We start from the raw sequence: 121896 nt of genomic DNA, 5'->3' as shown, positions 1-121896 counted from the left end.
ACAGTCAGCATAGCTACGAATATATTATAGCTGCAAAAGTGGTCAAGTTCGTTACACCATGTTTATTTAGTACGGTGTGACGAACTATTTGGCCACTTTGGCTGCTACAATATATTTGACGACGACTGTACTAGCCGTTCGCTTTAAGTTGGCCCTTACCTCGCCCGCAACACGCCGTAACCCAGGTCCGCTTTTAGTACTATGACGTCATTATATTATGTAACGGCCAACTCTAAGTAAACGGGAAATAAAAACAGGTAATGTGGCATTCAAATAGTAATACAGTTTTAAATGAAACAATTTGCTGTACGTAAATACTTTAATGATTGTAATATTCACACAGTCATACCTTTATTTACAATTACAAATTGTACTTAACAACAAAATTGTGCTTCCAACGTTATCCGTACAGAACAAAACACAATCTAACTACGCTCTTTGGTATAAATTAAAAACAAAATTAAAATAAACAACTTTCAATATTCAGATCAAATCAAATGACTGAATTAGTTAATACTTATTCGTTTCCGTCTTTTCGCAGAATATTTTTAAATAAATTATATAGAGCTCTCACTTTGTACTCTTCTATGAACCTACCTTACGTTATTCCTGAATACGTTTACTTATCTAACGTTTAACGCGGATCTTTGGAAACTATGCCTAATTTATAAAAATCTTACGTTTTTAGAAACATCCGATTGAACCGAAAAGAACAGCTTTTGTACAAATTACAATTTTGTATACACAAATTTTAAACACGAATAAGATCATTTCTCTTGGAAAGTTAGTGTTCCCGCGTAGGAATATATTTTTTATCAACATAGGCCACTGAACTAATTGCCGTGCAAAGTCGAAGTTGACGTTTGATATCCACCGATTCCATTTTGAGCCGTCTTTGACTTTGCAAGGCCTTTTAGTTGAGTCGTCTATGGCATCAAGTACAACGTACTAGCAGGATGATTACTCTAGTAATTCAGCTAAGTATTTTACACAACTATTTACACGGAGTTTCTTTAAACATTTTGCATCCAACTTCTTTGATTGACTTAGAATATTTCGATACCCATTTAGACTAGAATAGTATTCTGACTCGCTGCAGACTAGAATCAAATTAAATAAATAGGTCGTAACAAATAAATAAGAAATAAAACAAACAACAATGTTAATAACAATCTAGCTTAAAATAAATAGTACCTATGTAAAAGGAATGTTTCTTATTCGTTAGGCGCAAGCCGCGCGACTTTTACTAAATAAAATAAAAGCAGGCAGTAAAAAGGTTATTGCACAAATCTCTATCCACTGGATTTGTATAAATAATTTAAGTCTCATAAATAAATAAATTAGTGTAACGTAATTAATAAATATTCTAATATAATCTGAATGCCATTGGCATCTTAATTATCTATTAGAACTTTTATACAATACAGGAGAGGGCCATGCGAGCTTGCTTATATCACACATTGCGATGGCAAGTTGGACATTCACAATACTGGAAGGCCAAATTTCTGTCTGAGCGGTAAATATCCGCCATCTTGTTTCGGGCGCCATTTTGTTCGGCACCAGGTACGATCAGCAACACACTTAACTGTGTATAGGTAGACCTTATGTTGTTGCAATAAGGTTTAAATTGGAAGTTAAGTGTGTCGAAGACGGTATACAAACCAGGCCGCGTAGCCAAGATGCCAATCGCTTACGCTCCGTAGCGATCGAAACGGAACTGTCACTGTCGCGCTTATATGGAAGAGTGATAGAGAGACATAATGCTTTTCGTTATCGAAGCGATAGCGATTGTAACCTTGGCTAGGCCGGCTGATGGCCTACCGCAAAACACGAAAAGCCAAATTTGGTTATCTACCTCTCTATTGCTCGTATATATGCAAGAGTGACAGAGCCAGATAACGAAATTTTGTGTTTCGCGCTAGGCCCTTAGAAGTGTGATTTTACAGGCTATAAAAAAGACAGGAGCCTTTGCTGGCGACACCCAGCCGTATCTTAGTTTCAACAGCAGACTGACTGAAAACTACATAGACAACTCTGCACTCTGTAGAATAAAACGACTTTTCATTTGTCTGTATAGTATGTGCTACAAGTGCTACAACTACAACCAATATTAACACCAAATTGTATTTTTAATAAATCTAGTGTTTAATGTGAAGTTCCATGGGTAAAGGTGCCTTATGGCGGTTGGCGCTTACGCCGCATAGCACAGCATAAGTATTGGAACGTCGTAAATAACTGCGTAAGCGCCAACCGTCATAAGATACATTTACCCGTGGAACGACAATTGTTTAATATTAGTCGTAGATGTAAAACGACATTTAGAGGTGGTATTCATTGATTTAAATAGGTACCGTGTACGCTAGAGGATCTACCACCTTGTGGCCTACTTCGGAAACTTAAACTTGACTCTTACTCTTCACGCCACTAAACAGCCTCCTGTGCTGCCCCCTACAGTCCATGCACGCTCCCTATTTTAGTAGGTACAGAAATTATCAATACTTTCTAAATCCTGTATCTATCTTGTGACGGCACTAATTGCTGATGACATTTCAACCTGTCATTTAAGTCTCTGCCTAAAGGGTCCACTCACCTTCCAACAAATTGCATGCGATTTTTACTTGTATTGCGGCATTTCAATGATCGATTGAAATTGTTTGTTTCGATTGTTTGTTGTTGAGGGTGTGGTGTTTCGGCGGTTCCGGAGCAACCTGCCGAACCTTACGCCGAGTCAGACGACGCAAAGGAGCCACGCTGTTACGTCATCGCCCAAATCTAATGTTTAGTTAATTTCATTTTTAAGTGTATGGTTTTTCTTTCTCTTTTCTTTTATTTTGTAGTTTCACAGTGCCTTGGTTTTATACTGTAATGCTGTATTACTTATTTGATCAATAAATAAATAATTGTTGCACTTAGCGTTGATTGCATCTAACTGCCTGTCACAGATAAAATGTTCACTAAATTTTATAAGGTATATGGGTCCTCTGCTGAGTGTCCTTGCGTTATCAGTCCGTGCTATTGGTGCAACTCCTACCAAAATTTGCACGCGATTTGTTGCAAAGTCTGAGAATCTCTTAAGGGCTCATCACACTGACAGCCGCTCACGCCCGCCGCAGTGTAACGAAGCCTCTCCTAAGCTCATGGCTGCCCTGCTGAGCTAAAGAGCAGTATTAGTAGAATATAATTTGAAAGTTCCATTTCCAAGTTTATTTCTTATCGAGATACCGCCATTTACCTTAGCAGGCTCCGTAGACAACATGCCAATCGCTAACGCTTCGTAGCGAACGAAACGCAACTGTCACTGTCACACTAGGAGAGTGATAGAGAGACACAAAGCGATTCGATGGCGAAGCGCAAGCGATTGTCACCTTGACTAGCCCGCCTGGGCAGTCTCTGTCATCATTCTAAGTCCTAGTTCCCATGGGCCGTTCCATCCTGTAGGCGCGGCTTGAACCACAGCAGCGGCGGCGGCGGCTGGGGCGCCGGCGGCCGCTACGCGCGCTCCTCCATCAGCTCGGAGTCGGAGTCGGCCTGCGCCACCAGGGTTAGCAGCTAGGAATCCGCCACTACTGCGTCGCGCTCCGCTTTCACTTGTTGCTGAAATGTAGTCGCTAACGTTAATTTGGTTTGAATTCACAAAAATAACGTTTGAATTTATATATTCACTAGCTGTGCCCGCGGCTCCGCCCGCGTGGAATTCGGTCTGTCAGTAAGCGACTAATTTCTAATCCTAATTAGCGCTCTCCTCTGGAGGCGGAACTTGAAGTAAGCTAGAGGACTAAGTCCAGATAAAATATTTTACAGTTAGGTACCACTAAATAAAACTACACTCCAAAATCAATAGGTTTTTTCGCCCTTATTAAAATTTTACACGTGATTTTAACGACAGAGTAATAGGTGTATATCGGACGATACAGTAAGGTATACGCGCGCGAGCGAAAGCGAAGCGGCCTGCCTGGCTAGAGCGCCACTCACCGTGGTCTTCTTCAGACTCCTGAGGAAGACCGCGTACGGTTTGTCACCTCAATGCGTTGCGAGACTTTCGCGAATGATTCGATTTTTTTCGGGAAGGCATGGAAATGCGTATAAAATGCGAGTCCCAAATCGTTTGACTCCGCAAACGACCAGTGCCGGATTAAGATATTTTGATGCCCTAAGCATTTCTAGACCATGGTGGGCCCCCTCTCCCTAGGGTCATCAAGATTACATTGATTTTTTTTGGTAAATTGAGTGACGTTCATTGCCGCATTACAGCTGAGAATGGAAATTAGTCACATCATTTTATCACGAAAATTGACAGTATCGCAGCAGTAACGTTGCAACAGAGTATTACCTAATTTACCTAATGCTGCTGCAGTCGCCATATCTTAGAATGTTATTGAAAAGGCGAGCGAAGCGAGCGCGAAAATTTTTCGATATAAAAACGCAATTTGATAGACAGTTGTACATTTTTACTTTTAGTATGGAAATCAGTTACATCATTTTATCACGAAAATTGACAGTGCTGCAGCAGTAACGTAGCAACAGAATAATGCTACTGCAGTCGCCACCCGAATGTCACCTTTATCATATCTTAGAAAGTGATTGAAAACGCGAGCGAAGCGAGCGCGAAAATTTATCGATATAAAAAACGCAATTTGATAGACAGTTGTACATTTTTACTTTTAGTATGGAAATAAGTTACATCATTTTATCACGAAAATTGACAGTGCTGCAGCAGTAACGTTGCAACAGAGTAATGCTGCTGCAGTCGCCATCTGAATGTCACCTTTTATCATATCTTAGAAAGTGATTGAAAACGCGAGCGAAGCGAGCGCGAAAATTTTTCTATAAAAAAACGCAATTCGATAGACAGTTGTACATTTTTACTTTTAGTATGGAAATCAGTTACATCATTTTATCACGAAAATTGACAGTGCTGCAGCAGTAACGTTGCAACAGAGTAATGCTGCTGCAGTCGCCACCAAAATGTCACCTTTATCATATCTTAGAAAGTTATTAAAACGCGAGCGAAGCGAGCGCGAAAATGTTGCGATATAAAAAACACAATTTGATAGACAGTTGTACATTTTTATTTTTAGTCCCAACCAGGCGCGAATCCAGGATTTCATACAGAGAAGGGATGGGACAGTTTTTTATCAGCCTAGCTTCGCATAGGGCTCGATATTTAAGGATCTCAGCGAGGTTGTTTGATGCAAGAGAGGTGAAAAGATGCAAGAAAGCAGAGCTTGGAATTGACCAAGTGAATTGAATTGGCGAAGTGTGAGCAAGGCAAAAGGCCCAGCTGCGAAAGACGAAAGCTTGGATTTGGATCCACGCCCAAGTGTAATTAAGGCAGAAGATTAACTTTGCCGTAAGGCAGAAGGCCTCGCATACGACCTAACGCTGAATTGCAAAATAGTGGCTTGAAATCGAATCTATGCATGTAATCACGTCTCTTCTACTGCTCGCTCTTTGGCTTCACTCGAAAGCGCTACTTGATAGGATGCTTTTAGTTTTCGGCTTTCACGGGGTCCCTTATAACACTTTGACAGTTAAGTCTCAGGATCGCGGCTAAGGAGCAACTCTGCTTGGCCGACAAATCTGGCGTGCAAGAGAGCAAAATTCGCTATAAAATCGGTAACCTTTGTCGAAAAAATCGGCTGGCCGCAAGCCCGAAATCAAGATTTTTTTCCATGACTTTAAGGGCCTCCGCGTAAGGTCAAATCGAAAGCCTACGTTGGAGATGTTCTTACGTACCCTCACTCTCTTACTTGATCCCTACGACCCTTCGTTATTAGATGGGTAGGTACTTGTATACGTATAAAAGTTTCATGTAGGTACCTACTCCACGACGACTGCAATGCTGATGCAGCCTGCGCGTTTTTTTTGCCTACGGTTTTGGTGCCCCCTAGACGTGGTGCCCTAAGCAAGTGCTTATTTTGTTTGCTTAAAAGGGTTAATCCGGCACTGCAAATGACAGAAGTCAATGTTTTTTTTTCAAAGTACCTACCTTCGTGGCCATTATTAAGTGCTGTAGGTATACGTATGTATATGAATTTGATATGGATGCGATATAATTACGATTAGGTATAATTCATGACGGAGGAAATTAATAATTTTAGATAATTATGCAATTATACGCGTGTGTTTATTTTACCACTAAGTAACTATGTAAACTCATTTTTAGTTTTCTTGATTACTTAATGTTTGCTCAGTTCCCCAAAAGATGGCACTGTGCAATGAGGGGCAATTCATTTTCTGTCGTTTAATTTTGTTGTATTATTAAATCAACATAATTATTCAATTAAATTTGTTGAAATCCGTACCCTCTCTTCTAAACTTAAGAGTTAATTTGGCAAAATCCTTCCTCGGTGGCTTATTCATGTCAACACGTATTAAATTCAGCGCCATCTGTTAGTTTACCAGGGTACTCTATAGTGGTAGCACATATTTGAAAAAAGTTTGCCGCTCCTTCCTAAGTAGCGCCATAAGATTCAGGGGCAAACTTAAGTCAATCGAGTGTTGTGGCTACCCCCCCTTTTAGGGGTTGAATTTTTATAGCCTATATCCTGGCCGGGGATGTTCTCGACAGATTAGTAAAGTTTGCATCAAAATCCGTTCAGCCGTTTTCACGTGATGCGCGTTCAAATAAACAGACAAACAGATAAACAGACAAAAATTCTAAAAACTGTTGGAACGTGTTCTGTTATCGATTCTAAGTATCCCCAGCCAACTTTTTTTCGAATATCTTCCATGTACAGACTTTCGACTCTCTTCAGCTTTATTATATGTATAGATTGTCACTGGCACAGCTTATTGCGACGAGATAAAGTCTAGCGATGTGCGATGTGTATTGCGTCTCACATTTTGCTTTAATGAGAGAGTGAGACGCACTGACATTGGACAAAGAAATTGGACAGGTGGAATACCACCCTCACTTGCATAAGTTATGATCATAAGCTCCACACGAATCAGGATAACGTTAATGTAAAAAAACCGGGCAAGTGCGAGTCGGACTCGCGCACAAAGGGTTCCGTACCATAATGCAAAAAAAAAACCGTCACCCATCCAAGTACTGACCCCGCCCGACGTTGCTTAACTTTGATCAAAAATCACGTTTGTTGTATGGGAGCTCCACTTAAATCTTTATTTTATTCTGTTTTTAGTATTTGTTGTTATAGCGGCAACAGAAATACTCTCTGTGGTCGCTCCCTCATGACTGAGGATCGTGGTCATCGGTGGATGTGGATGCTCCACACCTGGTCTTTATGATCTGCCTCCAACGGTGCCTGTTCATCGCGTCTCTGACAACCGAGCAAAAGTTGGTTGAGGATGGAGCCCCTTTTAATTGATCGCTCCATCTTGTTGGAGATCGTCCTCGGCTTCGTTTGCCCTCCGTGTTTCCAACAATGATCAGCTTTTCAAGGCTTTCATCTCCCCTCCTCATTATGTGGCCGAAGTAGGACAGTATGCGCTGCTGGCAGACTGTGGATAGGCGAGTCCGGACACGAAGCTGTGAAAGGATCAATACATTGGTGCGCATGGCGGTCCAAGGTATCCTCAACATACGCCTCCAGCACCACATCTCGAATGCATCGATCCTTTGCCTTTCTCGGGCTCGTATCGTCCACGTTTCCACGCCATACAGAAATATGGGGAATACTAGAGCGCGTACTAGCCGGGTCTTGGTGGTGATGGTTATACCTCTCTTCTTCCAGATGACATTCAGTCTGGTCATCGCGTCCTTAGCTATACCAATACGCCTCTTTATCTCAGGTACGCAGTCGCCATCATCGTAGATCAGTGCGCCCAAATAGACATAGTGGTCCACGATATCAACCCCTGGGATGATGTTATTTATTCTGGGCAGTTTTTTGGCACGGTCTACTACCATTAGCTTCGTCTTGCTCCTGTTTACTGCGAGACCCATTCCATCGCTCTCCGTCTCGAGTCTCTGAAACAGCTCCTGCATATCTTCCACAGACGTCGCTAAACAGAAATACATCATCTGTGAAAATTTCAACTGTCTAGCTATCACGGTTCGTGAGATACAGCCTGGTGACAGACGGACGGACGGACGGACAGACAGACGGACAGCGGAGTCTTAGTAATACGGTTCCGTTTTACCCTTTAGGTACGGAACCCTAAAAACGAATGAAGCGGATCCGCACAGAGCTAGCCGCCGAAACTGCCGCGCGAAACAGCTCAACTTGTGCCACGCCGCCGCCCATCCTTAGCGCTTCTACTGATAATCAAGTCTACGACGTACCATGGCCTTAGTGAGCACGGTGGCGTCCTTAAGACTCAGCACCAGCGCGTCGCCGCCCTGCAGCATCACTTGCGCCACGCCGCCGCCCATTCCTAGCGCTTCTAGGCCATCGCCGTTTTGTTCAGCCTAGACTGATGATTAATTCTACGACGTACCATGGCCTTGGTGAGCACGGTGGCGTCCTTGAGACTCAGCACCTGCAGCGCATGCGCGTCGCCGCCCTGCAGCATCACTTGCGCCACGCCGCCGCCCATCCCGAGCGCTTCTAGGCCATCGCCGTTTTGTTCAACCTAGACTGATGATTAATTCTACGACGTACCATGGCCTTGGTGAGCACGGTGGCGTCCTTGAGACTCAGCACCTGCAGCGCATGCGCGTCGCCGCCCTGCAGCATCACTTGCGCCACGCCGCCGCCCATCCCGAGCGCTTCTAGGCCATCGCCGTTTTGTTCAACCTAGACTGATGATTAATTCTACGACGTACCATGGCCTTGGTGAGCACGGTGGCGTCCTTAAGACTCAGCACCAGCGCGTCGCCGCCCTGCAGCATCACTTGCGCCACGCCGCCGCCCATCCCGAGCGCTTCTAGGCCTTCGCCGTTTTGTTCAACCTAGACTAATGATTAAGTCTACTACATACCATGGCCTTGGTCAGCACGGTGGCGTCCTTGAGACTCAGCACCTGCGCGTCGCCGCCCTGCAGCATCACTTGCGCCACGCCGCCGCCCATCCCGAGGGCTTCTAGGCCTTCGCCGTTTTGTTCAACCTAGACTAATGATTAAGTCTACTACATACCATAGCCTTGGTCAGCACGGTGGCGTCCTTGAGACTCAGCACCTGCAGCACCTGCGCGTCGCCGCCCTGCAGCATCACTTGCGCCACGCCGCCGCCCATCCCGAGGGCTTCTAGGCCTTCGCCGTTTTGTTCAACCTAGACTAATGATTAAGTCTACTACATACCATAGCCTTGGTCAGCACGGTGGCGTCCTTGAGACTCAGCACCTGCAGCATCTGCGCGTCGCCGCCCTGCAGCATCACTTGCGCCACGCCGCCGCCCATCCCGAGCGCTTCTAGGCCTTCGCCGTTTTGTTCAACCTAGACTAATGATTAAGTCTACTACATACCATAGCCTTGGTCAGCACGGTGGCGTCCTTGAGACTCAGCACCTGCAGCACCTGCGCGTCGCCGCCCTGCAGCATCACTTGCGCCACGCCGCCGCCCATCCCGAGGGCTTCTAAGCCTTCGCCGTTTTGCTCAACCTAGACGGATGATTAAAGTTTAATTTTACACAAAGGCTTTGACTCGCAACTCGCATGTTTTAGGACTTAAGTGATCAGGCCCGGATTTATAAACTTAAGGGGCAGATTACCAGTTCGCCGGATGATATCAGCCTGTCAGTTAAACCACAGAAGAAATAATAGTACTACCGTACAGAAAGGACACTTCCTACAAACCCGAAGTTTGACAGCGGTTCAGGGTCGAATCATGCTATCCCTTTCTAATATATGGCACTATCCCTTTCGGCAATTTAGGGTTGTCAAAATTCAAGTGACTACCTTATCTGTGGTCGTGCACGCAAAAGGAAGTCAATTGGTGCCAACCCTAATAATTGCTCGGAGCAATGCTGAGCCGAACGGAGCCGAGTTCGACCGAAGTCGGGAGTGTCTCCCCACTGGTTAAACGCAAAAGGTGACGGTTCCGAACAACTGACAGGCTGATATCGTCCCGCGAACAGTGTAATATGTGGGCCCCCAGGCACTGAGAATTTAGGTGGGGCCCCTTCTCGATTTCAAAATTATTCCTAGGTCCCTAGGCCCGGGCCTTAAATTTGGATTTGTTAGAAAAACATTCTAGATTTTTACCATCTGAAAAAGTGCTGTGATAAACTGACACTAACAGCGACATATCTCAGGACTGTACTAGTATTATATGATCTGTGGTACCAGGCAATTTTTTATGTTAAAATTTGCGTTACTACGTTAAGTCAGCAGCACCACTTCGACAATCCTAAAATTTAACTTTCATGACACACTAAACTAGTTCATACATTATTATAAAAATAGCAATAAAACACGAAATAAAGAAACGTATACACACCTCATGCAGGCCAGAAAGTGCGGAAGCGACGAGCTACATACAAAACTAAAACTTGCGGAAACTTTCCAAAAACCTCTAAAGGGGCCCACAGATTACCAGTTCGCCGGACGATATCAGCCTGTCAGTTAAACGCAAAATTTGACAGCTCCGAACAACTGACAGGCTGATATCGTCCGGCGAATTGGTAATCTGTGGGCCCCTTTAGACTCTAAGTCTTAGACTTATTTTAGATTCTAGGATACCCAGAAAATCATTTTAGAAATGGAAAATTATGTCCCTCATACAAAACTTTGTCTTTTTTTTGTCAATTTGGAAAATTTCCGTCGACAGACCAGTATACAGAACACAATGAAACACACGAATACAACGAGAGCGTTTATTGCGAATCAACTATCACTGGGTGCCTAGCCAATATGCCAATCGTTTGCGCTACGACAACGAAACGCTATCTATCTCTCTATCGCACTAGTATGTAAGAATGATAGAGAGACAAAGCTTTTCGTTGCCATAGCGCAAACGATTGGCATATTGGCTAGGCCTCCTGAGCGGCGCCGTGAATACAATATCATAGTCTAATAATAGGTAAATGTATCAATTATGCAATAGATTGCCTGATATTGTATTCCAAGCCCCGCTACTAATAAAGATACAAACATAATATAAAAACTCTACAATACTTGACAAACAACATAAATTCAAATGAATACTGTAACAAGCCGGTGCCAAAACGCATTTACACTTAAGAATCTCCCCACACCTATTATGCGGCCAAAAGACGTCGTCGCGTCGTAAGGCGTCGGCCGAGTCTTTTTAGGGTTCCGTACCCAAAGGGTAAAACGGGACCCTATTACTAAGACTTCGCTGTCCGTCCGTCCGTCCGTCCGTCCGTCTGTCACCAGGCTGTATCTCACGAACCGTGATAGCTAGACAGTTGAAATTTTCACAGATGATGTATTTCTGTTGCCGCTATAACAACAAATACTAATAAAAACAGAATAAAATAAAGATTTAAATGGGGCTCCCATACAACAAACGTGATTTTTGACCAAAGTTAAGCAACGTCGGGAGTGGTCAGTACTTGGATGGGTGACCGTTTTTTTTTGCTTTTTTTTTTGTTTTTTTTTTTTTTTGCATTATGGTACGGAACCCTTCGTGCGCGAGTCCGACTCGCACTTGCCCGGTTTTTTTCTCTTATAGCGTTGACATTAAGGCTTCTTTTGCCGATTCCGCGTCGATAGTTGCGAGGAGACCCTAATGGTACAATCACACTGTCAGTCGTTCGCCGGACGAAAACGTTTGCCTGGCAACCCCATTCTTTAATTCGGCGACAAAATTAACTGAACCCAGTGTGTGTGCACCTTAAATCATACAGCGTTACTGTATTACGGGAGCCACACGGTATACACTACACACGATCGTGTGGATGTGTGCTGCCGCCTTAACCTTTTAACCACCGTAGTGTTAATCAGTTTCACACGTGATAAGTTTTTGACGTACGCCAGATAAAAGGTAAAGCTAAACTTTACCAAAGAGAATTTGAAATAGAGGCGGATTGTTAAAGTAAATTATGTAGCCACAGTAGATTTACTGCCATCTTTCGACAGAAGATTAAAACTTTTAGAACGCCATTTGACTTTGATCCTTATTCTTTCACTGATATGTTTTAAATTTGTTAAATATCAAAAAGTATCGCCAAGTAAGCTATGTAGTGCGCCATCGCTCGAAAAGATGGCACCATACCTCTGGCCTAGTCTCGAGTAGATGGCGATACTTTTTGATATTTAACCAATTTAATACATATCATTGAAAGAATAAGGATCAAAGTCAAATGGCGTTCTAAAAGTTTTAATCATTTGTGTCGAAAGATGGCAGTAAATGTACTGACTACATAATTTACTTTGACAATACGCCTTCTAAATTCTGTTTAACTTTACCATAGACAATTGAGTCACTAAACTTGCCGAGTAAAAGGTTTTTTAACAGTGCCATAGATTATGCGGTGATTTGCTTCTAAATATTTCTAAATAAAGGAAATCACCACATGCTTTACAGTAGCCATTTCGAAATATTCTTCTACCGTATACGTCTTCAATTACTCAATTATCAATATCGTTCGTTACATAATAGCTCTATATATAGTAAATAAATACACTCAAGAAGAGTGAAAACTGGTCAATTTACACAAAAAAAGAGATCTGTTTTCGAAGCTCTCGAGTGTAGAACAGAACTATGGTAAACACGGCATGCCAACATAATAACGCCTAAAACAAAATTCGACGCCCACACATCTAGTTAGTCTAGTTCGTTGGGTCCCGACGAATTCTTTGGTAAAAAAAATCAGAGCTCAAAAGAGCGGAGAGTCAAAAGTGCGTTGTAACTAAAATGGTATAAAAAAGAAAAGTTCACCAATACAAAACTGATCAAACCGCCGGGGCGGGGCGTGTTACATACGTTTTGATTCAGTTTGACCAGTGTAGTCTCATCTCCGCTCCCTTCTATGCTCCACGTCTGCCAACATAAGAATCAACACTTGAAACACAATGTGACAGTGACAATTTATTATTATTTATTATGCACTAAGGTAACTGGTAATTATCTGTGGTAAAAACACAAGGGAATGCCCTTGAAATAACTTCGACATGCGCACTTTTCTGTAACAAATCGGACACAGTAAAGTTTTGAGATCGATCAAGACATTAAGGATAATTTCGTATTTTTTTAAACTTCATTATGACTTTTGTCCTACAGTACAGTCAGCATTTAATGTAGCGTCTCAGACTATGCCCCAAAAGATTTCTGATATCATAACAAAAAAGAGATATGTCTCTATACATATGTATAACAATCAAACTGATGCTATTCAGAAACTTTTGAATGGGAAATGTCGAAATAAACCTATCTCTAGGTATTTACCCATCGAACGTCACATATTTTAATTTCATACAAAGTTGAAATCTATTTTTTTATAAGCAAATTAAAAAAGAAAGTAAGTATTTTCCCACCAATAATTCTACGGAAATATAGTTTTTAAAAGTATATGTGATAGTCCACCTCTTTGTTTCGTATTTGTCTATTGCCAAACTTTTCTAGTGACGTATGTATTTGAGGGTGGCAACTACTTTTGGTGCGTCATTTACACTACTTTTAGTGCCGACTGTTCATATGTGACGTCCCACGGAAAAAGGTACCTTATGGCCCAATATTATTGCGGCACTATGCGCCGTAAGCGCCAGCCGCCATAAGGTACCTTTTGCCGTGGAACGTCACATATATGTAAATGATTAGTTGCACAAACGTGCGGATGTTATAATTTAGACTTTACTACAATATACACGTCTCAATAACACGTGGACAATATGCATAAAAAACAGGACACTCTGTTTATGGTCAACAATCAACAAAGCGCAAACACACGTTAAAACCAACCCTGTAACTTATTATAAAAATAATATCACAAATCGACAGGTCTTATGGTAATACTTCATAATCATCTCAGCCTTATCTCACTTGGATGCCACAGGAGCTAAAGGCCTGCTATTCTAATAAACTTTATTGGACCCAGAGTCCCACATCGTTGGCTAAAGTCGCAAACCTCTTATCTCCTCCAAAGGAGTTAAGAGGTTTACAACACCCAACAATATCCAAAATTGCAAACCTCATTTTTGTTCTTTTTTATTTATTAAACTTTACACATAAGTAAACACTTTACTTAAACTCATGGTCTAATAAAACATGGTCTTCCATTCCCAGAGTGACACGGGCCTACGTCACAATAACATTGCCACTTTATTTCAACATAACATGTTACATGGGTACATTATACCTATGGTTAATAAGTTAAAATATTTCTTTATCATTTTATAATTTTCATTTATATGTATTTTAGCTTAAATTTTACAATAACACGTCATTTTTAATTACTCGTTAGCAATATCTTCCGATTCACGAAAGAAATTTCAGACTTTCGGGTAATTCTGTTTATACTACTGGCAACACAGGATAGCGCTGTGCACATTTGACAATTCGGATCTAGATAACTTCATGCCCTGACCGTCATCCTTGTCGAACGCGTGTTAATTGTTATTTCGTTCTCGCTCAGTGTCAGCAGTCGCAGTGTTTTCCAAACTTTTCACGTCGTAAGCTTGGTAATTAATGTGTAACTGTGAATTAGTTTTTCAAACGTTTGTCTTGTATAGATAAATAAAGTTTAATTTAATACATTAGATTTGTTTTATTTTACTATGTTTCTACATGAATAACTTAAAATTAATGCTGTTAAAATAATTTTCACCGTTGGTTAAAATTCTCCCACATTTCAAAGTTTGAGAACCTGTAAACAGCATGATGACGTAGGCGCGTGTCAGTTAGGTCATACGCGAATCTCGGAATGGAGTACCAGGCGGAGTATATTATTATACCATGCTTAAACTCTTTAGATAAGAGGAGAAAAGAGGTTTGCGACTTTAGCCGACGATATGTGAGTTACTTGTGTCCAAAGAAATAGCGAGCGCAAATGACTTAAATAAGTATAACGTAGTTCGTGACTTTTGGTTTCGGAAACTTAATATATTATACGTGGAATTCGAGTACTATTGAGATCAAAAGGCTGAACCTTTCTTATTATGGTCAAAGAGTTATACAGTGTGGAAAGATAAGTCGGGCCCTGGAGGGAAACTACCTTAACTCCTTAAGCTGGCTCATTTTACTTCAAGGAGACATTCCTTTATTTTTAAAAAGAAACAAAACTGCATTTAAAGATTTTACTTTTTTTCTTCAATTTGGCTTGTCTAAAAAAATCTTGAGTACTAAATATTAGATTTTATGGATATTTTATACGACAGACGAGTGTAAGACCTAATGTTTCTTGGAGAAATGTTATCATTAACATTAACTGTATCGACTAGTAGAATAAAATTGCGAGTGTTTATTTTTTTGGAATTTTTAGTCGGTTCTAGTCCCGGGCGAGGCAAGCGAGTTTTAGAAAATATTTGAATGCAGTTTTGTTTCTTTTTAAAAATAAAGGAATGTCTCCTTTAAGTAAAATGAGCCAGCTTAAGGATTTAAGGTAGTTTCCCTCCAGGGCCCGACTTATCTTTCCACACTGTATACATACACGGTGTAACATGAGTAAACCGAATAATTTTAACAGCGTATTCCTGATCATATTTAGAGACAAAAATGTCCTATAAACTTTTTTTTTTAAAACGCACTAGGCGAGAGATAATATTAATTTAAAAATAAACAAGTTTTTGTTGTTACATAATGTAAAAGACTTTTTTGATGGTAATGTTGCTGCTATGGGACGTAGTCTAAATATCCTTATTGATAGATGTCAAAAAGTGACAAGTACCACTTTGCAAAAAGAAGGTATTGCGAAAAAAAAATGTAAAAAATCAAATTTAAGTAACAAATTCACCAATAACATTTATTTTTTATGTACAAATACATTCAAAAAATTGAAAAAAAAAAAAAACAAAACAAAAAACATTTTTTTTGGCGAAATTGACCTAAACTCATATTACATGTTTTCCTTCTTTTGACCTCAGAAATGCGTGGTTAAAATTATTCGGTTTCCTCATGTTACACCGTGTATATAACCTTTAAAACGACGTCAATGCCTTTGAAACAATTACCTATACAGAAATCAAATCAAACAATTCATTTTACAAATAGGGTAGTTCGTCAATTACTACCACCTAACATTAATGAATTCTATTAAATTCTTCATAAACAGAATTCATTTTAGTATAAGGTGGCTAGTAAGTAGTTATTAAAGTGTGGTCTGTTTATAGGTAAATTCATAGTATAAAGGGGCCAGTTATTAGCCGGTGGCCAGTAAATGACGAATTACCCTATTACATTAATTTAGAATCCAACTTGAAAAGTTAAAGGATTGGAAATAACAAATGACAAATCAACACACAATAAAATTTCAATTAAACTATAAACAACACAAATACAACTCGGTAAATAATAACGAAGCACTACGTGCACTTAACTTAATATTATCTAAAGTAAAATACTATTGACATGCATTTCCTTAATATTTTACGTAAATTCGCAATTATGTGGTAGTTTTTTCTGTTTGTATTCAGTTCAAACTCAAAATCGTTCATTTCATGTACAGTCGACGTCAAAAATATGTTCACACTTTTTCACCTTACTCCTTTGTAATAATAAGGCAAAAAGTGTAAACATAATATCTTTGACGTCGACTGTACGTGGACCATTTTATTCAGAGTCGTATACTATACTTTTTTTAATTTGGATTTTTTTCATGTTGTTTCTACTCAGAATCACGAGCGTTTTCGCTTCTAATAGGGAAAAAAAGTGTCCAAAGATTTTTATTTCCATTCAGATACCAATTTTCATTAACTTTGTACGACGGTATAGGTAATTCATTTTCCTCGCGTTATCCCGGCATTTTGCCACGGCTCATGGGAGTCTGGGGTCCGCTTGACAACTACATAATTGTATTTACGAAAGCGACTGCGATCTGACTTTTTAACCCAGAGGGTAAACTAGGCCTTATTGGGATTAGTCCGGTTTCCTCACGATGTTTTTCTTCACCGAAAAGCGACTGGTAAATATCAAATGATATTTCGTACATAAATTCCGAAAAACTCATTATACGCGTATAATAAAATATATAAAGCTGTATGGAAATTATGGGACATTTTACTCATATTAAGGTCGTAGGAGAAAGTGATCCTGAGTATAATTAACCTAAAAATTCCCAAATTTGAACTATAAGTGTAGTACAACTTAAAATAAAATTACCCAGGACGTATAAAATACATGACAAGATAAGGTGGTATGTTAGATCACTTGATAATTTCGTTTGATTCCTTTCGGAAAACTATTCTACTTCATAAAGAATCTATTCTTTAACAAGTCACTCTATTCTATATATAAAAAAATACTTGTAATATGTTTATACTACATTTTAATGCCCAGATGTCCTAATACGAAAGTTGCCACTTTATGACAGTGACCAAATTGGGCGTAATATAATAAAAATAAATAATTAAATCCATGTTAACTTTTATATTTACTCTTTGACTTGACTAGCGTTCAACACTAAAGTAATACTTTCCAGAAATATTAGCCACAAGGAACTGTTTAGTGTAAATATGTATCTGTCACTATTTCTAAAATATCACTATATAAAAGTATGTAGTTTGTTCGCAAGAATGTAGTAAAAATCTTCATTGTCCGCCGGCCTAGCCACGCACGGAACCAACCAAATCATTCTTGATTAGAAAATCAAGTTCACAGTGACCGGTTGAAGGCATAATTTCTAATTAGGAACGATTTGATTGGTTACCAGCAGCGCTAGGCCTGCGGACAGAGACGATATTACTGCATTTTTAACGCGAACATACTATAAACTATATTGCGACTTGGTCTGCAAACTGCAAAGCCTATATATGAATGCAAAAACCTTACCAATGACAAAAATAAAATATACATAATCATAATAAAGAATGTCACATATATAAGGTTTATTACAATTCAATGCAAATTTAGAGAATGAACAGATTAAACTCTAAATTTGCATTCACATACTAACAATAAATGGTCAGGGGCATGTTTCAAAAAAACTTGTAACTTGTATTATAAATGAAAGTCTCCTTTTAACCTCTTCATAATGAAACGAGGCTTCCAATTGTAATAAATGTTGCAAGTTTTCATGACCTGTCCCGTGTCTAACTAAATGCTATAACTCAATAAAATGAGGACCAATATAAGTAGTATCACAAATATTATGTGACATACATCTAAACCTACACGAGTTGGTTGCCATCAGTTTTCTGATATTTGAATACAGTTCTAAGACCCCCAAGTTGTTAATTACGTCGGGATTATTTTTCCAGGCTTATAAAATTCTCGGTTAACCCTCGCTTTCCAACGACGTGATATCGATATGATATAATAGCAACTATAATCAAAATTTAAATGGCTTAAATATCTGATAATTTTCATATCCTGGGAGTTGAGGTGATTAAACACGCGCAAATTGAAACGACTTTTGAAAAATGTAAAAAAAAACGTCATAAATTGCCAAAATTTGACAGGTAGCCATTTGAGTCCAAGTGACTATGGGTGGTATTCTACCTGGACAATTTCTTTTTCCAACGTGTATTTGCGTCTCACATTTTGGTTAGTGAGAGAGTGAGACGTAATGCACATTGGACCAAGAAATTGGACAAGTGTAATACCAACCTAAGGATATTTTGAAATGCGTATACAAATTTGATATTTCTAGTTGTTATAAAGGTTCCGTCACACAGGCGCGTTTTCCGGACGGGGCGTGAGCGTTTTATATGTAAAAGCGGCGCGCTCCGTTCACGGGCCGCCCACAAAACGCGCCTGTGTGACGGAGCCTTAATATTCTACTTACAACTGTTCTCGTGGATTTGACTAAGATAACTGTCAAAATGATCCAGATTTAGATGGCAATCAACTGTGTAAGTTGTAGTTAAACTAGCTAGTAAGTATAATGGCACGGTTCTATATTATATCATTGAACTGGTTTCTTTGGTATCGTTAGTCGATTTCTTTTTTCACGCGTATTACTTGAACCGCAGCTACCTGTAAATTATGCCTATTTAGTAATGATAGTTGTGTCGTTTTCAACCAAAAGGGTACTTATTGTCGGTTGTCAATAAGACGCTATTTCCATAAAGCTTCAATTTGAAATCAACCTTATCGACGCCCGATAATGTGGTACCTATTACTTGAAAACGTCACATTTGTTCACCAATTTGTTTTTGTGGGGTGGGGGGGGGGCTGTATTTTATTTACCGACAAAACAATCAGTGCAGTATTTATTTAGTATAGTAAAAGCAAAACAAACAAAATAAAAAATAAGGTCAATGTGGAAAAGACCGTCTATCAGGTAAGATCGTCTACAAGCTTTTTCATCGCATCTAACGCTTGCGTTTACATTACACTTACAAAACGTCGGTAGAGCAGAAGAAGCGAAGTTCTTTCTTGCTGTGTCTGAGCGAAACACGTTCTTGCCCTAAGACAGTCTTCCCAACCAATAATTTGATATGCCGGTCTTCGCCACATTGACCTTAGCAGCATAAGGAATTCTCAGGTCAAAGGAAGAGTCATGCTAAAATTATACGGCCCCATTGACGTATAAAATCTCAGGACTGGCCTTACGGGCAATAAGAATGGGGCCAGTACAGCGGTGTGACACCGCTACAACGCGATTGGTTGATGAGTTCGCATCACGCACGCGATTGGTTAGATGAGTTCGCATCACGCGCGCGATTGGTCGCAACTAGCTGCGTTAGGCTGCGCGATTGGCTCGAATTGGTGAGTCACACCGCTGAACTAGTACCATTTTTAGTGACCGTAAGGCCACTCCATAGATATGTACGGCCCCTAGTGGCGAGTGATAAATTGAAATAAAATCTCTTGTCATGGGCTTTCGACTAGTGCTGTTTTGATCTATATATCAGCGGCCGATCGTAAGATCAGGCATATCGTAATGTATGTTCCTGTGTAGTGTAATATTTTGACGGTAGCCACATTAAACCAATAAATAGGTAGGATAGGTTCGTTACATTGCTTCAGATGCCCGAAGGGCAAACTGTCCAGAAATAGGGGTCCCGTCGACTCAGGGAACGAGACAATGATTTTCACGTTTCACGATATCCCTAGGAATTTCACGATCTGGCTAATCATACGTTCGGCCGCCGACATATACATACATGGCGGGCACAAATGGGCAGTAACGGGAACAGTACCTGCATTAGCGGCGCCACGCACACGCCATCCTGTTGCTGCATGGACGCCACCATGGACTGGTACACGGACGCTGACACAGGAACCGTGATCACGCCCGACACCGACACCGGGTACCCTGCAACACAATATTACATTGTATACACTAGATACCACTAATAGTTATTTGTTTTACAAGGGGGCAAAGTTGTTTAACCGCTCGTGCTAATGTTAGAGCGCGAGGATCGCGAGTGGTTCGAAAAGTGGAATTTTGAGGGTTAAACAAATTTTGCCACCGGGTGAAACATAAAAATTTTCACCACACCAACGCGAGGAAAATACCAACTGTAAAAAAACTACTAACAAAATGAAACCAAATCAAATCCAAATATCATACCGTGTCCATCCTCGCCGGTGAGGATGATCTGCCCGTCGTGGTTGAGCGTGGCCTCGGCCACGGCGTTGAGATCTACAGTGACCGACTCGCCGTCCAGTGTTTGGACAACTCCACTTCCGCCTTCGCCGCTGTGAATCTGTAAATCCGATACAAAGCCATTAACTTAAGCGGTACTCTTAAAATGTGCACGTACATACAAATATCGCTACGTTTCGCGGGTAATCTGCCCACCGTGCACTTTCAGTTATTAAGGCGGGATTTCACCAGTGTGCGGCACTGTGCTTGTGCCACACACTGGTACAATCCCGCCTTTTGTCTCAATTTTTTATATATTATGTATTTTCATTTTTCACCTTTATATGTTCACAAATCTTAAATTTTAACATGTAACGAAATTCATCTAACGCAATGATAGCCATGATAAGATAATGTTTTTCTGGTGTAATGAAAATGGCGAATAAATTAGTCGCTATATTTACCACTTGCGCCGTGGTGCCGTCCGGCAACGTGATGATGGGGTGCGAGGGGTCGAGCTGCACGAGCGACACGGACCCGTCCGGGTTGGTTATGGTCTGTAGCACCGCTGTGACATCTGTTGCGGACGTGACTCACCACTTGCGCCGTGGTGCCGTCCGGCAACGTGATGATGGGGTGCGAGGGGTCGAGCTGCACGAGCGATACGGACCCGTCCGGGTTGGTTACGGTCTGTAGCACCGCTGTGACATCTGTTGTGGACGTGACTCACCACTTGCGCCGTGGTGCCGTCCGGCAACGTGATGATGGGATGCGAGGGGTCGAGCTGCACGAGCGACACGGACCCATCCGGGTTGGTTACGGTCTGTAGCACCGCTGTGACATCTGTTGTGGACGTGACTCACCACTTGCGCCGTGGTGCCGTCCGGCAACGTGATGATGGGATGCGAGGGGTCGAGCTGCACGAGCGACACGGACCCGTCCGGGTTGGTTACGGTCTGTAGCACCGCTGTGACATCTGTTGTGGACGTGACTCACCACTTGCGCCGTGGTGCCGTCCGGCAACGTGATGATGGGATGCGAGGGGTCGAGCTGCACGAGCGACACGGACCCGTCCGGGTTGGTTACGGTCTGTAGCACCGCTGTGACATCTGTTGTGGACGTGACTCACCACTTGCGCCGTGGTGCCGTCCGGCAACGTGATGATGGGGTGCGAGGGGTCGAGCTGCACGAGCGACACGGACCCGTCCGGGTTGGTTATGGTCTGTAATACCGCTGGCGCGTACTGTGACATCTGTGTGTAAGGTAAATTTAAACTTTATCCCAGGACATTTCCGATTGCCAAATATTCATGTCGTGACCTGATCATTTCATGATTGACATGCTTGGCCACATCATGAAAAAGTCGAACCTAACTAAATAATATCATGAAGTTATCAATTCTAAAATAGCATTTTATGAAGTGTTTATAGGAATTGATGAAGCTGAAGACATGATTGATTTTGAAGACTAATCCTGCAATAAAAATATTGTATCATATCATAACAGTACGCATGATTCGATCATTTCGTGCGTTTTTGTCGAGCCAGTTAATAATCCAGATTCTCCTCGGAGTATTATCTGTCTCGCGAGGGCTCGTGAGAGTCGTGAGACCACTCAGTCGATCTCGTTATAGCAATGTTGACCGCAAATTTGAAGTCCTCGTCTCATATCAACAAATTTTGTGTTAGAAAGTACAAATTATGACAAAAATAAATTAGATTAGATCATCAGATGGTCTAAGCAGCGAGTATTATAATCGCTAGTCGTACATCGACGTCGGCGAGCGTCATCTGATCGATGCACACTTGTTGGCTGGCCAGCACGGCTGGAGCGGAGCGGCCGGGCGAGCCGCGAGACGAGTTGGATGACGCGGACGGCATGCACGCTGATATCTAGTTACCGGGTCCAGGGCGGCAGTCCGAATGAAGCGTTAATAGGAGGTAATGATTAGATTCATGTATAGGAAACACAAGACAAGCGCACACACACATAAAAATATTACATTAGTAATAGGTTGTCAGTTGTACATCGAGGGTAAACATGCTTCGTCATAGCTCCACATGTCAGTTTAAATAGTAAGTCCCCATTATTGCGTTGCGTTGCGTCGTACCAACAAATGAATGTGGCATATCATAAAAAATATACGTAAAACGTCGCAATGATGACGCAACGCAACTCTCAATTATGGAACACTAAAAAAAGAGAACTGCAGCAAGAAGACATTAGTGCGATTAGCATTTCAAATTCTTCTGTGAAGTGATTCTTAACCGATGTTGTCCCTGGAAGCGTTTGAAGTGGTCCATCTTTTGTTGACATTATTCGTCATAGGTGGTATTTAACCTACTACCATACTATCCAAGCATTTGGTGATGGAAACAAATTTCGTCCTTTATCACTGAAAGGTTAAGAACCACTGCTCAAGCGAGTTCATTGCAGGTTCTATATAAATGTAGTCTTCCCACAACGTGACGTAAATTGGAAACAAATGCTTACAAATAGTGTCCGAACGAAGTTTCAGTTACGGTTTCGGGATAAAAATCATGATTCGGGTGAAGATTCGGGTTTGGCCAAAATACTGCCGAACCTTTCGGCCGTGCCGGAACTGTATTTTCAGTAGTATCCGGCCGAAGTACCTGTTTCGGCATAAAACTTTTTGGCTGAAGGTTCATTTCAGCTGAAACTAGATCAAAAGGTTTCTGCAAAAAAATCCAATTTCGTTCGGACACTACTTAAAAGCTGTACTAAACAAAAGTGTGACTTACAGGCTGTGTGGGTTTCTGATCATCGTCCTCGGTGAAGGCGGGCAGCAAGTCCTCGCGGCCGTGGTACTTGTAGCAGTTGATCACGATCTGACGCAGCGCGTGCGTCCACGACATCTGGCAAAACCATCAGCATATTTACTACCATGGGTACAGGAAATGACTACCTAACCTTGACACTTCACAAAAAGGTCTACTTTGTTGTAAAAGGGCATTCCACGAAATGATCTTCCTTGAAGTGAATGGCAGCTACGTTAATAATCTGCTGAAATCTGTATTATGTATTAAATTTAAAGTAAAGGACCATGGGCAACTTTGTATGGAGCCTGGACCCAACGCCAACAGACATGAGAGTAAGGTCATTCGATAGGTATTTCTATGTACTTCATTTTGTTCTATGGGCACCAAGCGGAATTCCATTGCAGAACTGAGATATTGGTAGTTTAGCTAAAATGTCGTCACCCTTATTACCTAGGCAATAGACTGAGTAAGTAAATTAATTGCTGCAGGGTAGATGTTGCTGCACCGCCGGGCGAGCACACCGAATGATTTGCCGCGCTCGCCCGGCGGTGGAGTCTATTGCCTAGGTAATAAGGGTGACGACATTTTGACTAAAATACCAATTACTCAGTTCTGCAATGGAATTCCGCTTGGTGCCCATAGAACGAAATAAAGCACAGAGAAATACCTATCTAATGACCTAACTCTCAACTCTGTTGGTTTTGGGGCAATTTTGACGCATAGTCCTTTAAAGTAAATTTATCAAACGTTACCATCCCAAATATCGGCGTCTTAGCTTTATCAGAAGCGTTAAAAATAGCATAACGTAACCAACACGTTTCTGGAATGCCTCTAAAAATGGCCTTACTTTTCCAACAAAACGAGGTAAAAAATGTACACCTGACGGTTACAGAGTTACATTGCGATCGCGAGCGATCATTATCTCTGTCCGTATATTACGTACGTAATAAATTAATAATACTAATAAATAAAGGCGCCGAGTCTGTCTCGTGTGTGTGTGTGTGTGTGTCACGCACCTTCTGTTTCTCGTCCTCGGAGCGCGCGTCCATGCGCACGTTGGCCCACGGAAGGTCCTTGGGCCACCACGGCGGCCGCGTCGACTCCCGGCCCCAGCCGGGCTTGCCGCGCACTGCGTGTTTATAATACGGTTACAAGAGTACACATTTATGTTTAAAACGAACTACTACATAAACAAGAAACCGTCTATTGAATGACACCGAAAATAATATATTGGTGGCATTCCGATTTTGGAAGATTGTCATGTGAAATAAGAGTGAAAGCTAAGCAATACATTCATAAATAAATAAATATTATAGGACATTTTTTACACAAATTGACTAAGCCCCACGGTAAGCTCAAGAAGGCTTGTGTTGTGGGTACTCAGACAACGATATAATTATATAATATATAAATACTTAAATACATAGAAAACAACCATGACTCAGGAACAAATATCTGTATCATCATACAAATATGTAAATGTCCTTACCAGGATTCGAACCCGGGACCATCGGCTTCATAGGCAGGGTCACTACCCACTAGGCCAGACGGGGTCGATTGATGATGATGTTGCTTAGGATATCGACACACAACGTGCCGTATGCACAAAATGTTTATATAATATCTTTGAATGCTTGAGCATGGGCGGGATAAAGGCCCGTATCAGCGTCTCGGTTTTCAGTATTCCGTTGATGAAGAGAAATGGCTCGAATAGTAAATTAGTCGACACCTAAGTCGACGCTCGAGGCGTGGCATGCGGCGTGGCGCCCTTGTTAACCTTCTGAACGCCATCTGTAAACTCAGTTAACTCAAGAACGCCATCCACACGCCAATATCTTTGGCATAAGCTCGCCAATATAAACCGTACTGGAAACATTACAGGTTATACTTAGTCAACGTACGCCATAGCACTTTTAGGCGTTCTTGGCACCACGGGACGATTTCTTAGGACGCCTTTAGGCTTCGAGCAACACGGAAGGGAGGCGGCATTCGCACTATTTCCCCTCTGCCGAGGTACAAGATTAGCGCGTCAATCTAATCTAGCGCGGGTAATAAAACTAGTTGCACTTGGATTTTTCACTAGACCGAGTCCAGACGCGCGCGTGAACACTGCAGCACAAAAATGCCTGTTTGCTCGGTTTTTTGTTATAAAAAGAGGTCGGGGACATCAAATTTACAAAAAGAAAGTGTTACATTTTACATGTAATATTTTTTTTTACATATCATACGTTTAATTACATTCAAACACAATTATTATATTTTAGTCTCATGTAATTGTTGGATTTATCGATTTTGCTCGCTCAGTACAAATTGCGGATCGGTCGAGCGACAAATCCGACTTCTCATCTCTCAGAATACAATAACATACTTCAACGAAAATGTGTTAGTGTGCGTGTTGTGACACTTGTCACTCGTCCGCACACAAAAAGAGATCGAGGTTTGCAAGATTTGTCTTTGACGTGTGTCATTTTCTATGTATTTGTGTCGTCATTACAGATTGGATTTTGTATGTAAGTGTGTGAGAAGTGCGACTGTGTGCACCTTTCCCCCCGCGAAAAATGGCAGAAAGATTTGTACGGTGAGATATCGCTTGGGCCCCTCCCTTCCGATGTGTCGGAAGCCGGTGTTGCTCGAAGCCTTTAGGCCTAAAGGCTTCGAGCAACACCGGCTTCCGATACACAAATACATAGAAAATGACACACGTCAAAGACAAATCTTGCAAACCTCGATCTCTTTTTGTGTACGGACGAGTGACAAGTGTCACAACACGCACACTAACACATTTTTGTTGAAGTATGTTATTGTATTCTGAGAGATGAGAAGTCGGATTTGTCGCTCGACCGATCCGCAATTTGTACTGAGCGAGCAAAATCGATAAATCCAACAATTACATGAGACTAAAATATAATCATTGTGTTTGAATGTAATTAAACGTATGATATGTAAAAAAAAATATTACATGTGAAATGTAACACTTTCTTTTTGTAAATTTGATGTCCCCGACCTCTTTTTATAACAAAAAACCGAGCAAACAGGCATTTTTGTGCAGCAGTGTTCACGCGCGCGTCTGGACTCGGTCTAGTGAAAAATCCAAGTGCAACTAGTTTTATAACCCGCGCTAGATTAGATTGACGCGCTAATCTTGTACCTCGGCAGAGGGGAAATAGTGCGAATGCCGCCTCCCTTCCGTGTTGCTCGAAGCCGTTAGGGGTTCTTGGTGTTCAAAGCGTTAAACAATGCCTGGCTGCACGCTCCACCGGACGCTCGCCGCTGAAACCGTACACTATAGCTACTCACCCATAGAATACTTGAGCATGAGCGGTATGAAGGCGCGCAGCTGCGCCTGGGTCATCTTCTCCACGGGGGTGGGGATGCCGTCGATGATTAGTGGCGGCAGCTCGAACAGCGACGGGTCGTCCTGCGGCGGCGGCGGCGCCTGCCCCGCGCCCACACCGAACTGCGGCTCGTTATTATGTTTATCGTATTCGTTGATTGACATTGTATTCAAATCGAGAGCGGTGGACTTGCGTGATAGCGCTATTGAGCTTTTAAGGGATAACTTCATAATATGTGGCTTCCCATCAGAGAAAAGTCTTAATTCTCCATGTGCAATAAGGACGTTTATATCAGAATTTCTGTTGGAATTTCAGATGGAAAAGACCTCATTGCACTTGAAGCATAAGCCATTCTCTGATGGAAAGCCACACATATTCAGCACATACGTGTCAAGGGACTTTCAATGTTAGCACTCGAATTTAAGGTTCATATTAGATTGCACTAAAATGAGTTTTTCGGAACTTATGTACGAAATATTATTTGACATTTACTAGTCGCTTTTCGGTGAAGGAAAACATCGTGAGGGAACCGGACTAATCCCAATAAGGCCTAGTTTACCCTCTGGGTTGGAAGGTCAGATGGCAGTCGCTTTCGTAAAAACTAGTGCCTACGCCTATTCTCGGGATTAGTTGTCAAGCGGATTCCAGGCTCCCATGGGCCGTGGCAAAATGCCGGGATAACGCGAGGAAACCGTTTTAATTTGCTCAAAAGAAGCTATCACGCCGTGTCAAATGCGCACGTGTTGAAAAAATGCCGCAAACATTAAACATGCACATATTTTAAATGGCATCAAAAGTGGCTGGTACCAGTTCAAGGCTACCCAAGCCTCCAGACATATAAACAGGTCTCTATCAATAACGGGTTAAAATTTAAAAGTGATATTCAGCTACTTTTGAGGCCACATTCTCATAAGCAAAATAATTGTTATTTAGCAAAAATAGTCTCGATCTGTTCTTGAAATTTTATAATATTTCGTAAGATTTTAAGTTTGACTTCATTGCGTTACAAAATGACCCAACATAAATATATAAAAATTTCAGCAACAGGAGGAGTGTATAAGGTCTGGCCATGGAGATAGTGGCGGTGGAAAAATGACAAAAAGTGTCAAGTCATGTCTATACACGGTGGCCGCTTTCTAAATGGCGAGACTTATACCCTAAATCAGCTCATTTAAAAAAAACATTAACAGACAAAGATTGACATCAAACATAAATAATAGTAGGGGAGCCCACGATGCTAAATCGGTATTTACTCGAGTGTCATACAGACCTATTGGAATCGAAATATTAGATGATAAGAAGAAAAAAAAGTTATATAAAGCTTTTTTTTTCAGCGAAGCGGAAAGCGTCTACAATTTTTTTTTAATTTCGGGAGGTTGGTGGAGGGTTAAAAAATCGTTAAGCAGTTTGTGGGTTTGGTCCTTTTTGTCCACTTTAATGCTATATTTTTTCTATAACTTAATGTAACACTTATTTGTAGGCATTTTCTTAATCTGACGAACACAAGTTTGACGCCTAATTTTTACATTGTAACCGTCAGATTAAGGAAATGCGTGCAAATAATTATCAGATTTAGTAATAGCACAATTATAGCGTTAATTTGGACTAATATGACCAAATCCTTGTGGAATCTGCTTAACAATTTGTTGAACCCCCCGCCAACCAAGGGCTCAACAAAGATGGCTAAAAGGGGTAAAGGTAGACTACACGGGGTAGCAAAATATCATTAATATTTTAATCTGACGCGCTCGAGTAAACACAAAAATCCTCTCTTGGGCTCCCCTACGATAACATGATCAAAAATATATAAATACGTATATTTTGTTATAGTTAGTGTAAAACTGTGAAAACCAGCATTACAAGCACACACTGCACTCTCTTAATAATGTATCAAAACTTTAGCCACATAACGTCAGGTGACAAGCAAAACTCACTAATTACCACTACAAGTTCATAGCCATAGTGAACCATATTAGTACTTCAATAAGGTCGATTTTTGTTTAATATGTTTTTAGTAATTAATTACTTTCTAGTTTTACATGTATGTAAAATGTATAATTATTGGTGCAATAAAGAATATTTACTTACTTACTTACTTACTTTTGCTTGTCACCTGACAATAATGTCACTGTCGTTTTGTTAACTGAGAAGATTGTGAATTTTTATCAGTGAATAATTCCAAGAGTTTCATGGCTAGTGTAATGGCATGGTAGTGTAATTTTATAAGCACGTCGGGGTCACTCTTTATTCGTCACGCTTGAAGTGTATCGATAGCTAGTAAATAGAAATAGTTGATGTCTAGCTAGGGTTTCTGGTTTCTCGACTTTTTTTATTTCTCGAGGCACGGGAATTCTCGACCAGGATTTCTCGAGTTTCTCGAGTATCTCGAGAAATTTTGAAAGTATCAAAAAACACCTTGTTATTTTAATTTTTTTGCTTTATTACAAATCAGACTCATAGGAGTCGTAGGTAAGATCAATAATCAAACAAATGGCAAATTTTTAGCTCCCAAAAATTGCACTTAATAATCAAAATCCAACTACAAAAAAAACTATAGGTGCAGTAATGCGCGCCGGCGATGTGATATGCTATTTATAGTGTATTTCTTTAGGTATTTAACAAAATGAAAATAAATCACAATATGGTATTTTATAAGGTAAGAATATTCAAGTTTTTCAAGTATTCAAGTTTAAGAATATATCGGGATGATTTGATTTTTAATAGTAATTTAGTTTTGTAATATTTTGTTATTACATGGCCATATAATTCGTTTTTTTAACGTTAGAAAGAAGATAAGCGATCTTGGCGTGTATTTTTAATGAAAAACACTTAAAAAAATAGGTCACAAATATGTAGGAATTATAAATCATATACGATCATTTATATAATTTTGCTTTCATAAGTAAGTAATAGTTTCTAAATTTTTAAAGCGTTTTTTAATAAAAAGACACGTCAAGATTGTTGACCTTTTTTCTAATGCTAAAAAAACTAATTATAGTAATAAACCTAAAACGAAATAAATTATTTAGACATGTAAGGGTAGTATTTCAAAAGTAAAACGGATCAAAGCAGTTCTTTATTTGGTTGGTTAACTAATAAATGTTTTAAGTAGGTACCTGGAAATGTAAAAAAATCATTGTTTACATTTATTTAACTGCTTAAAGAAATACACTATAGACACATCACATCTTTATACGCGTGTTTCTTGTTACTTATCACAAGAGATTTATTTCTCGAGTTCTCGAGGCATTGAGATATTTTTTTTCCCGTCTCGACGAAGGACAAATTTCTCGAGATTTCTCGCCTCGAGAATTCTCGAGCAGAAACCCTATGTCTAGCGTACAAACTTTATGACTGGTTACTAAACCTGGCCTAGTGGTTTATAGTAAGTCTGCACTACAGTGGCTTAGGGTGGTATTCCGCCAGTCCAATTTCTTGGTCCAATGTGCATTGCGTCTCACTCTCTCATTAAGCAAAATGTTACACATTGTTTGCAAAATGTTAGACGTAAATACACATTGTTTGCAAAATTTTAGACGCAAATACACATTATTTGCGTCTAACACATTGTTTGCAAAATGTTAGACGCAAATACACATTATTTGCGTCTAACACATGGTTTTCAAAATTTTTGACGCAAATACACATTATTTGCGTCTAACATTTTGCTTAATGAGAGGGTGAGACGCAATGCATATATATACGACTCTTAGCAACCGTCAAATTGTGGAAGCGTCACCATAATCGTCAGATTCCTAGTCTATCAGTGTGCTGCCAAATCAATGTTACCTCAGCTTAGACGAACTTTACAAGCATGTAAGGTTAATGTGGAGAAGACCATCATAGGGCAAGAACTCTCGTATTTGAATACGTACTTCGCTCAGACCAAAGAGAATTAAGTAGACTCTTATCTTTGCTCAGACACAGAAAGGAAGACCTTCACTCCTTCTGCTCTACCGACTTTCAGTAAGTTGAGTATGTGTTCAAGAGTTATAAGCAACGAAAGAGCTTGTAAACGGTCTTACCTGAAAGTCGGTCTTTACCACATTGACTTTAATCGTTTCACGCTGTTTCTTCTGGTCTATCTAGCAATTCTAGCAGTTTAATGGCTCCTTAAGCATGTAAGCGTCACTCTCACTGGTAACGCGTGTCAAAATGTTACCTGTTGCGCGAGCGCGTTTTCCAGCTCCTCCATGATCATGCACCGAAGGTTGCGGACCACGTCCTCGAGCGGCTTGGCGCCGAACACGCGGTACGAGGTGTTCGGCTTGCCAGGTGTCGCCACCAGGACGACGGCTTGCTGGCCCACGCGGGTCGCGAACTCTTCTATTGTTTGCTGTTGTAAATACAAGCACATAATAAAGAATAGTACTAGGTATTGAAGTTCCACTCTCTATAGAGCGACCGCTTAAATGAGCGGGGAAGGTGCGCCCGTCGCCCCCGTACCGCGCAGGCGAGAACTCATTTAAGCGGTCGGACTATAACAGCGCATATTACGACAGATATGACCGTTAGGTGGCGTAAGCGCGAGCAGGAGTCTGTTCCGTAGCGGTGCGCGGCAATTACTATGGCTAGACACCAAAATTGGTGTGGGCCACATGTACTTGTAGCGACGCGACGAAATCGCGGAGTGAGCCACGCCTGATACAAGTCAAAAATACAATGTAGGTCTTCTTCTCTTTTTTATGTTTTGCTGTAGTAAATACAAGTCAAATATAATGTAGGTATTGGGTCTAAAGTGGCTTGGCGCCGAACACGCGGTACGAGGTGTTGGGCTTGCCAGGGGTCGCCACCAGGACGACGGCTTGCTGGCCCACGCGGGTTGCAAATTCTTCTATTGTTTGCTGTTGTAAATACGAGCACAGAATAAATAATAGTATTAGGCACAGAAGGCCCACTTTCTAACAGCGTCTATTACGACAGATATGACCGCTAGGTGGCGCAAGCGCGAGCAGGCGTCCGTTCCGTAGCGGTGCGCGGCAACTACTTTGAGTAGACACCAAAATTGGTGTGTGGGCCGCATGTACTTGTAGCGACGCGACGAAATCGCGGAGTGAGCCACGCCTGATACAAGTAAAAAATACAATGTAGGTTTTCTTCCCTTCCTTATGGTTTGCTGTTATAAATACCTACAAGTAAAATATAATGTAGGTATTGGTTCTAAAGTGGCTTGGCGCGTGCTCGGCGCGGTAGGTGTTGGGCTTGCCCGGAGTCCCTACAAGGACCACTGCTTGCTGGCCCACGCGGGTTGCGAATTCTTCTAGTTTTTGCTGTATCGTTTCGAATCAGCGATATGCATGTCTATAGCGATGCCCTGGTCGCACCATGGATACCCTTACATAAAATGCTGTTTTATGGGGCTCCCTAAGGCTTGTAAACTAAATACATAAATGTTGGAATGGTTCACCAGAACCAGCTTTGTTCGGTCAATCGGATAGAATGACTGGAACTGGAATAGCGGACGAATAACAGTAGTAGTTCGAATTTCACATATAATATTGCATGTTTCCTTTAACTAAAATTTTTCATTTATCTTGTTGTTTCTCACCCTGAGTTTCCTGAGCAGGCGATTCTGGTGTCGCTTCCTCACTGAGGGGTTGGTCTCAAACGAGTGCGGTCTCTTCCTCTTCTTTGAGGACGCAATGGCGGCCGCTGCTGCCATTCCGACGGGACCTGATGTAAACAAATACATATTTAGTTGGGGCGAATTTTACAAACCTCTAATTTAAGGTGTGTCCTGATCTAGCCAAGACGTGCACCGTTCATGAACCGCAAGCCACTGACCGGACGGCGCATATACTAGGTACGTAATGCACGCGAGTAGTTAGCGATCTTTTCGTTTCGCAAATGACGGCGAACAAATGCAGGAGTGCAGCCATTAGACACCTGAGCCTATCTACTACGCCACAAGCTGTAGAACTGAGAGTAGTCGTCGAGCCGACCTAACTTTACACTTTACTACATGTGCTGCTACAGGCGACACTGGCCGGCGGCGGCGAGCTGCTTGGTGACCTCGTCGCTGAGCGCCGTCTTCATGATGTCGGCGCCGTCGTCGTACGCCGACCCGGCGGGGGCGACTACATGTGCTACAGGAGGGACACTGACCGGCGGCGGCGAGCTGCTTGGTGACCTCGTCGCTGAGCGCCGTCTTCATGATGTCGGCGCCGTCGTCGTACGCCGACCCGGCGGGGGACGACTACATGTGCTACAGGAGGGACACTGACCGGCGGCGGCGAGCTGCTTGGTGACCTCGTCGCTGAGCGCCGACTTTATGATGTCGGCGCCGTCATCGTACGCCGACCCGGCGGGGGACGACGCGCACTCGTCCTCATCATCCGACGCGCCGCTCAGACCGCAACCGTCTACTTGCGACATGTCCTGCTCACAGAAATAACGTCTGTAATGTCCCTGTAATTCCTGTTCAAATCCAAAAATTCTACAGGTATATATTAGTAAGACAGATCTCGTGGCCTTTTCTTTAAACCCTGTTATACACATCAGAAAAATAATCTAATAATATTGACCAGTATGGCACCAATAAAATGTTTCCTCAAAAATTAGAAAACTATTTCACTTGATAATTGAAAATCTAGCTGCCCAGCAGGCATCAAAACTTGACGAAACAAAATTATTTGAGCACATTAAACATGGTTGTATAAGGTGGTTAAGTTTTTCATTATACTGAAGACGTAAACATCCTACAAACAGCAACGCTCTTAACTGTCCATTGGTGGACCTTATGCCTTTTGGAATAAGTTCCACCAATGCACAGTGTAACAGTGTGGGCGATGGTACTCTACACATGTATTAAAATAATTCAAGTGTTAGGTGAGAAATATCAGAAATCTATGGGGTTAATGTTCCAGTATTTTTACTATCATTTACATTCTTTTGGTTTCATAATAAATAGTTACTATTTTTTTCAAACGATTTTCAACAAAAAGGGACCTCAAGATTTCCCTTTTTCTAATCGTAAAAAAACGAAATATAATAAACCTCTGCTACTTTTGTCCCCTGGCAGACTGGACAGAATAACAACTGAGAAATAGTTGATCCACTTGATCCACTCCAATAACTGACCTCATCAGGCATGTCAATAGATTCCGTGCTGACTGCAGAGTTCATGATGTAGTCTTCGTCCCTGCTCTTGACCAGTACCATTGGAGCCCTCTACAGGTTTGAGAGGATGGGGGTTGGATCACGCCGGGCCTATGTACTGTATCAATAAATATTACATTATAGTGTATACATTTTTTACAGAGGATAAAAATAGCATTATGTATTTTGACAATTATAATAATATTCATGTTTTGTATGAACTTGATTTTTTGAGAATTATCCTAGTAGATCTTCTGTATAGGAATTAAAGTTGTTGTGTTTTCGTATATTTGTGTTACACACCCAGTATAAGTAACAGCCCTCATAAAGGAGCCACTGGTAACAGACGCTTTGATAAATCAACATTGTTTTCATGAATAAACCGGCCAAGTGCGAGTGGGACTCGCGTTCCAAGAGTTCCGAACATTACTCAATTTTTATCAATGTATTTTTTATGTGGAACACAAATGAAATGTCATTAAAAACACATAGGGGTCGGATCAAAAACTAAGTAATTAAATCCGAGTCACGCTTGACTGCACATTTCTAATAGGTTTTCCTGTCATCTATAGGTAAAGAAGTATTTTGTATACATTTTCAAAATTTTAGACCCAGTAGTTTCGGAGATAAAGGGAGGGTAATGGTCGGACAGACAGACAGACGCACAAGTGATCCTATAAGGGTTCCGTTTTTTTCCTTTTGAGGTACGGAACCCTAAAAATGTATTAGGTTGTGTTTGTTTTTTTACCATGCCATTTCCTCATAATACAGGATACAAAGTAAAAAATTTGGATGAAAATGTAAAGTTAGGTATGTTATGTGTTTAATTTTGTCCTTCTTAGCTATTTGTCAGGAGTATGTAATGTAGATATACATTGTCTGAATTATTCTTATAAGAATTTTACTTACATAAAAATAAAAAGTTTATTTATTTCTCAGTATCAAATAGATTTCATTAGGTATTCTTAATACCTATAGACTGCTAAGTAATTCCCTTCATAATGTGTGTTTCGTGCATAAGAAGTAATTTCTAATGTAAATCTCAAGTCATTTGCAAATTGCAACATTCATTTGCATCTCAAACGAGTCCTCAAAGTCAAATGGTAATTTACTAGAGTTCACTAAACTATCCTTAACTATCTATTGTATGCTCGCCTAGCTAGAGCACGGAAAATCAATACTTAAGCTCGTCATTTCTAGATGAATAGATGAATGAAAATTCACCTATATCGAGCCGGCTATTACAGAATTAGCACCAACAATGACCACATCAAGCTATATCTATCTGATTCGAGCTGCAAGAATCATGCAGCTGCTATTTACTGACACTCATCAGTGAAAACTGCATTTGGGCTTTTCAGCAAATGACGCATTCCATTTTCAGCGAATGTTTTGTTTAGGTGCGATGCATGGTGGTCGAGACGGGTCAAAATTGAAGACGAATGACACAAACTCTTTTGCGGCGGCGTAAAGGATAAGCCCAAATGAATGGCCATCATGAAGGGAACTCGCGCCGTTGGAGCAGGCTCAGATAGAATATTAAGACTACGGCTGCGTACGCACCTGCGTGATTTGAAACACATTTCGCAATCCTATTAGAAGCCTCGCAAATTCACAATGATGTAACAGCTTCAAAACAACACTTTTTAGGATTTTTTCACTCAACTGGAGCCTGAATTCACGAAATATGTGCACTGCACAAGAGACCCCGAAAACTCCGAATCCTCCATTAATATCGATCGGTAAAAGCGAGTGAACCGCATCGACTTCATAACTTCGGGTCGCCATTTTGTACGAGTCTGCGCGGTGAGAATTTCCTTTCGCATTCGCTTGGAAAGGGAAATCGCCCCTCGGCCCGAGGGGGGATAAGACTTTCAGCGAGAAATGACTACGGTGATAAGCATGATTACAAACAAATTACTCACCAAAATGCTCCGGCAAAATTATCTTATAATTTAATACGCCCAGCGCAGCGGGCGATTAGGATAAATTCCAAGTTTATTTTGGAAAACATCGATCACGTCATACAAAGTAGCGCCCACTAGCGAGCTTTTTTGTAAGCTATCTGACGTTCAGTAGTAAACAGTGTTTTCAGTTATTTGCAATCAGCTGATTCCCATTACTGATTTATCTTTCACCCGTTAGGAAAAAAGCGAAAGTTTTGTGAATACAGTGGTTCATGTTCGTGGATTATTGATTATGTAAGTTATATACCTGTTATATCTACAGTAAAATGCGTTCAATACATTGTTAAATAATGTTTCAACTGATTTAATAACAATAATCAAATAAGCTATTTGTTTTTTGTTTTTTCGAGGTTTGTGTTATACTTATAGAGGCTGAATAAGTAAAATAACATTTATTCAATCACTTGTTTAGAACTGAAGCCTCTTGAATATGTGTATTCATAATTTATGACAAAATGTACACATAACCTAAGCTACACCATCATTTTTATTTGCCTAATTAATATTCTTAATAAAATGCTGCAAGACGATGAACTCTACTGCTATTTTGTATATTAGTAGGTAATTATTGCTGATTGAAATTAGAGTAATCAATAATTCATCGCTGGTATAAGGAAGTGGTAGACTACTTTTATTTAACTATATTTTTTTAATCTACTATCATAACCTCACTATCATTGAGAAAATATACTTTACATGCTTTAGCGGTTAGGGGCGCGGGAACAGTGCCTGCATGATGGGCACCTTGCCGAGGGGCCTAGGCTTAGAAGGTAGGATTTAGGGATTTTTATTTTTTTCTTTTATAAGTAGCTGATAATTTGTTTACATGCAGTGTTTTTAAATAAAGCTCTATTTCCTGCTTTAGTAGTAATAGTGTTTTGTACTAGGTCTTAGTGAGCTTCGCCCTGACCAACCCCCTTGTCCCTATTCTTCTAAATCGCCATATTAAGGCACTGTGGGTTCAGGTTCTTCTCTCACTCTCACTGAGCGTAAGCATGAGCGAGACGGCTGTACGTGCCCGGGATCTAAGATGATGTTTTTGAATTGTTATTTTTTGGTAGGTAGGTAAAAGAAAGTAATTAATGAGTTTGATCAAAATAAAATTGCGGTTTTTGGGGAGCAATTTTCATAATCACATTCAGTTACAAATTTTGAAGATGCGTTCTAGACCTATGTTTGTGGTTTTTTTTATCACGCAAAATTCAAGAAATCAGGTTTCGAATCTATTTATTTGTATATTATATTATTATATCATTGTCTGAGTACCCACAACACAAGCCTTCTTGAGCTTACTGTGGGACTTAGTCAATTTGTGTTAGAATGTCCTGGGTATTTTTTTTTTATTATAGCCTCTTTATTTCCATAGCTCTTTTTTAGTTTCTGTTAAGATATGTTTTTATGCTGTTGTTTCTGTTGTTTTTCCTCCTTTCGTGAGGTATGGATCCCGTTTGGGTAAAGGCCTCCTCCCATTTCTTCCATAAATGTCTGTGTTTGGCATTGTACATCCAGTCTTTTCCTGCAACCTCTACTATGTCATCAGTCCACCGTTTGACTGGTTTGCCAACTTTCCTCTTGGCTGGTAATGGTCCTTTCCATCTTGTTGTTAGTGTTGTCCATCTGTCATCTGTATATCTTGAAATATGTCCTGCCCATTGCCATTTGAGCTTAAGGGCTTGTGTGAGCGCATCTTTGACGTTTGTTTTTATTCTTATAGTGTCGTTTTTAATTTTGTGCATTTTGTTTATTCCCAGTATGCTTCTTTCCATGGCTCGTTGTGTGGTGTTTATTTTTTGTTTGATCTTGTTGGTGTAAGTCCACGTTTGACATCCGTATAATAAACTAGGCAGAAGGCATGTGTCCATTACTATTCTTTTTATCTTCATACTAAATTTTCCTTTCAGAATTTCTTTGAATGACCAAAACTTTCGCCATGTAATATTTTTCCTTCTATCTACCTCTTCCTCGTTATTAGTCCGTGAAAAGGAATGGTCCTGGGTATAATACCTATTTATTTATTACTAAAAGATTTGAATTTCTGATTTCATGATGTGCCAAATATGCTACGTCACAAAAGGGGGGGGGGGGGATTGAAATAATCTTGAAATCCGTGTGATATTATTTATGAAAACCCTTAAGTGGGAAAAAAATAAACCGCAAATTAATTCAATAAACTCTATAATTTCATATTGCATAAATTTCATCACTTATTACACCTAGCTGACATAGCGCTTACACCTAAATGACTAATTAAACATACATTAACATGTATTCGTTAGAATTTATAATAAAATTAAGAGAATCACATCATTAGTAGTTCGTCACTGTCTGTTGCTTCATCGCGGTCTCTTGAACTCACTGGACTCTTCAGAAGAACCTGTAACAAATAATTATTATCAATAAAACAATTAAAATAAGTATTTGACAGTCACACAAACCCGCAGCCAAAAAGCTGTTCCAATATATTGATTTTTAACAAACACGGGACTTAATCGCGTAAAACTTACGTTTATTTATATTTATTTATTTATCGCCTGAGTCTGCCTGTGACCACGAACGTAACGTCACGTTCGAAACGTCAGGCCATAAATAAACGTAAGCTTTACGCGATTAAGTCCCGTGTTAGTTATAAAAGCTGTTCCAATCCAATCGACGTTAAGCTTTAATTTTCAGACGATATGCTTAAATTAGCTTAGGGCTAGCATGGGGACTATTTGCCCGAAACCTCTTGTAAAGAGGATGCCTACGACTATGCCTTCGGCAGTCGGGTAAAAAAACGTCTAAAAGTAAAATAAGTAACGTCTAACATCGCTAGCAATAGTTTTCAAGTCGCCACCCTCTTATTAACAAGAATACGAAGCCCCCAGGCAGTGACCTAGTACCGTGAATTTCGAATACGAGTACATTAATAGAGACGGGGCTGACGGGGCTGATAGAACCAAAATCCCCAAGATAATTTTTTTTTGTTGGGTAAAAAGTTACCCCCATAATTAAAATAACAAACAACACGTTAGCAATAATTATTAGGTCGCCCTCCACTCGCTTTATTACGAAGCCCCCAGGATCGTGGATTTCTAACATTTAGACTTAGAGACGAAACTGATGGAACGCATATATCCCCAAAATACAGGTTTCGGTTATGGGGTAAAAAGTAATTTCGTAAAGTAGGTATGTAGGTACTATAGTTAATTATAATTAAATATAATTTTCAGAGATTCGCCATACGAGGTATTCGTAGGATTGGTAGAATTACAATATTATCCAAATTTATCAACTATAAAATAAATTCGCTCGCAATAGTTTTTAGGTCGCCACCCTCTTTACGAAGCCCCCAGGGCAGTGACCTATTATCGTGGATCTAGAGGGCCACTCCCGCGCACCCTCTGGTTAGCGAGGGGTGAATGACACGCGCCCGTAACAAGTGCAGCCCTTGACTTCGCCACGCTATTGATTTTTTGAGATAAGACACGCGCGCGCGGATTTGTGTCCGAATAAAAAAAAACCGGGCAAGTGCGAGTCGGACTCGCGCACGAAGGGTTCCGTACCATAATGCAAAAAAAAAAACAAAAAAAAAAAAAAAAAAAAAAACGGTCACCCATCCAAATACTGACCACTCCCGACGTTGCTTAACTTTGGTCAAAAATCACGTTTGTTGTATGGGAGCCCCATTTAAATCTTTATTTTATTCTGTTTTTAGTATTTGTTGTTATAGCGGCAACAGAAATACATCATCTGTGAAAATTTCAACTGTCTAGCTATCACGGTTCGTGAGATACAGCCTGGTGACAGACGGACGGACGGACGGACGGACGGACGGACGGACGGACGGACGGACGGACGGACGGACGGACGGACGGACGGACGGACGGACGGACAGCGAAGTCTTAGTACCCTTTGGGTACGGAACCCTAAAAAGTTAATCTACTTTTGATCGCGTTCCGGTATGTTCGTATTGTACGAGATTCTAGTTGTTTAGCAAATTCTTTTGTCTATGTTCCCTCCTAACTACAAAACACCCAACCGACATTATTTTGATGAATGGAATTAGTTTCGTTTTTTTTTTGCACAAGTGGCAATTTTTCGCGAAATCATGAGAACTATAAGAATACATTTTATTATCAATAAAACACAACAGAATATGTCAGGGGTCTCCGCACTAGGCTACGCCTGTATCGCCTATAAATAACTATAAATTAGATTTAGATTAGATTTCTTAATGTCAAGATGAAAATTACACTATAAATTTGCTACATTCGTCAAAATTATGTCTATCTTCTCATCTTGATCATATTGATTATAATTTTGTATTACATCTGCAATTTGATACTATGGAATTCGATAACAAATATTTTTTGTAATTTAATACTGAGTCAGAAACACGTCAGAAACAAAAAGTTTCTCAATGAATAACTTTAGGTACTAGTAACCCCATAAAACCCTCCCTAAGGGATAAGGGTGGGCCGAGGGATTTACCAAGCGTGACTAAGTGTTTTATAGGGTCACGCGATGCGCACACGACGGTCCCATTTGTTTTATACAACTAGAACCTTTGTTAGAATTTGAACTCTATTGCTGAGGAATTAATGTTCTATGGAGTTATTCGTATGTCCCCCCACGCAACGCGCAACGCGTCCGCAGTCGCGTGCGCAGAAGTAACATGGATACACCCCTTTTAATTTGCTTATGCGTCTCCCCTTAAGTAAATTTCCGTAGGGTTGATATAGACAGGCGAGGCGCCGTTTAGACTCATTTTTTTTGCAATAGTATCAACCATAAGGAATTCTTCACGATCCATACATTTCGATAGAAACGTTTTGTAAAAAATTAACACTGAACAGACAACAGAGTCCTAGATTTTACATTACTGCATGATCTGCTACGATGGCAGTCCTTCATTAGCCTGGTTCGCAGTAACACGCTATAAAAAGGGAGGGCTCTTGGGGAACATATACCTAAATAACGTTGATGGATACATAAACAATTAGTAGATGATAACTAGCCGCTCGCACTTGCCGCTGCGGCTATGACGTCCCACCTCGAAGTCAAACGGCGCGATTCGGGAAATGAATTAGAGATTCACTAGATATGAAATAGTAAAGATATGTGATGTTCCACGGCAAAAGGTACCTTATGGCGGCTGGCGCTTACGTCGCATAGCGCCGCAATTATATTATATCTCTAATTCATTTCCCGAATCGCGCCGAAAGTGAGTTGTTCGTTTCGTTGTATAGTACAGTCTGTACATTATAAGATTTATAAGGTGTTTACCCGAGCTGCGATGGCAGGCGCGGCCTCTCCAGCCCGGCTCGCACACACAGGCTCCACCGCGGCAGGAACCGTGCCGGCAGCCGCGCGCACATTCGCCGCCGCGCCGTCCAACCTCGCAGTGGTTGCCGCCAAAGCCGGCGGGGCAGCGGCATTTATTGACGCCCTTTCAGCGCCCGCCGTCCAGGCAGGGAATGTTCGTTGTATAGCTAGTACAGTCTGTACATTATAAGATATTTACCCGCGAGCTGCGATGGCAGGCGCGGCCTCTCCAGCCCGGCTCGCACACACAGGCTCCACCGCGGCAGGAGCCGTGCCGGCAGCCGCCCGCACATTCGCCGCCGCGCCGTCCAACCTCGCAGTGGTTGCCGCCAAAGCCGGCGGGGCAGCGGCATTTATTGACGCCCTTACAGCGCCCGCCGTTCAGGCAGGGAATGTTCGTTGTATAGCTAGTACAGTCTGTACATTATAAGATATTTACCCGAGCTGCGATGGCAGGCGCGGCCTCTCCAGCCCGGCTCGCACACACAGGCTCCACCGCGGCAGGAGCCGTGCCGGCAGCCGCGCGCACATTCGCCGCCGCGCCGTCCAACCTCGCAGTGGTTGCCGCCAAAGCCGGCGGGGCAGCGGCATTTATTGACGCCCTTACAGCGCCCGCCGTTCAGGCAGGGAATGTTCGTTGTATAGCTAGTACAGTCTGTACATTATAAGATATTTACCCGAGCTGCGATGGCAGGCGCGGCCTCTCCAGCCCGGCTCGCACACACAGGCTCCACCGCGGCAGGAGCCATGCCGGCAGCCGCGCGCACACTCGCCGCCGCGCCGTCCAACCTCGCAGTGGTTGCCGCCGAACCCGGCGGGGCAGCGGCATTTATTGACGCCCTTACAGCGCCCGCCGTTCAGGCAGGGGATCACGCATTTTGCTAGAAAAAAAAACTGGTTAGGAACTTTTTTGAAAAGCAGGCTTCATGATAAATGATAATCATGTTGGAAAATATTGCCATAAGTGCGTCTCGCTTGTACAATGAAGGGTTACTGTATATAGTAAGGTATTTGAATACTACCATTAATTTTTCTAGGCACCACATCCTTTTATTAAATCAGGCAGTTTTTCGATATTTAATCAAAGTTTCTATAAACCGATTACGTTCACAGTGTAAAAAGAGTAGTAGATAAAAATGTAGGTATCTAGTAAAGTGCATTACGGCTGTAGAACACGTACAAAAATGCCCAAAGTTTAGCTATAATCATGAGCGCCGCCAGGATTACTTTCAGGGGGGTGCATATGTGAAATAGAAGCACTCTATGCCGTCATTTAAGTACATACGTAGCATCGAACGTAGGTACATTTAGCACGTTACGACGTGTGAAAACGTGGAATCGCTCAACGATGGGACACGAGAGCGACCACACGGGTAAAAAATATATATTTTGTATTTATTCCTATGTGTTTTCTTTCCTGCCAGGGGGCCGCAAGTGCACGCCCTTGCACCCCGCTGCCGGCGCCCATGGTTATAATGCTAAAGTTGGACTCAATAAGTGAAATGAAATTATTAGAAGTATCTACCTACTATTAATATTAATTATTGAAAATAATAACCACTTACAAAATTCGCATCTTAGCCCGTAATATCCTTTAGGACATTCGCACGTATCCTTCTGTATACACTTTCCCCCGTTTAGGCATTTTTGCCCACATATTCCTGCAAAAAAAAATATTTGTTAAGAGCGCTATTACATTTCGGCGTTGAGCGAGTTTAGGTATTTTACGCGCTGCGGCAGGCCGTGCGAGCTCAGTATGCCGATCCCTTCTACCACACTCGCACTACAATGATGGATTAAACATTCTTGATCCTTCGCGAAGCATATTGAAATCAACCATAACAACACTAACTGTACTTAACTTTTAAAGTTCTAAAACTGTTATTTGGTAAGTACGAAAATACTAAATGCAGTGCAAATGTACATAGGGGCTGTTCATAAATTACGTCATCTATTTTTGACGATTTTTGACCCCCCCCCACCCCTCAAATCATCCAAAAATCAAGCTTCGGATGAATCTGTTTCCTCCTAAGTCATGTTACCATCATCCGATGTCCAGACCCCCCCCCCCCCCCACTCTGCCCATTTGAAACGACGTAATTTATGAATAGCCCCATACTCGTACTTATGAAGGTATATTACTCGAAAGAAATTATAGGTACCTACTTGCTTATTTACATGTTTCGTCATTGCATTTGGTACCTATAGGTTGTAAAGTTTGTATCAACGAGGGTTTAAAAACGAACTGGTACTGAGGATCTGATGATGATTAAGGTGGTCACGGATACCAATCAACCATGTAGTAACATGATTAGGCTCGTTTGATTCGTCTCAACAAGATCTTTGACACTGAAGATACACAGGGTCTGATGATGGAGCTGGAAGGTGGCCACGGGTACCAGTCTATCATGTAACTAAACAACTTCGTGTTTGGGCTCGTTTGATTCGTCTCAACAAGATCTTTCACACAAGACAGTACTCAGGGTCTGATGATGGAGCTGGAAGGTACCATTACCAATCAACCATGCAACTAAACCACATCGTGTTTAGGATCGTTTGATTCGTCTCAACTAGATCTTTGACACTAGATGATACTCAGAGTCTGATGATGGAGCTGGAAGGTGGTCACCGGTACCAATCAACCATGCAACTAAACCACTTCGTGTTTAGGCTCGTTTTATTCGTTTCAACAAGATCTTTGACACAAGATAGTACTCAGGGTCTGATGTTGGAGCCGGAAGGTGGTCACCGGTACCAATCAACCATGCAACTAAACCACTTCGTGTTTAGGCACGTTTTATTCATCTCAACAAGATCTTTGACACAAGGTAGTACTCAGGGTCTGATGATGGAGCGCGAAGGTGGCGACGGGTACCTGTCTATCATCATCAGACCCTGAGTAGTATCTTGTGTCAAACATCTTATTGCGACGAATCAAACGAGCCCAAACACGAAGTGGTTCAGTTACAAGGTAGACTGGTACCCGTGGCCACAGTCCAGCTCCATCATCAGACCCTGAGTACTAACTTGTGTCAAAGATCTTGTTGCGACGAATCGAACGAAGCCAAACACGAAGTGGTTTAGTTGCATGGTTGATTGGTACCGGTGACCACCTTCCGGATCCATCATCAGACCCCCAGTACTACCTTGTGTCAAAGATCTTGTTGCGACAAATCAAACGAGCCCAAACACGAAGTGGTTCAGTTACATGGTAGACTGGTACCCGTCGCCACAGTCCAGCTCCAACATCAGACCCTGAGTACTAACTTGTGTCAAAGATCTTGTTGCGACGAATCGAACGAAGCCAAACACGAAGTGGTTTAGTTGCATGGTTGATTGGTACCGGTCACCACCTTCCGGATCCATCATCAGACCCTCAGTACTACCTTGTGTCAAAGATCTTGTTGCGACAAATCAAACGAGCCCAAACACGAAGTGGTTCAGTTACATGGTAGACTGGTACCCGTGGCCACCTTCCAGCTCCATCATCAGATCCTGAGTACTATCTTGTGTCCAAGGTCTTGTTGAGACGAATCAAACGAGCCTAAACACGAAGTGGTTTAGTTGCATGGTTGATTGGTACCGGTGACCACCTTCCGGCTCCAACATCAGACCCTGAGTACTATCTTGTGTCAAAGATCTTATAGAAACGAATAAAACGAGCCTAAGCACGAAGTGGTTTAGTGGCATGGTTGATTGGTACCGGTGACCACCTGCCGGCTCCATCATCAGACCCTGAGTACTATCTTGTGTCAAAGATCTTGTTGAGACGACTCAAACGAGCCTAAACACGAAGTGGTTTAGTTGCATGGTTGATTGGTACCGGTGACCACCTTCCGGCTCCATCATCAGACCCTGAGTATTATCTTGTGCCAAAGATCTTGTTGAGACGAATCAAACGAGCCCAAACACGAAGTGGTTTAGTTGCATGGTTGATTGGTACCGGTGACCACCTTCCGGCTCCATCATCAGACCCTGAGTACTATCTTAAGTCAAAGATCTTATTGAGACGAATAAAACGAGCCTAAACACGAAGTGGTTTAGTTGCATTGTTGATTGGTACTGGTGACCACCTTCCGGCTCCATCATCAGACCCTGAGTACTATCTTAAGTCAAAGATCTTGTTGAGCCGAATCAAACGAGCCCAAACACGAAGTGGTTTAGTTGCATGGTTGATTGGTACCGGTGACCACCTTCCGGCTCCATCATCAGACCCTGAGTATTATCTTGTGTCAAAGATCTTGTTGAGATGAATAAAACGAGCCTAAACACGAAGTGGTTTAGTTGCATGGTTGATTGGTACCGGTGACCACCTTCCGGCTCCATCATCAGACCCTGAGTACTATCTTGAGTCAAATAAATTAAATACATATAGAATGTCAGGTCGTTTCAAATATTTTTAATCCTGTCCGGTAGTTTATTAAACTGTACCATTATAAATTATAATACTATAAAAACAGTGCTAGGATCAAAGTCTCTCGTTGCGGTTTACACGCACACAGTATAGCGTTTTACACGGCGCCGGCCGCACACAATGATAAAAAACCTCGTCGTCGCCGTTGAAAATGTGCGGAGCCGACCGACACACGTCCTGCCTCTACAAGCTCTGCCGCGGCACTGAGCTGGCGCAGCGCGCGTCATCGGTAATATAGAGTAGTTTTCAAAAAATTGCCAAAAAAATATAGTAGAATTTCATAAACACTAATGTATACCAACAGTATAAGCAAACGTTGCAGATTGCTTGAGTATGAAAATGACTTCGATATTAAGTAGATTTTCGTAGGAATTGACACTTGTTTCGGAGAGAAAATCGAGTTCGTTTTACTTTGATTTTCTCTTTCTCAAAGGTATGTAGGAAAAATATAGTTTGATATGCCTAAAGTACAGGGTATTAGTAATACAAAATAGCCAGGTTTAGCAGAGTAAAATTCTCAACATTTCCAAATAAGAGCTCGCCATTCAGTGCTTCACGGGGTTTTTCGGAAACGACCATCAGAAAAAAAATCATTACTAATTGAATAAGTCCTTTTTCTAATATTTACAACGATATTTATAAAGATAAGAAGACGCTTTTACTGGAACAAGTACTCATTGTTTCTAATAATGAGCGCAAAGTCCTGAATTTCGTCGACTAGTATCATCAATTTTGCATTATTTCGACTTTTCTTGTAAGAGCGCTCTTAATATGGAGGATGGAGGTCTACCTTTCAAGATAATCTTTATAGAAACATACCTACATAACCTACACAATATCAATATTAACCCTTTTCCGGACCGCACCAATCTACAAGGATTTCCCAAAAAATCCAAATGTGTATAAATTAATCCAGCTTTGATGATTCATTTGAACCTAATCTAATTTGAACTTTAAAAAAATCGGGCAAGTGCGAGTCGGACTCGCGCACGAAGGGTTCCGTACCATATAAAAAAAAAAAAAAACAATAAAAAAAAGCAAAAAAAAAACGGTCACCCATCCAAGTACTGACCACTCCCGACGTTGCTTAACTTTGGTCAAAAATCACGTTTGTTGTATGGGAGCCCCATTTAAATCTTTATTTTATTCTGTTTTTAGTATTTGTTGTTATAGCGGCAACAGAAATACATCATCTGTGAAAATTTCAACTGTCTAGTCTATCACGGTTCGTGAGATACAGCCTGGTGACAGACGGACGGACGGACGGACGGACGGACAGCGAAGTCTTAGTAATAGGGTCCCGTTTTACCCTTTGGGTACGGAACCCTAAAAATCGGAATTCGGAATGCTATGAAATTTTATTGGCGCGTACCTATATGTCACCCTATGCTATGTGCTCAATAATCTAATAGTATCTACGAGTATTCATAATAATAATGAATAATGGTTTGTTTTCCCTTAATTTCAGAGATAAGCCACAATGAGCCGTCCAGCTATCTTGCAGCACGTCAGGCGAGCGCACTCAGCTACTTGGAAGAAGAACCCAAATGTAATGTTTCGTCAACGGAATGTAGAAACATCTACCTAACCATCCCTACATGTTGCATTTGAGTTAATTATAAATAGAGTACTTAGCACCCGATAATAGAATTAGAAGTAGGTTCTAAACACGTATCTCGATTCGATTATACAGTTTAAAGTACCTACATTTAATACAATAATATTACGGCCTTCTATTTCTCCAAGCATTATAAATAATAAGCACATACATTATTTTTAGCGGTCCATTTCGGTTATCACATGGTACGCACGATTTGACCATTATAGATAAATAAATATTATACGGCATTTTTACACAAATTGACTAAGACCCATGGTAAGCTCAAGAAGGCTTGTGTTGTGGGTACTCACAACGATATATATAATATATAAATACTTAAATACATACAATACAACCATGACTCAGAAACAAATATCTGTATCATCATACAAATAAATGCCCTTACCAGGTTTCGAATGCAGGGTCACTACCCACTAGGCCAGACCGGTCGTCATTCCCAAGTAGCACAGATAGCTCTATAACTACTCACTTTTAGTTCTATCTAACGCTCTGTGCGTATTAAGACACTTATAAGAGCACACTCGTGGTCCTACAGCTGTATAATAGATCTCAGTGATATTTATATAGCTTAGGGCTGATTAAAAGCTGCATTACGGCTCTGAAAACTACCATTAATACGCAAAGAGTGATATAAAGGTATATTTGCTACGACCCTATACAGCTTTAAGGGTTATCAAATGCTTTAACCGTTATAAGGTCTGTTTAGTGGATAAAATTACGCCATGTGCTGTATAAGGAGGTAATTGTGGACTTTTATTACGTTGACTTATTAAGGGAGCACAAGTGAACTATTATGAAGCTAATAGACGTATAATGGAACACATGTGGCACATAATACAGCTTGTCGCTTAACATGTTTACCACTAAGCAGCTTTTATTACACTGACTTTTAAGGGAGCACGAGTGAACTAATATGAAGCCAATAGACGTATAATGGAACACATGTGGCGCATAATACAGCTTATCGCTGAACGTGTTTACCGCTAAGCAGCTTTTATTACGCTGACTTTTTAAGGAAGCACGAATGAACTATTATGAAGCCAATAGACGTATAATGGAACACACGTGGCGCATAATACAGCTTATCGCTGAACATGTTTACCGCTAAGCAGCTTTTATTACGCTGACTTTTAAGGGAGCACGAGTGAACTAATATGAAGCCAATAGACGTATAAATGGAACACATGGGACGCATAATACAGCTTATAGCTGAACATGTTTACCGCTAAAGCAGCTTTTATTTCGCTGACTTATTATAAGGGAGAACGAGTGAACTATTATGAAACCAATAGACGTATAATCGAACACATGTGGCGCATAATACGGCTTAGCGCTGAACATGTTTACCGCTAAGCAGCCTATTATACTACCATTGGGACTGTCTGCATAGCGGCTGTTAAAACGTTCATAAGATGCCTTATAACTGTTTAGAGGTTCACTAGTGTATCGAAATAACGACTTGGACTTTATAGTGGGATATATAACAGTCGTATGCTGCATATAAGAATTTTAACGGTTCACGTTGCTTTTTAACATTGACCGCCATTTTATTGTATATAACCTACAAAATTGAAATTGCTTTTCCAACTTTTAAGGGTAACAATATGGTTTTGTGCCTGAGTTCTTAACCTAAATCATTAGTTTAGTACTTCCTATAACGTATTATTAACTTTTTATCTCATAATTCTGTCCGAACCACTGAAATAGTTTTTACACACAGCTTATTTATATCATTAATTTAAATAAATACTGATTATTTTCGTGGCGCACTGAAATTTTCTTAGATAATGTATATATATAATGTCAATAAACTTGCATTCCCAAACATCTTTCTCGCATTAATATATAAAAGATCATGTACAAACATTTAACTAAACACTTTAACAAAATGACTTATGGTGTCGTTGCGCTTAACGTTTTTGCTTCAATATAAATATGTTCACCTCTGCGTTCGTCGTCACTATACTAAATATAATAGCTGATTTTTAAGGCAGAGGTGTAAAAGTATGTTATTAATTATCTTTTATTCAGCCCAACGTCAATCTTTCCCGGTATTAGGGCGCACATGTGACATATTAGCTGAATAAAGGGTAACTGGTGGTCTCTTACCCAGCCAATATACACCTCTTATAACTCCTGTTACCCCTTATAATTCCGTTAAATTGCTGCTACAATGCTCTTAAGTAGCTATGTGAACTTAAGGCTGCCTAATTTGTGCCCATTTAAGAGTTATAAAAGCTGAAAAGACGCTTATACAGCTCTTATGCAGTTTTTATATTCCAGCTTCAAGCGTATTCGTACTTCATTATGCGGCTGCTATACAGCTAATCTGTGCTACTTGGGTTATTATACGATAAACACCGGTCCGGGTCGGGGAAATATATTCTCTCGCCCTTTCCCGTTCTCAAATTCAACTTTGATCTTACAGCTTGACAAAATAATCCGCGTAGACCACGCGGGCGAGCTAGGCGCGGACCGCATCTACGCGGGGCAGATGGCTGTACTCGGCAACACGGCCGAAGGACCCACCATCAAGCACATGTGGGAGCAGGAGGTCAAGGTATGACATATGTCAGCTCGACAAGATCCGTGTTGACCACGCTGGGGAACTAGGCGCGGACCGTATCTACGCGGGGCAGATGGCTGTCCTCGGCAACACGGCTGAAGGACCCACCATCAAGCACATGTGGGAGCAGGAGGTCAAGGTATGACATATGTCAGCTCGACAAGATCCGTGTTGACCACGCTGGGGAACTAGGCGCGGACCGTATCTACGCGGGGCAGATGGCTGTCCTTGGCAACACGGCCGAAGGACCCACCATCAAGCACATGTGGGAGCAGGAGGTCAAGGTATGACATATGTCAGCTCGACAAGATTCGTGTTGATCACGCTGGGGAACTAGGCGCGGACCGTATCTACGCGGGGCAGATAGCTGTCCTCAGCAACACGGCTGAAGGACCCACCATCAAGCACATGTGGGAGCAGGAGGTCAAGGTATGACATATGTCAGCTCGACAAGATTCGTGTTGACCACGCTGGGGAACTAGGCGCGGACTACATCTATGCGGGGCAGATGGCTCTCCTCGGCAACACGGCCGAAGGACCCACCATCAAACACATGTGGGAGCAGGAGGTCAAGGTATGACATATGTCAGCTCGACAAGATCCGTGTTGACCACGCTGGGGAACTAAGCGCGGACTACATCTATGCGGGGCAAATGGCTCTCCTCGGCAACACGGCCGAAGGACCCACCATCAAACACATGTGGGAGCAGGAGGTCAAGGTATGACATATGTCAGCTCGACAAGATTCGTGTTGATCACGCTGGGGAACTAGGCGCGGACCGTATCTACGCGGGGCAGATGGCTGTCCTTGGCAACACGGCCGAAGGACCCACCATCAAGCACATGTGGGAGCAGGAGGTCAAGGTATGACATATGTCAGCTCGACAAGATTCGTGTTGATCACGCTGGGGAACTAGGCGCGGACCGTATCTACGCGGGGCAGATGGCTGTCCTCGGCAACACGGCCGAAGGACCCACCATCAAGCACATGTGGGAGCAGGAGGTCAAGGTATGACATATGTCAGCTCGACAAGATTCGTGTTGACCACGCTGGGGAGCTCGGCGCAGACCGCATCTACGCAGGGCAGATGGCTGTCCTCGGCACCATGGCTGAATGACCCACAATCGAGCACATGTGAGAACAGGAGGTCATGGTAGGAATGACAAAATAGGGTATTTTCCTACTAGTCAAATCAGTTACTTTTTTAGAACTGTCAAAACGATTTGCTAATATGGAATTTATATGAAACATTACATCGTGACGTCACGGTCAACTCACCTACTTTTTATATTTCTATCCGATTTATTAAATAGGACTCGTGTTTAAAAATAACTTCTATCTGTGTTTTTCTAATAATTATCTGGTGCTTTATTTCATGCATGGTGTAAAATAATTTTTCATCTCTCCTGTTCGGAAAGTTCACCTTTCATAGGCTGATAACCGGGTGGAAAATTGCATTTCCCACCCTAGGGTGGAAAGTATTTTTTTTTTATATTTACTTCGAGCAACGGCTAACAGCCATATATGCCATATTATTCAGTTAAAAGCTCTCATATCCGCATGACTAAAATTGGCGCCGTTTACATTGTGATCGAAAAAAAATCTAAAACCATAGACAATCCGATCTTAAATTAAAAAAAAGTGAAACTGAATGTATGAATGTAATGTAATGATAATATTTTAATAAACATTCATTGTCATTTATATTAATTTATTAACAAATATATATGTTTATTTTATATATTTAAATATTAAATACAAGTAGTATAATTTTCACACACAATACTAAATATTTTGGCAGTAGCAACATTTTTATTTTTATGAAAATAATAAAATAGAAAAAAAAACTAATTAGGAAAAGGCGGGAATAGGTATTGCTACTAAATAAACTGTTGAGACATTACTTGCTCTGGTTCAAAATGGATTTTTCAAGTGATTCGAGTGACTTATAGTTATGTGGTTTACCTATGTATCTGTTAATAATTTGTTCTAAAGAAATATACTTACCAATTAAATAATGAACCTACATTTCTCGTGTTTGACTTTCCTCATAGCCGAAATGAAAAGTAGAGTGTTTAACTCGGGTAAAAGTAACCATCTCACCCTCGAACTATTGGCGCTCTCTCTTCGTTCGAGCGCCAAAATATCTCGGGTCAAATGGTTCACTTTCCACCCTTGGTTAACAATCTACTATATTTCAAATACAGTATAATACCCTATTATGTCAGCTCGACTAATGGCGATAAAATTTAAATCATCTTCGATTGGAACAGTTGCATTTGTTTTGTTTCATTCAATTTTAAAACAAAGTACAATCGACTGTATTTCCTACACTGTAGGTCCAAATTTCACTGGCAAATTTTGAGCTGAATGTTTACGCTTTCCGTACACAGAACAGAAAAATGTATGTCAAAGTATGTCCGCAAGTTTTACGCGCACAAGTATGGGATTTTTTTGGACAAGACACTGCATGCGTCAGGCTTTTGGCCTACTATACTATTTGGTTGGCCTACTACATATAGAGACAAGTGTTTGCGGACAATCGGTAGTATTTTGTTTTTTAATGTTTAATATGATTTTCATTACTTTTCAGCACCGCGAGCGCTTCGAACAGTTAATAAACGAATACAGAGTGCGGCCAACAGTGCTCACGCCGATATGGAACGTTGCTGGCTTCGTCCTTGGCGCAGGTAAGTTGAACTTACACTTTAATATATGTCTCAGCTTTCATTAAATGCATTTTTGTTTTCTATCCGCTCATTTCAAGTTTAACACATTAGCGCCATCTTTCAAAAACGCCCGGGAACTAAAACTGTGAAAAAGCTTCGCCCAGCCAACACTCCGCGCGCATAGGCGCTCTTCCCGAAGTAGAGAAAATGTTACTTCTACGTTTTGTCAAAATAACAGAGACATCTTCTCAAATCTGAACTTTAAAATCAGTGCGTGAAACCTTGCGATATCAGTTATCTTTTCTTTCTTTGAATTGATTGCCGAAATATATTTTATGAATACGGCGGTAAGTAATATACGATAATACCCATTCACTTCGACCAGATGAACTAAGATCCTTTTTATGAATCTATATATTCAACGAAATAATATAACTGTGTCTATACAAGTGTGTGCAAAGACACTTCAAAATACAAACGGTATAAATCATTTACCGACTGTATTTTGACTTATTCGCGAATAGGACAATGCACCTTGTCTCGGTACAAATAGAGTTGATTTTTAAGGCATTTTCCAATATAATTTCATCTTATATGTTTACTCTTTTATTGACCGGAGCGTAGCGAAGGTCTACGTTTCGACTGGAGCATTTTGCTTTCGTATGTCCGGATGTTCTCCTCTACAGGTCGTAATTCTTAACCGAATCTCGTGAAATTTTGTGACTGGATTCTATGTCTAAATAATTTTTTTTTGTCCGTCCGGTTTTTTGATTTTTTTTTTAAATGGCGGAGTTGTGATAGCTCGCGCCTAAACAAATAGTGGTATCGGTACCATACGAGTGTTTTCTTTTTGAGATATGTTTATAGATTAAATGGCCAAAAATTCAGAAAATTTATTTCGCTGGTTTCGAAGGTATGGAGATATTTAATTTTAACTAATTTTAATTTGAGAAGGAGTAGCTAAATTTCGTCAACCCATCTAAGAACTATTTGGCTCAGTTTGTAAACGTTCGCTTTTTCTGTTTGCACAGAGGGTCTCGGTTCGATCCTCAGTAATTGTATGCTGGGATATTATTATAACTTTTTGTATTTTTTTACACATACATTTCGTATTGTTTTTTTTTTTTAATTTACTATATTTAAAGCTCTTATAGTACCATGTTATTTAAAGCTCTGCTCGCGAGGTCTACAGCTCACAGAGCCACTAGTTTATTTGATTTTCCCAACTGTTTTTCTCTTATATCAACACAAAATAATCTCTATTCCAGGCACCGCCCTAATGGGCAAAGAAGCTGCCATGGCCTGCACCGTGGCCGTCGAGACCGTCATAGTGGAACACTACAACGACCAGCTCCGGACTCTCATGGACGACCCCAACGTGGACCCCGAGATCCTGGCCACCATCACCAAGTTCCGTGATGAGGAGCAGGAGCACCACGATACAGGGATAGATCATGGGGCGGAGCAGGCGCCGTTCTATAAGGCGCTCACTGAGGTCATAAAAGCCGGGTGTAAGGGGGCTATCGCTATTTCTAAGAGGATTTAAGTTCCTGTAATGTCGGGCTCTAAGGGTATTTGACTACTAGTCAAATCAGTTTCTTATTTCTAACTGTCAAAACGACTTTGTTACTATGGAATTTATATGAAACACTAGCATGTGACGTCACATTCAAATTACTTACTCTTTATAGTTTTATACGGGTTTTAAAATAGAAATTGTGTCTAAAAATAACTGCTGTCTATGTTTCTCTATTAACCTTCTGGCACATAATAAATAATAGTACTACGTAGGTACAGAAGACTTACTCTCTAACAAAACGCGTCTGTTACGATCAGGACAGATGTGGCCGCTAGGTGGCGACAGCGCCACGCGCGGCTTATGGCTAGCCACCAAAATTGGTGTGGAACGGATGTACTTTTAGCTACCTGTAGCAAAGCGACGAAATCGCGGAGTGAGCCACGCCTGCTTCTGGTGCTTTATTTCATGCATGGTGTAAAATAATTCATTTTGAATACAGTCAAATACTCTATTATGTAACATAACAATCTTTAAAAAATATTTTGTAAGACATTTGCGAAGTCTTTGTTCCGAATTTACGACCTTGCAATAAATTAATGTTGATTATATTTTAGTTACCTACATTACCTACGTTGAATATATCGTCAGTCGTCGGCTAAAGTCGCAAACCTCGTAACTCCATTTCAAGGACATTAGTAATTGCTACCTTAGCCAACAATACCTAAAGTTGCAACCGTCTTATTAACTACTCTGGAAAAGTTACGAGGTTTGCGACTTTAACGCCGCAGATGACAAACATAACTCACTAAAATTGCAAAAAATAAACAAAAATCAGCCTTGTTTTGGTGCCGTTACGGTTCACTTAGGGTCGGAACTTGTAGAAATTAATGAGTTTTGGTTTGACAACCAAAACTGACGATATACTAAAAGCTTTTCATATTGAGTTACACAGTTCCGATAGAACTCTGGTATTTTCACATTAGAAACTTCGACAGTATCATATTAGATAGGATTAGTGATTTTATAAGATAAGGGCCACCGCCACCTGCACCAATCACTAACCCGGGGTTAACCGGTTTAACCTGGAGTTACCATGGTTACCAGTGCAATTTGACACGGGTTAACGGTTTAATCGGTTAACCCTGGGTTTAGTGAAATGGTGCAAGTGGCCCTAAGACGAGTAGTTTTATAGTCATCATATTTTGATATAATGTTGCAGCATTTAATATTTGTTTTATTGTCGTGTAGTAAAAAATCTTATTCATTAGGTACACAATATACAGTTGTACCGTACGTCAATCCGTGTTTGTTTACGTTTTTGCACAACAGGAAGAGAGGGCCGTACGCCGTACGACAGTACTTATGCATAGGGTTGTAAAAAAAACGGTTTTTTTTCTGACTTGAAAAAAAACATGAAAAAAACCGTGAAAAAAAACCGTTTTTTTTTTTCAAAAGTATGAAAACTCAAAATTTGCAAGGCAGTTAATACTTTTATACGGTTGTTTTACTTGTTTTAGACTTTATGTTAACCATAAAACCAATTTAATTTAACAACTTTGATTAATAACAACATAAATGAAATCTGTAGTGGTAGTTATCGCAATTTACTGTTGGCAACACCAACGCCTCTCGTCGCCGCATCGGGGAATTCAGGGATTCCCCAAAAATTACTTAGTTTTAAGTTACTTATATAAATAAATCACGAAAAACCGTTATTGTGGCATATTTTTGGTCATCTGAAAAAAAACCATGGTGCCAGGTTTTTTTTTTCATGTTTTTTTTTTCATAAATTTGAAAAAAAAACATTCGGTTTTTTTTCTATTTGCAACCCTACTTATGCAGCACTCGGGAGTAAACTGAACTATTAGACATACGGTATATATTACCTCCTTCACAGTGTAATCCCTGGTACCCAGCAGGGCAAGAGCACACGCCTGGTGCAGTACAGTTGCCTCCGTTCATACATTGTGGGTAGCAAAGCGCCGTGCGACAGTGCTGCCCCATATAACCCTCGGGGCATTGGCAGATCTTCTCGTGGTTGCACCAGCCCTCATTGGCGCATTTTTTGTCGCACTCGGGATCCGGCCCTGTGATTGGATAAATGTTTTTAGTGTAAATGTTGATAGTGATGGCGAATGTGGATGTGGAAGAACGGAGAATCGGCAATGGTAGCGCTAACAAGGTGATACCCATACGATAAGAAGAAGATAAACCATAGTCCGGAAAGCCACATTAAATAGATTTAGTATAAAATATAAAAACTATATAGCTGCGAAATATGCAATAACGAATATAACTGAAAAACGTGAAAAAACCGTACAAGCTCTCTGACGTCGCAACGTAAATGGTAAACTATTCCATCGTTGTCACTGAAAAGTACCACAGTAATTGGCTAGCATTTTTGTACAAATGTCACCAATGTTGCCTTGATATAACCTTGAAGGTCAATGAAGGTGCTCAACATTGGTGCAATGCCAACAATAGGGTAATTTACCTCAACCAAATTATTCATATACACCCCCATGACGTTTCAGAAACTTGCTAGAGTAGAGCCTGGTAGGGTTAGCACTTAGCAGTTCAATTGTGAGCGCAAAAAGCTAGAGTAAAAACTGGGACTTAGACGCACTGTTGGTAACAAATGCCATAGTTAACAGCATATGATACATTCTCCAAACAATTGAAAATTGATTACAATAGGTATTATTGAAATGCCAACCCTAAAATTAAAAAATAAAGCAAGCAGTACCAACCTAAAAACGCAAATTCTGTGAGCAGAGGCACCGCGGTCGACCAATCCGCGCCCTCGGCGATAGTCCGGAAAATAAGGCAAGGGTTAAGGCGGTCTTCCCATTGGATGCGAATTCGCATGCTGCTCAGGTGTGCGAGCGGGACATCGCTGTCTCGCTCACACACCGGAGCACCGTGCGGATGCGCATCAGTGGGGTAACCGCATAAGTATTGCAACTAAGTATATCACTCGATTAGTAAATGGAGCAATGCAGCAATAGACATTTATGTAGGTACTCGTAGGTTTGGATTTCTTGTTTTGGCTAATTTCTCTCGCCGCTTCGTTGAAAGCGAGTATTATTATTATTATTATATTATTATGTTCTTGTTGGATATCACGGGCCTATAATCCCGGCTTTTTGATAGGCTTGCGTGGGGACACAGATCCAACACGTAGAGGCCCCTTGGAGAGCTTTTATGTCATGTAGAACGCCTGATATTATTATTATTATTATATTTAAGTGCTTGTTGCTAAAGCCTACTTGAAACATTTATAAATAATATTTTGAATCTTGGATCAAAATACCTATATTTTGGCGTCAAAATCCGCTATAATAATGTTTAAATACTTTAAATATTGTCGATATGCGACCCTATGTCAGTCCAACTTCCGAGACAAATCTAACGACACCCCACACATTTCAATCCATCGAACGGTGTAGGATTCAGGGCGGGGCGTGCCAAAGAATTATAAATACATACATTCATACATAATGCACGAAAACAAATGTTTGCTGGTGGACAAAAGCAATGGTAAATAACGACAATACATTAAACATTTTTAACATTAATCGTTATCCTACTGTCATCGGAAATCCCCGTGTCGACACGAGGCGGCGAGACCAAACTAGCGCCAATAACAAAACATCATAAAAGACGCAATATAAAATTGTTATGTCTGTAATCGGCGAGAACAGTAAGTGCCCGTAAACCGCACAATACGGCCATAAACGTCCAGTACCGCATTGTTCGAAACACAAACACGGCGGCTCGTACCCACCGTAAATGTATTATTAGTTAGGTCACAGGGACTGGAGCCTTCTGGAGAACAATAGGAATCCAAAACGGTCAGTAAAGGGACGCAGATATAGCTGCTAGAATGGGATAGTCTGGGTCAATATCGGAACGTTTTGATCCCTCTAATTTATTTGGTCCATTTTTGACGAAATGTTCCGTAATATTATTAGTAGTCTCGAGAAGTCAATGACTTACTAAACAACCAGAAATATCATCAAAATGTAAAGACACTTCGTCAAAAATGTGTCCAAAGAAATTAGGCGTTCGTATAATGTTATAACGCCTGTGATAAATGAAAAAAACCGGGCAAGTGCGAGTCGGACTCGCGCACGAAGGGTTCCGTACCATAATGCAAAAAAAAAAAAAACAAAAAAAAAAGCAAAAAAAAAAACGGTCACCCATCCAAATACTGACCACTCCCGACGTTGCTTAACTTTGGTCAAAAATCACGTTTGTTGTATGGGAGCCCCATTTAAATATTTATTTTATTCTGTTTTTAGTATTTGTTGTTATAGCGGCAACAGAAATACATCATCTGTGAAAATTTCAACTGTCTAGCTATCACGGTTCGTGAGATACAGCCTGGTGACAGACGGACGGACGGACGGACGGACGGACGGACGGACGGACAGCGAAGTCTTAGTAATAGGGTCCCGTTTTACCCTTTGGGTACGGAACCCTAATGACCCTTCTATTCGAGCAGAACGCTAAGACGCCTGGAATTTTGATAAAATTTTGGTGGTCCTTCGATCCAGATTTGGTTCTCAGGTTCGAAGGCCCGAAAAAACATTAAAAGTCTTCCCTCAATTATAATTGGTCTCTCTTTGATACAGTATTTGACGGAGACTGTAAAGTTTGAATTTTGAATGCACATTGCATTGCACACGGCAAACTCATAAAGGTGCCTGCAATCTAAATGCCGCGACTAGGATCAAAGATGTATGTTAAGGTAAACATACTTACCTAACCACTATTCTTATAAATCTTTAAAATATAATAATGTAAACAAACAAAACCTTGCGACTTGGACATTGAACTAATGCGATAAAACTATGTACATAATAAAACACCATATTACCATACATATATATAGTTTCAGCCAATCTTGTGACCTTAGTTATCTTTTATCATTGGCTAAATGACTAGCGTAGAGTCTCGTGATTTTGTTTTTGTTTCATTGAATAGAAAGTCCAGATTAAAATATATACAAAAAATGCAGCTTTGCTATTGGACACTCATATAATTACGAGCTTATCTTTAAGTTAGCAAATGGATAAATTACAAAATGTTGGTTAAAGAAGGCGATTGACAGTTGTATGGTATTAACCATACAACTGTCATTCGGAATTTATTCCTTTAAAATTGATAGTTATGTAATAGTTAGGGAGGCGAGGTAGCTAAATGGCGTAATTCAACGGCGCCGTCGAGACCTATCAAAATCGAAAGATAAAATAATTTCGAAAAGAAAAGCTCGTATGGCAAAAACCATTTTAGCGGTGGGTTTGGCGTGTACGGTTTTTCAAAAATGTTAAAAAAAAACAGTTACTTGGGCATTCTCGAGCGCGTCAGATATTCATACTACGTATGCCCCGAGTGCCTCTGATAACAACGGTATACTAATCTGCCGGTTTGCGTGGTGGGGGTAGGCATATAAAGTAGTCAAAAATGCAAAAAAATTAAAATTACTCAAGCGCGTCAGATTTTCGGAAGGGGTGTTAAGTAGGCCCCAAGGAAGCTTCCTTTAAAAAAACTGACGATTTCGGCGTGACGATAAGTTACGATGACTTTTTGAAAATGCAAAAAAAAAAAGTTTTTTTGAAATACTCGAGCGCGTCAGATTTTCATAGGGGAGGTTTATCTCGGTATCCTGAAAGCATATTTTTTTAATCTGACAAAAATGTTGGTGGGTTCTCTTAATCTGACCGAAAAAGGTTTTTTGGTTTCTTTTTTTTCCTTTCTTTCTCCTTGATAAAACGGGGAATTTAAGAATGACAATAAAATTACCTTTTTTTGTTTATTTAAACTTTTTTTTTGTAAAATGTATCGTTCGCGACTTATATGCCGCAACGCGTTCTTAGGAAGACGAAATGGCTCCTCCACACTTCCGGTCATGCGGAAACCGGCAGATTTTGTATATTTAGTAAGTTTTAGATTATATTCTTCAAAATAAAAAATAAAAAAATCGCGCTCGAGAATGCCGGATTAACGTTTTTTTTTTTACAAGTTCGCGACCCTATAACTCGGCGGCGTCAAGGACTTATCGTCAGATTAGTTAAATTTAGTCTTTAAACACTAAAATCAATCCCCAATATCTTAATCTGAGGCGCTCGAGTATTTCAGACTATCCATTTTTTTTACTAATCTGAACGTCTATCCTAGGCGCGCGTCACTACATATAGAGCTAAATACTTTACAAGGTTGTTCTATTAGGTCTAAGGTATCTCTCATATCTTAAACTGCCACGCTCGAGTATTGCCGAAAATTCCCCTATTCGCCTCCCTAACTATAATTAGTATAAGACCGCTCTATATCTCTTGTAGTAGGTCCTACCTATTAAGCAGGTATTCACTTGTTAGTCAATAAGAAATAGGCAAGAAAGAGTATTATTAATTTAGGTAGTTAGTACTTATAGGCAGCTAAACCGAAAATCAGTAGGCCAATCTGTACTTTACTTCTTTTAGTCATTTGATTACTGGATTTAAATTCAATTTATATTATCCTAGTTAACAATAATTTACGGTTTGGGTACGAGCCGGTTTCACATATAAGCAAAATTAATAAGCTATCATGATTGAAAAGTAGTACTGTTAATTAAAAGAATTCAATAGTAAAGTAAGCGATACGTCTGCGATTTTGTTCCTGTTGGGATGTTGTTTAAATGTCTAATATTCTCTTGTCATATTCTAGATCTGTTGCTGATTAGATTCTTTAGGAATCAGGTGATGCTTTATCATAGGTTGTAAATGGCGAAGTATTTGACATATTGGGTTTTCCATGTGATATATTGGATTTTACATGTAATATATTGGGTTTTCCATGCCAATACACCTAACGATAACAGCTAGGTAGATCACGTTAACGTTCTGTTAGATAAGTGGTGACCAAGAAGATAACAAATCCAGGCAATGACGATTTTTTTGTAAATAAATAAATGCTTGTCATTTTGGGAAATTTTAAGAATTGCAGCAAATATAATCACTTCACCATTGGCCATGATGGGCAATTGCAGGTAATCCCGATCGTGTGTAGAGCTTAGTGGCCTACAGTGGCCCATGATCGGCGACGATGGAGAGTAATCGCCATTCTCTCGTTTTCGGGCAAACATCAAAGGAAGTAGCGGCCATGATTGTGCACGTGCCCCGATGGAATCGTCGTCCATTCTGTAATGGACCATCATTGCCGATGGTGTAGAGCAGCGGTCGGCAACCTTTTAGCAGCCAAGGGCCACATAGTAGTTAACGAAGTTGACGCGGGCCGCACTTTGTTAATATTTATGACATAGTCGTTTGTCAATATTACATACAAAATAGCCAGGGAGGCTCGCGGGCCGCAAGTGAGAGGTTCGCGGGCCGCATGCGGCTCGCGGGCCGCCGGTTGCCGACCGCTGGTGTAGAGGAGCCATTAACAAGAGTCCGTAGTCCGAGATAGACCGTAAGTGGGACAGTTTAAAAAAGCAACCAACGATCCCAACAAGCTCAAAACCGCAGGCGAGTAAGTGTTAAAAATGCGTTGGCGATACAATACCTGTCCTTTCTAAATACACACCTCTCTGTGCGCATTCCTTTTTTAGGCTAAGTCTGAGAGGCGTGCCGTTTAGCGGTATGCCCCGGCCGTGCTTGAGCACTAGGCCTATTTCAAATGTGGCCACGCCACTGTTGTTGGCCATGCATGGCAAAAATATACTAAATTCTGTGGACAAGCGGACATTGAAAAATTAGTGGACTTAAAATAATTTCTGATTTTAAAGAATTCTGGGAGGGTGACCATGTATAGGGATCGTGGGCGTTGTAGCATCTGCCATCTTGTGGCGTAAATTAGAAACTTAAGCTTGACATTTACATTTCGCGCCATTATACAGGCTTGCTGCCCCATACAGTTCATGCTCGCTCCCAATTGAACTGTGCGGATGCGGCATCTTTTACTGTGACAACTTACAGCGACTGCGTATATATATACAAAGGGTTGTTTGTGTATCATATCAGTCGATCGTCCATCAATCACTGATCAATTGCCGTTTATCAATGCTCACCCTGTGTGGTGACAGCATAATAGACTGAAGGACTTTAAATATAGCGACTCGTGAGGCATTGATTTGTGCAGTAATTTCTAGTGACTGTATGTACCACGTTTTACGGTGCTCTCACAGTTGTGCCGTTCTCCAGAACGTTCTCTGTTTTATATTGGAAACGTTCTCGATAGAGAATAATTCTCATAGTACGGAGAACTTTGTCGAGACCGCCACAACTCTAGGTGCTCTTCGTTTTCTAATCCTTTTTGGAACAGCTAGCTACTTTCCGCTGCTCTGTCCGCAAAAAGTCCAATCTCTAGCTAACAGTGTTAATAATGTCCCGCTTTTTTGACTCGCTGGTTAAAAAGCGCCAGCACCTAACGATAGACTCACCTTTCGGCCGTTTAGAAGGCACCCGTCCCTGCGTCTTAATACTCAACACCGGCGGCTTCAGGACCTTAGGGTCCGAGCTGGTGAGTATGTCGAAGTGGTAGTGGTACTTCTTGCGCGACTTCCACGTGAAGTTGACGTAGCCCACTTCCGACGGGATGGTGGGTAGTTTGTGCGAGAATTGAGGGTCTAGGATGTATTGTGGGATGCGCCCATTGAGGATGGCGAATACTTGCATAGATATACCTGGAATAGAGGTTTTGGTTATAGGAAGGACGAGCACGAGGATTTTCGTACATTGACCCCCCTGTTCCTATCTCTATCACACGCGGGTATAGTTGAATTTTTTTAAGCTGACCGTTTTGGACTATGAGAGCTCATAGTTCTACACGGCCAGCTTAAAAAAAATCAGCTATATGTATATTCCTATCCCGCCCATGTTGCCGGCGGTCAATAACACTGCGAGAGGGACCGCAATATATTTATGCGCGTGCGATAGAGATAGAAACAGCAGGCGGGTCAATGTGCGAAATTCCTCGTGCTAAGTGTCCTTTCTTTAGACATCATGACCAAAATAGTTAGCTATACCAGGGGTGCGAAACTCCTGAGATCGGCCAAACTCGGCTCCGCTCGGCTCAGCATTGCTCCGAGCAATTATTAGGGTTGGCACCACTTGACTTCCTTTTGCGTGCACGACCACAGATAAGATAATCACTTGAATTTTGACAACCCTAAATAGCCGAAAGGGATAGTGCCATATATTAGAAAGGGATAGCAAGATTCGACCCTGAACCGCTGTCAAACTTCGGTTTTGTAGGAAGTTTCCTTTCTGTACGATAGTACTATTATTTATTCTGTGGCTATACTAAATGTTGTAACCTCAAAACATGCGAACTTGTTGCTCGTCGAACTCGTGGATATAGCGCCCAGCGACAGCGACATGACCAGTGTGGCGCGACAGTAAACCACAGTGAAGTACAGTAACTTACCACTAAACATGCGAACTTGTCGCTCATCGATCCACAGCGAGATGTCGGAGTCAGGATCCTTTGAGTTCCCGTCGCGGCGCGCCCAGCGTTAACGCTGACATGACCAACGCGACGTGACAGTAAACTACAGTGAAGCACAGTAACTTACCACTAAACATGCGAACTTGTCGCTCGTCTATCCACAGCGAGATGTCAGAGTCAGGGTCCTTGGGTTCCCGCCGCGACGCGACAGTAAACTACAGTGAAGTACAGTAATTAACTTACCACTAAACATGCGAACTTGTCGCTCGTCTATCCACAGCGAGATGTCAGAGTCAGGGTCCTTGGGTTCCCGCCGCGACGCGACAGTAAACTACAGTGAAGTACAGTAATTAACTTACCACTAAACATGCGAACTTGTCGCTCGTCTATCCACAGCGAGATGTCGGAGTCAGGATCCTTGGGTTCCCGCCGCGACGCGACAGTAAACTACAGTGAAGTACAGTAATTAACTTACCACTAAACATGCGAACTTGTCGCTCGTCTATCCACAGCGAGATGTCAGAGTCAGGGTCCTTGGGTTCCCGCCGCGACGCGACAGTAAACTACAGTGAAGTACAGTAATTAACTTACCACTAAACATGCGAACTTGTCGCTCGTCTATCCACAGCGAGATGTCGGAGTCAGGATCCTTGGGTTCCCGCCGCGACGCGACAGTAAACTACAGTGAAGTACAGTAACTTACCACTAAACATGCGAACTTGTCGCTCGTCTATCCACAGCGAGATGTCGGAGTCAGGATCCTTGGGTTCCCGCCGCGACGCGCCCAGCGACAACGACATCGCCAGTGCGACGCCCGCGCAGAGCCGGGCGCGTAACGACGCTGAGCCCCACATGCTGTAACATGGAAATATACAGGTATTAGTGAAATCTAAAATTCAAAAAAATTACTTGGTGCATCTTTACATAAAAGGTGGGAAAATGACATTTTCATTTGCGTCACTATACTTGGTCACGTAATATTTACCTGTCACTAATTCAAACAAACTGAAAACTACTACGACATTATCACTATAATACGACACGGACATAAGTACAATGGGTGCACTTAATTCCTTCCTAAGCCTAGCCTGTCAAAATTAGATTACGCCCACAAATAACAATTCCGATAGTAAACAATACGAGGCGTAACGGCCGTATAATTTGTCTGTCAACTGTACAAAACTCGGACGGACAAAAAACGGAGGAAAAAAGGTTAAAAAGGTAAAATTATCACGTTTAATATAATTGATTGGGGCCGTTTGGGACGTGCTGCTTACAGGGCAGCGTGAGAACCGTCGGGGAGCGGGCCGGGCGAGCGTGGTTCGCTACGGCAGGGTTGTGGTTCTGTACATAATTGTATAAGGTTAAAACGGTAACATTAAGTATCATCTTTAATATGGATCGCTATGGAATCGCTTAATGCAGCAGTAGGTACTTGTTCGCTGATGAATTCCAATAAATTTGCTGACCATTTATAACCAATAGTTGAATTAACAACCTACCGTCTATAATGTAGGTACCTAAATGTGGTCTGCGGTCGCAATCCCAAAGCCAAACCACAAAGGTTCTCCAATACAAAAAGCGGTACCCAAAAAACGGACAACTTCATTAAATATCCCTGTCAGAACGTAATGTCTACTAGTTTTTTTCTCGCTCCCGCTGTCAAATTATACTTACAAAAGGTGTTAACAAAAAAGAAGACTTACCAATACTAACCCCCGACTACAGTGAGAAAAACGAAGCAAGCGTTTATAAGCTCTGTAGGTAGTTGTGACGTTCTTCCCTTGAGACGAAGACTGTGGTTACCTTAACATTGGGCCAAGTGAAAACGGCCCTTGCCTCCGTTGACTTAAAATATACGGTCACCATAAACTTTACGATTCCAATAGACCCAATAGTTGTAAACGACGGGACGGCAACCGTCTATAATCTATAATTATTTTCTTGGACATGGTGAATTCATCTATCATTGGAAACAAGTTTTAACTATGTTTATTTAGTTTCCCGTAAGTTTTGTTTTGATTGGGATGATATTTTATCCCATCATTCGACGCGATAGGTATAATATAGTACAAGATATTAAATATTGATACGAACAAAGTGTCAAAAATGTGTGTACACGACCGTATCGCCTATAGGATCAAATTAGTGTGTATTAGTAGGTACAGGTACATATTTTTGTCACTTTCTCCTTGACTGTACCACCACACTGTACCTACAATACTTATATGACTTGAGTTCACATGTTAAGATTATTGCGCAATGTTTTGGTTTAATGATAAACCGTGTATGACACTGGCACAGTCCCGTTAATTTGGGGTTATCGGGACATCCGTATGAAATTAATATAATAATGATTGCTTATTTTATTACAACAACACTACAAGTGTTTATCTATTATTAATGTAGCGCATTTTACTCGTGTTTTGGTAGGAGGCACAAATATACAATTCTTGTTTAATTATATATGTTTCGGGAATCTCGGAAACGGCCCTAACGATTTCGATGAAATTTGCTATATGGGGGTTTTCGGGGGCGATAAATCGATCTAGCTAGGTCTTATCTCTGGGAAAACGGGAAATTTTGAGTTTTTATATGGTCTACCACAGATATTAGATACCTAATATATAAATATGTATAGGTATAATTAATTATGTATGTAGGTAGGTAAATAAATATGTAGGTATATTTTTATTTTTGTACGTAAAAGTTAAAGGTGAAATTTAATATTCTGATACTTTAAAATAGAGTAGGTACCTACTTAAAAGAAGCGAGATACCGTATAATGTTGTTTATATCGCTGTGTACCTATAGATCTTGTGTATTCTTATTCTAGATCTTGTGTATTATAAACTGAAATAGATCTTATATACGAAATAAAAAGTGAATCCTTCAATGCCCAGGGCTAGAATCGAACCAATGTCCTCTGCAATCACGGCAGGTGCCTAAAACAGCTCGGCTGTAACTCTCCAAATTCGGTGCTTAGGTTTTGTTACTGTGGAACTAGTGTGTGGTCCTAGTTAGTGTACCTAAGGAGGATGGGAATGGGAGTACGTCTAACGAACAAGAGGACGGAAAGCAGCGGACAAAAGCTAGTATTCCAAAAAGTAATAGAAATGGAAAAGCTCCATAAAAAATGGCAAACATTTTAAAGACCACTTCTGTATCCGCGTAGCAACAGATGCAATTGGCTTAATTGCAAGTGAAATAATGGACCGTGGCGTTCATAAACATCTTAAACACCGGCTGCATGCAAACCCGACGGTTATTTATACACCACTTTACCAATTCGCAGCCGCCAATTTGATGGCGAGACAAATTGAACGCGGGCTCGGTTTTAATTTGCGGGCTTAAATGGGATGGGTGTGGGTACTTACAGTCGCCATCAGATATATCGGAGCGGCCACGGTGCTCACAAATATCTGAACACGTGGGGTGGCCCTAATGTTGGTTTTCTCTTTATGTACCTACCTATATCATGTTATATAGAGCCTGATTTGTGGATGTACAAAAATGGTAGGCATCTGTTATCTCAAATTTTCTTGTCTTTTTCGAGAAAAGACAAAACTAATACCGTGTTTTCTTACACTAGCACTAACGCGAACGCATACATATGTAAATAAAAGCCTGATGCGCTAGTACCTACTCTTAGACCAAGAACGAAATACATAACTGACACCATACCATTATTTTATTCACTTTATCTTTCATCCTGCGATAGAACATCCATAATAGCAACAGCATACGTCCCAACGCATTTAAATTCTGTGACGTCTAAAATTGATTTTGAAATGTGAATGTATCTATTGACTACCTCGGAGGCTCTACCGCGAAACACGTTCGAAGTGTTGCCTCTCTGTCGCACTTGTGAATTCGCACGTAAGTGTGACAGGGAGGCAACACGTCGAACGTGGTTCACGGTAGGCCCTCTGGGCCTTATAAGGAACTTTTATGGGAACATTCAGAACACGATAGCGATTGGTTCCTTTTAGGACAGTTATTTTACTTTTAGTGGCAAATAATGGTTTTACTATTTAGGTGACCAACTCCCCTCTTAGGATGAAGTCTTCCCTACCAGTTTATGGTCAGACCGAGTCATGGTTGCGTGCGAGCTTGCACGTCACGGAACGGTCGGATTCCCGCAACGGGCAAAAATAAACGAGCGCCCGCATCCTGCGATAACGGGCGAATGACCCATTGCGGTTTCGCGAACTAATACCTAAGGGAGCCAGGGATGCAATACCCAACGATAAAATTAATACCACAGGAAATAGAGTCAGACCAAGAAAAGTCTGCAACGATTTTGATACTTACATTACGCAGTCATCATCATCATCATCATATCAGCCATCCACAATGACCGGTCTTGCGCCACCCGCATCCAGCGGACTCCCGCGACCTTTGCCAGGTCGTCAGTCCACCTTGTGGTGCATACGCAGTGCAAGTGTCATTATAAATAACACTTGCACTCCGTGTGCTATTGAAATCGTTGCAGTCTTTTCTTGGTCTAACTTTATTCCTCATTTATATGAACGTGGTTGACAGCAGTATTCTTTTTACAATATTTGAAACAGGATTGACCATTCTAGGATAAATTTTTCAACTAGCTAGATTTGTTAGAAAGTCAAAAAACAATGTCTATAGTTACCCCAACCTTCCCCAGTTACTCCACCTGTTCTCAGCTACCCCACTTGACGGTATTTTGCCAAATCCAATTATAATTTAATTTAAAGGATAAAAGGAATATTTTTCCGAATTCAATTATGAGTTGGACTTTCATGCAAATTAGTGGTTTTGCTCATACCTGGCCAGTGATGGCCACTGTACCTACGCCTTTTCACTTGGTATTCTTGATAATACCTATGAATTTAGATACATTTTGGACCTAAAGAGACCTAAGGTGGTCGCCAGAGATGCGATACCCAAATCGAAAGGCATATTTTGGCAAATTCAATTATGATTTGGACTTCATGCAAATTTGTGGTTTTGCTCATACCTGGCCTGCCAGGAGTAGATATAGATTTTGCTCTTCTTGCAAATTTAACCAAAATGCTCTTTCACTGGATATTCTTGATAAATTATATTATATGGCAGCCCTGATGCCAACGTCTATATTAGTCTATAGATAGCCGATAGATAGCCGTGATAAACGACTACAAGCACAAAACCTAGGTTTACAGTTACCTACAAATAAATATTTAAGTATAGAAATAACAATAAGTGCGTTATACTCTTAGCCGTGAAGCTCGTAAATCTTTTCGAATTTGATGAACGACTGAGCGAGTCCACTTTACCTATAAATTCAGCTAGGTATATATAATGAAATGCTCTTGGAAAGCACGTCCAACCATTTCTTAGAGCAGATCCGCTTGAGCAACTTGGGTCCACTTTTACACTAGCTGACACTGACATCTACGAGTATATTATGTTTTTTGTAACGCTCTCGCCCGTAAGATCCACGACACTAAATTTAGCCTTTTATCGAAGACTAACCACCATTGGAAGCAGTTATTTGGAAACTGATCGGTCGTATAAAACCAATTAAAGGTGCAGGACGCCTGAGGCAGTTAATTCCAGTGCTGGTAGGCACCGTAAAGCGATGAAACAAAAGGTGGTGCACCTCTGGCGCACTTGTTAAGCTAACCAACCGAGTCGGGAACAGGTACGTGGGGAAAAGGAAAAAAAACCGCTGACGACCGCTGCGCCGGACTAAAGACCGGTATGCGCGCGCGACTGATCGCGCCCTATCGCTACTAATTTGTCGCACAAAAGCCTTACTACACCTTATAGTTAGTAACGTATACAGATCGTGTATAGATAAATTTGCATAATTATTGACTAGTTGAATGCAATAGTGGAATACTAAATTATAACCCCATCTTGTAACGTTTATCTCAGAACAAAATTACGGGATAAGTTCGCCTTTGTACACATTTACTGTATTCTCTGTGTTATGTACTTACTGGTTTTGTGCAATAAAGTTACAACGCTACGTGGAGAATAACTAGATTTCAGTCGCGCTAATTAAGTCTTAATCAGCTAACGAAACGATATTTGATCGCGCAATTATTGCTTTAATTTGTACCATACTGGGGTTACTTAACGTTTCGCCGCGATTCAAAGTAACCCCAGCCAGTTGACCGGTACTCGCACTATGATTATGAGATTTATGAGATGAGCTTCAGTTAGGACACTAGATTATCTAGTCGGAATGATCCCTATGCCAGTTCATTTTTATATGGTGTAGCTGTGACGTAAAATGTTTGTAATAGACTATTTCTGGAAGATTAACACGTTAATTCATTTAAAAATTTACATTTCAAGTATTAAAAATACGTAAAAAAAATACATATCTTTCATTATTTTTAATTTTTTTTTAATTAAGTTAACAAAAGAGACTTGAAGGAACTTTCTTAGGGATCATCATTCGTAAATAAAATTAATATCTGCAAAACCAACTTTGTTAAAATTACCAAATTTTAATGATCTAAACATATTTTGAAGGCAAAAATACGAAAATTTACCGATCAAGTTTCGCTCACTAAATTACAATAATTTATACAAAATAAACCTGCTCATTATCCTTTTACTGATGTTATGCTCCGCGCCGATCGCCCGCGAATAGCCGGCCTAAGCTAAGCCCATGCAGCGAGTACTTAACATATGATCCCATACTTAGCCCCTATTAATAACGCCTGCTGTTTGCTGCCAGATACCACTGTTTACCTTCGCGCCTTAATCGCCCGTCGCCCGACCCGACCCATAACACCTTTTTAGAAAAAAGTTCTAACAGAATAACAACTCATTTAAAGACGCTATATTGGAAATCTATATTAGGAACTATCATGTCATTGATAATGATAAGCCACTAGGTTACCGTCTATTGCTAAACTTATGATAAGTAACTTCAATTGATGCGCAAATAATCGATAGACCGTTATTTATAATCAGATTTACCTCGTGTAAGATTCTCACAGCATGGGGACAATCGATCCGTGTGACTCCTTTATTGATCCGCTTTCGTTTGATCAGGACATAAGTACGTGTAAACCGATCGAAGATGCTCGTATCGATCAAACAATTAACTTAAAGTGGGATCAACGATCTCGATCAATTTTTGCGAGCGCACAAAACAAAAGCAGCTCCACCGTTCTTTGTCCACACGATTAAATATTGAAGTCCACACCTCACATAATCACGATTCCACGGCACTTGCGAACATTGGACGAGCCGGACGCGTGCACAGCCCCCGCCGGTCAGACACAGACTGCAGTATTTTGGGTCTTAACCCGGCGATCATTCCACTTTATTATACGTTATTAAACTCCAGATACGAAGGAATTTAGACTCTCTGCACTGAAATTATAAGTAATAACCAAATGGTGTGGCAGACTCCTTGTACGTTTCCTTGAGTTCACGATGTCGCGAGATGCAGAACCCAGCTGTGGACCGGTCATCGTTGGCTAATTATTATTTTATTGTTCGGGTTGGTTAGTTTGGGCGATCCCGTCGCGTAAGCCGGGAGCGACTAGTTTTTGCATGGCTTTGTGTTTCGACTCAATAGGCTATGATGAAGGTATAATCTACCTGCTACTGACCAGTGGGAACGGTGAATAAAGCTACCAAAATTTCTTATACTATAACTACCTATATTTCCTAATCGAAATTGGTCAACCTGTTGTCTGTGCTATTGTTAGGTATCATTAGGTCTATATTTTTGGTGCGATGCTTACCCACGTAAAACTACCCTAAGTATGTTTAACCCAGGCATAGTAGATTTATCGACCACATACGGCCCAATAGAATTTTAATCTTAGCAATCGGATTTAAGGTCCAAATTAGATCAGATTTTCGGGAAATGTGACTCTGACTTCTCTTCAAATGAATCATCAAAGCTGGATTAATTGGAATATATTTGGATGTTTTGGGAAAACCTTGTAAATTGGTGCGGCTTTTAACTGAACTGGAATTAATAACATATATAATACTTACCTATTTATGGCTTGGTCCATATGGTAGGTACTAATTAATTTAAAAAAATCGAGAAGTCTCAAAATGAATACCGTTGTTTAACGCAATCGAACCATTAACCAAAAGTCGAAAATATCCTCATCTGTCTGTCTTGTCTTTAGTTGAAAGGGGTCATCCATTAATTACGTCACACGAATTTCTTGGTTTTTTGACCCCTCCCCCCTCCTTGTCACACTTGGTCACATTTGGCAAACCCCTCCCCCCTGGTGTGACGTCACATTTCTTCAAAGAAATCAGCAAATATTTATTTAATATTTTATCGAAATATTTTTGATAAAAGAAATATTAGTAATTGTATAACCCAAAACTGATTAAGAAATGAAATTATACGAATAAAAACGATTATCGTTTCAAAAACTTTTTATTTAACTGTATGGCGAATAAAATAATTCAAATAAATTTTCGATTACTGATGAAGTTAAAGTGACGTCACAAAGTTTGTGACTCCCTCCTCCCCCTAGTCACAACATGTCACATTTTCTTGACCCCCTCCCTCCCCCTAAACGTGTGATGTAATTAATGGATGACCCCAAAGGAGCTAGGAACTAAAAAGTATGTAACGGGAAAGAGAAAAGAAAAACACTTTATAATTTCTTAAAATTTATTTTCTATGCAACATAAAAAAATATTCATCGTTTCTAAATAAATTATCGTTACATAATGCACAACTAAACTGTAAATTATTATCGTGAATGCACGAGGTCAGTTTGTCATCAATTGAAATACAAAAAATTCGAATTGTCATGATTTTAGTTCAATTATAGTTATAATAAACGCAACCTAACATCTAAGTCATTAAATCAAACCTTTTATTAAACATGCTCAGCATTACAAACATATGACGTAAAATTTAGTCCTCTGTGTATACTTACATAAATATTTGAATTGGCGAGTCTTGTGTTGTGATATTTGAGCTGCTTTGCTACTTCGACTGTTTGATAAGTACGAATTTACAAGTGCGTCAACTCCAAGACGATGAGATATGAAATTAGGATGTTATTATGTACGCGTAAGAGGGCTAAATGTTACGTCTTTCGTACGTCATGTATAACACTGTCAGAGACTTGAGAATATGGGTGACCTCACCAGTATGGTCAGATTACAACATCACAATAATTCGTATTTTATATAGTCTCTTATAACAATATAAGAGAGTAAATAAAATACTAAACTAGTTGCCAAGCAAGTTAAAAGATATCAATTACAAAATGTATTTTAACATCATTTCTAGACAGTGAGGTACACGTGCGTACATAACATCGACGGTCACACAACAATTACAATCTACCAGTATTATCCATTCAACGGATTACATATTTATTTACTGCTAGAAAAAAACTTCGGCATATTACATTCGATAACATTTCACCTCGGAAGCGATTTATAAGTTCAACTGATTTGTTTCGTTACAAATTTAAATCTAGCGTTATACACATGGTCAAATAAACTATCTACATAATAAGAAATTTTCTACATTGAATTCAACTTGACCGTAATTAGCTCAATGATACAAAATCCAATCTACATTCTAGGATTAGGTACGTAATTGAGTTTTTGATTATAAATATGTCGTGAACAGCAAAATGCTGCTGGTAAATAAATGCAAACTTGTGCTCATGTACTTGCATTGATCACATACACTAGGGCAAGTGTATATATGAGGAAGATTATATATTGAACACACGGGAACAGGGGAAGGAACTAACATACACGGCGCTACAGCTCATGGTATGACTATAATGGGTTAAGTGTCCAGCCTGTGTTAATCACGCTAGTAGCGACGATCCAGTGAGTTCGTTCCCCCGTATTAAACAATTTTGGATACAAGGCAGTGACAAGATCACCGTAAATTTGGTGGGTTCCTTTAACAATCAACGTCTTCAAATTGTCATTTTGATTAACAAATATTTATTAAGGCAAAGAATTACAATCATCAACAGCGCGGTATAAAAAAGCGACAAAACAGACGCGAATCGAACAAGGCTCTCTTACTATTAATTAATATTAATATATATTAAAATCTTACTAGACAATAGACATGATAAAGACTCCTTAACAAACAACTTAAAGGGGTTATGATAACAGTGCCTTCAAATATAAATATAATGCAATGTTCAAGGTACCAATAGTTACAGTAAGCTCTAAATCAGAACGACCGAGATTGCATTCATGTTACATCGTGCTATACAGGGGTGGTAAATAAATAAATAAAATACTTCAAATAATAATACGATGTTTTCCATTGCACACGACACAGTCTTAAGTTTTAGAAACGTGACAGATCTTATCTGACGGCCGCCGCAAGAAAACATAAATAAAGAGATATCTGAAAATCAACATGGTTTTACCGCGTGGAATGTATTACATAGGACCCGACACCTTTCAGGCGAAGAAGAAACTATAACACAGATTATATAAATTAATAATAAATATGCAATTACGACGTCGGCCAAATTGTCGTGCTCGGCGACATCTCATCCGACATTGTATCGCGCTGCGTGCTCGATAATATTTGAGTGTAATGCAAATAATAAATATGAGAGTAGAGATGCGACAAGCGAACGCAATGTCTGCCTAACATTAGTTAACACGAGACCTAGCCTTACATCTAACACGATACAATAGAGCGCCGGCCGCGCGGAGCGAAGCCTAGTGCCCAACATGACACAATTGACAGCCAGCCTAACGACTGCACCAGAAAAACTTGACGTTCAAGACCGTGTAATTCAAAATACCTCTCGACTCCTACGAGACCGGACACAGAAACATTAACTTGGGATAACTTGTGGTGCGAACATATATCTTATGAGAAATACAGAGGAATACCAAATAAGCCTTAATACATACAGAGATTCTCTTTGTGTCTAAACGTTTGGTCTTCCGACGCTCATCTCTAGTGATATAATATGTACATCTAGTTACACGAACAGGTATAAGATCAACTTTGAATTATTAAAAAGAGGAATTCAGCTCACCAGTCAACACGCAACATCAAGATCGGGTTTGAAAAGGAATTCATAAATCTTACGATCGAGAATAAATTATCGCAGTTCCGTCCAAATGTAAAAATCTGGGTTGATCAAAGTCTAAAGTAGTAAATACACACGTAACAGGTTAAAATAAGATAGACGTTAAGATTTTTGAGAAGGTTGTGCTGCATATTCAAATAGCAACCTTATAACCGAGTAAATAAACGTGTGTTTGCATCGTCGGTGTTGACTAGTGCGCCTGGTGTACTACGCCCGGACTACGCTACCCACGACGCCTCGACCGAAGCACCAACAGTACCAACACCCGCCGGTGGCCAAGCTGATCGCGTACAAAAATATCTCACTTTATACACCTACACACATATTAAAATATATCATTTACCGTATCTACGACTCACTGACCACCGCTTAACCTGCCAGTTATCAAAACCGAATCTTTACAGATTTTATTTAGTTTACTAATTTTTATAAGCATGTTTATGTCGGTATGTTGTAAATTAGAACATACTCGTACAAGTTAATCGGTTGTCAGTGTCTCGTATTGCTTTCTCAGCGATTTTACGTACTCGTACGTTACATACATTTGCCTCTCCAAATTGCAATGTAAAAGCCTTTACAGCCGTGTCTAACCTTCACGTATTTGATTGAAATTACTCTCATTGCGTATACATACTACATATCTTATTATAACTATAAAGCTGCCTTTTTGTTTCTAAAACTAACCAAAACCGTCCTTTTTCTAAAGATACACAAATATCACCCAACTCGTACGCTCCTTAATTGTATTTCCTTGATCAGGTATGATCATACAATAGCAAAAGGAAGTGTACGTGCTGTACGACAACAACCGGGATTTTGACACAACCAGAACCCAGAACCCGAAATATTTTACACAACGGGCATCTGAGAGTGAACGCAATAAGAGCTATTACACAAGGTATTCCAAATAAACAGGTAAACACGTCTGTTTTCAGCAAGCGTAGCCGTACAAATATGAAGGAAGTATATAGATAGCTCTGTTAGAAAATAGGTTTTTGTTGAGACGCTACTGAACTGTCATAGTATAATCCCAAAATATGCATCTTTGTGGTCCGAAACGTCACACTTCGTCTTACGAATCAACTGTCGGCCGAGTAGGATAAATACTATATGATTTGATAAGATCAATGGATTATTAATCTCTGGATTATTCCTACCCTTATTTTAGGGTCTCCCCACGCCTATCGATTCCGCGTCAATAGGTCTGGAGAGACCCGTAATCCACTAGGATTTTTCTACCGATAGTTAATGCGTAAATGGTTAAGCTTCCATCTTAGTTTTTATTTTACACACCTGAAGAATTTTAACAGTAGAAATAGAAGAGATATGAATATGATATAAAAAATAATGCAACGAGAAAATATAGGACTTGCGGTCTGCATCTCTATTTTGTACATTGATTGACAATACTGTAGCCTGAAGATATTTCCGCAGACCGTAAGCCCGCCAGCAGTGACCACCGGTGCCCAGAGCTATTTATTTTATCGATTACCCTATTTTCTGTGACAAAAATAGCTTCTCTCTATATCACCCCGCGACCTAACTAATTCACTGTAATTGATATCGAGCCAAAACATCGCCTACAAGCCGATTATTAAAAAATGTGTCAGATTATGAGGACTATTATAAAAAAGTTTTATTACTTAAAATCAGTCTCATAAATAAACTAATCTGTTGAATCACAGACGCACAATGAACACCGATAAATCGATGGAACGTGACACTTTAAGGTAGTAATTTTAGTTGACAAGTGTGTACACGTTGCCTTAGCTTGAAAAGTTCATTAAAGTTTACAAAATTAATTGGCAACATCTAAAGCTAAGCATTACTCATATCTGATGTGAGGCAACCCTAATTTACAATAAAGATTTGTACACAAACGATGTCAATATTAAAGTGTCCACGTTGAAATACTATAGCATGTCGATGGCGGAACGAAACTGCTTTATAAAACCTAATTCCCACTAATAGCCATCATTACTGACACCGACGGGCCCAAATAAGTAGGCATCAGTTTCAGCTTACACTAACTTGGCCCTAGAGCTAATAAATTTTAACTAAAATGCCCCAGGCTTAGAGTGAACATTTAAAGTGAGTTTTTAAACTAAATTGACAATAATATTGGTAATTATGAGGTTTAGGCGGAACATTAACAGTTTTTGACAAAGTTTCAACAGGGTTTATAATAAATTAATAATAGTTAAGCTTCGCAACTTGTATCAATGATTGTAGATTCACTATAAGCCTGAGGTTAAACCATACATCACGCAGCTTGTGCTTACATCCAAATAGTGGCAGTATAGCTTTAGAAAACACACTTAAAGTAGTCAATTGGCTACATCACGAGAGCGTTCGAGTTTCGTATCGAGATTATATCGAGTGTGAGTTTAGTCAATATGATGTAATGATGTTAGTCAACGCTACGATTGATTTTTAGTAACGAATCACTAACACCCATTAGATATTTACGTCTAAAGATATTTGACTCGTCACAGCTAGAGACGGCGCACACGGCCTTCCTTTAAAACAGTTCAGGATATAAAAGGCACTAGGAGCTCGCACATGCCACCTTTACTTTCTCGCACCGTCTCCCGCTGTACATTTCGTTACAAATAAAAAAGGTAAATAGACATTTCTAAACGTGTCTTTTTTATTTGGAACGTTTACACTTGTGTATCTCTACGTCTACCACCAGTTATGACATTGACATAACGCTCACGTCTACGTAATTTACTTTCTGTACATCTCGCTTGCACTAATATGCGAGTACGAGCGAGATGCACAGAAAGTAAGTTACGTAGACGTGAGCGTACATGTCAATGTCAAAACTGATGGTAGACGTACTCGTCAGAATGGTACCCCATAGCCCTCCGTTTACATGAGACCAGCGAATCTATTATTTCACGAAAACCTTTCGGTCGATTCTAGTACAATAGATCTGCTATATCGAATAAGACTAGCAAGTATCGATAAGAAAGATACGTTACACGCTCACTAGAAAAACGACAACCGCATCACATGTGCCGTATCCTCCTTATATCGGTTTCATATCAGGAGGTGGGACGTCAGACATAATTCTATGATAGTTTTTGTCTTTAATAAGGTGGTGAATGTATGTATGTGTGACGCCCATACCGTGCATACCGGCACGGCATGTAGGGATATGCGCGTGGCCTAGACGTATGTGGGCGGGATGGCGCCCCGGGCGGCGCCGGCGGCGGGCTCGGGCGGCGGCGCGGGCGGCAGCACGCGCGCGCCCGGCACGTACTGCCCGATGAACGACCCGTCCTCCGTGAAGCGACCTGCACATGCAACCACATTATACCTCCTATCCGAAAAACAAACTGACAACCGGCCGACTCTAAATTCTCGCTCACGCTTGCATAATCGTCCCAGGCGTGAAAGAGATAGTAATATGATCTCGGTCGTCGGTTTTGGTTTGGTGTTAATAGGTAACGCCTTGGCTCCGAAACGCTAAAGAGAGCGTCCACACTCGGCTCTGACGCCGACCGCCGTGGATTGATTAAAACCAAATATATGGCGGTCGACGTCAACGCGGGTGCGCTTTGTGGCTCTCGGGTGAGAACGGACGATTGCTGTAGTTTCTGCCCGGTGTCAGGCGTGGCTCACTCCGCGATTTCGTCGCTTTACTACAGGTAGCTAAAAGTACATCAGTTCCACATCAATTTTGGTGGCCATAAGCCGCGGCCTAGCGGCCATATCTGTCCTGATCGTAACAGACGCGTTTTGTTAGAGAGTGAGTCTTCTGTACCTAATACTATTATTTATTCTGTGCCGGTGTGACACTTTCTTTCCTCAAATTTTTATTTCCAGATAGACCAACATTCGTATATATATCATCATAGAAACATTAATCTGGTATCACATTCATGGAATCATGCGACAATGCAAGAACGATTGATCAAACAAAATTACTCATTATAATTATGCAATGTTAAATAAATGAAAAAAAAAAAGAAAATATTTTTTTTTAAATCAAAAGCAAAAAGTCAAATTTAGCTTTCACACACATCAAATGCGAAAAATATTAAAGTAAAAAAAAAAAAACATACCTCGTAAATAACAAAAGAACTCTGGTGCTCGTGCGGGCAACAAAGAAGGAAATACATAAGGACGGAAAAGGACCTATCTACTCTAACACATAAATGCAATCAAAAATATAAAACAAAGCAAACATGTATAGGAAAATATAATTAACATAATATTTTCACTCCGTCTCACTCAAATAAACGTAATATCAATTTTTACAACCTAGCTTAAAAATATCGTGTACTTGACACTATAAACTAGACTAGCCTATAAGTAAAGGAGATTCTGTGCAAAAAGCTTACAACTTAATACTTGCGGAATCGTGAAGCAGCCTTTATTAAAACTATTTCTAAAATAGTACAATAAAGACCCTGAACGCCCGGAGTATACCTAATCATTTAGTAAAAATTTCAAAAAGATACCTAAATAATATCGAACAGATAATATCACTGGAGATTCGGAGATTTTGGCGGGCTTTTCACTCAAGCGGACCAATCAGAGCGAAGATCGACGAGCGACGCCGATTGGTTGATCGGTACCGGACCGTTATAAATTCGAGATGTGATGATGGCACTACGTTTAAAACTAGCTGGAACGTAGCAAGGTGTGATGGTATCGCCCGAACCGTTTGGATAACGAATACGTAGTTCGGTTCGGGGGGGATTGTGGAACAAGGTGTAGGTAAGGGGGGGGTGTTAGACGAGCGTAGCGAAGGCCTGGCTGGCGGAGTCGTGGCTGGACGGGTGCGGGCGGCGCTTGCGGCCGTACTGCCCGATAAAGGAGCCGTCCTCGTTCATGCCCGCTGCAAGCGGAGGCGGTCACCACACGTCACAACAAGGCAAGCGGCGGAACATGTTCAGTAATAATAATAACCACGACTGCTTTGGCTCAGCGAGTCAACACATGTATCTAGTTATGTGAATATTATTACTGAATATGTCTAGCCAAATAAAATAACAACATGCTAATGGGAGACTATTGGAACTTTATTGATTAGTGTATTTTTGACTTTCCAGATCAAAATGAACCTTATGGAAACTTCTTACAATACATTTTGTTACGAGACTTATGAGAAGCCACATTTTGTTTCTAATTTCCAATAGCCTTAAAAATGTTTAATAAAAGTTTAAATTAAATTCATAACAAACATGAGCATGCCAAAATAATCAGACAAGCTCAAAATAAAATCATTCTACAAATAGACAGACCAGTTTTAGGGTTGTCCAGACGATCAAGAGTGCATTGACAAGCAAATAGACTCGACAATCATGAATGATCGTTAAAAACTCGTAAAACATCGTTAGGTATACATACATGATGACTAAAGAATAAGTGCACTCCCGTTGCCAGGGAGGTTTTGGGGTTTAAAACCTCCCTGGCAACGGGAATGCACTTATTTATTAGCCACCCTGTATATGCCAATCAAGCCCGCTTGATCGTCTGCACGCACTTTATTTAGCTTTGATACGTCGTACTTTCATCATGAAAACGAACGTTTAGCATTACACTGAAGTGGCAATTGATGGACCTTATCTCGTTGCAATAAGGTTGAAGTGTGATCATGAAGTTAATTACAAAAATAGAGAAGAGTGTACTCACCAGTTTCTCCTTCGCCATACTCGGCCATGGAGTCGGTGTCGCTCTCCGGGCCGGGCTTGTTGCCGCTGCTCATGGAGTGCCGCGATTTGTTGTCCAGTCTGTAAACACGCATCGCGTCAATAACAAGTTGAAGACTGCCAACCATTCAAGTATCAGTAAGTAGTAGTATCAGTGGTAGTGGTACTGACGGGTGCGTGTACTCGTGGAAGCCGGTGTCGGGATGGTCGCGGCGGCCGGCGGCCAGCTCGCGGTCGTGCACGTCGTACTTGCCGCCGCGGTTGCGCCGCGCCACGCACACCAGCACGAGCACCAGCAGCAGGAACGCCAGCGCCAGCATCACGCCGATGAACCAGCCCGCCTGCGCAGACTTGTTGTCCAGCATTATGATCGGACCGTCTGCGGACAAACAATCTAATGTTTCACTTGGTTACCAATGTCATCACACTGCGTCTTGCGTGCTGGATGTTACTTTCCATAAAGGGGCCCACTGATTAACAGTCCGCCGGACTGTATCGGCCTGTCAGTTGTTCGGAACTGTCAAAATTTTGTTCTAACTGACAGGCCGATACCGTCCGGCGGACTGTTAATCAGTGGGCCCCTTAAAAGAAAAGGGTTCTTATGCCTCATGTGCAATAAGGACCATTCTATTAAAATTTCTGTTGGAATTTCAAATAAAATTGTCACTATTGCACTTGAAGCATAAGGACCCTTCTGCAGTGGAAAGCCACATATTGTCGCGACAACGCAAGACATGCTAAGAGGTCAAAGGATAAAGGCCAATTCTTAAAGTAGTCCTAGGACAATCTGTTTATACCACTGACAGCGTACAAACTTTTCTAAGTGCGATTCGATCATAGTAAACTCACCATTAGTGGTGTCGACTTGTTTGATATCCTGTTGGGAGCCCCTTGAGGACGACGTGGCGATCGTAGTACACTCACCATTAGTGGTGTCGACCTGTTTGATCTCGCTGTCGGTGAAGTAGTCGCCGTCGTAGGCGGTGACCTTCACGTCGTATATCCTGTTGGGAGCCCCTTGAGGACGACATGGCGATCGTAGTACACTCACCATTAGTGGTGTCGACCTGTTTGATCTCGCTGTCGGTGAAGTAGTCGCCGTCGTAGGCGGTGACCTTCACGTCGTATATCCTGTTGGGAGCCCCTTGAGGACGACATGGCGATCGTAGTACACTCACCATTAGTGGTGTCGACCTGTTTGATCTCGCTGCCGGTGAAGTAGTCGCCGTCGTAGGCGGTGACTTTCACGTCGTATATCCTGTTGGGAGCCCCTTGAGGACGACGTGTCGCTCGTAGTACACTCACCATTAGTGGCGTCGACCTGTTTGATCTCGCTGTCGGTGAAGTAGTCGCCGTCGTAGGCGGTGACCTTCACGTCGTATATCCTGTTGGGAGCCCCTTGAGGACGACGTGTCGATCGTAGTACACTCACCATTAGTGGTGTCGACTTGTTTGATCTCGCTGTCGGTGAAGTAGTCGCCGTCGTAGGCGGTGACCTTCACGTCGTATATCCTGTTGGGAGCCCCTTGAGGACGACGTGGCGATCGTAGTACACTCACCATTAGTGGTGTCGACCTGTTTGATCTCGCTGTCGGTGAAGTAGTCGCCGTCGTAGGCGGTGACCTTCACGTCGTATATCCTGTTGGGAGCCCCTTGAGGACGACATGGCGATCGTAGTACACTCACCATTAGTGGTGTCGACCTGTTTGATCTCGCTGCCGGTGAAGTAGTCGCCGTCGTAGGCGGTGACTTTCACGTCGTATATCCTGTTGGGAGCCCCTTGAGGACGACGTGTCGCTCGTAGTACACTCACCATTAGTGGTGTCGACCTGTTTGATCTCGCTGTCGGTGAAGTAGTCGCCGTCGTAGGCGGTGACCTTCACGTCGTATATCCTGTTGGGAGCCCCTTGAGGACGACGTGTCGATCGTAGTACACTCACCATTAGTGGTGTCGACTTGTTTGATCTCGCTGTCGGTGAAGTAGTCGCCGTCGTAGGCGGTGACCTTCACGTCGTATATCCTGTTCGGCTCGAGCCCCTTGAGGACGACGTGTCGATCATAGTAGGTACACTCACCATTAGTGGTGTCGACTTGTTTGATCTCGCTGTCGGTGAAGTAGTCGCCGTCGTAGGCGGTGACCTTCACGTCGTATATCCTGTTGGGCTCCAGCCCCTTGAGGACGACGTGTCAATCGTAGTACACTCACCATTAGTGGTGTCGACCTGTTTGATCTCGCTGTCGGTGAAGTAGTCGCCGTCGTAGGCGGTGACTTTCACGTCGTATATCCTGTTGGGAGCCCCTTGAGGACGACGTGTCGATCGTAGTACACTCACCATTAGTGGTGTCGACCTGTTTGATCTCGCTGTCGGTGGAGTAGTCGCCGTCGTAGGCGGTGACCTTCACGTCGTATATCCTGTTGGGCTCGAGCCCCTTGAGGACGACGTGTCGATCGTAGTACACTCACCATTAGTGGTGTCGACTTGTTTGATCTCGCTGTCCGTGAAGTAGTCGCCGTCGTAGGCGGTGACCTTCACGTCGTATATCCTGTTCGGCTCGAGCCCCTTGAGGACGACGTGTCGATCGTAGTACACTCACCATTAGTGGTGTCGACTTGTTTGATCTCGCTGTCCGTGAAGTAGTCGCCGTCGTAGGCGGTGACCTTCACGTCGTATATCCTGTTGGGCTCGAGCCCCTTGAGGACGAGGTGTCAATCGTAGTACACTCACCATTAGTGGTGTCGACTTGTTTGATCTCGCTGTCGGTGAAGTAGTCGCCGTCGTAGGCGGTGACTTTCACGTCGTATATCCTGTTCGGCTCCAGGCCCTTGAGGATGACGTAGTCGTCGTCCATCTCCATCGGCCACTGCTCCCACTGCGGGTGATCTTTCAATCTGTAGGAGGCCTGAAAGGGAAAGTTTATTCTTGTAGTAAAATGATGACATAAGAAAATGAAGAAGTACCTACTTAATAATTATTCGTAAACACGAACGAAAAAGAGAAAATTGAAAAAAAATAACATAAAAAGGAGAAGGTCCCGCCAAATAGCCTCTCCTCAAGATGATACTGGCGATTTCTAGCGTTAATTCATGTTTAGCGAAAATACATTACGTAGTAGACGGCCAATAAATACGAAGGGACCGGCTAGTGATAGGTAACAGTATATTGTCTAAATGCGATCGTATGAGTTCGAATTAGGGTCAGTCGCATTAAACCGTCGCTCAACGTAAACACATTCGTTAAATTAAATCGTTTTCATAGTTCAACACTGAGAGGCGGTGATCAGTTTTATAATCGTGGTCGCACCTGGCTCTCAGTGTAATCTCTAGTCCGGGACGGGTAAGATACTCCTGACCGTTTTCGGCCACAGCGCCGTGCTCTGAAGTAGGCACTTTTAATCAGTATCATTAGGATGTTCCATTCTCTGGTGCATCCTTAGGTGGCTCGCTAACCGCATCATTTTGCTAAATATTCTAGTGCATTTCGTGCACGTGAATCATCACGTGCACGCATCAGCGTGTCCCTCGAACGAGGGCTGCCAGCGCACGAGCACGGCGGGGGAGTCGTCGTGGTACCTGGAAGTGCGTGCCGGGGTGTCCGTCGAGCGAGGGCAGCCAGCGCACCAGCACGTGCACGGCGGGGGAGCTGCTGGGCTGGTTGAGCGCGTCGGGCGGCGGCGGCACGGCGTGCGCGGTGAAGGCGGGCGCGTCGGGCACGGCGTGCAGGTCGGCGCGCGTGGCGGCCTCCACGAAGTAGCCCTTGCCCTCGCCGGCCTTGGTGACGGCGCGCAGCTCCACGCGGTACTTGGTGTCGGGCTGCAGCCCCGCCAGCTTGGCGCGGTCGAACTTGCTGTCGATCACGTTCTTGCGCTCCACCCACGGCTCCACCTGGGACAATAGTACATTATTGTCGAGGCTCGGAAGTAGCTACTTGCTGGCTGAGGATTCGTTTTAAACGGACGTCCTTGGAAGTCCGTTTAATTGAATCCGAATCCAGCAAGTAGCCTTCCAGCCGAGTCGTATATAATGCTTTTCTCAAAAATGGTGCAATAAATATAAATATATGAGAAATATTTTACAGAAGCAACGTTCTTATGTATATATTTTCACAGAAAAAAGTAGAAACAATTGAAAAAATTTGCTTTACCGCCGTTTTTTTTTATAAAAAAATAGAAGTGTATCTTTCTCCCGAAAATACGCCAACCTATTTGAGACAGCTAAATAGTCGCGGTACCAACATTATAATAATAATTAATAAGTACTAATCATCTGTTTGACTGTTTAATGGGCCTGTGCCTTCATTTGATATGGCCATTACAACTTTTAAAAAGTTTGGAACTCGACCAATAATGGAATTTGTATACAACATTGCAGTCCCAAAATCGAGACTGCAATGTTTTTAACTTTTTAATTTTTGACTGACCATAAACTAGGCACTTCGTGACCTACTTTTTAAACGGCAAAGTCGACTTTGGCGTCCATTTTTGAGAAATAGTACATTGTAGGAGAGGACCGAAAACCGCTAAAAGATGAACGAGTGAGTTTGAGGACCGACACGTTAGTGGAGGCCCTCAAATAATACGAGTCCATCTTAAGTTTTCCGACCGAGGCATTACATAGTGTTTTTCACGACTACTGCGAGGAAATAAGAAACCATTTGCATAACTATAAGTACTAGCCCGCGATTTCTCTGGTAACAAATTACTAGCCACTGCCTGTGCTGTCTCTTGAATTTCGGTAGGCGTCAGCGTAAGAATATAATTTTCTTCACTAGAAGAACTCATTTTTATAGCGAGCGTAGATACGTGTTTCTTGTACTTTTTAATCAAACACAATTTACACTATCCAATTCAGTACGTATTTTCCGTCCCGCCTTTTTAACTTTTTTTATCACTTTTAAGAGGCGTTTTTCTGTTGTTTGCTTCAAACCGACTCTAAACTTAAAAGCGTTTTTGCTAAAAAACCACAAACAGGTACAAAAGTAAAAAACGCCTTAAGCGTGAACTGAATGAACTGACTGAATGAATGAATGGTTTTGACATTTCTTTTTTTTTTCTTGGGCATTACATAGTGCTTTTCACGACTACTGCGAGGAAATAAGAAAACATTTGCATAACTATAAGTACTAGCCCGCGATTTCTCAGGTAGCAAATTACTAGCCACTGCCTGTGCTGTCTCTTGAATTTCGGTAGGCGTCAGAGTAAGAATATCATTTTCTTCACTAGAAGAACTCATTTTTATAGCGAGCCCTTACGCTTTTCTTGTATTTTTAGTCAAACACAATTTACACTATCCTATTCAGTAAGTATTTTCCGATCCCACCTTTTTTACTTTTTTTATCACTTTTAAGAGGCGTTTTTCTGTTGTTTGCTTGAAACCGACTCTAAACCTAGAAGCGTTTTTGCTATAAAACCACAAACAGCTACAAAAGTAAAAAACGCCTTAAGCGTGAACTGAATGGTTTTGACATTTTTTTTTAAACAAGAAATTGGTATCTATAAATAACCTAAGTTTATTTTTGAAGGAAAAAGTTGCGCAGAAAAGACCTTTTATTGATTTTTATGTTTTAAATGATACTCATTGCTGTAGCGTACCATCACCAAATGATGATAACAATGAAACATTTTAGTAGTGGTGGTTCAGGTGCTACAGCTATTGCCTACTTTCCAGCTTGGTTTTAGACCATCTATTGCCACATTTCCGAACAGTGGCGTGAAAAATTTGCTTTTTTAGTTAGTGTAGCCACCGTTGGCGCTAGTAGTATATACAGCTGTAATGCTCAGCCAAGATATGGTCGGACCGGATCTATACAGCGATTTAGAGCACGATGCTTGTTTTTGTATTAATTAATCTTAATTGTAAATAGTCGTTATGTTGTATCTTCTTGCTGTGTAACTTTTTTCTTATTTAACTAACTGTTTACTGTATGTTATTTCTGTCTTTTTTCTTCTTGTCTGTTACCTTCCGTGATTCTTCTCACTTGATGGTCTCATCGGAAGATCAGCGCTGGAAGCCACCAGCAACATGCTGAGATGGGGCCATTTCGTGGCACTTTAATCTTATTTTGTGTTTTCTTTTATACTATGTACTGTTCCGATTGTTTGTGCTTACGAATAAATCTATTCTATTCTATTCTATTCTAAAAAACTTTTTTAAAGCCTAATTTTCTTACTTTATCCTGAAGCCGCGTTTTCATGTTCCGAGCGAACGTTTTGTTTTGAGCAAATGATTGCCATTCTACCGATGATCGCTCAAAAAAGCATGTCAACCCATTTCTTGGCAATATATCTTACGAGATACATAGTTATACACTTTTTGTATTTTTTTACCATCAACATTTTTTTTCTCTATCAGGCCCAAGCGAGCCTTAGACGATATTTTTAATTTGCCAAAAAAAGAATGAAAACCTTCTACCTCGCAACTCGCAACGCAATTTTGATATTTCAAAATAATGAATGACCTTTTTATGGGCCTCTGGGCGACTAGAGATTATAAGTTGCATGATAAGTCTTAGAAAAATGTACCCAAATTGTTAACTTTTGTAATGTCACACAAGAAAAACGCCGATTATACCGAACGTTTTAAATCCACCTGTGTACCAACAGTCTTAGCGTAATACACCTTGTACCCTGTAAGCACACCATTCTCCTCCATGGGCTTGTCCCACGTCAGCAGCATGGCGGAGGATCCGATGGGGTACGCGTTGAATGATTTGACTGGTCTAGGTTTGCCCTCGGGGGTGACAAAACTTTTGTAATATCGCACAGAAAAAACGCCGGTGTTACCGAACATTTTAGACCCACCTGCGTGCCAACAGTCTTGGCGTAGTACACCTTGTACCCTGTAAGCACACCATTCTCCTCCATGGGCTTGTCCCACGTCAGCAGCATGGCGGAGGAGCCGATGGGGTACGCGTTGAATGATCTGACTGGTCCAGGCTTGCAATCGGGCGTGACGAAGCTTTTGTAATGTCGCACAGAAAAAACGCCGGTGTTATCAAACGTTTTAGACCCACCTGTGTGCCGACGGTCTTGGCGTAATACACCTTGTAGCCAGTAAGCACGCCATTCTCCTCCATGGGCTTATCCCACGTCAGCAGCATGGCGGAGGATCCAATAGGGTAGGCGTTGAATGATCTGACTGGTCCGGGCTTGCCCTCGGGCGTGACGAAGCTGAGCGTGTCGCTGGGCGGGCCGTTGTCGAAGCCGTTGTACACCATGATGCGGACGTTGTTCTTCTTGTGCGGCTTGAGGATGTTGATCATGACCTTGGTGGCGTCGGACTTGGCCTTGACCTTTAAATGATAAAAAACAGTTAAGAAATAATTTTTGATCCGTCCATTTTGCTCCATAAACAAAAATATGTACTGTGATATGTTTTTTGGTTACATATCAGAATACCGAAAATTCATTTACCTAATGTCGAATCACCTATGCTCGATTCACCTATTTTTTAATTACCTAACGATCATTTTACCTAAACATTGAATGACCTAAGTTTATAATACCTAAACTCAATTAACCTAATGGATGAAACACCTAATTAACGTTTTACCTAATGCGCATTTTACCTAACGCACGTTTTACCTAAAGCTATTATACCTAATGCATGAAACACCGAAAGCTGATATACCTAATGAACGATATACTTAAAGTTGTTTTACCTAATGGATAAAATACCTAAAACTGTTATACCTATTAACTAACGAAATACCTAAAATCGATATTCCTAAAGGACGGAATACCTAAAATCGATATATCTAATGCATGTTATACCGAAAGTCGATATACCTAATGGACGATATGCCTAAAGTTGATTTACCTATTGAACGAAATACCTAGAGCTAATATACCTAACGCACGTAACACATAAAGTCGATATACCTACTGCACGAAATACCTAAGGCTGGTATATGTTTTAACGAACGAAATACCTATAGCTAATACCTTCAAACAGGTAGGGTACCTACATTATCGTAGGTACCATAAATTTAGGTACCTACATTCCAAAATTTGGGCCATAATAAACTCGAATATCTTCAATCAGGTGTGACTATTATTGAATGCCGGAGTTTTAAGGAAAATGTTTTCATAAAGTGATGAAAAAATTCAGACAACATCAGCAAAAAGAAAATTGGTATTAATAGTTTATTGCTTTATCAAGGGTTTGAACTTGTGGCCATAAATGTTGTAGTTAGGGTAATTCAAGGGTAGAAGGCCATAGTTTTTTTAGAACGCGATAAAAAAATAAGTTTACATGTAATTAAAATAAATATTTTTAATACAGTTATATACAGCTCAAAAAGTGCTACTTTACGTAGCTGTTTAGCGTGCAGAAAGTTGGTTTTCGCGAACTAGAGCTTTTCAATTTTTTTTAAATTTATACTTGTCCAATTCATGACTACTTATTGATGAGTGTTAATATTAGTTTCCTTCAAACGTCGTAATCAACATAAAAACCTACTGTTAATGTAAGAAAATATACATATTTCATATTTTATTACTTACCTCTTCATCATTATAACACGTTTATTTTTTTAATATTGAATATTGAAAAACCGTTCTTAATAAGTTGTCTGAATGGAACGGAATAGCTGTCGAAACGCCTGTCAAAGAAGAGGCGTTTTTTCTTACTGCCTGTTTTAAGTTTCACATTCTAATTTATTTTTGACTGCGCATAAACATTATATGATTTAAACTATATTTTGCTATTTCTTTTAGAGTTTTTAATTTTAATCTGAATTTAATCAATAAATGTATGAATTTTATCATTTAATAATTTTATTATAGGTATCTATTAATTAGATATAATATTATTTTTATTTTTATTATTAATGCTATATTTACTTACATTATCTGCAGTAAATGATTTTTTATAACGACTTTAGGTATTTCGTTCATTACATACAGTCAACAGTAAAAATATCGGTGTAGCCATTGACATAGATATCTAGGGACTGACTGGCTTTACGGGCAATAATAATGAGGCATGACAGGGGCCAGTATAGCGGTGTGAAACCGCTACAACGCGATTGGTTGATGAGTTCGCATCATGTGCGCGATTGGTTGATGAGTTCGCATCATGCGCGCGATTGGTTGATGAGTTCACATTACGCGCGCTATTGGTCGCAACTAGTTGCGTTAGACTGCATGATTGGCTAGAATTCGTGAGTAACACCGCTGAACTAGTACCATTTTTAGTGCCCGTAAAGCCCGTCCTTAGATATTCTACGTCAATGGGTGTAGCCAACTTATTCAAAAATATGTCCCATAGTTCTTGATTCGCTGACATAAGAGCTATGGGACATGTTTTTGAGATGATTTGTGCACCCATATTTTTACAGTTAACAGTACCTAATAGGTATATCAACTTTATGTGTTACGTGCTTTAGGTATATTAACTTTAGGTATTTCGTTCAATAGGTAAATCAACTTTAGGGATATCGTACATTAGGTATATCGACTTTCGGTATTACGTGGATTAGGTATATCGACTTTAGGTATTCCGTCCTTTAGGGATATCGACTTTAGGTATTTCGTTCGTTAGGTATAACAGTTTTAGGTATTTTATCCATTAGGTAAATCAGCTTTAGGTATATCGTTCATTAGGTATATCAGCTTTAGGTGGATCGTCCATTAGGTATGTCAGCTTTAGGTGTTTCATGTATTAGGTAAATCGGTTTTAGGTATTTCAAGCATTAGGTGTATCAAGTTTAGGTAGATCGACCATAGGTATTCTGAGCTTAGGTAAAAAAATTATAGGTGAAACGTGCCTTAGGTAATTCGTCCATTAGGTGTTATGAGCTTAGGTTAATAAACCGTTAGGTGTTTAAAAAAATAGGTGAATCGAGCATAGGTGATTCGACATTAGGTAAATCAACTTTCGGTATTCTGATATGTAACCAGTTTTTTGACCGATGTACCTGATACCTTATCAGTCGAATCTCTATGTTTGTTTGGCATGATTAGGTATTATGATGATTTATATATGTGACGTTATTTATGAAAAGGGACCTTATTGTCGATGGCGCTTACGCGATTATTAACGGTGGTCCGAAATAAATACAATGCCACGCGACGCTGTGCGGCGTAAGCGCCATCGACAATAAGGTCCCTTTTCATAGATAATGCCCCATATAAAAAAGGTTAAATGTAAATTTTTCTTAACGTTGTATTGTAAAAATTACATTATGTTTTATTTATTTATGTAGAAAGGGGCTATTCATAAATTACGTCATTTTAAATTAGGGGAGCCTCCCGAACAAGCCGGTTTCCGAAAAGGCTATAGTACCATAGACCACATCCATACGCTGCGGCAAGTTATACAGAAGACCGAAGAGTATAACTTGCCATTATGCTTAGCGTTTGTGGACTATGAGAAAGCCTTCGATTCGGTGGCAACATGGGCGGTGCTTGAGTCTCTTCAGCGATGCCATATTGACTATCGGTACATCGAAGTGTTGAAGTGTTTGTATAGTAACGCCACCATGTCGGTCCGAGTACAGGAGCAGAGCACGAGGGCGATTCCATTGCGAAGAGGCGTAAGGCAGGGAGACGTTATCTCTCCGAAACTGTTTACTGCCGTAATGGAAGACGCCTTCAAGCTCCTGGAATGGGAAGGACTTGGCATCAACATCAACGGCGAATACATCACTCACCTTCGGTTTGCCGACGATATCGTAGTCATGGCAAAGTCGATGGAGGAACTCAGCATGATGCTCGATGACCTCAACCGAGTTTCACAACGGGTGGGCTTGAAAATGAACATGGACAAGACGAAACTTATGTCAAATGCCAATGTTGTGCCCATCCCAGTCTCTGTTGGGAACTCGGTACTCGAAGTTGTTGACTCGTACATCTACCTAGGACAAGTAGTCCAATTAGGTAGGTCCAACTTCGAGAAAGAGGTCAACCGCCGAATCCAACTCGGTTGGGCAGCGTTCGGGAAACTACGTAATGTCTTTTCGTCCGACATACCTCAGTGCCTCAAGACGAAAGTCTTTAATCAATGTGTGTTACCAGTGATGACTTACGGCTCCGAAACGTGGTCTTTCACTATCGGCCTCATCTCAAAACTCAGAGTCGCTCAACGAGCTATGGAGAGGGCTATGCTCGGAGTTTCTCTACGTGATCGAATCAGAAATGAGGAGATCCGTAGACGAACTAAAGTCACCGACATAGCCCACCGGATTAGCAAGCTGAAGTGGCAATGGGCAGGCCACATTGCACGCAGAGAAGATGGCCGATGGGGTCGAAAAGTGCTCGAGTGGAGACCACGGACTAGCAAGCGCAGCGTAGGACGTCCACCCACAAGATGGACAGACGATCTTGTTAAGGTCGCCGGAAGACGCTGGATGCGGGTCGCTTCCAACCGGCACGTGTGGAGGTCCAAGGGGGAGGCCTATGTTCAGCAGTGGACGTCTTATGGCTGAGATGATGATGATGATGATGAAATTAGGGGGGGGGGGGTCTGGACATCGGATGATGGTAGCATGACGTAGGAGGAAACGGGTCATTCGAAGCATGATTTTTGGATGATTTTAGGGGGGGGGTCAAAATCGTCAAAAATCGATGACGTAATTTATGGACAGTCCCAAAGCAGACAAGCAAACTAATCGCCTAATGGGAAGCAATAATCGTCGCCCGTGGACATCCGCAAAACCATATAGGGGTTGTAAATGCGGCGCTAGCCTTAAAGACAGGAGTACGCGGACGAGAGTTATCTTTTTATGCAAATAAATGATCGAATGTGAATATTTGATACCTCGCGAACTTGGTCCTCCTCGCCATCGGTCCACGTCTGTATGCGGTACCCGTTGAAGTGTCCTCGCACGGAGTCCGGCGGCACGGGGTTCCAGCTGAGCAGCGCCTCGTTGCCGGAGATGACCTCGACGAGCGTGAAGTTGGTGGGCGCCAGCAGCGGCCGGTCCTCGCCCGACCAGCCGATCACCTCCACCGGGGCCACGTTCGACGCTCCCTTCGAGTTCCACGCCACAACCTATGGAAGATACTATACTTAATACAGGAATTACACATCTTGTGTCTTCTTCTTTTAATTTTTAACAAGCAGAAACGTCTGCGAACGATGCTATTAAGCTTAGAATAAATTTAAAAGTGGAAAAATTACTGTCTTGGGTGAGACTTGAACTCACGGCCTCTGGATCGATACTCCAGCGCTCTGCCATCTGAGCCACCAAGACCTCATCCATAGCTAGCAAATCTTTCCACCATATTATAGGTCAAGGGGACCTTAGCGACATCTACCGCAAGAGTGTTACACTTCTTAAACGGCTACCGGAGTTCCAAGTCATATTGGAAATTCACCAGTTATGATGTGCTAATTTTTTAATTTTTAACAAAGGCCGTGAGTTCAAGTCTCACCCAAGACAGTAATTTTTCCACTTTTAAATTTGTCTTGTGTCTTCTTTTTTTTTATGACTTACATCATATTTATGATGACTTCGCCAATGACAAGTGTGCTCGATTAGCATAGCATGATGTTGTTCGGTACTTTTAGCAAATTGATAGCTGGACTTACAATTAGCCATGAAGATTGCCAGGTAGCCATAAGGAATGGTTAAATGCATTTCAAGATGAATTTCATTGGCTGGAAGTGTGCCAATGACTAGTTTATTGCATAATATACTATCGATATTCTCACTTTAAACAAAATTTTTGATTAAAAAAAATTAAAAAATATTGTCGAGACGACTTCGCATTTTTAAGTTCAACCGTAAATCCAAATATTGTGTCGTCAAATATATTTGCATTCAGACATCTCTTACAGTGTTTCGGGAGATGTAGATAACAAAAATATACAATTCTAATCGTATTCCCATCGGCAAGGAAAATATTTTTAAGATACGTCCAGTATTAGGGTTCCGCACCCAAAGGGTAAAAACGGGACCCTATTATTAAGATAAGACTTCACTGTCCGTCTGTCTGTCTGTCACCAGGCTGTATCTCATGAATCGTGATAGCTAGACAGTTGAAATTTTCACAAATTATCTATTTCTGTTGCCGCTATAACAAGAAATACTAGAAACAAAATAAAATTAATATTTAAGTGGGGCTCCCATACAACAAACGTATTTTTTTTGCCGATTTTTGCGTAATTTTGTGCGCGAGTCCGGCTCGCACACGGCCGGTTTTATTACCTTGATCTTGTAGGGCACGAAGGTGGGCGTGTTGGGCACCAGCAGCTCGCTCTGGCGCCAGTCCTGCACGGTCTGGTCGGTCCAGCCCTCGCCCGTGTCGTTGCGCTTGTACGACACCTGGTAGTAGAACCCGGGCCCGTTGTGCTCGATTTGGGGCATTTTCTGTGGGAAACAGTGGTCTATTAGATGATGGACGCACGCTAAGATGTAAATAAAACCCCAACCAGGGGTGCGAAACTCTTCCTTTCGGGCATTCTCTGCTCCGTTCGGCTTCGAGCAATTATTAGGGTTGACACACCTTGATGTCCCTTTGCGTGTACGACCACAGATAAATAGCCGAAAGGGATAGTACCATACATAAGAAAGGGACAGCATGATTCGTCCCTGAACCGCTGTCAAACTTCGGATTTGTAGGAAGTTTCCTTTCTGTACCGTAGTACTATTACTTATTCTGTGCTCCAACTCCCAAGGTTTAAAATTTACCAGCCCAAACGTAAGTGACCGAAAGTCGAATTTTGTTTTTCTTTTACCGATTTGTATCGTGCCCGTGGGTCACGGGGGTTATAATAATGCGTTCAGAATTCTTTATCGAAACAGTCGGTGCCTGAGCAGAAGCGAAACGAGCGACAAGTGTCGTGACTTTGATTCGAAATTCGTCAAAACAGTGTCTAAATATCTCCTCAACAAACAAATAAAAACTCCACTCACCGACCAAAATATGACCATATTGTTAGGCGCTCGACCACGACCCTCCACCTTGTCGGGGTTCTTGTACGGCACGTCGGGCTGCGTCGTGCACACCTCCGAGTGCCCGGACGGCGCCGACGGCCCGATCTTGTTGTGCGCCACCACTCGGAACGTGTAGTTAGCCCAGGGGGTCAACTCCACTGTCCAGGAGGTCTCTATAGCGGGCACGTTGTCGTTGGCGGAGTCCCAGGTGTCGGGCGTGAACGTGGTGTTGTACTGGATGGAGTAGCGCAGGATGGGCGCGCGGTTGTCGCCTTTAGGCTCCCAGTGCAGGTTGGCAACTTTCTCGCGGCACTCGACGCCGACCAGCACGGGGGGGTTGGGTCGATCTATCAAATTAAAATTTCGGAGTTAGTTTTGTATTATTTTTTTAGTTCTCCTGATACATTAGCTTATGGCGGTTTCAGACTAGCGTACATTTCTGCGCGTATACGGTTATTTCGGCGGTATGAGCTTACACGCGCGTTACATTTCCCTACACTTGGTTTTAACGTGCTTATAAGAGCATTACTTTTCCCTTCATTTGGTCTATACTAAGCTTAGACGCGCGTACGCTCGTTTGAAACGCTAGTTTGAAACCGCCCTTACTCGTTCCCACAAATAATAAAATACAAACGTTTAAATCTTTTCATATCTCATGCTCTGAAAGTGGGTCGTTGTTGTTCTAAAAGGTGCGCAGAAAGTGATACGTTTATGCTCTAGCGCAGAAAAGTAGTGTACTCCTCTGCGTCCCCGTCCCACGAACAACTGGGTGGAAACAAAATGGAAAAATAGTGTCTTTATTTCCTCGCTTGGAACAATTGGTAACTGTTTAATTTTACTAATCCCACGTTGATCCTTTTTTTTATAAAAAATGATGTAAGTAAATTGTTAAAAACAATTTTTTCTTGTTTCTTTCGTTGAATTCTATTTACTCGATTTCGTAAGGCGGGAACCAACAGGAATACACCAAAAATATTTTTTTAAACCTTACACTTGCGTAAATTAGCAAAGGCAAAATCTTATACAGCCACAGTTAAACCTTTGTACGATATTAAATTGGTTTTTAAAGTTATTTAGCACTATATTCATGAAAATAAAATAAAATACAAGATAAAAATTTTGTTATATTATTAATGAAATTGTTATTTAATATTTAAAATACTTTTATTATGTTATTACGTGGTGCGGTGCACCAAGGTCGCGGTGCGGTCCGGTAGCCTGTTGCGGCTTTTAGAACGAAAAAGTATAAAATTAAAAAGTAAGAGGCAATCCCGCTGATTTTCATACTATAATGTACAAACCATTTTAAAATTACTGCAGTTTGTTAAAAAATGTGTATTTTCGTAAATATTGCAATCTAAATGATTTTCGCTAGGGGTTATTAATCTTTACACTTGTAAAGTCTCCGATTGCAAGTAAGTCCTAATGAAAAAAATCATGGCCGTAGGTCTATTAGGTACTTCAATTGCTGATTTTCCGAAATTGCCTTGTCTTGTTTGGTTTCCTCGCATTCGATATGAAAAGTAGAGTGTTTAACTCGGGTGAAAGGCACCATTTCCGTCTCGGACTATTGGCGCTCTCACTGCGTTCGAGCGCCAAACTACCTCGACAGAAATGGGTGCCTTTCAACCCTTGGTTAACAATCTACTATTGAACGCCACGCCTGTCGCATCATCGTAAACCTTGTTGAAATGCACGAAGGTTGATATTAGACTGTAGCTGAGCGATCAGTTGACGCTTTTGGCGGTCAAAAGGTTAAACTCACGTTGTTGAAACTACAAAAACATGAGTAAAAAAATGTTTTTTTTTTTTTAGAATCTGTATTGGTATGAGCTCAAGTCGTTGATAATAATATAAATGAGATAGTCGTGGGTAATCTTGTGACTTACCTTGTACTATAAGTGTGGCCTCAGCGCGGGCCTCGTCAATGGGAGTCTTGACGACGCACTGGTACGGGCCCGAGTCCAGCTCGATGGTGTCGGAGATGAGCAGCGAATAGTCGTTAGTCATCTTGAAGCGCGGTTGACCTTCGAAGTCGATAGTTTGACCCTTGGAAAACAAAAGATAAATGAATATACAACATACCGTAATTTGTGTCGAATACCGTAATCAAATACTAGTTGACAATGTGTCAAAATCAAAACATTATTTATTCAAGTACGCCTTTCGAACGCTTCTTGTGAACCATTTAGTACATCTACGTGTACATTATATCTTGCGAGAAAGAATAATTGGTGGTTAGTTACTTTTTCGCCGCTTATCGGAGGATCAATTGTGACTTTCCATCATATACTTATGCTTCAAATGCAATAAGGTCCTCTTTATCTGAAATTCCAAAAGAAATTCCGATAGAAAGGTTTTTATTGCACATGAAGCATAAGGACCCTTCTCTGATGGAAAGCCACAATTAATAAAGTTTGTTAGTATGTACCTTGAACTCCCAGGTGACATCGGTGTGTAGGTCGGGGTCGGTGTCGGGCGTGCAGCGGAACGTGGCTTGCGACCCGGCCGCCACCTCGTAGTCTTCAGGTTCATTCTTGATGGTGGACCGCTCTAAATTAAAAAAGAATCATATGTCAAAAGACCGCGCGCATGATGTAGCTGATGACCATATCAACTAGCCCATAGACACACTCTTTAGGGTTCCGTACCCGAAGCGTAAAAACGGGACCCTAATTACTAAGACCGCTGTCCGTTCGTCTGTTTGTCACCAGGCTGTATCTCATGAACCGTGATGGCTAGAAAGTTGAAATTTTCACAGATGATGTAGTTCTGATGCCGCTATAACAACAAATACTAAAAAGTACGGAACCCTCGATGGGCGAGTCCGACTCGCACTTGTCCGGTTATTTTTAGTGATTCGCATGGGGCACTAAAGTAGCGACGCTAAGCACGAGGAATTTAGGACATTGACGCGCCTGTTCCTATTTCTATCGCACGCGCATGAATATGTTGCTGTTTCGCTTGCACTGTCATTGACCGCCGACATCATCGGCGGGACAGCAATATAATTACGTGTCGATAGGAACAGGCGAGTTAATGTAAGTCGTGGTTCGCGTCCTTACTTTAGTCGCTCGGTTCAAACTCAATCGTTCGGCGAGTCTGCCAAACAATTATTCCAAAGAACGAATCGCCAGCGGCTAGGGCACACAACTGGACAGTTAAGTCTCTTTACATTGATATTACACGTTTAGGGCCGGTAGCACTACGCACAACTGACTAACGTTAAAATATCCCTTAGTTAAGATTTGTAAGTACCTCTCCTCAAAGAAGCTGCGCTGCGTACCAGGGTTATGTGTCATCAATACTTTCTTACGGCCTAATACTGTGGGGCAACTTTGTAAGAGAACCAATAGCATTCAAATGCTTATCAGTAAATTTAGGCTTAACAAATAAGTATGAGGTCTCACGTTTGACTTCGAGTGTGCCGTATGCAGACTTCTCGCCGAAGCTATTCTGCGCGTAACAGCGGTACACGCCGGCGTCGCTGTACCCTACTCTGCGAATCACCAGGTCGCCCATCGTGGTGATGTTGAAGCTACAAACAGAATTAAATACGTATATATTATTATATTTTAAGAGACGTCAAAATCGTCACGTCCTATAGGATAGTTGGAATGTGATGGAGGGGACGGCTTCGATTGTTCGTCAATTGAATCAAACTTTCACCAACCTGTCCCGTAGCACTTGTGCCCAATTGACGTAGGCACTAGTTTTTACGAAAGCGACTGCCATCTGACCTACCAACCCAGAGGGGAAACTAGGCCTTATTAGGATTAGTCCGGTTCCTCACGATGTTTTCCTTCACCGAAAAGCAACTGGTAAATATCAAATGATATTTCGTACATAAGTTTCGAAAAACTCATTGGTACGAGCCGGGGTTTGAACCCGCGACCTCAGATTGAAAGTCGCTCGCTCTAACCGCTAGGCCACCAGCCCATCAATCCCATCATCTCTCAATATTATAGTATGGCACTCACTTGCCGCCGGTGAGCTCGACGTCGTTGCGCATCCACTTGACGATGGGCCGCGGCGCGCCGAACACTCGGCAGCGCATCACCACCTCGGACCCGTCCACTTTAGTCACGTTCTCGGGACCTTCTTTGATCTCCGGCGGGATTGCTGTGGAAAGTCATAATGTCAGTACAAGGCTAAAACTCGAGCGACCGGCGATTACACCAGCTACACTATAGGCCGGTTCGGCTGATCATAAATGATAAACAGAATGGAGAAATATCACAGAATGCCGGACATTCCACAGAATGCCTGATCATGATTATTAGGTAATGACGCTTGATGCAACCGGTTCTGTATCTCCTATATCATTGCAATAAGGCTTTACAGATTCCAATTTTCAGTTCCCTGTGTACATAGCTTTTAACTACATGCTTAGCAACATTTTGGAGCAAAAACGTTCTTCACTTCCTTCGCACGCAATGCATAAGGTTCTTCTTCTACCTAGCGTTATCCCGGCCTTTGCCAGGGTCCGCTTTCCAATAATAATAAGGTTATCGTAGTTTTAGACAGGACAGCAGATTGTTTTGTGTGAGTAAATTGGATACATTATCCTGGAAAGGTTGCGTAATATCTCACCACCCCAGTTCCATTACACAATCTTTGAAAACCCTGCATATATTGTATATTGTAAAACGACGCAGCTATTATCATTAGATGAAGAATAACGTGTGAAATATGAATATTGATGTGTGGCATATGGGCGGCGAGTCCAGGTGGCGCGCGGTCGTGCTAACGACGAACGCACGAGCCATATGGGATACGTTGATGCAAGAATTTTAAGTGTTTCCGAGAGTACAATGCTACGTTTATATTTATTTGTGCCAGAGAAAAATAGCGCGATAATATGAAATGTTGTTCTGGCCTTAATAATGTTTACCAAGTATTTCATAAATAGGTACTATTTGACACATGATAACTCTAAAATACAAAACTATGGCCCAGGTGTGCATATTAGCTGAGTTAATAGATAGGTAGGTATAAACGTAGCGCACTCATAAACAGAAACCAACACGAGGTCGCATAAGTGACCCAATATACAATACCATCTTAGTAGGTACGTTCCGAAATCAGTCCCAATCCCATGTTTTCCATTTATTTTGATGTATTTTTTCCCGTTTCATTTATCCATTAGTGGACGGACGCAACATGAGGCGCCAAGGATTACATAATGTATGAAAGCTACAAAGAAAAGAGAGGATATTGTTATCCCTCACCGGGCAAAGACATGCGATCGATCCAGGCTCACTCAGCTGACTCACGGGAGCTCCGGGGAGGTGTATTTACACCTTCTGACTCAGCACTTGTTGCGTTATTACATTACCTACACAATTTACGCAGAACCCATCGAATCACGGGATGATGCAGTATGACGAGGAACCTAATTTAATAACGTACGAATCTAGGATGATTAGCGATGCGACTTGCGAGTAGTATATATGATATTTTATGACGTATTTCATTGTATTGTATGTAATTTCTAACACTGAGCAGTTTTTCCATTAAAAAGAATTTTTCTCTGCATCATGGCAGCGCACAAAAAGTCGCTTCAAAAAACAGTTAGGTATAACAAATCTATAGGTAGCTTAATTTATACGAATTCTAGGAAAAGTAAAACATTTAAAAGTAGAAAGAAATCGAGGTAAAAAGTTTATCAAAGATTAAAAGCCAATAGCATGACCTGAACTTGTAATGTTATATTTGTTTGGTCGAATAGCCATTCATCAGTCTGTTTTATTTTTATTTATCTGACCTGTAAAGAGGTCAGCGTATGCAGCGCGCTAAGACAAACACCGTAGGCGCAAGTATCCATATCCTCGCATTCAGGAGAGTGAGGTGTGGGCGTGTGAAGCGAGGAAGTGGCCAATAGACAACAGGCGGTGGACATAGACGCTTCCGAGCTAGGGGACAGAGCTGTTAGCTTTTTTTAGATTTCTAGTCCTTAATTGCTTACTACCTGGCAAAGCGATGTGTCAGTAACGAAAGGTGAGAAATACTAAACTTTTGTGGGTGGCGCCTAGATTGCTGCCGTTGCGTTATTGTTGTGGTGTTGCGTTGCGTTGCTGGCCGTTGAGTTGCCTCAGTAGCGTCTGGTAGTTTCGTAAAGATAGCCGTATTAAGAAGATTGATTAGCACACAGCCACCATATTTAAAGAATCGGCTTTTATTTGATAACTATTAATAACGGCGGAATCTGAACAAACGTCGTTACCCAGTTTCGGCGCTCATACGCGTTTGATTGCGGGAAGCAGTTATGGAACTATATTCAGCTTTACTGCCTGACAGCGGGTCAATGAGGGCCGGCCTCGCAAACAATCCGTCTAGATTACGAGAGCTCAATGAAAAAATACCTGATGAAAACTAAGCCTGTATCGATCACAATACAGCTTATAAAAATATTTGAGGGTTTTAAGAGTAGTGACAGATTTAAAAGCGAGGTTTTGTCAAACGGCACAAAACGGAAACTTCTTTAGTATGTCTACCTATCGAGTCCGAGTCCCACGGAAATTTTGTAATTAAAGAAGCCGATGTTTTGTTAAAGCTACAGTTGATTTAGTAACCGCAATTAGTGGCCCCATTTCCCCCCTTTTTAAGCATTCATGAAGAGAACCGAATTTCCGTTACTGTACTGACCTATATATATGAATATAGCCGGTTGGTTCTCACTTTAGCTTAACCTTATGCGTGCATTTCATGTTTTTGTTTTTTGAATAAATTAAGTTACATAATAGCTACTTCTCCATGCTTGCATGCAATGCAGTCTGAAGTAACCACACACGCGAAAGCCTAACACATAAGATATACCAACAGGTAGATTAGCACTCCGCGGTCGCTGAACTCGTGACCGAACGTAGTTCACACTCGCAGTTTAGCTAACAAGGGAAGAATTACTCGAAATGAAAATTTATATTTCCGGTACCTGAAATAGTCTTATGTAAGTCTATCGCGACTTACAAAGATTTCATCTAGAATTATAAGGATGTGTTGCTCAATAACACGCTTTATATTAATCATTACGAAAATGGGGTTCTTCCAGAAAATAATCCACTTTCAACATTAGTTATACTGATAAATAAATTAGTAGGCAATGACTGATGACCTGAAGGCAATTAACATGATATTTCCTCTACAAGAAATTTATTTTCGTAATTGTCGGTTGTTCTAAAATAGACTAAAATACGAATAATTTTATTAAATAACTGTACAGCGAAGAGGCACATAAAGAAAAGCCATACATATTCATTTAACTTTAATAAATACAAGGAAATAGGAAAAATTAAATAACGTAAATATTTATCCTTAAAAGGCCGCTATCACATATATGTAATTAGTAATTATATAATAGAGCGGTAAACCACATTTTTCCCTACGATCAGGACCTAACGGTGAGTCACAAAACCCCGCGCGGATCAAGGGATTAAAGTCCCAAATTGCTTGCTCATGTCGACGCTTTTATGGTATAGAAAAAAGGGCTATTATCGCTTGACTTTTACTAGGAGCCGTAAGCTCGGGTCAATCCACCCTTGCACAATCTCCCCACGGGCGCACCCGCGCATTCTTTTCACCCCAGAATCGCACTAGCGTGGAACTATAAAGGGCATATGTAATAAAGCTTTCTACCACACGTCTGTCTGTTTGGATTGGTAGAGAGTACAGGTAGCGGCACAATCGCATCAACACGCGATGGTAGCTGACAGCTGCAACTTTTTTTTGTTCCTTAGAGGTGTCGAGAAGGTGATTGATGGGGTGCGATTTAATGATACGATCCGAATCGCATTGATGTGATACGTTTTACGGACGGAGTCTAGTCTAGAGCGATGACGATCGGCTGTAACTAATTTAGGGTGCCCAATTTACAAATACCTAAGTAAAATGAAACTGAAGTTCCAATTGTGGTGAACTTACTACAATAATTACACTTCCGTACTGTATCGGCCCTTGAACTTACGTTGTTCTTAAACAAAAATACGGCTGCGCTACAGTGAAATATCTATGTAGAGATGTATTCTAAAAAAAACCGCATAAACGAAGAGAGTACTCAAACATAATATGCAGGCTCTTAGCTTCCTTAGCATTTAACGACGCACAAACAGCCTCCCCCGTTTAGCGAGTGCATGAATACATAAAGTGCAGTAAACGAGCGCGAATTGCAGGCGGTTCCACGGGGATTGTGCGCAAACATTCCACCCCCGGCGTTTCCGATACCGTTTAAATTCCTAGCCGTCTGCACTCTCTATGCAAGATAGTGATATAATAGATTTGACTGATTAGACTACAATCTTTAATAAATGTTATTTTTGAAACTTTATATGGATAAATGTATTTGTTGTTGCGCAATAGGTAATTGTAGATGAACAGTCATTAAGGCGAAAAAGCCCAAATTCATTATAATAGCCTCTTTCCAAGCCTGTCACGGTTGTTTATCTTGCAATATTTCCTTGTCTCCGCGTTAATGTTTACATTTCAAGAAACACGCACAAAGCTGATATTTATAGCGGTTTTTAAATTATTTGTTGGTAAAGAGACAAATTTATCAATAACCGAAAGCTGAGCTATTTCTTCACGGTACAAACAAGTTCCCCGTTACTTCCATTCTTATCTCTGTAATTTGTCATTATAAATTTAGAGTGACAGCCGTATTCTAGCCTGTTCATTTGTTTTCTCATAAAACTCTGGAATTGTGAATGACAACATGAATGATCCAATTTGTGCGCCGGGACGTTTTCGGTACGAGACAGCAGCGGGATAGACTTCCGGGATCCCATTAGACTGAATTGGACTGTTGTTGGTCTAAATGGAAATATGTATATTGTTTTCTACAAATAATAAAATTCAAGTGTACAATTTTGGATTAAATATTGATATAATATTTTATATTGGTTACTTATTATGCATTTCGTTAAAAGTTTGGAAAGTCTCCCAAAACGTAGCATTAACAAGGATTTTAGGAATCAAGCCAAGCGAAGAGATACGATCTTTGTCTATTTTAGGATGCAGCTTGCAATATGCATGTCAAAGAGACATACTGACGTCACCATGAATATTCGCGATACAGAATCGATTGCCGAAGCGCATAACTTAAATTGGAATACTGTAAGGTAACCTTACACCCAACTACAAAAGTACGTCCATAAAACCAACAGATATAATGTGGAGATTTTTCTCATCGGCTTTGCATAACGGCATAAAAGCACTTGAACGCATTATACGGATACACTATGAAAATAAAGTCTACTGCTTTCCAAGAAAAAAGGAAAGACTTGTCGATGCATGTCGAAAGATGTAGGTACTCCTATAGTGCTTTCAGAGCTGTTAGCTCTTTGGTCTATCTATCGGGAACATAAAAATATGCTTGGTACTCACATTCTACATTAATGTAGACATCCTTATATACGTAGCCAATGAAGTTGGTAGCGTTGCAGCCATAATTGGCCGTGTCCTTCTTTGTAAGCCCCGTGATGGTGATGAAGCGACCGTGTGGCGATCGTTTCTAGGACCCCGCTCGATGTGCTCGCCGTTGTACATCCACTTGATCTTGTATAAATAAATGAAAATACGCCTGGGACTCACATTGGACATTGATGTAGACATCCTTATACACGTAGCCGATGGAGTTGGTAGCGTTGCAGCCGTAGTTGCCGGTGTCCTTCTTGGTAAGACCCGTGATGGTGATGGAGTCAGCCGCGACCGTGCGGCGCGGGTTCGGAGGCGCGCGCTCGATGGGCTCGCCGTTGTACACCCACTTGATCTGCGGGTCGGGTGACCCGTCGGCCTTGCATCTGATCACGGCGGTCTCGTTCTCGGCTAGGTTCAGGGATTCCGGGGCCACGGTGAAGTATGGGGCGGCTGTGGAATGAAAAAAGGGTTAGAAAAGTCTTGTATTTTGTGATAATCTCAGTGTTTTCCCAGTTACATCCAAAAGAAGGATTTTAATTTGTGGAAAGCAGCTACTATCATACTTCTTACAGAGGAGAAATTAGATCTTTGGAAGAAGCCTTTGTTATGAAAGTAAAGACTGTTAGAGGTTCTGAAACAATTTGTTCTAACGAACGAAATCGTCAGCAAGATTACGTAACGTAAGTCAACAGCTTTAACTAATAAAAGTTCAAAATATGTACGTCTAATTTAAACTTTCTCGTGTCTATCATGCCGGGAAGTAAAGTACGATAACCTTGTGTTTCGGGGCAAAGTGATGTCAAACACGGAAAGGGCACGTTTCAGACGGCTATTTAAATATTTATACACAAAGGGGAAGACCAATATGGTTCATTTTAATAAATTGACTGCGGGTGAAATAAACTAATTAAATTACAAAAATCTTACAGTTAATTATTGAAGAATGTCGATGTCTTTGAAATGATATAATTTTCGAGTAATATACAGTAATACTAGGCTACTACAAACCAGTAATCGCCCCAACAAAATGGCAACCGAAATATATGTATCTGTCCATTCATATTGGAAATTCGATACTCATATAAACGCCTCGTTATTTCGCACTGCCTTCGATAGTGTCTCGCTAGATTTCCATATTGCTATTTTAGAAAATAACGATAAAGGCCACCGTGAAACGAAATGGTTATTGGGGCTCGGCGCCGGCGGACGGGCGCTTACGGAAAAACGGATAAGGGGATACCTGGGCTCTTATTCTGATTTTTTTACTGTGCGAACCAGAGTAAGCACGTTTTTTGACTACGCGTAATTACCACGGAATCCGAGGTCTTAGTTTCACTGGTTTTTCTAAAAGTACGACTCGCTTGCGCTTTAGCAGTATGAGCTGACGGTCTGCATGGTATATAGTGGGGTATGTAAGGTGTATATCGTATTTGTCTGAGCCACGTTCTTGATTACTACGTCCGGGGTGAGACAATCGTATCGCGGTATTGATTTGTTTGAAATGACGTTTTCACATCACCTATTCGGAAAAGGGCTTTTTCTTCCCTGCTAGGAGGGATCAAAGTGGTACTTTTCTTCCCCGCAAGGAGGGTTCAAAGTAACGCTTTTCTGTTCTAGCACACTATTTTTACATATTTTTGCACATTATTTTTTTAGCTTAAATAATCTGTTTAAGCATCAGATTGTGTCAACACTAAGATTTTTTTATTTTCCTCATAGTTGATGTGAAAAGCAGTATGTGTCACACGGTATCAAAATTATTTCGTCTTGGGCGTTAACACTTGAATCCCTCATTACGCTCAGGATTCTACTTTAGATACCCTCACTATGTTCGGGATTCTATTGTAGAATCCATAGCTTCATTCAGGATTCAATGTACGCCCTTGACGGAAATATATCATTTTGATCCCTTGTAACACAAACTACTATTGTTTACCAAGCGCATTAACATAGAAATTGATTGATTATATCAATTGACTAGTCTAGTTCCTAGAATGTCAATATTCAAGGGCTATAGCTTTCATATTAATCGTAATACCGACTTCCATATTTATTATAATGTCTCAGATTTGGTACATTTTTAAGTCAGATAGAGATTACGATTAGATAAGATAAATAATAGGGATGTACCGACTAGTCGGGAAAGCCGACTATCCGGCCTCATTTGTAGTTGGCGACTAGTCGGCAAAAATGGCCGATTAGTGGGCATGATAGACAATCAGGGCAAAAAGAAATAAAACAGCAAATATTTATCATAAACTTTTCACCTATTTTACCCAAATTCCTATTTAGGGTGCTTACGAAAACTTTTGTTCGAATTATTGACCGTATGGTCGCGCTTTCTTATGTCCGGTTGTCGTATGAATGGCCTTAGGATTTTTTTATTTATTTTATTTTATTTTTTAGTGTTACTATAATATGATGAATAGCGCGATGCAGGGGAAAAACGATTGTTTTTTAAGTGATCTGAACCGAACTTAAACGAAACTAATGAACTGGCCGACTAGCCGACTAGTCGGCCGACTACTCGGCCATCCGAGCGCCGATTAGTCGGCTAGTCGGCCAAATCAATCGTCGGTACATCACTAATAAATAACTATTATTTACTTTAACTGCAATCATGTGCAATTTCAAAGGCGCGTCCATTGCCAGTCAAGCAAGGAATGAATTAATGTCACAGAGTTCTATTGGATGCTCCGAATAGTATTTTTGAAGTTTTGTACGAATAGCTTGAAATAAAACCCGTAAATAAAATACTAGCCAACAAGACGCTATATGATAGTTAATAAGCTCGAATGGATTTACGTCTGGAATATAGGGCAAGTATGCGTTGGGCCGAGTTGGCTTAGCAATGTTGGCAGAGCAGTTACTGGCGCGTGACGCGGCAATCTACTGCACGAAGCGCGGGATCAAAAGGAAATAAGAGCTTTCCATTCATCCCGGCCTTTACAATTAAATAAGTGAGAAAATGGCTATACCCTCAAAGCTGTTATTTGGCAGGGCCCTAAGACCAAGATTTAAAGGCCGATATTTTTGTTGGTTAAGTATCGAGATTTCAGGAGTTACTTTCTAGATTCAATACGATATCGTGACCTGTCGAGAAAGAATATGTACTGATTTGATGTGAAGAAAAGTGTAATCTAATAAACGGATTCCAAAATCCGTTGTTTGCGAATGAAGTGCAAAGACTGTATGTAGTAAAGGAGATTTTGGACATTTCACGGTCACAAATAATCAAGATAATTTATAACATTAGGATCGATACAGCAATTATCACCATCAGTTCTTTATTCATACCTATCGTGTCTCACTCTCTCCATCTACACTGGCCTACCTGATCTCCTAGCTACTTCCTATATACACATACAGCAAGTTTGTTTACTATCCGTCCCTTCTCAAAACGGGCAGTTTGCGTGCGTGACACACACGCACAACGTATTGCTCGCGTGACAGGGCTAATCCGTTTGATTGAAAGCTATGTCTTCTATGATTGTGAGATAATTTGGAGTTACAGCAGTATGTGGATGAGAACGCATTTGAATTCGCTGTGACATTAAAATATAATAAAACATATCATTAAATAGGTAGTCCATAAAAGTTTGCCAGATTTGGCATGTTTGTTCCAGTTTTATCTCCTATAAAATTTTAGTGCGGTTATTTTAAATTTAAAATCAGCAAGTCTTTACTTTAGCTTTTTATTGGATCAGCAACTTTGTAAAACAGGGTGTTACCTTTGTCCCATAATTGTGAAGTAGATGACCATGCATCGACATACCGCTATAATGAACACAATATTCTGATGTTCTGACTTTGTCAAATATAGGATGCGGACAATTACATATAACGGAAATGATTCGGAAGTCACGTCTAACCTGGTGACACAGATAGTCGCAGGGTTAGGGGGACTGCCGGAACGATGACATACATATATAGATGAAATATAGCCAATGTATAGATCAATACCACATTTTGAATTTGAATGCTAAAAATCGTGGTCTAAGTAGTGCTGTTTTAAAATATGTACAATTTTAAAATTCATAGGTACCTACTGAAACACAAATAATGATATGTAATAACACTAATAACCATTATATTATTATCTGACACAATCTTACAGTTAATTTATTTCTAACCCGTGTTAATCAAAATACAACCCTAATTAAAAAGAAATAAGAACTCCATCGTATTTGTACAGTAATGGCTTACAGTCACAGCACCCAAGTTTCTAACATTAATGTAATAATGTAATTGATAATTTGATATCATGCAAGGGAAGCCATTAGAGTGAATTTAAGACTGGCGCTGGCACGCTTCGACATTCGATACGGGCACTTATTTAGCAAGGGGACGAGGGAAACTGGTATACAAAATCCTGGGCGTTGCGTCTTGTCTAATCCTAATCTAATTTAATCTAGCTAAACGTGCGAGGCAATTTTGTTTAAGCAGCTTGCCTTCTAGCTATTTCTTATGCTGGCCGTACTAGCTTGCATAGAATTTATTTGCCGCAAACTAGTACGTTTTCGATCTCCTTAATTTTCATACAATAATCAATCGCATTGACTTGACATAATTGTTTTTTCTCTTTAGCATTTTAGCACCACTTGCACCATCCCACTAACCCGGAGTTAACCGGTTAAACTGTTAACCCAGTGTCAAATTGTACTGGCAACCATGGTAACTCCAGGTTTAACCGGTTAACACCGGGTTAGTGAATGGTGCAAGTGGCCCTTAGTGTTGGTTAGTAACACACAACGTGTACCTATAAATTGTATAAATACTGCTCTTTGACTTCATACGCTGACTTTTGATTTAACGAGTAGGATAAGTAGTCGAAACAAGTCATGGCGATCGTATGTAAATATAAGATTACGCGATCGTGTTTATTTATACAAGCTTTCGTCAGAACCTATTTTTGCGTATATATCTTAAAATACAGATAACCTCATGACAGTTTTGTTAAATTGAGATGAAGTTTTAAACAAGCTTAACCTCATGACAATGCTTTTAAATTGAGATAAACATATTGCAGCACGGAACCCTAAAAGAGACGTGACGTTAAAAGTGGTCCTGTATTAGGAAGGGTCACCCATTGCCAATTTGGGTGTCAGTTACCTATGCGGCGCGCGTAAAACGTCTTCCTTATTGAGATTGCAAACACGCCGGCTTTGAGCCCTGTGGCTTGAATTACTTCGCTCAGAAGGACACCCCGCAGTCTGTTTCGTCGCAATAGTTGATTGTAAATCAAGTTAATAAGAATTTATCGCAAGAATGGAAACGTATTATGTAGACATTTCGGTTTTCGGTAGCCTTCCATTTTTCACCAGTTTACATTTACCGGCTTACATTCTTTTTCAATTCATTTGAGTTGAGTTTTATATTGTAACCATGGGTTTTACATGACAAAATTTAGCTCACTGAAGCTTATATTAGGTCATTACCTATGAAATTGGCGTTTTGTCCGGAGAATTTCAACGAAACACGAATTTCCATACAATTAATTTTGCGGATATTTTTTTGATGGCTAATTCAAACCAAACAAAATTTTTCCAGTAATTTTTGACACCTTTAAGGTATGTTTTCAATATCTCCATTTCTTCAAAATTGGTACCATTAGAAAAATATAAGTAATTTTAATACTCGAACCGACAGCACATGAAAAGACCTATTTTCAAGGCTTAATTCTGAACACTTAACAATAAAAAATAACAATTAATTGCTGTCAAGCAGTTTGGCGAAATCATATTGTAGTTTTATTGTAATTGTGTATGTACTTTTGTAAAAAAAAAAAAACTAGGATCAGACTTATATCTATGAACAAAAACGCCAATTTCATAGGTAAGGACCTAATATTAAAAGGTTTAATTGAAAGTTCCAACTCAATACAAGAAGTCCACTTCCAGTTAAGTATAAGAGTAAACCTGTAAAGTGGTGCTTATCAGTTAGCAAGATTACGAAGACCCTTATCTCGGTTGTAAGTTCGAAACTCGACCTTATAGGAAGTCACACTTATACCTAAAAGTACAGCCCAGTTACGCATAATAAAATTAAAAGAAGTTGTTGCCTGTTGCAAAGCGGACGGCGAAGTTATGAAAAACTGAATAACAGCCGCTGTTATTTTTTTGTTTTTTAGTTGACTCGGGCTAGACGCCAAGTTGTAAAATTCGGACACAAATTGTTTTAGAGGACGGTACGTGCCCGAGGAGCGGCACTTCAGTTGAAGTGTCGATTGTTACCGTTGCTCGTTGTGTGAAAGAAATTTACCTTTCTAGGCAAAAAGCGCTAAAAACATTTTCGCGGGGAGCGTTATTTTGACGAGAAAAGAGGTCTTACCTTCAGTTCAAAAAGACACTATCTGTCATCAAATGTGATTTAGGAAATTCAAACCAGTATTTTGTTTTCATAATAAAATGTTCAGTATTTAAACGAAGAAGATTGTAAAATTATGTACCGAAATAAATACATAGGTACTATGTATACTAATTATACGATACGATTGACACACGCCTTTTAATGTCCTAAAGTGGTGTTGTACAAATTAGTCGGGTCCGTCAGGCCATGACCCAATTCAAGTTCGGGGAGTGGACTGAAATGAGGTATCTATTCCAACCGTTCATGTTTTAAAGCCCGATTTGACCAAAATGGAATAAAAACCTAGTCTGCGGTCAAACAAATATGGACTAAGGAAAGAAGTTTTGGTGACCCAAGTTGATAAATTGCCAAACTTTACGATGCAATTTCTAGAAAATTTGTATTTTTATTAACATTTTAAAAGGTATCGTTTGGTGAAGTGATGTTGATGACAGAGAAGAAGCATGACCAACACGACTCAAGTATTTCACGTTTGGCATTTTGTTTATATTTGTTAACTTTTAATTAATGAATATAACCGACAGCTGTATTTAGGCTTTTTGTATTTGTGATGAAATACACTATGGCTATAACTGTTTTTACTTAATAGTATTATTATAGCTGTTCGCTTACATTGTTTAAGTTTTTTCGATCATGTTACAATTATTTACAACATTAACATTTATTTATACCCTAAAAAGAAGAAGTACGAGATGCGAGCTTCTTGCAGATAAAGAGTAATGACGAATAACAATATATAATTTTATCTAATAAAGTAATAGTAAGTACTCGTATTTATCAGTGAACACGAACAGTAATGTAACGTGGAGTGTTGAAATTGATAAATGACCCTATGAGTCAGGTTCGATGTGTAATAGCTATTTATTAGGGTCAATCTATAAATATTGATGATATTTTTATCTCATTTCCCTGATGTCATACAGCAAGCTTTGTGTAATTATTAATGTATGTGACATTTTTATCTAGAGCCCAGTATTTTATTTTACTTTGTATGCGACCGTTCGACTGCTTTGTCTATTCTCGAAACTTACGACTTTTCGGCATATTAAATAAACTATCTTCATTGTACACAAACTTACAGTTCACCATAATGCACCAAGGATCACAGGTCTATTCGTAAGACCAGGCATGGAGTTTGTGCCTTTGCCTTTTCGCTACTTTCTCACAGATTGCGTATATGGGTAACCGCTCTTAGAGTGGTTGCTAACTATGCGTATCTTTTGCTTAGAGACACGGAACCTCGCGGGGTGTGATGACTTCTAACAGTCAAACGCTTATTTCACAAAGCATAGTCCCAATAGGATTTTTCATTCTCACAATAGGTTACCTACTTACTTACTCGTAGCTTGAAATGTAATTAGGAAGATAAAACTCTCATATAAGGAACAGGGTGTTCTGCAAATCCATCTTCCAGCACAAGTTGACTAAGAGTTGAAGGGTAAGCTACTAAGAACTTACCTTTAATGTTGAGGTTGACGGAGTGCGACTGCTGACTGCCGACGCCATTGCTGACTTCACACGTGTACGTGCCCTTGTCGCTGTTGGTCACGGGGTTGATCACCAGCGTCTTGCCGTAGTTGTCCTGCGTCACGCGACTAGATGATAGGATGTTCTGTCCGTCTTTCTTCCACACTATTTGAGGGAGCGGTCTGGAAATACCAAGCCAGTTAGACTTCTGTTACACGAGAGCTGCTGGAAAAATATAGTATATTTAGTTACAGAGACCTTTAGGGAAAAAGCGAGTATGATGGCGGTAATTAGGTGGCCTAGGACTAGGAGTAATGGCGTTGCGACGGATTGGCAAATATTAATGTTAAGATTTGTTTATGGCCCACCAGTAGTAAAATACAATTCTTATCATGGAGCTTTAAGTTCCTTGCTAATTAAACAGCACGTGACAGTCCATTCCACCGAAAGCAGGCTACATAAAAAGTGAGACAGCTTGAATTATTGTAATGAATAAGTAGAAACTTACGTTCCGCCGTATATACAATAGATCTCCGCCTTTTTCCCTCTCAACGCGACTTCGTTTCTCCTCGTGGTGTATTGCTCCTCAGGCGGGTACTTGTTCTGCGTCGGCGATATTCCACCGGTCTGCTTCACTTTCAGAAACACCTTGTTGCCAAGCTTGTACTCGTTCCTGAACAAAGATTTGGCTGCGCAGGTGTAAGCTAGGTTAGTGTCCTCGCTGGCGTCGTAGCGCGTCACATTCGAGAACCAGAGGTTGCCCTCGGGATCGAGAGTCATTCGAGAATTGTTGATGGTCTTCAGCTGGCCCTGATCGCCTTGCAGCATCCAGTAGACGTTTGGTTTGGGCCAACCGTCGGGCGGGTGGCAGGTCAGTTTGAACGGGCGGCCTTCTTGAGCTGTGAGCAGTTTCTGTGCACCGTCGCCGGCATCTTTGAACGAGTTCAGCTCGGCTTTCCGTACGAAGACTGAGTTGGAAGTGGCCGTGCCCCACTCGTTGTAGGCGAAGCACTGGTACTGACCCATGTCCTCGTCTTTGGGCTTGCTGACGACTAGAGAGCCCCGGCCGGGCTGTTGCGACATTCGGTCTGAGTAACTGGCATATTCGAAGGGTTTGCCGTTTTTCACCCATCTGTACCTGTTGGACAAAAGGATTTGGTTAAACAAAGGTTAAAAAAATATATATATCTAGGTTAATTAAGTGAGTTATTGAGAATGGGATGTGTTAGATGCCTCACCCAATACTTAGGGACACTAAGAATAGATATGCTCAAGCGCATACACTCACCAATTAGCTGCTTAGCTCCGTGGGTGTGGTATATGAGTGAGCATTTTAAGTGCAATTTGCAACATTGTGTTTATATGATGGAGATCAAATGTAGCTAGTGTCATTTTCCTGTGGAGCTGTGGACTGCAGTGGTTACGTGACACATGACATAAGTCGCATAAGAACCACTACAAGGTTGGGTCTAGTCTAGTTAGTTGTCTAATTACAGGAGGTATTTCTGGGTCTAGTTCAACTTACTTTGCCTATGGTTGTATGTATTAACAGTATTAAGTATTTCTACATTCTTTGCCCAGTATATATTACGTGCATTTCGAAAGTACCAGTATTACCCGCATAGTATATGGACTACCCATGTCTCATCATTTTGTGATTGCCTACACCATCGATTTATAAGTAGGTATCTATATTTGAAGGACCGTAAGTACCTAATTGAATTTGTGTGGAGTTATTCATATTCACTGTACCTAATATCTAATCTGAATGAACAGCTAAAAATACCTATGAACTAATCATATCTTCATAATTTTCTAGTTTGTAGTCCTGGTAGCAAGCGCACAGAAATATTATTGATGTTTATGTCATTGAGGATACCCTTCCTTATACGAAGTGGCGTATTTTATTTGATTTTAAATGGGAGTCGAGACCTTCTGTGTCCCGGTAGCAGCGTAAGTGTCTAATTTATTATCAATGGCTCGGCGGGAGACTACGACCTTCGCTAGGGAGCGTCTTAGTGATCAGGTATAGTGCGGACAGTGCGGCTCACTTTACCAGGCCGTTATACCTGGGTTGGGTTGGGACACAGGAGACTGGTATAACAGAACGGACGAGTGTAGACTCCTAACTACATATTTCATAACATACATATCGTCAGGTGACAATCAAAACTCACTAATTACCACCACAAGTTCATAGCCATAGTGAACCATATTAGTACTATAAGAAGGTCGATTTTTGTTTAAATTTTTTTTTGTATATGATGACTTTTGCTTGTCACCTGACGATATTTAAGTTATTACTCGTTTTAATCTCATATCTTAGGACCATACTGAATGGATAGGATACCTACTGCACGCACACGCACACTTTCTCACTCCTTTTTCTTTATTTGAATTTCATAATTTCATTAACCACCTATTAGATTACTTTTAGTTTTTCTTAACCTTAGCCTACGAACTGCGAAGTCGGCTGCCACGTTACAGGCTTGCCTAGTGTGGGGCCACAGGATACGTAAACAATTTGTAAACAAGATTCCTTCAAATAAATATATTCTTATTCTTAATGAGTATTTGCAACTTAATTAAAGTTCAGAAGCCTATAATCATTTTATTGCAACAGGAGATAAAATAAGAAAAACAAGCAACAGGTTATCAACAAACCTGGAGATTTAGGTTAACACCAGAATTCGTCGTAAACATATACAAAGCTCCAGGTTATTAGCTTAAAGATAAAAGTTAATTAGGTACCTACAGAAATTCTTTTATTATTAAATGTTTACGGGTTTAATTAACAAAGCTTTAAAAAAAAATCATTAAAGTACATATTATATTACTTAATTAAACTTTGTCTGACGAATCAGGGCGATGTAATTGAGTTTTTTTTATATTCCATTAATGTTTCTGCTTTAATTAAATAGGTACGTCGAAAAACAATGGTTGTACTTATACTTAATAAGGCATACCTACATTACCTACCATTTGCTTAACCAATATATATTATCATGGAAGATTGATAATCAATTGTCCACGAAAAGGTACCTATGTATTGATTGATGAGAGAATTGAGCTAAGTACTCATATAGGCACACCGTTACGATGATGATGAGTATTGGGCTAAGCTGTTTTAAACATAATTTCTTATATGTATTTGCACCTTACCGAGGTTTAGTAATAATGTAAACTAAAAGGATGCAAAGTTTTGTGGCTAATTTGTTGACTTTCAAACCAATTCTTATCCGACTTTGCATTTTGTTGATCCTCACGCAGAAATGACGATGGCATAGTTCCAAGCTGCAAGTTAAGGTGGCCATTGACGAGCGTTCCAACAGTCCAAATAGCGTGGCTGCAATCCAAAATCGGTCCGTGAATGTCAAAAACGTACAATGTTTAATATTAGGATGCCGTCCATTTGGATGAATCCATTGTAACGGCATCCATTTGGAAGGCTCGTCAGTGGCCTGCTTTAAGTCGAACACGAGCCAGAGGACTAGAGTCCTTCCTCCTGAACGACCTACAAATATCCAGTGCGAGTGAATAGGTCACGCTATAAATATACGGCACGCAGGGGGCTTAGCTAATAACTCCTGTTTCGTGTATTGAATAATGTAATATTCTTAGAGCTAATGCGGTCTAACGAGAATAGTTTTAGGTACATTAGATGAAGAACATTATTTCCGTGGTAATTATAAAAAAAAGAAAATCTATCTTCTTCAACCTAGCGTTTTCCCGGCCTAGCGCTAGGGTCCGCTTTCCTGCTCAAACTTATGATTTTCTAAAATAAACTTTTCTAAAGTGAAAATTGTATATACCTATGCATATTATGAAAATACATATAATAAAATTATTTCAGTGTATGATTCCGAGTTTAAATTTTCCTTTTAAACATTTATCTGTTTGTGGCAGATGTGGTCTTACAATTTAATAACTTAATAAGTTCCATTAGTAACAATAAGTCATTTAGCGAAATTAAGTTTGACTTGTCAATGATATCATTGATTACATTTTGATTCTATACATGTTTCTGGCACAAAAAACTAAATCTAAGGACCACCAACCTTGAAATTTATTTATTTATTTTAATCTTTATTGCACAATACATGAAGGTACAAATGGCGGACTTATGCCTAAATTTAGCTCAGCTATTGTGCGAAAATATACAGTACCTAAGTACATTACATGTATTTTGCCAAACTCGGATCAGAAATAAAAGCCTAGTGCAGAAACCGATCCCGTAGTAGTATTGAATCCCAGTATCAATGAATCATACGAGAGATAAAAAACGCATATTTATGGTAATCAATACAGCTATTATTGCTGCCGACATATCAACAGGCAAACGGAAGGCAACTTCAATAGGTGACATCATTTAGATCCAGTCCAAGTGAGATGACCAGATGACTGCCTGAGTTGACTCATCTATAACGAAATCATCAGTAAAACCAAAATAATTATAATTATTAAGTACCTCATTTGAACTGTTGTTACCTAGTCTTAAGCTTGTATTTCGGTTTTTGTATTGCAATAAAGGATATTTTCTCAAACATGCAATGAAATATTGATGTTTTGTTCCTTATAATGGGCTGCGAAGTATGACGTTCCAGGTGCGGCTAGGACAAAAGGTCGTTAATGGAATTTCATACACATCTTGCAGGCCTAGGCCGGCAAAGTCCTCTTTTTTAATTTTCATTTCACAGATATTTGTGACACAGCATCGTGGCATTCATCCATAAAAAAAACTAGAGGCAGTATTTGCTTTATGGTTCGTAATGACACTCTGCCACTACGCCTATAAAAAAAAACAATGTTTGCTATAATTTGCAGTTTTATTTGTATAAAATCAACATGAACTTAATAAATAATACATTCTATAATTTTATAATTTTAAATTATAAATTTAACTACACAAATAAAAACATTTAAAATATTTAATCTAAAAAACGTTAGCGGTAAAAAGGTCTACTCAAACACGCGTAGTTATATTTTTTGAATTGTTATGGAGGTAAAGTTGAAAAATATTCATTCTGTTTTATTGGATTTATGGTGCGTTGTTGATTTTTTGACTTTAATATGAGTTCCGACGAAATAATGAAATTAATATTAATTGTAATCGTAGGTGTTGGAATTGGCAGCGTAAGCAGAATTGATTTTAATAACTTGCTGCCTCTGCCGCCAAGTCAAAGACGAAGTATGTATATGGTTGCTTATGGCAATTTTATTATTTGAGAAACTAAGAAAAATGGCTTACAGTTTATTAGAAACAGTTTTGTGGCATATTTTAAATGAATGTAACTACAAATTCGTCAACACTGTGGAAATTATACTTATTTACTCCATGCATAAAGCAACGATGTATGTGAAACATGATATCAACATGCAGTGGCGTAGCTAGCATGGGTGGCACCCGGGGCGGAAATTGTGGGTGTCACCCCAAAATTCAATCAAAATTGTAAAATATGTTTAATATTTTACAATTATAAAATTACGTTTAATATTCCATAGCTCACAATTTACTCCATCGCTTTCATTTTAGATTCCATGAACTCTCAATAGTCCACACCCTGGCGGGTGTTGCCTCTGCGCGCGTTCTATGACACGGGCAAGGACAGCATCCGCTCGGTGTAACCCACATTTCATAAGTGTCATAAGGGTCTACATGTTGGCCTGGGCTCCGCGCACGCCTCCCAAAAGTCCGAGTCATCATTGTCCCGTGAAAGATATACAAATAATTTACGTTAAAAAAAAATTAAAAACTTTTTTTGCCAAGTGCGCGATTTCAAAGAGATTCTGTAAAATCCCATTTCACAATGAATTTCAAATAGTCCAGAGTCACCCAATTAGAAATAGTGACATAGCTTCTCAATTACAGAAATAATCACATAATTAAAAAAAACTTTCTGAATAAAAAAACCTACGAGGCACCAACATAATTATTATTGTTACATACCAGGAACCCCGAGAGATTTTAACCATGCATTTCTGAGGCCAAAATAAGGAAAAAATACTAAAAGAGTTAACGTCAATTTCGCCAAAATAAAATTGTTTTTCGATTTTTTGTACATAAAATGTAAATGCTATAATTTGTAAAACTGACACCCAAAAATAATTTTTACTTTTTTTTGTCAATTACAGAAATAATCACAATTAAAAAAAAACTTTCCAAATTTGCGAAACTTTCCACATGAGAATTTCTCGTTTTTCGATTTTTTGTACATAAAATGTAAATGCTATAATTTGTAAAACTGTCACCCAAAAATAATTTTAACTTTTTTTTGTCATTTACAGAAATAATCACATAATTTAAAAAAAACTTTCCAAAGTTGCGAAACTTTCCACATGAGAATTTCTCGGTAACTTCGAAGAATGTTCTCGAGAACGAGAATTTATTTATTTATCGTAGTTTATACCATGAATATTCACGATAGTTTAGGTGTAGTATCCTTACCCCCAGAAAATTCCGACTTTTGGTCTACCGCTTCCGGTCAGAAAAATGTATGACGGCCCGGCCAAACGGTCAGACCTAGGTGGTTTTTTTCAATATGGCTGACTTTTTTTTTGCACTAGCGCGCTGAAATTTTGGCCACGGAATCTCGGGATCCCCTAAACACCTATCAAAAATTGTTTTTTTGGAAAAATGCAACAATTGCGGGAAAACTGGCCACTTTTATTTTGTATGGCAACTTTTAAACGGTGCGTGATAGGTGGGGGGTGCTCGACCAAAGCGGCTACCGCGAAAATCGAAATTCGCAAATTGCGGGGATCTTTCTCTTTTACTCCAATGAAGGCGTAATTAGAGTGACAGAGAAGAATCCCCGCAATTTGCGAACTTCGATTTTCGCGGTTACAGCCCAAATGTCATAGAGGGCCCCGAGACAAAACAAACTGCATTAAAAAAAAATGGCCGACTTTTTTTTTAATTTTTTTCAACTTGGTGCGAGCGCGCTGAGATTTGGCATGGCGGGAGATAGAGGCCTCTAGATTCCTATGTCAAAAAAAAGTTTTTTTGGAAAAAATCCAAGATGGCGGAACAATAATTTCCATGTTCTGAGAACATTCTCGAGAACGTTTCCGCTTTTTGGGAATGTTCTGCAATTTGTACATTGCTATGCTGGCGCTACTGGACTATGAAACTAGGCGAATTCCAAAACAGTTTATAGGACATTTTAGTCTTTAAATATGATCAGGAATATTCTGTCAAAATCTCTCGGGTTCCTCGTGGGCATGTTGTATATTATTTCCTTAATGGCGGTTGTGCAATCTGCCACAGTTTTACGAATTTTTATAGATGGCACTACTGATGTTCACGGTCGGGTGTCACCCCCCAAATGGGTGACACCCGGGGCGGGCCGCCCCCGCCGCCCCCCCCCTAGCTACGCCACTGTCAACATGAAAGACTATGTAAACTTATGTGACGAAAACGACAGTCAGACGGATACAAGGCGAAAAAATCAAAGATACATGAAAATATACGGGTAGTAAAAATACACGACTCGTGTAAAACATACGCGTGATAATGATATAGGTACGTGTTGGTTATATTTTGGGTGTAGTTTACTTTTAGTTTTTTCTATAAATAAAACTTGGGTTTCGTGGATTTTTTATTTTATGTATTTCATTGCATGTTTGAGAAAAGCACTATACATACCTCGGCGGGAAATGGGGTTGCCCGCGCTCAGACCTATCCGTCTATACGTCTTCGGCCGGCAACCCCTTTCGTCCCGGCCTCTGTAGTAATGTACTATTCCTTACTTACTTTTAGGTGGGTCCGAAGTTAATAATAATATAGTTTAAGCTTTAGGGACTTTACAATATGTATTTGATCAACGCTTGTGGTAAATGCCTATATTTGCTATTGTTATATTGTGTGTCACAAATGGGGTTTAGATATCTACAAACAATGGAATAAATTAAATTAAAATAGTATTTGATATCTACTGTGGTTTTGCTTTGTGTTGCACTTCAGAGGGGAGTTTTTAGGAACGCATACTAATTAATCAAGTGGAATGACAGTTGATAATCCTATTTGCATTGACATAGGACCTATAATTGGTTACATTATTCAGTTTAATATTAGAAACCACGCTTACTATGTAGATAAAATAATTTTACCTATACGAAGTTACAGCACACGCTACTGTAAATAATTTATTGCTAAAACAATTTTGGTCTAATTAAATAAATATACAAAAATAACGATCCACAATAAAAACTCTCACAGTTCATTATATAGTTTTTTTTTTCGTCATTATAATGAGACGAAGTATAGAATTCACTGTTTGTGAAGCACTCGCGACGCGTAGGGCAATTAAAGACTCTTGACTTTACCACTTGAATAATAAAACAATCCTGTATGGCTTCAATGGAGAACTCCATTCATAATTAAATATGAATGTGTTTTATTCTGTAGAATGTAGAACTTCAAAATCTAAATTCTGTTTGGGATCTAATCGAAGTAGCCGTAGTATGAAAGGGTTAATAGTGTAAGGACAGATGGCCAACAGTGGACTGACAGGGTGTTAATTAAGAGCCATATGTGCATTGCGCACTTCGATCTATCAGTCCCAAAAGAGTTGTTGGAGTTAAGAATTGTGGACCTTTTTATCCGTATTAAAATATAACAAAACCTTAAAATTGCATTTCAATAGACGGTGGTCGTACAATCGTACATACCTACAGCTACACCACCTGCTTTTCCGTAAAACATATTTCATACTAATGTTAAACGTAATAGAGAAAGTCCCGACCCGACTCGCACTTGGCCGGTTTTCGTATGTCAACGACTTGTTATCTCGACGCAATCTCGCTAACCCGAGCTGTTTGCAAAACTAAGTGCAGTCGAGAGGCGACACTCGACACCGTAACGTACGCAAAGCCACGCCATGGCTTCACTGTGACGGTGAAATAACATGTCATATTTATTTACAGTACATATTGTGCCATCGCGTTCGGGGTTGGTCCCATAGTAAAAGTTGCTCAGTATTATCCCAAAACCTCCCTGCAACGGGAATGCAGTTATTTTTTAGCCGTCCTGTATAAAAGACTACATATTTTTAACAGGCTTGTTATAAAAAAGCGGCCAGTTACATAATAAAATTGCGGTTTACGATTTATGACGTATTAAAAAAAAACTACTTACTAGATCTCGTTAAAACCAATTCTCGGTGGAAGTTTGCATGGTAATGTACATCATATATTTTTTTTAGGGTTCCGTACCCAAAGGGTAAAACGGGACCCTATTACTAAGACTTCGCTGTCCGTCCGTCCGTCCGTCCGTCCGTCCGTCCATCCGTCCGTCCGTCCGTCCGTCCGTCTGTCTGTCACCAGGCTGTATCTCACGAACCGTGATAGCTAGACAGTTGAAATTTTCACAGATGATGTATTTCTGTTGCCGCTATAACAACAAATACTAAAAACAGAATAAAATAAAGATTTAAATGGGGCTCCCATACAACAAACGTGATTTTTGACCAAAGTTAAGCAACGTCGGGAGTGGTCAGTACTTGGATGGGTGACCGTTTTTTTTTATTTTTTTTTATTTTTTTTTATATGGTACGGAACCCTTCGTGCGCGAGTCCGACTCGCACTTGCCCGATTTTTAGTTTTATCATTCTCTTATTTTATAAGTTACAGGGGGGGAACACATTTTACCACTTTGGAAGTGTCTTTCGCGCAAACTATTCAGTTTAGAAAAAAATGATTACAAACCTCAATATCATTTTTGAAGACCTATCCATAGATACACCACACGTATGGGTTTGATGAAAAAAAAAATTTGAGTTTCAGTATATGGGGAACCCCCGAAATTTATGGTTTTTTTTTCTATTTTTGTGTGAAAATCTTAATGCGATTCACAGAATACATCTACTTACCAAGTTTCAACAGTATAGTTCTTATAGTTTCGGAAAAAAGTGGCTGTGACGGACAGACAGACAGACAGACATGACGAATCCATAAGGGTTCCGTTTTTTGCCACTTGGCTACGGAACCCTAAAAAGGCGCATCAAATATACGGTACGAAAGCGATGAGTTTTCAGTCCGTTGCCGCAATCGCGGGGATTTTAAAGTAAACAAAAGTTAAATGAAACTTTTGTTGACACGCATTTCTGTTCGGTGCACCTTTGTTTGGAGGGTACCCCGTTGTCAATGCGAATCGCCTTTGTGGTTTCTGTTTGTTTACGCTGACTCAAATTTATTATAGTGCGCTTTTGAATAAAAATAAAATGATGACGATATTGTGTGGTTAATAATATAATATAACAAATAGCTATTGTTCTTAAATAAATATTTATGCAATAATTATATACCACACTAGCGGCGACCCATCTATTGTGGTTACCATTATTAATCAAATAATCAGTCTTCGGTTAAAATGCAAAATGCTAATATCATATCATAAGATTTTCCTGTCAATTAACGATACAGCTATCCTATATTAGTACTTTTAGTACCTATAGATCGAGCTGTTCAGTATTGTCATCATCATCATCTTCTCGCCGGCTCCGCTAGACAACTTATTAAATCAGTATCGTCAAATAAAAACAAATCATAGAAAAGCCTACTTTTAGAATTCTCTTTGGGTCCCAGTCCCACAGTCCCACTCCCAAGGCATCCTACGATTGCTTCGTATTAGAGAATGTCATTAATCATTATTAAATATTAGGGGGCCCTCCAACTATTTAATGATAATAATGATGCACAAAAAAGCATTGCGGAAAAAGTATGTGCTACGCCATCGTATTTTGGTGAACAAGCTTTTACTGATAGTCATTACTTCATTAGTAATATTTCCTCAGCAAGTGAACATATCATATCAATACGGACATTATCTCCAACTCCCACTAT

The 121896-nt window shown here is 40.6% G+C and overlaps 4 protein-coding genes across 6 annotated transcripts in view; 1 reads left to right on the top strand and 3 right to left on the bottom strand.

Annotated features, from left to right (window-relative positions):
• Positions 1 to 300: 300 nt before the first annotated feature.
• On the bottom strand, positions 301 to 35405 carry LOC134789735 (DNA-binding protein Ewg). Its single transcript, XM_063760368.1, has 14 exons — positions 35272 to 35405; positions 33691 to 33826; positions 32835 to 32988; positions 32159 to 32283; positions 30773 to 30946; positions 26573 to 26732; positions 24292 to 24404; positions 23258 to 23371; positions 22265 to 22387; positions 21625 to 21747; positions 20481 to 20616; positions 20107 to 20222; positions 9363 to 9504; positions 301 to 3608 (listed from the first exon to the last, which is right to left on the bottom strand). The coding sequence occupies exons 2-14, from the start codon at positions 33769 to 33771 to the stop codon at positions 3550 to 3552; spliced, it is 1620 nt and encodes a 539-aa protein (XP_063616438.1). The 5' UTR covers positions 33772 to 33826; positions 35272 to 35405; the 3' UTR covers positions 301 to 3549.
• Positions 35406 to 37833: 2428 nt separating this feature from the next.
• On the bottom strand, positions 37834 to 70567 carry LOC134789704 (protein shifted-like). 3 transcript variants are annotated; one of them, XM_063760327.1, is made up of 8 exons: positions 70159 to 70567; positions 63905 to 64056; positions 62195 to 62437; positions 61339 to 61482; positions 55656 to 55856; positions 42545 to 42640; positions 41657 to 41860; positions 37834 to 38049 (listed from the first exon to the last, which is right to left on the bottom strand). In XM_063760327.1, the coding sequence occupies exons 2-8, from the start codon at positions 64053 to 64055 to the stop codon at positions 38009 to 38011; spliced, it is 1080 nt and encodes a 359-aa protein (XP_063616397.1). In that variant the 5' UTR covers position 64056; positions 70159 to 70567; the 3' UTR covers positions 37834 to 38008. The 3 variants fall into 3 exon arrangements, with proteins under 3 accessions (XP_063616397.1, XP_063616395.1, XP_063616398.1); XM_063760325.1 differs by having other exon boundaries at positions 61318 to 61482; positions 70159 to 70565; XM_063760328.1 differs by lacking the exons at positions 63905 to 64056; positions 70159 to 70567 and adding an exon at positions 63181 to 63240 and having other exon boundaries at positions 61318 to 61482.
• Positions 46862 to 53811, top strand: LOC134789739 (5-demethoxyubiquinone hydroxylase, mitochondrial). The gene is made up of 4 exons (XM_063760371.1): positions 46862 to 46942; positions 49443 to 49574; positions 52175 to 52271; positions 53519 to 53811. The coding sequence occupies exons 1-4, from the start codon at positions 46874 to 46876 to the stop codon at positions 53794 to 53796; spliced, it is 576 nt and encodes a 191-aa protein (XP_063616441.1). The 5' UTR covers positions 46862 to 46873; the 3' UTR covers positions 53797 to 53811.
• Positions 70568 to 77416: 6849 nt separating the features above from the next.
• The window catches only part of LOC134789668 (neuroglian), a 52808-nt gene continuing 8328 nt past the window's right edge, over positions 77417 to 121896 (bottom strand). The window contains exons 4-20 of the mRNA XM_063760263.1: positions 111563 to 112192; positions 111046 to 111236; positions 103393 to 103668; positions 97788 to 97929; positions 97218 to 97345; positions 96239 to 96360; positions 95697 to 95856; positions 93787 to 94154; positions 93079 to 93240; positions 91686 to 91919; positions 86938 to 87216; positions 83499 to 83810; positions 82654 to 82828; positions 80099 to 80306; positions 79911 to 80008; positions 79053 to 79113; positions 77417 to 77586 (exon numbers count right to left, since the gene is read on the bottom strand). Coding sequence (XP_063616333.1) covers positions 77436 to 77586; positions 79053 to 79113; positions 79911 to 80008; positions 80099 to 80306; positions 82654 to 82828; positions 83499 to 83810; positions 86938 to 87216; positions 91686 to 91919; positions 93079 to 93240; positions 93787 to 94154; positions 95697 to 95856; positions 96239 to 96360; positions 97218 to 97345; positions 97788 to 97929; positions 103393 to 103668; positions 111046 to 111236; positions 111563 to 112192 — 3697 coding nt within the window. The 3' untranslated portion in view covers positions 77417 to 77435. The remainder of the gene's footprint in view (positions 77587 to 79052; positions 79114 to 79910; positions 80009 to 80098; positions 80307 to 82653; positions 82829 to 83498; positions 83811 to 86937; positions 87217 to 91685; positions 91920 to 93078; positions 93241 to 93786; positions 94155 to 95696; positions 95857 to 96238; positions 96361 to 97217; positions 97346 to 97787; positions 97930 to 103392; positions 103669 to 111045; positions 111237 to 111562; positions 112193 to 121896) is intronic.

The sequence above is a fragment of the Cydia splendana genome, chromosome 4 (assembly GCF_910591565.1).
Source record: "Cydia splendana chromosome 4, ilCydSple1.2, whole genome shotgun sequence".
Taxonomy (NCBI): domain Eukaryota; kingdom Metazoa; phylum Arthropoda; class Insecta; order Lepidoptera; family Tortricidae; genus Cydia; species Cydia splendana.
Note: the sequence above shows the minus strand (reverse complement) of the source record. Positions and strands in the feature narration are given on the sequence as shown.

Excerpts from the sequence above, each read along its gene's own strand:
- LOC134789735 (XM_063760368.1), bottom strand. The coding sequence starts at position 33,771 with ATGGTACTGGTCAAGAGCAGGGACGAAGACTACATCATGAACTCTGCA. Across the intron at positions 26,733-30,772 it reads AAAACGCGCTCGCGCAACAG|TTCGGTGTGGGCGCGGGGCA; the intron begins GTAACATTTTGA and ends AACGAGCCGCAG. Across the intron at positions 21,748-22,264 it reads TGACGCTCGCCGACGTCGAT|ATGTCACAGTACGCGCCAGC; the intron begins GTACGACTAGCG and ends CCTTACACACAG.
- LOC134789739 (XM_063760371.1), top strand. The coding sequence starts at position 46,874 with ATGAGCCGTCCAGCTATCTTGCAGCACGTCAGGCGAGCGCACTCAGCT. Across the intron at positions 46,943-49,442 it reads CTTGGAAGAAGAACCCAAAT|CTTGACAAAATAATCCGCGT; the intron begins GTAATGTTTCGT and ends TTGATCTTACAG. Across the intron at positions 52,272-53,518 it reads TGGCTTCGTCCTTGGCGCAG|GCACCGCCCTAATGGGCAAA; the intron begins GTAAGTTGAACT and ends TCTCTATTCCAG.
- LOC134789704 (XM_063760325.1), bottom strand. The coding sequence starts at position 64,055 with ATGTGGGGCTCAGCGTCGTTACGCGCCCGGCTCTGCGCGGGCGTCGCA. Across the intron at positions 61,483-62,194 it reads GCCTTCTAAACGGCCGAAAG|AATTTAGTATATTTTTGCCA; the intron begins GTGAGTCTATCG and ends GCTTGTCCACAG. Across the intron at positions 42,641-55,655 it reads GGGATTACACTGTGAAGGAG|GAATATGTGGGCAAAAATGC; the intron begins GTAATATATACC and ends TTTTTTTTGCAG.